At 40.4% G+C, this 144,179-nt stretch overlaps 1 protein-coding gene and 1 non-coding gene across 2 annotated transcripts; one reads left to right on the forward strand and one right to left on the reverse strand.

Moving 5' to 3' along the window:
- Positions 1-43,498: 43,498 nt before the first annotated feature.
- Positions 43,499-118,070, reverse strand: BARD1 (BRCA1 associated RING domain 1). Its single transcript, XM_058664973.1, has 11 exons — positions 117,819-118,070; positions 104,855-104,911; positions 98,257-98,402; positions 81,505-82,586; positions 71,688-71,768; positions 69,403-69,575; positions 54,054-54,162; positions 48,678-48,810; positions 48,114-48,206; positions 45,118-45,215; positions 43,499-44,169 (listed from the first exon to the last, which is right to left on the reverse strand). The coding sequence occupies exons 1-11, from the start codon at positions 117,959-117,961 to the stop codon at positions 43,822-43,824; spliced, it is 2,463 nt and encodes an 820-aa protein (XP_058520956.1). The 5' UTR covers positions 117,962-118,070; the 3' UTR covers positions 43,499-43,821.
- Positions 91,626-91,809, forward strand: LOC118757882 (U2 spliceosomal RNA). The gene has a single exon (XR_004995401.2). It is a non-coding gene; the product is annotated as a U2 spliceosomal RNA (small nuclear RNA).
- Positions 118,071-144,179: the final 26,109 nt, after the last annotated feature.

Here is a 144,179-nt window from a genome sequence, read left to right on the forward strand (position 1 = left end):
CACACCGCCGGGCCCCAGCCTACGTTTCTTATGTCTGCAACCTTAGGCTTCTCACATCCTGAGCTTTATGTGTGGTGGCATCCTGGTGTCTACAAATTATATGACACGCTCTTTAAGTGATGAAAGAAAAGTAGGAAGAATATGGAATGGTTGGGAGCAGATAAAGCACGACTGAGTTCTCTAGATCTGTATAAAGAAATTGGGTAAAAAAAGGAGTGTTCCTTTGATCCTGAACTAGTACCTGAAATGAATGGGAATACACACTGTGCAGTCCTTAGCAGACTTTTTATGTGCACATCCAAGGCAAACAGTCTAAGGACCAGAATGTGAGCCACACATTTAGTAAGACTTGACGTCAACCCTTTGCTTAAAAACTGCACAATTATGTATGGGTATAATGTGGTTATAGCCTATGGTCAGAGATAAGGTATTGCCTCCGGAAAACTCAGTTAAAACACCACTGCCACTTCAGAGAGGAGAAAGAGCCTGTTCCATTAATGTTTATGACAGGAGAGTTTGGCTAGCATAGGCCAAACACTTCAAGATATTGGTATAGGCAATGCTTTCTCGAATAATATCCCTAATGTGTAGTCAAAAGGCCAAACCAGACAAATGGGATCTTACCAAACTCAAAAGCTTCAGCATAGCAAAGAAAACAATAAAGAGACACTGACAGAATGGGGAAAATACTTGCAAGCTGCTTATGTAACAACTGAGTAAATGCAGAATGTATCAGGAACTTTAAAAAGCTCCACAGCAAAAACCAAAGGCCAACAGTAAGGTGCAGCACATGAAGTCACCATGTGTGATCCGGCATAGCACTAGGAGAGTGCCAGTTATCCACCTGCTGCTCCACTGCCCGCTCACTTGCCTGCCAATGTACCTGGCTAGGCAGTGAGAAGATGGCTCTCCTGAATGGAGATTCAGGCTCCTCGCTTCAGCCTGTCCCAGCCCTGAACTTGTGTTGGCCTTTGTGGCAACTCTCTGTCTCTCCCCTGCATTGTCTTTCTCTTTCATTTTCACATAAATAATAAATAATTAAAAATTCCAAATAATACAAAAAGAATCTGAGTAGACAGTTTCCAGAAGAAATACAAATGGCAAACATTTTTAAAACGCTCAAAAATCACTAGCCATCAGAAACATGCAAATCAAATTCATATCACCTGTCAGGACGGTTATTATCAAAAAGACAGAGAATAACAAATACTGGTAAGGTTTTGGAGAAAGAGGAACATGTACGCACTGTTAATAGGAGAGTGAGTAGTGCAGCCACTGGGGAAACAGACTGCCATGTAATCCAGTAATACCTCTACTGGGTATGTATCCCAAAGAGACAAACTCATTGTACTAACGAGATAGCTGTTCCACCATGTTAATCACAGCACTGCTTACCATAGCCGAAATATGGAATCAACCAAGATGTCCATCATTAGAAAAATAAAGGAAATGTTTATAAACAATGGAATATTTCTAAAACAAAAGAATGAATTCCTATAGCTGTGTCAGTATGGATATAATTGGAAGATACCATGTTGAATGACATAAACTGCACACAGAAAGATCCTGCGTGTTCTCTGTTCTATGTGGGAGCTAGAAACACACACACACACACAAATTCAGAATACAAAATGTTGATCACTAGAAGCTGGGAATGATGAGAGAGATAGAGGAATTTGGATTAGAAAATGAAGAGAAGCTGGGTATGGTTCACTAATTAAAACAATTCATCCTTCTATGAGATGTTAACAAGACTAAGAAGCTTGTGGGAGAAACAGCTACTTCGCATTACCGCTTAACAATTTTGTTTTGTAAATTTAAAACTATTCTAAAATTTCTGGTGCTACTTTTTTTTTCCCCAAAGGGCAGTAAATGAAGAGAAAGAGAGGAATGAAGTTTGTTTCAAGTATAGTGCTATCTGAGCAGCTGGCTAAAAAAAATAAGCATGTAACATCAATACAAAATTATCCTGCACATACAACTACATGTAGCTTCGGAAAATCCTGAAGTCTGGGCACACCCTCAATTGATTTTGTAAGTGTCTTTAGGGAAGAAGGATGCAGCAGCATTTTCTGTTCCTTTTAAAGATTTATCTATCTTTATTGGAAAGGAAGATTTATATATAGAGAGAGACAGAGAGAAAGATCTTCCATCTGCTGTTCATTTCCCAAGTGGCCACAACAGCCAGAGCTGAACTGATTCAAAGCTAGGAACCAGGAGCTTCCTCTGGGTCTCCCACACGGGTGCAGGGTCCCAAGGCTTTGGGCCGTCCTCGACTGCTTTCCCAGGCCACAAGCAGAGAGCTGGAAGGGAAGTGGAGCAGCCGAGACACAAACTGGCATCCACATGGGATCCTGACACATGCAAAGGAGAACTTTAGCCATTAGGCTGCTGTGCTGGGCCCAAAGAGAGCAGCATTTTCAAGGTTCTCTGGCTCTCCCTTTGATGTAATCAAGTTTCAAGATTCCTAAATCTGGAATAGGAGTCGTACAAGAACACCAGAAGAGGGCAGAGACAAAGAGGTGCAAACCACTAAACTATGGCAAACTTCTCCAGCCGTCTCATGAAGCTGGCTTACTGTTCTAACTGTCCGTGTTTACATGACAACAATAACTTCCTTGAGCTATCTGAATATTGTTTTCACCTTTCATGGCACCAAGCGTCCTGTTGACATTCTCTGAATGCTAAACAATAACAGTGGTTTTCCCTCAGCATCTTTTTTCTAGCCGTCGTGGCTGTCACGCTGGACATCAGAGAGGCTGTGTTCAGCAAGTTTCAATTATTTAATCCTCACAGTTGCTAGTGCAACAGAGTCAACCAGAGAGGCTTCAGAGCAATGATGTGCAGACACAACACCTGAGAGGCCACCTTATCATTCCTCCCACGGTGACATGACTCCACTTGCTCTTCCAAACCTTTGGAGCTTACCTTTCCTCCCCCGTCCATCTTGTTGCTACTCCACCTTATGACGAGCTGGGAGCCAACTGCCTCCCAGAGAGCGACAACTTGGTTTTTCTTCCTCTTAACAACAGGTTTCTAAGATCATCTGCTCTGAATGTTGTGGGTGGTTATTAGGAAAGGAACATTGTGAAATAAGCAGGGCCTGGGGATCTCTCCAGGTGTTGATAAGAAACAATCCCAGGGTTAAGATAATTACATTTTCAATGTTATGGGGAATGACCTTTGTAGTGAGGCATTAAAATTGTTTCACATCCAGACTCTCATATGCCTATCATAAATCGTTACATTAAGCAGTCTGAGCTTGTGCTTTGTTTTCATACTGTTTAGGCTTCCATTGCTTCTTCAATCCACAAGGTTGTTTATTGGAGAACAAAGAGGGTATTTGACAGACATTCAGACCCAGAATTCTTTGGGAAACTTGGTTTTCTGAAACATATAAAATAATGTTGAGATTTACCTTCTTGGTAATAAGTTAGAGCCATAAATCTCGCAGCACGAGACCATCATACATTTTAGAATACCAGAATAACCTCTGTCAGAGGAGGCATCCTAAGACAACTTAATGAGCAAACAAAAGCAAGAGAAATGCAGTTCTCCTGTGAATGCAACCAATTGAACAATTTTTTTAAACAAGGAAAATGCAAACAAGATACTGACTCTTCACTTACGGAAAGTATTACACATGCTCTCTCTCTGTGTCTCTCTCTCACACACACACACACACACACACACACACACACACACACACACACATAAGGGCCGAACATCTTTTGTTTTCCTTTCTCTAATCCTGAGGTCAATGAGTTCAAGGATGTAATTTATTTTCTCAATACAAATGACTTGCCATTATTATAACACAGACCACTTGAGAAGAGGCATAGGTGTATTATAAACCACTTTACGGTTTGGGGTGATTTAGTCTGCCTGGATAATTTGAATTGAAAGTGCAATCAGCGTGCAGCAATAAAGGATTGCCATTTTGAAGGACTACTTGCTCATATCTGGTTTTGAAAACAATTTGATTTTTATTGAGAGGCAGAGACAAGAGAGATAAGAATGAGTTTCCACCCCTCATCTATTAGTTCACTCCTTATATTCTCACAGTGGCAGAGGCTAAGCCAGGCCAAGGCTGTGGGTCAGGAATTCTATCCAAGGTCCAGACTCGAGACTTTGTCTGCCACCTCTCCGGGTCTACCTTGGTCATGAAGCTGGAACCAGGAAGCAGAGACAGTGAATTCACACACGTTGCTGAGGCAGTGGGGGTTTTAATTGTCATCTTCACTCTGGGCCAGATGCCTCCCTCTTGGGTACATTTTAATTGTTGTTTTGTACAACTGTATGTTGAAACTTGTGGAATATGAAAAACACAACGACATATGCTTAGCAGTTAATTGCTACACTTTTTAAAAACTATAACAGTAGCAGGGAAAAAACACCCATCAACAGAAAAGGTTTTAAATAAATTATCACCTATTTAGTCAATGAAATACTAAGTAACTGTTAAAACAATCAAGTGGCTTAGAAAACTCTTAACAGATCTACTTCAGATAAAGCATGCAGTTTAGTACATATGATGTGCCATCCTTTTGAGGACAAACAGGAGACTACATATGTAAATATAATTAACAAATGCACAGGCCATTAAAAACTAACAGTGAATTGTGAAAAAGGGATTGAAACTGTTGTAGGGCTTTTGACCCCGAATATGGCAGAAACCTGAATTCTTGTCTTGCAGGAAAGAAGAATTTTCAAGCAGATACAGTTTAGTTTTAAAGCACATTTATTAGAAAAGCTGAGAAAAGGAGCTTCTGTCCTAGTGATGGGAGAGAGCTTTGAGGTAGAAAAGACCGTTACCCCCTGGCATTGTGGCCGAGGGAGGAAGAGAGATACCCTAGTCCTCTGCCATAGTGCCAGGAGGTGAAGTGGAAAAGAAAGACCAGTATTAATGGTAGGGAAAGCATCTTTTAAAAGCATCTTTTACCTCAAAGATGTTTCTCCATAAACAAAGCAGAATTCCTGGTTTCCAAAGACCCAGAAAGGTGTCACCAGCCAACTTCCTTAATCCCTTTCTAATGATAAAGGGACCAATCTGAGCCCTCCTCCTTGGCAGAGACAGAACTGGGCTGACACTTCAGGTGGGGAATTGGTATGTTAATGTTAGCCTTATCTCTTGGGGAAGCATGTTCTTGATATGTTAAAATATGCACCAGAGACATGCTCTGGTGAATCCAAGACATGGTGGGGAAAATACCCTTTTATATTTGAAAAAAAAAAAAATGATGACTTTTGACCCAGAATACCCTAACTGCCTACTACCAAGTCTAACTCCTCTCTCAAAAGTATAACAACCAGGGGTAAAAAATAGAATTTTTACTTATACACCAATATGTATTGTGTTTTATTTTGTCAACACTTTCTTTTAAAATAATTCATTTTGTTTTTATTGAAAGGCAGAGTTGCAGAGAGGAGAGACAGAGACAGACATTTTCCATCCACTGGTTCATTCCCCAAATGGCTGCAATAGCTGGAGCTGAGTTCTTCTGAAGCCAGAGCCAGGAGCTTCTTATGGGTCTCCTGCGTGCTTGCAGAAGGCTGGGGACTTGAATCATCTTTCTTGCTTTCCCAGGCCATAAGCAGGTAGCTGGATCAAAACAGGAAGAGTTGGGACGCAAGCCAGCAACCATAATGAACACCAGAACTGTAGGCAGAGGATTAGTCCACTATGCTGTTGTACTCGTCTGCACGTTCATTTGAAGAATGTGAGCCTTGGAGTTGTTGTGGTGCGCCAGTTTAAGATGCAGCTCAAATTGTATCATTGCATATCAGAGTGCTAGTTCAAGCCCCAGCTGCTCTGCTTCCAATGCAACTTCCTGTTAACATGCCTATGAAGGCAGCTGATAATGGCCCAAATATGTGGGCCCCTATTATCTATGTGATGGACCAGGATGGAGCTTCTAGTTCCTGTCTAGCCCAGCTCAGAACTCCTGCAAACATTTACGGAGGGAAGCAGCAGATAGAATTTCTTTCCCTCACTCTGTCTCTCCGTCTCTATGTGTTTCCTCTGCCTTTTGAATAAATTAATCCTTATATGTCATATACACATGTGCCCATTTAAAGATATGGTTTTGACTAAAGGATCAGTTAAGCAAGACGATATATCATGAATGCCACAAATCAAGTCTCATTACATTCAAAGTGACTGAAATTATACCAGATATCATCTCAGGCCACAAAGAAGTAAAACTAAGGATAAACAACAACAAAAGCAATAGAACACTTTTAAATACATGAAAATTAAACAACATGCTACTGAATGAGCGATGAAGGAAGGAATTCAACAACTTCCTTGAAATAAATGAAAGTAAAAATCTGTTGTATCAAAACCTGTGGGACATCGCAAAGACAGTAATAAGAAGGACGTGTATGGCATTAGGTGCCCATAATAAAAGTCTGAAGTGAACGATCAAATGGTGCATCTCAAAGACTTCAGGAAACATGAACAAACCAAACCCCAACTTCACAGGAGGTGAAAAAATTATTTTAAAAATACAAAAGACCAACAAAGCAAAATGCTGCCTTTGTAGAAGATAAAGAAAATATACAAACCTCCAGCCAAAGAGGAGAAAACGAAAAAAGTTAAAATAAAATTATATATGAAAAAGAAGACACTATAAAACGTAGCACTGAAATATAAAGGGTCATAAGCAACTGCTGTGAACAACTATATATCCAGTGAATTAGAAAATAACATAGGGGCCCGGAGGCGTGGCTCAGCGGCTAAAGTCCTCGCCTTGAACGCCCCGGGATCCCATATGGGCGCCGGTTCTAATCCCAGCAGCTCCACTTCCCATCCAGTTCCCTGCTTGTGGCCTGGGAAAGCAGTCGAGAATGTCCCAAAGCCTTGGGACCCTGCACCCGCATGGGAGACCTTGAAGAAGTTCCTGTCTCCTGGCTTCAGATCGGCACAGCACCAGCCATCACGCTCACCTGGGGAGTGAATCATCAGATGGAAGATCTTCCTCTCTGTCTTTCCTCCTCTCTGTATATCTGACTTTGTAATGAAAATAAAATAAATCTTTTAAAAAATACAACACAAAGATGAATAAGTTACTAGAAACATATTACCAATCAAGATTAATTAAGAAGTTATGGAAAATCAAAGCAGATCCATAACAAGAAATGAGAATTAAATAGTAATTTAAAATTTGCCATCAAAAAAAAGTCCAGGACCTGATGCCTTTACTGCTGAATTCTGTAAACCATTTAAAGTGAAATTTATTCCCATACTTCTCAAGCTATTACAAAATATCAGTGAGATTTAACACTGGAGCTATGAAGTTACTGAAAGAAAATGTATTGAAACACTTTTAGACACTGGTATAGGCAATGACTTCTTGGATAAGGTCCCCAAAGACAGGCTACAAAAGCAAAACTAGAAAAATGGGATTACAGCACCTTCAGACGCTTCTGAAAAACAGTGGAAACAAACGCAGGTAATAAGACACCCAACAGAAAGGGAAGGATTATTTGTGAGCTACCTATCTAACAAAGGATTGGCATCCAGAAATATCAGCAAATCAAAAATTCAACAACAAAAGAACATCCAATGCAGGTAAGAAATGGGCGGTGGTTGGTACTGTGCTATACCAAATTAAGCCTCCGCATGCAACAGCCCATCAACGCCCACATCACATGTGGTTGCCAGTTAGAGTTCCAGCTGCTCCACTTTTGATCCAGCTCCCTGACCATGTGCCTGAGAAAGCAGATTGTAGCCCAGACGCTTGGATCCTCTCACCCACGTGGCGGACACAGAAGAACTAGCTCTGTCATAAGCTGAATGGAGAAAGACAATATGGTACACATATATACAGTGCATTATTCAGTTGTAGAAAACAATGACATTCTATCATTCGCGTCAGAATGGTTGCAACTGGAGGACATGAATCTGAATGAAATAAGTTGACACACAGTGACAATTCTGCATACTCTCCCTTAGATGTGGAAGCTAAACATGTTTTTTTAAAGTAACAAAAGCAGGAAAGAAATGCCTTGTGCATCAGTTTTGTTCGAAACACAGTGTGTTGCTAAATGATTTTGATCCTTTGTCAGGAAAATTGTTAGGGGTTCTATACTCCTCTGGTTTGATGAGCTCGGACTGCCTTGAACTTTGCTGTATCTGGGTGAGGTTGATATCTTTGCATTTCATTTGTTGGTTATGGCCCTTGCTTGTGTTCCTGCTGAATTACAACCTTTTTGCTTTTTGTTTGTTGACTTTTTACTTAATGGAGCATTACGCCTTTGACTACAATGTAAAACAAAAATGTTATCTCAAAACTAAAAATTTAAGAAGAATAAATTATGTATAGATTTCGATTTTTTGCTTCAAACAAGTTTATCTTTTAATTTCATTTTTTCACAGCCTTCTTGAAGTTCTCTTGTAGATCCATATGTATGTACTTGGATACATAAGGACAGAAACTAGAAGCCTTAAAAACTGTTTTATTTTTGTGTGTATTTTTATATGTATAAAATATCTTGTCATCTATGCATGTGGATAAATATATATATGTATGCATATATATAATCTCAATTTTCTAATGTCAAGTTATTCTGCAGATGTTGTTGAAAATGATATGATATGTCAGTATGTTGTCCTCATTGGGAACAACTGAAGATAGATAATTAGCCTTATTTCATCCTAAAAAGGTATGAACGCACCAGAACAAATGGCATGACACAGTTTTTAACACACAGAGTAATTTTTTGGTTTTCTTAACTTCTTGGTGGAATCAGACTTCCAGCATTCGGAATAGTAAGGAAACTGCAGATCTCACTGCCTTCTCAATATTCCGTCAAGGTGGAGGTGAGAGTTATGGATAGGGCATATAGACACAGGCCTGAAAACGGATGCCAGGGTCTGTGCAGTGGGTGTGAACGACACGAAGATGTGAAGAGAACAGATCCCCCATTGGCAAGGCCATGAGGAGCGTCCAGCTGTATGGCAAGGCCTGGCAGATATCTCTCCAACCACCTCAATGCAGTTTCACCCTTTTTGTACATTCAACCACCCACTGAGAATTTTGTAACCTTCTGAGGCATTGTTTACCCCCGTGAGCTGGATTTTTCAATTGATGTAAGCTTGGGAGTAATTTTGGCTGATAAATGCCTTGGTGAGTGGGCCTTTAACAATTTACACAGAGAACATTTAAACCCATGCCATTTCTGAATACCTTATTGTGTGTTTAACTATTGCCTCAGAATCTGGCCCAGACATGTAGCGTGTCTTCTGGGAAACGGCTTGAGAAGTATCCTAAAAATTAATAAAAGTGTTGGGAGTATGAGCTTAAACTGCTCCGGAGATAAATACAGTTATTGTGACCTTGATACCGGCATGTTCAAGGTCAGGACTTTAGCTGCTAGGGCATCGTATTGGGCACATGGGCAGGTTTCTAAGCTTTGTCAATCCACAGGCCTACAATTTAATTTTACTTATTGTGGTTGGTACACGATTCTTTGTTTGCATCCACTTGTGCCACTCCCTCCAGCAAGTTTCAGAACTGGGCTCTTATGTTACACTTCCACCATGGTCTCTGCAGCCCCAGCTTCTGGCTCAACACTCTAGCTCCTATGATCCTGTGCTGTTGTTGCACTGTTGTCTATACATTTCTCCCACTCTGGTTCTCCCAATTCCCAGGATTAGGGAGATACCAGGTGTCCTACGTAGCTAAGTTGCTGGTGGTGCTGATCTTGCAGGAATCTGCTGGCCATTAGGTCTGTGGGCCACCTGGACCTATTTTCTATCATAAGATGCAAACGTCGGTATTATTTTCGATGTGGGACCAGTGCAATGCACTGAGCTCAGTGAGTTTGCTCCCAGCTCAGTGCATGCACAGCTCACTGTTGTCTTGAAGCCTTTGCCACACTGTGCAAAATGGCACCTGATATGCCACTGCTGGAGTTCTTGATCTGCTGGCTGTCAGGTCTGGGGCCTACCTAGACCTATCTTGATTGGAACCTGTAGGATGCCATGTTGTTGGAATTCACTGCTCTAGAATTGAGTTCACTCCCAGCTTAGTCCTGCCCCATAGCCTTTGCCTCCCTATACAAAATGATACCTGATTCGGCTTTCCTAGGGGTTTTGGGCTGTGAAATCCACCCTTTTGCTGCACTGCCTGTTCGTGATGTGCTGCTCTGTTTTTGCTCCTGGTCAAATCAAACAGACCAGTAGCATGTGCAGTTCCTCGTCTGGGTTCACATTCTGAGTTCCCAGTGAATTCCCTTTCCCACCTTGTTGCTTGTGGAGTTCTGGCTGCTGGTGCAGTTCAAATCGCCACTGAAATATCTGGTCATTACAGTACCACACTGTTGTCTCCACTACTTTCCTGTGTCCATCAGTCTCCAGGTGTCCTTCTGTCGTCAGTCTGTCCTTTCCTATTTCCTGGAATGTGTCCTCTCTGCTTCCCCCTGACTAATGTTTCTCCATGTGTTTAAATGTGTCCTCACCCTATTCCATCATCTTGATTGTCCATTGGCTGGTCTTATATCTTTTTTTTTTAATTTAGAAGTTGTTTCTACTTATGATTCTGCACCTCCTATTAACTTCATTTCTGAATATTTTATAGTGTCTGCTACTATTAAGAATGGCATCTTATCTCCTTGTGTTTTCTTTGCATTATTAGCATCTGTAGAAGAGTAATCTTAATATTAAACTACCTCCATTACAAATTATTTAGATATTTCTCTTCTCTATTAACTCCTTTCCCCCTTTTACTCTTCTTCCTGGGATTCACATGGAAGAGCCATTGATTTTTCATATGTGTCTTCATTTTTTTATTTCATTAAAAAATGTTTTTCTCCTTTTCTGTTTTCTAAATAAGTTCTTAACCTCAAATTTCAATTCTCTCATTCTTGCTGTAGCTGCATTCATTCTACATTTGAAGTCTACACTGAGTTCTTTCAATAGTCCAAGCATTTACAAAGACCACTGAATGATCCCAACAGATACTGCCTGGCATAAAACAATGACCCAGGGAAAGACTTCTGGACTTTGTGACCCACAAAGTAGTGAGATAACTACATGTTTTCTTAGAGATCTTACTGAGTTTAGCATGTTTTCTTTCATAGCAATAGATAGTCATATGATGGTAGTGAATGCAATTCCTACATTGAGAGACAGTTGACAAGTTCCTACTTGGGTTCTGAAAATAAAATAAAAATATACGAAAACCAAGTGAATCAAGACTTTAAAAAGAAAACAAATACGGCCCAGACTGCTGCTCCTGCAGATGCTGTCCCTACTCTTATTGCTGAATGCCATCATAGGAGTCACACACCTTTGAAGAAATGCTGAGTCCCATGGGCCTTTAACACTATTACTCTCATCTGTGTGGACCATCTGGGGGCACTTCTGTTCATAGTACCATGGCCTGTTTATTAACTGAAGTAGTGGGCCTCGTTATGAATACATCAAAATGTGCTTGGCTTTGCTCTTTGGATTCTCAGAGTGATTTTTAAAACACTTTTTTGATATGCTAAGAGCCTCTAATGAGGACAGAAACCATCAATTCAAAACATTAGGCTGCAAAAAAACAGCTATTAGTTGACACTCTACACATTGGGACTGAGTGGTGGATTTTCATTCATCAGCAGGCCAGTTTAAAGAAGGCAATCTCCTACTTACTGTGAAGAAAACAAACACATATTCACCTTTAATTTGCTTTTATTTGCAAACTTCAAAAGCCAGTTACCTGGTAGAAGGCACTGAATGTTGAAACAAGGCAAAAGGAAAACAGGAGATTTTAGATATACTGGGCCCAGTAATGCAGGTAGAAAGTAAGGACACCATGGGGCCCAGCGGCGTGGCTCAGCAGCTAAAGTCCTCGTCTTGAAAGCCCCGGGATCCCATATGGGCGCCGGTTCTAATCCCAGCAGCTCCACTTCCCATCCAGCTCCCTGCTTGTGGCCTGGGAAAGCAGTCGAGGACGGCCCAATGCATTGGGACCCTGCACCCGTGTGAGAGACCTGGAAGAGGTTCCTGGTTCCCAGCTTCGGATTGGCGCGCACCGACCGTTGTGGCTCACTTGGGGAGTGAATCATCGGACGGAAGATCTTCCTCTCTGTCTCTCCTCCTCTCTCTGTTTATCTGACTTTGTAATACAATGAATAAATCTTAAAAAAAAAAAAAGAAAGTAAGGACACCATTATTTGGAAAGATTTGCTTACTTCCTGTATAACCTCATTTTCCCCACTGTATAATGCAGACAGTCATACTCAATTCTTGAACCTGTGTGAAAATCTGCTTCTAAATTGCCAGGCACACAGATGCATTATGATAACCATATGCTTTACCTTTAAATCATTCTATTTATTAACATTAATAAAATAAGAATAAATCTTCGTAAGACAGAACTATCTAAAAATCTAAAAGAAGGGTAAGAAAGCACTTTTTTGAGATGTCACCCCAAAAGTCAATGGGGCTATAAGAAACTAAAACAAAAATAGAAACAAATGAGAAATACCACACACCGTTGAGCCATTTGAGACATCAGACCAGAATCTAAGGAGGAAGAGCAGGCAAAGAGCTTGATGGAATGAAATAAATGAAAAGCTCATGCTGGCCACAAATGGGTGGATAAGTACCGTTAGGTGAGCACACTGTGCCCGCTAGATCTGAGACACTTTGCTTCAGTGGGTCAGAAAACAGCAATCTCAAAACAGCTGCGGAGGCTGACCACTCCAAGCATACACAAGTCATATTGTAATATTCCAAGATGGTTGATAACAAACGAATTCCAATAAAGAATCAGATCAAGCTGAATCCTTCACTAAGTTGGGTATGAATGAAAAGAACTTGTTGCTGTGAGCCAACTTGAGGACAAAGTGTAAGGGTATGCTTCCTTCTGGTTACTTACACAGGTGAAACAAGACTTTAAGCTGTGATCAACAAGGCAAGCATGAAGGACAAAGCAGTGAATAGCATTACCCTAATCCAAATCATTTTGTTTTTCTCTTTTACTAACTCATTAGATACATAAAAAGCTTTTATATCATTCATGCCAAGTTTCATGCTGCGTTTTGAAAGTTTAGCTTACCTAAAACATGAGCTTCTGTCCTTCCTTAAGTATTCAGGCCCACACTCTGCCATCCCAACTCTTAGGCAGTTCTGTTCCCACCTGTCACATACTCCTTCCTTTGGATGTCTTCCTATCATCCCATAATTCAAGGCTGATGTCATCTTGAAAGAACACACACTATTTTCAGAGACTGTCATCAACACAGCTGCCTGGCATCCTGTCGTTGCCCATCTTTGTCAGTGAATGCAGGGACATAAACCTTCAGTGACATTATGCAAATGTGTAATCTTCCTTGCATACTGTCTGCCTGGATGCCAATATCTAAGATGCACTGAAATAGCACACTGTCCTCTTGGGCAGGTGTAACCTGCTGTGATATGTATTCAAAAAACAAACAAAAAATTATCTTGACCTCATTTAAGAGAATCTATATAGCACCTAGAATGGAGTGGAAATCTGGTTCAAAGGTCCTACAGGCAAAAAAAAAAAAAAGTGTGCCTCCTAATTCTCAAACAATGTAGATTTTCCAAGACCCATGCCACACTCAGTCTCAAATGCAGGCAGGCAAATCTGCCTTCCTATGCCAACAAAATTCTCCTCTCCTCTCTTTTCCTCCTATTCTGCAAGTTCATCAAGCCAATGATAATAATCTAGATGCACTAAAATTCCAAGATACCAAGATATCATTAATTAGCATTAGATTTATTAGTATGAATTCTACTAGACTCTCCTGCAATTGCTCCTGACATCCAGCTTGACCTTTAATATCTCTTGTTTTCCCTTCTTTCTTCCACTCGAAAATTTTTAAAATTAATGATTGTGATGAGCTCTTAATAAGTCCTTGGGGAAATGATATTGGATAACAAAGGGTCTGGTCTCAACGGGCTTGCAAACTACTAGTGGAACTAAGACATACATAAATGTACACATCAAATCAGTAAACGACCATGCATTATCTTGAAGATCCAGAAGGATATCATGGAGAAGGTAATAGTTACAGGAAAACACAGAAGTGATATTTATAAAAAAATCAGTTGCAACTGCAACAAATTTTCACAAAATTAATGCTTAAAACCGCACAAATTACTCTTACAGTTCTGCAGGCTAGAACTCTAAAACCATGTTAAATACCTAAAATGAAGATGTCAAGAGACGTGGTTTCCTTCGGAGCCCAATGCTTACTTCCAAAAGCTCCTAAAGATTTCCCTAGCATCCCAGAACACACAGTCACCTATTTCTAAAGTCTCTACTTCTGTCTTCGTATCACCTTCCTCCACCAAATCATTTTACAGAGAACTTCAGGATTATCTCAGACCTAGCCAGGCAATTTGGAACAATTTCCTTTTTCTTAACTAAATAATATTTGCAAAATCTGCTTTCACTACATAAGGTACTTCAAGGTTTCTCTAATCCCACCAGATTAGGATGTGGACATCCTAATGGAGAGGGTGTGGTGATTGGCTCGGGATTTGCAACAACCAGCCTATTCCAGCAATTAGTACTCCAGACCAAGAAAATTTCATGGAGGCAGGTAAGGATACTGTAATTTGAGGAATGTAAGGTGAATGGTTTATGTTGTGGACATAGAGAATTTCCTTGTATGCCTTACGCAAAATGATACTAGAGCAATGGAAATTTTACTTAAAACCCACGGAAAGTAATGAAAGCCTAGACTGAATGATTACCTTTAAAGATTAATATAAGAGTAATGTGAAGAATGATTTGCAGTAGAAGTGTCAAGTGTAAATACACAGAGGCTCAACAGCAGCTTAAATGAGTAAAATCCTCCTTGTCTACAAAAAAACCAGCTCTCGCAGCAATATGGATCAATGAAGAGAACCAGCTCCACTCTAGAAAAGCCAGCACATCCAAAACAGAAGCTGCTGTGAGGGATGTGGATCCAACACTGCATAGCATCCTATTTTTTTTTTTTAACATTTTTTAATAAAAAAGGCAGATATACAGAGAGAAGGAGAGACAGAAAGATCTTCCATCCCCAAGTGGCCACAATGACCAGAGCTAAGCCAATCCAAAGCCAGGAGCCAGGAACTTCTTCCAGGCCTCCCACATGGTAATAGGGTCCCAAGGCTTTGGGCTGTCCTCTACTGCTTACCCAGGCCACAAGCAGGGAGCTGGATGGGAAGTGGAGCAGCCTGGACACAAACCTGTGCCCATATGGGATCCCAGCAGATGCAAAGTGAAGATTTAGTCACTAAGATGTCACATCAGGCCCAACATCAGATTTTTTTTTTAAATGTCAGATATCAGGATTTTAATATAACATCTCCCAATTTTAAATATTACCAACTACTCAATTTTTCCTTGAAAAAAATATTGTGTTGTCAAAGCAGCATGCCTGTGAACCTGACACAGCATTCAGCTGGTAGCATTTGGATTAACGGATAGCAAAACCAGCCAAGAGACTTCATCTAGTGCTCAGATCCAAGCTGCTCTGAACATGAAAGTGGCGCTGAGATTAGAAACACGTGGTGAGTCCCCAGACTTCCCTTCCCTTTCACAGCTCTGCCTGTCAAAATATCTACCAGTCATCCAGTTGAAGAAGCAGAACATGGATATGGGAGAATAAATGACTCTAAAAAGTCAGAAATGCTAAATGTCAAGGAGTGTTATAACAACATTTGCTACAGAAATCAAATGGGCATTTTGGTAGCTGGCCTGGCTGAAGGCCTTTTCAATGGCCTATTTTCCCCAAGCTCATCTTGATTTTTGGGGCCCAACTCTTCTAGTTACAACCAAAGTCCCTTAGTGTGCAGAAGTGACTACAGCCTGTATATTGCAAATCCCTCCTTGGCTTTTTGTTGCTAACAGAACTTTGATTCTCTGTAAGAATCTGTGTCCATGAGCTTCAGGAAAGCTGAGATCCTTGTGGATTCTGCACTTAAAGCTTGGGCGTATAATCAGTCATGGCAATTGTCTTCCCCTGCCTGGTGATCAGCTTCAGATTGGATCCAACAATTCAGTTCTGACCACTGACTGCGAAACAACTCTTCAAGGATAACATGCAGAGGAGTTCTCTTAGAAGGAACTTATGAAGGAACACACACTTAGACCCTGGAAGTTGTCATGTAACATCTGGAGTTGTCACAGCCATCTTGTCTCCATGATGGACAAGCATGAGAAAGAACCAATATGCTGAAAATGCTATGGCCCAAAATGGCATGAACCTACATCTGTGGTGGCAGTAGCTGCTAAAAGTTGAGCACAGGAACATGTGTACAGTGAAGTGTAGCTGTCTGTGTTAATAACCCCAAGGAAGGAAGCACACTGACTTTTATACAAAAGATTATGAAAATCAGGTCTTTCAACAAAAAAGCCAAACTGGTGGGGGAACTGGCAAGAAAAGTGAGAAAGAACACAACAGAAGAGTATAAAATGTCCAAGGAGAAATTAAGAACTGACTGCAGAGGTTAGAGATGATGACTACGCCGGCAGGTCAGCAACAGCAGAGGGACACCAACCCCAGCAGCACAGGAAGGGGACAAGCTACACCTGCCTAAGCTGTTGAGGGCATCACTTGGAGAAAGTTAATCCACCAGCCTAGACATCTGGTAAGTTTTCAGTGCAAAGCCTTTTTTTTTTTAAAGATTTATTTTATTTTTATTACAAAGTCAGATATACTGAGAGGAGGAGAGACAGAGAGGAAGTGGAGCTGCCGGGATTAGAACCAGCAGCCATATGGGATCAAGGCGAGGACCTTAGCCACTAGGCCACGCTGCCGAGCCCCAGTGCAAAGCCTTTAAAAAAAAAAAAATCTCTGTAAACTGCTTAGAGAACCTCAAATAACAGCACATTTAAACCCTTCTACCCAGTACCAAATCTGGAGACAACTACTGAATAGGTAAATTACTATCTAGTCAATTAGCCCAGATAAATTCTAGAAGTCAGACTTTGAAACAACAAGTGACAGCAGCTCTAGAGGGTGTAGGCAGTAATATATTAAATGCTGAAACTGGGCAGTAAAAGTGTTGGGCATACGAAGTATGCACAGAGCAAAAGAACAAAAACCAGAAGAAGCAGTAAATGCTATACTTACCTCAAAAGTTGAAGTTATTGTGAAATTTAAACAGAATATTTTAATGAGAAAAAATTTTAACAATTGAACATGATCCTTCATGGAAGTATGACCTGAAAATGAAGGAAATCTAGACAAACAATCAAAACTGTGGTTACGTAAAGCTAGCAAGAAAGATCTGTTAGAAACACAATTTGAGTACCCTAACCACGTTGTTAATACTGATACTCAACAAATAGTAAAATTAAAGTATAATTATCAATTTATTGATAAATGAATATAAAATTATTTTTATTAGCAAATATATTATTTCCTGAGTTACTTTGTATTTCTGAAGATGTCTGTGTCAGCTGAAGTCCAGGGAAGCATTAAGAAGTTCTATGTAACCATGAGGGGAAGTACTAGCAATCTACAACACCACTAAATAATTTCCTACCTTAGAGATGGATTCCATAACATAGTCTGTTCACTTTGCAGGTTAAAAATACAATTTAAAGCTACTTCAACAAAATGTTACCCTAGCAAGGCTAGTGAGTTATATAGTTAGAAAACTTGTAATATAGTATGAAACAATCATTTGCCTAAATACCAATGTTTCAAATGCCTCATAAAATACAATTTTATATATGCACATTTTATACCGTAAAAAGTCATATTTATAGTCACAGGTATGCATTGCCGTAATTGCCTATGGTATAGTATATGGGATGATTGATATTCACATATTCACATTCCATGATTACACGGATTTGGCTGAAACAAATAGTTGAGACCTGAAGCATTTTTCAATGTTTACTTTTTTTGGTCTTAGTTGAAAGGCACAATGACAGAGTAGGGGGATAGGAGTGATGTAGGAAGGGTTAGAAAAACAGAGGGAGGGAGAGAGAGAGAGATTAAGCTCACGTCTACTGTGCACTATCAGAATGCTTCCAGCAGCCGTGAGCCTGATCAGCTCTCAGCCTTGAGTGACACCGCAGTCATCATGTACTGGCAGTTGAGAGACGGAGGTGCTAGGACTGGAACCAGGTACTTGGATGTGGGATGCAGGTGTCTCAAGTGGTGGCTCAAATAGCTGAGCCACAGTGATGTTCCTTAAAGCATCTTAAATGGTCTCATGGGTGGAATGTCAAAGTTAGGTTCTTAGTCATTTCATACTTTATACTACTTTCTTCTTCATTATAAATTTTCCAATTGATAGATCAAAACAAAGAAGAATTTTAAAAATTCAAAACTCCTAGGTATTATCAGTAGATTAATAAAATAGCAGCTGTATTCCAAGGAAACATCTGTGAATTACATAAGATTTGCATCTAGCTAACTAATTACAATTTTTTTTCTTTCATATCAGAAAATAAGCCAGAGATCTCTTTGGCAACATTCAATTTTTAGTAAAAGACAACTGCTTAATAAAATCTTGTTACTCTTCTTTCTGACAGATAATCTGTAAATGGGTTTACAGCCAATTTTATCATATACGCATAAGTTTGGTTTGACATGATATTTGAGAACTGCTAGCCTATTAAATGCAATATTGTGTGTTTTTGTAAAAAAAAAAAAAGTTCGATTTCATGTTTGTGCCTTCTCTAAGGGAAAGTGCTTAGCATCATTATTCTGAGTCATTATAGATCATGCAGTTGAAATGCAGGGTCAGTATGTGTCAGTAATTGTTATTCTTTTCCATCTCTCAAAGTCAGTGCGTTGACTCTACCAATGGACCAGAGTTTAAAGGAAACATGAAATGCTATTATACAAGAAAATTCATTTTTCATGCAGATTCTATATAGACTTTTTCAATCTCATTATGATCTTAATATGCAATTTCTAATGTTCCCTGGTGATACACAATGAGGTGCGGGAAGGTGGGGGATAGGCGAGTATAACAGGGAAGAAGTGTGTTAAAGGATTGAGACTCTGAATTGATGAGAAGGCTTACTATGCATCAACAGCAGTAGGAGGCCATCAAGAAAACCTCACATATCCTTCATTAGAAATGTCATGCTCAGGGTGAATTCTCGCTTCTACCTCTAATACTTGGCTTGGGTTAATATGTGTAGTTTTCAATGCACCACACATTCATGAGTGGGAAATGGACAAATAGAATTCAGGGAAGGATGACCAGGCTCCAGATAGCTGGAAATCTTACTGTAAAAGGAACTGCTTGGGGACATAAAGCAAAACGAAGCAAGCCAGCCATCGTAAGACTGAATTCTGCAGGTTTCCACTACATGAATTAGAGGCGGAAGTGAGAGTGGAGGATGGTGGTTGCCAGGGGTTGGGCAGAAGAGAAGAGGGGGTGTGGTTTAACAAGGATGGAGTCTCAGCTTGGCTAGATAGAAAGAACTGTGAGCTACTCTTAATCCAGCTTCACTGTGCACATAAACATAGTTAAGATGACAGATTTTAGGTTGCATGCATTTCATCACAGTCTTACACATTTTTTAGAAGAAACTGCTAAAAGAACCAACAGTGTTTAATCAAGAAAAGAGAAAGAGCCAGGGACAGAAAGAAAAGAAACTAAATGGACAAATAACTTAATGAAGAGTAGAAAGTCTAAAAAACTGAAGAGAATTTAAGAACAAAATAATGAAGATTAATCTCAGTAATTCAAGTATTTAATACTAGAGATATCTAGAGCAGAAGAAAGTTAGAGCGTGTATGTGTTCTGGATATACTGTTTATTTTTTAAGAATGCACTTATCTTGGGAGACACAAAGGGAAAGAGGAGAGGGTTAGTGGGATGGCAAGAGAGAGAAAAAGAGAAATAGACTGTTCCCAGTCACTGGTTCACTCCCCAGAAGCCCACAAAGCACCAGGCCAGAGTAAAATGAGGAACCATGAATTCACACAGGTTTTCCACCTGGGAGGCAGGAACCCAATTACTTAAGTCACCATTACTCCCTCTTACGGACTGAGTTAGTAAGAGACTGGAATTGGGAACCATAAACTCATACACTCTGACATGGGACTTGTGTGTCTAAACTAACATCGTCACTACCAGTGTCTCTACCAGATGTACTTTATAAAAATAAGTATCTGCTCGGGGGGGAGGAATGATCATATTAGTGTGGAAACAATGGTCTTACCCACTCTGCTGAAAAAAAAAAAGTATCTGTTAAACCTCAAACTCAGAGAAACTGGTCTAAGATTTGTGTCAGACCCTGGTAACTGCAATTTTACAAGGGCCTCATATGCTTTTGGTTGTAGTGTAATTGCTGGCATACATTTGTCATGGGTTGGGGGCAGACCAGGCTGAATCAGTTCACGTCATTCACTGGTAAATCTGAGCACCATGACAGAGTGTGGGTTGAGCCAGGGTCAGTCATGACGAAAAGCAGTGCACAATATGGAATGCCAAGGTGAGGTTGCCTGTGCCAGATGTGACCACAGCACCCAACCAGTATGCGTGAGAATCAGGAAGGGAGGGGCAGAGCTGGCAGGGGAATAAAGGGTCATTCCCTTGCTGGACAGCTACTCCTCCACTGGAGAGCGTGAGCTGGGATGGGGACAGACCAGACTAGGCTGGGCTACAACACCTGTGCGCAGCATGTGGACTACTAGATCAGGGAAAAACCAGGCTGGGCTGATTATTCCTACTGGTGCAAACAAAATTAGAGTGGGTGAGGGTTGTTTGGGCTTAGCCACAGCATCAGCTGGCAGAAGCTGGCACTGGGGGCTAATTCTGTCAAGTTAAACAGCAGAACCACCTGGAGAGTGCATAATCCGGGAGTGGGAGTGGCCTGAGAGGGAAATAGTGGGCTCCTCCCTCTTGGGTTACCACTCCCACGGGAGGGCATGAAAACTGGGACAGGGGCTGGGGTGGCTAGACAGAGAGACACCCAAAAGCATCTGTGTGGGCTGGATAGTTGAGCTGGTTAGATGGAACTAAGCTTTAATACCCATTGACATGTACGAGAGCCAAATGGGATGTGGGACAGACTGGACTAGTCTGCTACACATACTGGCAAACCAGGGTAGGGGGCGGGCCTGGTGGGAGTTATCATGGGCAGCTCCAACTAGGCTGCAGCTCCCACTGGTTTATGTGAGGGCCGAGTATGTGCTGGGCAGAACCAGGCTGGACTGCAACACCCATTGGTTCCAGTGGAAGTAGGGCCTGGAAACAGAACCAATCCAGCAACTGCAACCACCAGCTGATACGGGCAATGGACTGTGCCGGGTCCTGTGCTTGCTAATACATAAGAGAATCTGGTCTGGGAACACCTCAAACAAAGTTTCTTTTGGGGATCTCCCCAATCGAAATGCTGGACTCAGAACCCTAACCAAGAAAAAACGGAAGACAGAACAGGTCAATTAACCACCTCAGCTATATGTTGGCAGCGAAATACTGGACAAACGGAGACTCTATGGTGGACTATGTCAATCAGGGGATTCTTCAACGACCTCATCGTGCTTAGAGTGGTAAGATTGGCAGCGATTCATAACTGGTGAACTATCAAAACCACTTGAGCCAGAATCTCGGAGCATGCCCCATATCCGGGACCTGGGATGGGTGGAAAACTGGGTGGGGCTTCACCCTCAATATCCCCCTTTACCTCAGATACATGATGGAAACAGTATGGAAATAATAGTCTTACCCACTTTCCTATAGCTTTTGAACCTTTTTACCCTAATTAACTATGTAAAGATTGTCAAAAATATAATTAAAAATGAAAAAAAAAAAGAATGTTTTTGCTGTTTGAATTACCCTTAGTTGGAAGGCTTGGTAAATGTTAAGTATAGATTAGAGAAGCATATCAGTAACTCAGAAAACTGACTGCTTACCTCTAAACTCTTTCTCCTCTGGTTTCCCACCCCCACACAACAGTAGCATAAAACTTACAGCCATTGGGAAACAACAGACTTGTTTTTCATTTCAGGGCTGAGCAGAGATGATTCAATATGGCCTGTGGAGTTTATGTTTCATTTTCCTGACAAAGTTCTCCCTACCAAATGACAGAGCTTAAGGAATGTATTTTGAATTTCCAGGATCTTACAATTAGTGACAGAAAGGTTATTTGACTCTAACCATATGACTTCAGGATCCATGCTCTTACCTACTAAACTTAAAAGCTTTAAGTTGATAATAGAGCTGGAGAAAATATCAACATAGTATAATAGTAAGAGAAGAGGGCAGAAGGAGAGAGAGATTAAAATGATTTAAATCAAGAGTGAAAGAGGGATATTACTGTTGAGTTTATAAAACTAAAAAGGACTTTATGGGTGTACTAGTAGTCATTATATGCCCCTGAAATCAGATAGTCTAAATGGAATGGATAAATTTCTATAAAACACAAACCACTGAAGCTAACTCAAGAAGAAATTTAAATATTTTAATAGGTCTTTAATGAGGAAAGAGGTTCAATAATTTGCCATGTCGAAAAAGCTCAAACTCATATTATTTTAGCAGTAAATTCTATCAACCATTTAAAGAAAGATTAACACCAATCTTTCCAGAAAGAAGAGGAAAATCTTCCCAATCCATTTTAGGAGGTCAGAATCCTTCAATACCAAAATCAGACAAAGACATCCTAACAAGAAGAATTACAAATCAATGTCTCCTATAAACAAATCTATCAAGCCTCATTAACATGACTAAGTGGGATTCATTCTAGGGATGAACATTTGCATCCACATACCAAAGCAATATGCCATATCAACAAAGGACAAAACCAAACAATCATTTTAGTAATTGAAGAGAAAGCAATCAGTAAGATTTAGTTGGAAATTCGTTCAAGTGCTTCTATTTCGACACATATAGTGCTAGCAGTGTGATGTATCAGGTTAAGTTGCTATCAATAATGCCAGCATTCCTGATAAAGTGCCATTGGAATCTCAACTACTATGTTTCTGATGCAGTTTTTCCCGCTAACGTGCCTGAAAAAGGAGCAGGTGATGCGCCAAAGCACATGGGTCCATGGAATACTTATGGGATACATGGACAGATTTCCTGGTTCATGGCTTTAACAGCCCAACTCTGGTTGTTGCAAACATTTGGGGAGTGAGCCCATGGATAGAAAAATACATAAATAAAAGGCTTCGGGCCCAGCACCGTGGTCTAGTGGCTTAAGTCCTCGCCTTGAAAGCGCTGGGATCCCACATGGGCGCCGGTTCTAATCCTGGCGGCCCCGCTTCCCATCCAGTTCCCTGCTTGTGGCTTGGGAAAACAGTCGAGGACAACCCAAAGCCTTGGGACCCTGCACCCGCATGGGAGACCTGGAAGAATTTCCTGGCTCCTGACTTTAGATCGGCGCAGCACCGGCCGTTGTGGCTCACTTAGGGAGTGAATCATGGCTCAGAAGATCTTCCTTCCTCTCTGTCTCTCCTTGCCTCTGTGTATAGCTGCCTTTCCGATAAAAATTAAAAAAAAAGGCTTCATATGGAAATGAATACATAAATTAATCAATATTAACTTGTATACAGAAAATCATAAGGAATCCACAGAAAAACTAATACATCTAACAAATGAATTCAGCAAGATTAAAGGTTCCAAGAGCAATATACATAGTTGTATAGTTCTGTACATTTGCAGCAAAACAAAAAAGGCTTTTAAAATAATTGCATATAATAGCATCAAAAAAGAATAATAAAAATAGGAATAAATTTCATAAAAGGTGTGTAAAGTTGGTACACTGAAAACCTGTGATACATCATTGAAGTGGTTTTTTTTAAAGATTTATTTATTTTTATTGGAAAGTCAGATATACAGAGAGGAGGAGAGACAGAGAGGAAGATCTTTTGTCCATCAATTCACTCCCCAAGTGGCCACAATGGTCGGAGCTGAGCCGATCCAAAGCCAGGAGCCTCTTCCAGGTCTCCCACATGGATGCAGGGTCTCAAAGCTTTGGGCTGTCCTCGACTGCTTTCCCAGGCCTCAAGCAGGGAGCTGGATGGGAAGTGGAGCTGCCGGGATTAGAACCAGCACCCATATGGGATCCCGGCATATTCAAGGCGAGGGTTTTAAGTGCTAAGCTATCACGCCGGGCCCATGGAAGTGTTCTTAATAAAAATATATCTTATGTTCACAAGCTGGAAAATGTAATAGTGTGACATTAGCCATTTTAGTTACTACTATTTTATTGAATTTTATCTAAATTCAATAAAATTTCTATACAAATTTCCTTCACTTGTAAAAATGAACACTCTGATTCTAAAATTCATTATGGATATGTAACAAATATACCAGCTTTAAAAATCTTGCAAAAGAACAAACTTGGAAATGCATACCTACTAATTTTATAACTTGCTACAAATCTACAATAATCAAGACAGCATGGTTTTTATATAAACTTAGTTGTACAAACTATATAGAATAGAATAGAAAATCCAAAAACAAACCTTTACATTTATGGTCAATTGATTCTTGACAGGGTTGCCAAGACCATTCAAAGGGAAAGAGAATAACATTATCAATAAGCAGTGCTGGGATGAGTGGAAAGCCACATGGAAAAGCTGTAGCAGGATCACAATTTCAAATAGATATAAATGTAATCACAAAAATATAGAACTCTTAGGGGGTAACACAGAAGTCATCTTCTTGATCTTAGATTGGGCAATTTTTTCTCAGACACAGCACCAAAAGCACAAGAGGCAAACAAAAAAAAAATAGATAATAGATAAGAAATTGTGACTATTAAAAAGGGCTTGTTTCAAGAAAACCATTAAGAACACCAAAATTTTTTTTTTAAATAGGAAAAAATAATTGAAGTTACATATCTTATACGGAATTCTGGATCTAGGACATATAAAGCATCCTCATAATTATAAAAAAGACAAGCAATCCTAATATGAAATAGGTCAAGGATATCAACAAACATTGCACCAAAAATGATAACCAAACAGCCAAAAAGCCCATGGAAAGATGTTTGACATACTGACTCGCCAGGTAATTCAAACCAAACTTCACATCTACCAAGTCATCTTCAAGCAAAAATATAATAATGACTATTATCAAGGAGTAAACAAATTGCAACCCACATTTACCACTGCTGGCAACCACTCTGGAAACAGTGTGTTAGTCTCTAAAATAATCAAACATGATTTTGTGATTCTACTCCTAGACATACACAAGAAAAATTAAAACATATATTCACATAAAATCTTGTGTGAAAATGCTTATAATAGTACTCTTCATGGTAGGAAAATGGCAAACACATTGTAAGTATTCCACCTACTGTTGAATGGAAATATAAAGCATGGTAAATTCATACAATGAAAACTTTTCATACAATATTCACTCATACAATGTGAACTAGTCACACAAAAGAATAAAGTGCTCATAAATGCTACACTCTAGTCCTTGAAAGCACTGACCAAGCCAAGAGAGAGGCGTCAGGGGAAAAGGCCACATCCTAGATGATTGCAATTGAATGAAATGATCAGTACAGCCAACTCTTAGAAACAGAAGATAGATTTGTATTGTGAGGAAAAGGGTGGGACTAAAAGAGCGATTGCTAATAGGCATAAAGATTATAGTGTATCAAAAGTGTTTTGAAATTGGTGGTTACAGTTCAACAGCTCTGAATACAATAAAGCACAATGAATTGCATGCTTTGAAAGGCTAAATTTTGTGGTATGATTTTCAGAAAGTAATAAAGGGGATGAGCATAAAGACATTAATATGAAGAATATTAACCTTAGAGCCATATTTAAGTATTTCTATTCACATGAAATGCTACATAATGTTCTTTGTGCTATGCAACGTATACCTGTTTGTAGTACTGATATTTAAAAATTTAACAAAAAATAGAAAAATCATCCATTTTATGGATTGGAAGAATTAAAATCATTAAAATGTCCATAATGCACAAAGCAGTTTACAGATTCAATGTAATCCCTCTTGAAATTCCAAGGATATTCTTCTCAGATCTAGAAAAAATGAGCCTAAAAATCATACTGAAGAGCAAGAGAGTCGGAATAGTTAAATCTTTGATAAGTGACTGTAGGCATCTCAACAGCAGGTTTCAACACATACCACAGAGAAGTTAGAATCAAAGCAGCCTGGTATTGGCACAGAAATATACTTGTAAAAAAATAAGACATATAGACCAATGAAAGAGAACAGAAACTACAGAAATTAGCCCATCACCCACAATCAACTTAACAAGCTAAAATTAATCACTAGCAATAAAACAATTAGTCTCTTACACAAATAGCGATGGGAAAATTGCATCTTTGCATGCAGAAGTGTGACACAGGGCCCATATCTTAAACCTTACACAAAAGTCATCTCACAATGGATCAAATCTACAACCTGATAGCATCAAATCAATTTAAAAAAAGAACTTCGGGAGAGAATTCAGTCTGACATTGGCATAAGCAAAGATTTCTTGGAAAAGAATGACTGTCATCCAAAAAATCAAAAAGACAACAAATGCTGGTAAGGATGAGAGGAAAAGGGCACATAAACCCACTGTTGGTGGGCATGGAAACCATGGAAACTAAAGGGACAATTATGGAATACAACAGAATCCTCAGAGATCTACAAATATGATCCAGCCATCCCACTCTTGGGAATTTACCCAAAGGGAATGAAATAAGCATACTGAAGAATTATTTATACACCCATGTTTATCGCAGCTCAATTCACAGAAGCTAAGATGTGTAATCAACTCAGATATCCATCAGCTGATTATTGCATAAAGAAAATGTGTATATTCATTAAGGAATTCTAGTCAGCTATAAAAAGAATGAAATCTTGTCTTTTGCAACAAAATTATTGCAACTGAAAACAATTATTCTTGATTAAAAGAACCAGTCCCAAAAGAGAAATATATATTTTCTCTGATGTATGGTCATTAACATAGAAATCAAAGAAGTATAGGAATGAAACAGATTTTAATGATTTCTTTATATTTGGTCCTTTTCTTTTTTTCTGTTTCTACTTATCGAATATTATAGTTCTCAACACATCAATGCTTTGATTATAAAGTAAACTAAAGTTTTACTTGCACAATAATTAAAGAGGAAATATTTGGGGGCTTAAAGGAAGGAGACAGGGAGGTAAGAAAAAAATGGTTATCTTAGAATTCTTTGTGTGGATTTCATGAAAAATACTCTTTGTACTAATGAAAATTTAAAAATAAAGCATTTTCCTCCAAAATGACACCCTTCCCCCCTCCAAGGCATCACAAAGTATGACATGTCAGAAGCTCTTCTCAGATTTCTGACTGTCTGTCCTGGTCAAGTACTTGTCAAATACTTGTACATCTATCAGGTTTTTTTCTCTTGAGAGGTAGAGATATGATTTTATTATGGATAGTATGATGTCCACATCTCCTAAATTATAATTCCACTTATGGAAAACCTCATGATAATTTATAAACATATTATCTTCTTTGATATTCAACAAACACCATCAGATGGATAAAGATTACTATTTGTGTAATATATCAAGGAAATCAAATTCTGAAAGGTCTGTCCAAATTGACAGTAAATGGCCCAGTGGAGTCTCAGTCTAGAATTTACAACTCTTTGGTCTAGTATGCTTGCTGCTGTATCACTCTGCTTTAGACAACACAATGATATTCTTTAACTTGAAGGATTGATAGCAGAACCTACGGCTGCTGTGTTTAAAAGGAAAGTGCAAATTCATTTTATGCTGTGTTACAAATTACAGAATATTGTAAAGGACAGGGATATTAAGTAAAAAAAAAAAATCCTTTGCAGAACCATAACCTCAGAAGAGCATGTATTTCCTTCCTGTGTGTCTTTTGATTTATGTCTTCTTAGTTTACTCAGAAAAAATAAATATTTTACTACCACCTCCTTTGCAGAACCAATATTGCTACTGAAGAGCAAAATGCCTGCTATTCGGTCTCATGAATCAAAAATACTGCCAACTAAATCCTGATTTCATAATCACTACTGTTGGCATTAACAAGCAAAGCAAAAGAAATCCTTGTTAAAAAGCAGTACGTTAATATTTTCAATGCTCCATTTTTTAATACATAAAATATAGATATTTGACAGCATGTTAAACTTGAACTCTGTTTCAGAAATGCTGAACAGCATTCCAGTAGACGAAAGTTTGACATCTCAAGGTGTGGAAGTGAGAGTATGGTCGGATTTGAGTGGCAGTCACAGATATCATTATCAGGAGACAAAAATTTGATTTAATAAATCCTTGACTTTATGTGGCAGAAATATGTAGCAATGCTCCAAGAAATTGAGAAGCGTTGTACTGGGTCAATCATGCCTAACAGTGATTTGAAATTAGCTAAAGTAGAATTTGTCAAGCCATAGAAAGTACATCTACATAAATATCAAGGGCTATGAATGATTGCATCAGCTCTTATCTTTATAATGGCAAAAACCCAGCAGCTGAAGCCAGCAAACTCAATCAATGCCACAGGGAAACTGGCTCAACATTTCACTGAAGGATACAAATATGCCTATCTTCCTCCAAGGGCAATGATAATTCTTAACACTGCAAGATTAAAGGCTCACTGTTGGACTTCTGGTAAATTCAAAGGCAGTTGACCACTGAAATATTTCTTCAAACTGTTCTCTTTCTCAGCAGACAGAATACATGTTTGCCTGTTTCAGGCATTCCTTTGTTACTAGTACTTCTAACTTAATCAGAAAATAATCAGAAAAAACCTGTCTTGTGAAATGCCTAAATTCTGTCAGATGACAGGTTTAAAAATATATACAGCCATTGTCTTTTCTTAAACATGGGCATATTAGCATCACTTTGCCTTCATGCTATAAAGCAGATGAAGTAGGGGATCATTTTTTACACTGTCATTTTCAACACACCAGAGTGAACACTTGGTAATATTAAACCTAGAAACTATTTCGCATGAGTTGTATTTTGTTTTATCCATCCTTCATCCTCGTGCAGCTTCTAGTATTTAATCCACTCATCAGGGGCAGTTGCTTGACGTAGCAGTTAAGTGCCTTGTTCCATGCCTGCATCACATTTGGAGTGACCATGCTTTAGTTTTGATTCTGCTTCTGATTTCAGCTCCTTGGTGATGCAAACCCTGGGAAGCAGCAGGTAAAGGCACAAATGATTGGGTTCCTGTCACCCATGTGGAAGATCCAGACTGAATTCTGGGCTCCTCAACTCCACCTGGTTCAGTCTGGCTCCTGTGGACAATCATGATGTGAACCACTGGGTAAGACATATTCATCTCCGTGCCTTTAAAATGAGTACAAAGCAATATTCTTTTTAAAAATCACACTTAAAAAATTCCTATTGCTTCATGCTTACGAACATAGCCATTAAATAATACCAAGCAGTGGTGGGCATTTGGTGCAGTAGTTGAACCACTTCTTCCAACTCCTGCATCTTAGAATGTCTGCGTTGGAGCCTTGACCTGGTTCTCCATTCCAGTTTCTCGTTATCATGTACCTTGAAGGGCAGCAGGTGACAGCTCAAGTAGTTGTGTGCCTAATACTCAAATGGGAGACTCAGATTGAACTCATGACTCTTGGCAATGCCTGTTCCAGACCGAGCTATATGAATAGCTAGACAGATCAAGAGAGACAGAGGGAGAGAGAGCAAACTGATTTTTTTTTTTTAGTGCAACTCAGTAACATTGCTTTATTTCTGTAGAGTTGCTATTTCTTTCTGTACTCAACTACGTTAAAAAAAAATACAAAGATTAATGTGATCATGTATTCAAGAGTAAGTTAATCATTGATTATGTATTTGATTTGGACAGTAGAGTGTAGGCAGTGTTTATTTTCCATGCAGCAATAAGGCTAATCAAATCAACCACTCGCAGGGCAAATGCCAAGTAATTCAATGGATCACCCGGGGTTAAGGAAGCTTCTGATGTGAATGTGTCACCAAGAAAGGATGGCCAAAGGGCTCCTGGTGGCTCTCCCACCCTTAGCCAGCTGTGTGCAGCCTATCCTCAAAGACTGATTCCTGTCTTTAAGTGCAAAGGCAATGCTGTCAGCATTTTCGACAAGTGTTCTGGGCTTCTGGATTGCTTTTCCTTTGGGAGTGGAACTACTCTACAAATAAACTGCACCTTTTTGTTTGCTTTTGTTTTCACCTGCATCTTACTGCTTGGACTGTACTCATTTATGAAAATCCTGGTCAAGGACAGATCAAGGGACAGGTAATTAATCTCAGTGGAATCGATGCCCAACACAAAGATTTGTTATCACTGTAACCAATTAAGATAACCTAAGACTTGATTCTTTACACATTTGCTTGCCATCTTTAGAAAGGGTCAAGCTCATTTTTTTTTCTACCATCAACCATATTTTAACATAAACAAAGGAGTAATTTCTCATTCTCTCTCCAATTTACTCCCGCCAGCTTCGCTAGCTATTGCAGCTTGGGTGAGGTGCTTCTCTTCTTCCCGTTTTGTGTTCATTCTTTCTTCTGGTGCTTCTGATACATAGTGCACACGTATTTTAACCCTGTAAAAACACACACATTCTTCTGTTACTAGTAGTTCCATTTTGTGGAGTGACTACGTGACAATCTGGCCAATTACACATAGAAAACAGTTCTGGGGGCACATTGTTATGCCCTTTTTTTGCAGTTTAAAATGCAGATGTTATGGCCAGAGGTTTAGTGGGAATCCACAATGTTGTTAACTTACAATCAATGACAGTTGGAAATATCCAATACAGGTGCAGCATGTGGTTCCTTACAACTTTCAGGTCACTATAATGATATTATAATAGGGGGTCGCATACATGCTCAGTATTACCAAAACAGGGAATTCAAACCCAAACATCCTTTCAAATGCTCAGTTAAGCTCCACCCCAGTCATCACCCCCAATGCCTTTGAGTGGGACTACCTAATCATATTGTTTGTTTCTTTGCCGTTTTTTTCTCTCCCTGACTTTAGTGTCTTTTTGTTTTGAAAGCTTTTCGCTCTTCTTTCCCTTGAGTTTGCACTTTCACTTTGGTTTGAATAACTCCTGTATTCTAAACATCTTCATACCTTCAGTTTGAATTCCTTCATGCACTGAGGGAAGAACATAGAGAAAACCCTGTTGGGATCCCACTGTCTATAACATTTAGGATCTTATATTACTAGGTCACAGCTGCTTTTCTAGTAAGGGTCAATGGGTCATTGATTCTCAGCAGAAACTGGACATAAAAATTTGGGTAGGGCTTGGAGCAGTAGCCTACAGGCTAAAATCCTTGCCTTGCATGCACTGGGATGCCATTCGGGCATCAGTTTCTATCCTGGCTGCTCCCCTTCCCTTCCAGCTTGTTGTGGCCACATAGAAAGTGAACCAGCAGACGGAAGATCTTTCTCTCCTCCCCTTCTCTCTGTAAATCTAAATTTCCAATAAAAATAAATAAACCTTTAAAAACTGTGTAACTTTTGGATAGTTACATTCAGTGAATGTTGAAGTAAAAGGCAAATTCTACCAGGTAAATAGAAAGACTAATAATTTATAGGACAGATGGAAAAAATAATGTAGTATTCCTTTCAGTGAAATTGTGGACTTCTGATGTTTGTAAAAGTATGTAATCACAGGAATCCCACAGAACATTTTTCCCCTGGTATGATAAAATTATAAAATAACAGAGGATATAAGCTCATGGTTTTTCTTCCTAAAATTTATTTATTTTTATTGCAAAGTCAGATATACAGAAAGGAGAGACAGAATGATCTGTCTGCTGATTCACTCATCACGTGGCAAGAACGGCTGGAACTGAGCTGATATGAAGCCAGGAACCGGGAGCCGCTTCCAGGTCTCCCACGTGGGTGCAGAGTCCCAAGGCTTTGGGCCGTCCTTGAATGCTTTCCTGGGCCACAGGCAGGGAGCCAGATGGGAAGCGGGGCTGCCAGAACACAAACCGGCGACCATATGGGATTTGGGCATGTACAAGGCATGGACTACAGCTACTGTGCCAGGCCCAAGCTCATGATTTTTAAGACCGAAAGCCATTCCAGACTAACAAGACAATCCATGTGCAAAGGGTAGTCTAGCAGAAGTAAAATACAATAACAACAAGCTAATGGCAATACAATGAGTTTTTCATTCAACGTGAGCCAGGGACGGAGACAGGAATTTTTCTACTAAAGCATAACCTATTAAAATATCTAGTGATAGCAGTAGCAAGAACGAAACAGTTACAAGACTGAGAAAAGGGAAAGTCTGATCATTAAGGGAAAAGCAACTTGAACTCTAATTGAATAGTCTTTTAGCTAACCTGTAATAAAAAAAATATTTCCAGCAAGACATATGAAGCAGTATACATTTTTAGTGATTTTTAAAATCATGAACAATTGGAAATGATTTGCAAAGGAACAAAATTTTGGAAAAGGTTCAAAACAAAAGAAGTGGCTCAGGATCTAGACTTTAACTGTTTCCTAAAACTAAGTACAGGCTGACATGAAGCCTGTGTTCACCTTCTAAATCCCCCTTTTATAAGGATTAGCTTTCCTCAAAATTACAGCATATCTAAGACATTCCCAAGGCAATGTCTTTTTCTATGGATTATGTACTATCAAAGCAAATGGTTTACTACCCTTAATGCTCACAATGTACAGGCATAATGAATATTGAATAACCACATCTCCTTACAGTTGAAAACCCCCTACACCACAAGTATATGTTAGAAAAGCTTATCTGTCAATTCTTAAGAAATTAGTGCAAAATAAAAAGATATGAAGCAATGATTACACACACAATTTGTTTGTTTATTCAACCAAATTGGTGGCCATGTTTGACCTTCCACCTCCAACCTCACCCTCACTGCCTCCAAAATGTCCATGTGGTTATCACCACTGATGTGTGTGTGTATATATATATATACACACACATATATACATGCACTAACAACTTTCTCTTCTTAGCTTTCTAAAATTCCCATCACCACTTCCATGCCTAGTCAACTTCTATGTGCATTTTAGCAGACCCTGTTATAAATACTGTTTTTACTTTGGGGTTATCACAAGGTTTATAAATTACTACAGCATTAATTAAAGAGCCTGCTCATGAAAACTAGGTAAAAAAGAATCACTTCTAAACAGATTGTGCCAATAGTTTTTTACGTGGAGATCTACAGATAGTCAGTAGCCTCTTCTGGGCAGGGCATGACTTAGGCATCTATAATCATCATTCCAGGACTCAAATTTCATTTGGAAGAGAAAATGTTTACTGTTTTGGAAGCAAAAAGCCCAAAGACACACATGAATAAAGTGCTTTATGTTGTCAAATATATTTTAAATTTATTTTTAATATTGTTTGCATAGTTGAGAGGGATGCATGCCCATGTGGGCTTCCGATTAGGGTGGATAGTGGAGGTATGGAGGAAGAAGGGTGGGACAGATATGCTTTCAAAGAGCTAGGTCACACTACTGGAACAAGATTACGCAATTACATCCAATTGGCCCAGGTAAGCCAAGGTATCACTTTATTAAAATACACATAAAAGATAGGAATTTCTGGTTTTTAGAATGAGTATAGATATAAAAGGCTTTGCTCAATTCACTCCCTGATCTCTGCCTGGAAAAAACAAAATCCATTGGGTGAACAACCCAATGGAACCCTTAACTCAATAAATGGTGGGTGAAACTAACAAATCCCAAAAGCAGCTACCTTGATAGATAGATGTCAGGACAGAATAAAACTAAACTCTTTCCTCTTTTCTCAGGAAGTAACAGGACATACGTCATGACAACATGGAGGACTTGCATACATTTATACAAAAATGGAATTAAAATTCATTTGGATCAATGCTGAAATCCATACTTATATGTTTTTAAACTTCATAGAAAGGACATACATATAATGAAGAATTATGCATGGATTTCAAAACATTTTTACAGCCAATAACTGAAATACTTTTGTAGAGCTGACAAAGCAGAAAACAGTAAACTCCAACACAGAAGGGAAGCAATCAGGGGACGGGGAGTGGGGGCTCAAGTACCTGGTAAAGAGGGGAGTCCCATGTTGAAAATTAGCCCGCATATTTCACAGGCAATCAGAATGGAAGGCACAGCGATGGCAAAGGGTTCAAGACAGATATTCCTAGGAAAAATGGAAACTAGTCTACTACCTGGAAAGGCTTGTCTTATAGAAAAATCTATATTATGTGACCTTTTACAGGTTTGTAAGAAAGTAATGGAAGATTTAGACTAGACTCAGCAATTCAGACCTAGATTTTGCTAGGCTAATAAAGCTCAAGTGAAACAAGTTTATAACCCCCAAACAAAGATGGAGAGAGTAGAAATTTGAGAACCCAAATGTTCATCTGTCAACACAGGAAATTAATGTCTAAAATGGATGAACCAGGATAATGGAAAACACAAGTACTATACAGAAGGTAAATGCCAAAATAAAAAATTACTGTAACAGTTATCAACTAATGGCTTCTGGGCTGAGACTGAAAGAGGTGCAGGAGACAGGCTTTTTCTTTTAGCATTATCTGACTTTTTAAACTATGTTAACATCATTTTGCAACAAAAAGTCTTTTTGAAAATACTTATAATCTATTTTAAACACCTTTCTGATGTTAAAGAAAACTTGTCCCCTTCTGATGACATTTGAATCTACAGAAAAAACAAGATATTACAAGTGCATTTAAAAAAAAAAAGATGGACTGAATCTGAGTGGATTTAACTATTGTTTAAATCATCTTCAGATTAAGTATGCTAATTTAGCAAATTATATGTGCATAGCAAAAAAAACCCTAATTTCCCATTAATGGTTTCAGCAATCTTCATTTATTTCTGACTTGCATTCTTTTTTAAAAAGATTTATTTTTATTACAAAGTCAGATATACAGAGAGAGGAGGAGAGACAGAAAGGAAGATCTTTCGTCCAATGATTCACTCCCCAAGTGAGCGCAATGACCACTGCTGTGCCAATCTGGAGCCAGGAGCCAGGAATTTCTTCCAGGTCTCCCACATGGGTGCAGGGTCCCAAGGCTTTGGGTCGTCCTTGGTCCTCGACTGCTTTCCCAGGCCACAAGCAGGGAGCTGGATGGGAAGTGGAGCTGCCGGGATTAGAACCAGCGCACATATAGGATCCCGGTGTGTTCAAGGCGAGGACGTAAGCCGCTAGGCCACGCTGCCGGGGCCTCCGACTTGATTCTTAAAAGAAAAAAACAGCTTCACAAAATATTGAGAAATATGTCATTGCCCTTTGCAAAAGGCTGGAGATGTCAGTCAAGGGGAATATAATTTGGCATTGCAAAATGGTGAATGTTGGCTCCTCTGGTCCTAAGCTAAGTCCTTCCTAGACACAATACCAAAAAAATCTGATAATGTCCAAAGCTAATGGCAACTAGTTCTACCCAAGGGAGAATCAAGCAGCAAGGTAGATTCTTTGAAATATACGATGACAGCAATGCTGGGCTAGCATGCAGGTCTCCAACAAGGAATGTGTTTCAGAAATTATACTGTGTGTACACGACCAAAAACAGTGCTTAGGCAATTGTCTGCTATTCTCTAGATCCTTCTGTCAGAGAATAGCAAAACCATGAGGGCTGTGGTCATGATGTGTTGGAAAAAAGCAACAAAATTTGACACCATGTAGGATCTTCATGCATTAATGTGCTTATCACTGAATGAAAAATTATCAGACAAGATATTATTCAGTCTCCCTTCAGAAAGGCCAGATCTGCATTTTTCAAAAGGAACAAGATAAAATACAAATGTACACCTACAGGTCTATCTTTGTATAGCACTTTCAGAGGATACTTACTGAAAGTCAACTGCTTCCTCTTCATGATGTCTGTCACAAAGTTGCAAAAGGTCAATTAAAAAAATGCCAGACTTCATTTATTTTTCAGAGGACATTTTTAAAGTAATATTTATTTTGAAAGATTTATAGAGAGAAAGAGAAATCTTCCATCCACTGGTGACTCCCCAGGAAGCTACAATGGCTACAGCTTGGCGGGAGAAAGCCAGGAGCTTCATCGGCATTTCCCAGGTGAGCACTCGGGCCATCTTCCACCCCTTTCCCCAGGCCAACAGCAGGGATCTGGAACGTCAGGGCAGCATCCAGGACACACTTGGGCCCACTGTAACTTGGCAGAACTTGGTGTTCTACTGTAACACCAGCACCTGGATTTTCACTCACTATAAATTAATTAGCATATTGTTAATCGTAACATCCATTCCCCAGCACAATGTGAATTCACCATCGGGCATCAGAACTTCATAGATAAAAGAAAATGACTGTTAACAGTGAATACAGTGATAACTTTCAGGTATATTATGCTGTACAACAAACTCCACCCAATGTAGCTTTAAATCTTATCTTGGTGAAACAGACATATTAGTTAAGTAATACATAGTGACATTTAGAGAAACACACATATATGCATAGATACACATAAATGTCTACTGAAGTTACAAGTAACTTTCAAAAATAAATTGTTTTAAAAGCAGTGACTTGCAGTCAAGGCAGTGGAGTAAGGCATCAGATGCAGCACTTAGGACTGATTGCCTGCGTTCAAATGGCTATCGCATCTGTGATTGCCTGGGTTCAAATCCAGCTTTGGCTTCTACTATTAAAGCATACCCTGGAAGGCAGCAGGTGATGGCTTCAGCCCTGGGTTCCTGTCACCCATGTGCTAGGTAATGACTGAATTCTTGTCTCCTGGCATTGGCTAGCTCTGTCCCAGCAGTCACAGACACTGGGGAATTAAACCAACAGACTGAAGATCTCTCTGCCTTTCAACAAAATTTAATCATCTAAACAATTTTCACACTTTTCCATTCCTACCTCAACTAGCACAGCCTGGCTTACTCAACCGGGAGTCACTTTAGTGCTGAACCCAGTTATTACAAGCCTTTGTCCTAGACTTCGGTGTGCTGTGGAGAAAAAAAAAATACACAAACCTAAGTTAGTTTACATTCTAGCTAATAAACTGACTTGACCAATGAGTTGTGGCTGCCTGCGATGGGATGAGAAAGAGTCCCAGAACGTTCCTCATCTCGAAAAGTAATCACAGTGCAGCAGGTACCTGGTCAGTGCAATGCCTGAGTTTGACGCCCGACTCCAGCTTCCTACCCATCAGGCCCTGGAAGGTAGTGATAGCTCAACTATTTAGCATCCTACTCCCAATGTGGGAGACCTGGCTTGAGTTCCCATATGTGACCTTGGCACCTGTTCCCTTAGCCATTAAGATACTCACACTGAATACTGGATGTGAGTTCTCTCACTCTGCCTCTCCAATGAATTTGCAAAGCCAATATTTGAACAAAAAGCCCAAAAGGCAATACCAGAGTACAGTGATCAGGCATGTTGGCTGAGGCTGAGGTGGTAACTAATGTGGGGTGGATATTACCTTCCCTTGTCCGAGACAATTTCAGTAAATTTTTCCAAACAGGAGTCAGAGTGCAGCCTCTCTAGGAGCAAGCGCTACAACAGATATAAGGACTAGGAGGAGGTATTGTGGTTGAGTAAGGAGCATGGCCACACAGAGCCCTTCCAGTCAGTGGCATGATCTTGGGAAGCCAATGAACTCCTCTGGACACTTTGCTCATCTTAGAACAGCAGCCTTTACAAGCAGAATCACCTGTAAATCTCTCCAATAGGTTCACTTTCTTGCTCCTTCCAGCTAGTTTTTAAACCATAAGGTTGCAATGTTTTGGTGGAATCTGCAGGCTACATTATTTAGTAAGCAGGTAGGTAAGGGATTATTTTGTACCAAATTTGTAGTATTAATAAAAACAATCTCACAAAAGTTAACTTTTTTGTTTCCTTTAGAAGATGAGTGAAGTCACCTTGAGAGCAACCTTCAGGGGCTCAAGCTGAGGTGACTGAAAGGTGTGGGATATAATGCTGACAGGAGTTATCAGACCAGTTCTTTTGAAGGCATACAGCCCAAGTGTGGAGGCCTAAGCTGTGCCAGTATCCATAGTAAATGCACCATGCGATGAAAGCTGCACAAATGTTTAGCTGAGTCACCAAGAGAAGCTACTTAGATGGGAAAACTCCAGATGCAGACAGGATGGAGAGAAATGAGATGAGAAATGAGGGGTTTGTACAAGCAGTGGCGCAGCTCACTAATAATCCACCTATGGTGCCAGCATCCTATATAGGCCCCAGTTCATGTCCCAGCTGCTCCACTTCTGATCCAGCTCTCTGCTTCTGGCCTAGGAAAACAGTGGAGCATGGTGCGAATCCTTGGCCCTGAACCCATGTGGGGGATCTGGAAGAAAAGTTCCTGGTTCCTGGCCTTGAATTGGTTTAGCTCCGGCTGTTGCTGCCATTTGAGAAGTGAACCAGAGGACAGAAGATCTCTCTCTCTCTCTCTGAATCTCATTCTCTCTGTAAATTTGGCTTTCAAATAAAATCATTCATAAAAAGAGATGGGAAATGAGCCAGGCAGGCCTTGTTCTAAGTATTCTTTGGGCTGATAATCAGTAGAGCAAAGAGCAGGACGCATATTGCTGAACTGAAGGTTGGTGGGTAGGAGCCAGTGTTGGGAAGATAGATGACAGGACTATTCAGTACTGAGATGAGCTGTACAAGAGCCACCTTTCCAGGCTCTTATTTAGGACACCTCCAAAGCATTCTGCTTCCAGTGGGCTTAGGAGCTGATCCAGTGAGTGTCCCATGGTGTACTCAGCAACTTGTACACCCTTAAGCCCACTGGAGAGGACAGTGTTCCTCTCACTGTGGAAATGAAGACACAGGTTAGACAAGCTAGTGCACGGATGTAAAAGTAGCCCAAGTGTGACTTCAACTTTGCAGATGCATCTGGCTCCTGGAGGTTCATCATAAACCCTATAAGACAGGACAAAGGCAGAGCAGCACAGAGCTTTTTTGATTTCCACATTAACATTTTACCAGAAATTGACAGCTATCAAAAGCATGCTTTGTGTCTTACAAAAAGTATACAAACAGGGCTAGCTCGTGCAGCAGCAAGTTAAGTCTGTGCTTGTAGTGCCAGCATCCCATATGAGCACTTGTTAAAGTCTCCCTTGCTTACAGCTGAGGAAAGCAGTGGAGGATGACCCAAGTGCTTTGGCTGGCACACACTTGGAAGGCCCAGCAGAAACTCGTGCCTCCTAACGGCTCCAGCTCCAGCCATTGCAGCTATCTGGGGAGTGGACCAGCAGACAGATCTCTCTTTCTCTATTTTTTTTCCCCCTCTGTAAATTTACCTTTCTAAAAAGTAAAATTTTTGAAAACATTACATGAATAATCAACAATCCTGAATTTAAAAGAGTACATAGTAATGCCTACTAATTGACTAGAAAAAAAATAGAACCCTCAACAGTGTAACTGCTTAGTCTTCATTTATTAAGTAGTTTGATACATATATTGTTGAAAAAGGTTGACCAAGCCATATACTAATTTTACAATTTGTAGTAAATCCAACTACAAACAAAATAGCTGCTTTTTGTTATCAAATAACTTTTAACATGTTCTGCTTAGGGAACAAATATACACTTGGACTACAAGGTCCATGCACTTTTAGAACACAATTAACCCCTTCTCAACACTAACCATACACTAAACAAACAGCACTATCAAACCCAGAAGAATTTTTACACAGCAATGGAAATGATCAACAGAGTGAAGAGACATTCCACTAGTGAGAAGAAAAATATACTGGCAAAACATCCATCTACAAAGGATTAACATCCTGGATATATTATAAACTTAACTCAGAAAAAAAATGATCAATCCAGTTAAGAAATTAACAAAGGATTTCAACACAATTCTCAAAAGAAAAACAACAAGGACCCGGAACCGTGGTCTAGTGGCTAAAGTCCTCGCCTTGAACACCCCGGGATCCCATATGGGCGCCGGTTTTAATCCCAGCAGCCCTGCTTCCCATCCAGCTCCCTGCTTGTGGCCTGGGAAAGCAGCCGAGGACGACCCAAGGCCTTGGGACCCTGCACCCACGTGGGAGACCTGAAAGAGCTCCTGGCTTTGGATCGGTGCAGCACTGGCCATTGCGGTCACTTGGGTCATCATGGGACGGAAGATATTTCTCTCTTCCTCTCCGTATATAAAATCTGACTTTGCAACAAAAATAAATCTTTAAAAAAAAAAAGAAAAATAACAAACGGCCCACACCTGTATAAATCAAATGCTCAACATCACGGGCCATCTAGGTAATACAAATCTAAGACAACGAAATTCCATCTTTGTCAGAACAGCTAAAATCCACAACATAGAGGGTAATGGATGCTTGAAAAGATGAGGGAAAAAGGGAACATTTATACTCCGTTAGTGCAATGTAAATTAGTTCAGCCACTGTGGAAAACATGGTTCAAAACTATAGATAAGTCATAGGATCCAGAAATCCTACCTGGGTATTGCCCATAAAATTTGAGCACAATAAACCCGATACACAATAAACCACTCTGTTTATAGAAGCACTGTTTAGAATAGCCAAAATCTGAAATCATATACCAAACATAGAGTCCAGCATCTTATTGTCCAGTCAAGTTCAACGGCTATGTTTGGTATACGCTTGCAATGGGGGAATCTCAACTGACCTTGAACTGTGGTTATGCAACAAGGTGGAGGAATCCACCATGGTGGCAGGGTTTGGGGAGGGGTGGGGAGAACCCAAGTACCTATGAAACTGTGTCACATAATACAATGTAATTAATGAATTAAAAATAATAAATAAAAAATAGTAAATATAAAAAAAAAAATCTGAAATCAACCAAGCTGTCCATCAGTAGATAAATGGATAAAGAAACTGTGGTATATATACACAGGGAAATATTATTCAGCTACAAAAAAAAAATACTCTACCATTTGCAGCAAAATGGATTCAACCAGAGGATGTCATGTTGAGTGAAATAAGTCCGATCCAGAAAGACAAATACTGCACGTTCTCCCTTGTGAGACCAATGCTTTAAAAAAACAAAGAGATTTTTTATCAGTATTTCAGCAAATACGGTTTTGCAAACTTTTATTTTATACCATTATCAAACCAATAGCTAAGAATGTTATAATACTATGGTTTTAATGACTGTGATAACTTTATAATTTAATGTGTGGGGTGAAATGATTTTTGTATTCAATTATTTTTTAAAGTCATTGTCTATATTCCCATTAAACTAAGGTATTTTGTTTTTTACTTGCTAAATACTTTACTGGGTAAAATATTAAAACTTTTACTGTAGTGTTGATCTAAAACATGTATTTCAAAGGCTAAGAAAAAAGAAAGGGAGATATGGGGAGAATGGGAGGAAGGACAAAGCACAAACAACGGAATGTCACTGGTTTTAAAATTGAATCTACAAATCACATCAAATCTATTAAATTTTAACAATTTAAACTTTTTAAATAAAAAAATACATGTGAATCATCCCAAGGATGACAAGCCTTTAGAACACATTGACCCATTTTCTACACTAACACGAGAGGCAATAACTGCTTATGTGTCTTCCCCATCCCTGAATTTGCTCATTGCAGGGCAAACATTGGGCCTCCCAAATCTAACCTTCTCTGCAGACATCATCTAACAGGTTCACAGAACATGTTCAACTTGAGATTGAGACAAATGAGATAAAGAGCAAGTTCTACTCACTAAAGTTCTCACTCACTACACATTTTTCCTTATTTTGTTCAAAATTCCATTTTCCTATCTGGTTTCCATTTTTCAGCAATTAAGAGAAAAACAACTAGTAACTGTTAAGGGGAAAGAGGAAAAGGAAGAAAGCTGCAAGTGCTGACAGCTAATCAGCCTGTGAGATACAAGAGTCCATTAAATGAAGTTAAAAGATGCCCATGTTGGTCAAAGCTTAAATCTGAGGCTGGCTTGTGGTGTAGGTCAAGCTGCTGCTTGCTACACTGGTACCCCACAGCTCCCGCCAATGCATAGGAGACAGTGGGAGGCCACCAAGTGCTGGGACCTCTTCCGCTCAAACGGGACATCTCAATGGATCCTGAGCTCCTGGATCCCTGCTTTGGCTTCCCTGGCTGCAGCTATTGCAGCTAACAGAGGGGTGAATCACTGGATGGATGATCTTACTCCCCTCTCACCCCTGCCTCTCTGTATTTCAAATAAATAAAACTTCTGACTTTATCAGAAACAGGATAGAATCACTGTGACTCCTTAAATATGATTCCAAACTATCAAAATCACATTACACGCAAAAGAACTTAAGATAATACACTATCTTATTTTATACGTATTTCTGTTCAGAATGTAAAAAGTTAATATTAGAAGGTCAGATTTTATTTGCTGATAGATTTTTCACAAGTTAGGTTCAACTTCATTCTTAAATAACACAGGGTTAAATCATTTTTATAGAAGAAACATACACATGGAAATATAGCTTTATTTATGTTAAGTAAAAGTGTAAGTATGACTGAAATGAAAATATGTACAAGGGTATCTGCACAGGAAGTACAAACTTGTTTTAACAGCTTAACATAAATCAACTACTACCAGAAAATATTTCCAGAAACCAAAAATTATTCTGCTTAATAGTGGGGGTTGGGAGATGGAGCACAAAAGAGAGTATTAAACCAAGAAAAAAATAAAGTAAAGAAAATATGCAGGAAATCCCAAATGCATTTTTACAAACAGGGATTCAAATGATAGGAACAAACACAAGTCTCTAGGAATGTGACCTGTGAGAAAACCGAAAGTGACTGATACTACACAAAGGACTACCACTGTCCCAGTCTTGAACTGTTTAATCTGATTTGCTTGGCACCACGGTTTTTACCCATTTCCATCAGAAGTGTGGTAGAAGCACATCTCCAGGTTCAGAGCTCAATCACCCCGAAAGTTCAAGGTCAGATGTGTATCATTTTGTTCACATTATATATTTCTTGATATGGAAAAGTAGTATATCAAGGAAAGAATTCAAGTAAAATGAATTTTTAAAGGGTCATCAGAATCTCAAACTTCCTTGATATTGTTCCATCAGGGATACTCTATATCAACTGTCCTCTGTGGCTGCCAAGTCTTACACTGTGTTTCCTCATATCTTGAATATTGTGCTGACACATAGTTTCTACGAAAGATTTCATAAAAATAATCTGCTTCTTTAAAAATGTCTCAAAATCATCTAATCTATTATTGAATCAAGATGAGAATACTCAGACCAGAGAGATCTTTCCATTTTCACTTGATATTCTACCTATTACCTTGAGGTCATGAATATTTTGCTATTGGTAGTTAAGTCCTACCTACTGTTGTATGACTGTGAGACCTCGTAAGAAATACTGATATTAAAATGTTACTGAAAATGTTATTAAGTACGTATGTGTCCACAGGAAAGACATAAATTGATAGCTAATAAGAAAATGTATACAATAAAAATATGTGACATAAGATCCATGTAGATTTTTCACCAGCAATAAACAGTACTAAGGTTCAAATTTTGATTCCCTCATGAAAACACAAAATAAAATGAACAAACTAAAATGAAGGAACAGACACTACAGATAACTGTAAGAAACACAACAGGAGAAAGAAGAGCTCTTGGACACATTCAGCTCAGATACTTTTTTCATTACAATAAAGCCAGGGAATATGTGGCAGCCTTCTCGACTTATCTTTGAAGAAGGCAAATGTGACTTTTGATTAAATCATAGCAAAGGCCGAAGCAGTAACACAACCACTTTTATACTAAACCACAGCTCATTAAACTTAGCTGATAACATGAATAAACATAATAAATCAAAAATCATTTGCCAGTTCTAAAAAAAAAATGCATTACAGCAATTTTAGCATCAAATCTGTAAACAGAGTGAATTTCTAATCTGGTGTTGGAGAAACTTATTTTTAACTCAAAGAAAATTTGACTGCTTCTACCTATTTATAAAAATATGAATGGTCAACGTTTGGGTTCTCACAAACTGCCCAAGCTCAACTTCTAACACTCATGCCATGTCAGAGCTCTCAACGGGAAGCAGCTCAAAGGACATCACACAGTCTATAAACCAGCTGGATGGAGCCATCCAGACTTTGCCTTGCCGGATCCTTTCTGGGCGATAATGAGCAGAGCCGTCTTCGTAGATGATGTACTGCGTGCAGAAGCGCTGATCAGAATCAGGCTGGGCATGGTAAGCAATGGTGTTGATGGTCTGTGTCACGTCACTGTCTGGCTTGGGTCTCCTACTGAGAATCTGCCCCCCTGCTGCAGTAACAAGCTTAATAAGGTTGTCCTTTGGAAGGCGTTTGAAGGTTCCTCCAAAATAGAAGTAGCATCCATCAAACAGTTTTGGTAACTGCAATCAGGGGGAAAACATTGTTAAAGTGGATCAAAATATGCAAAAACACTGACAATGAACCAAGGAAATAAAAGCAATACTTTTCAACTGTTGCGAGGTATTGAGAAAAATTGTACTTCAAACAAATTAGACAAAGAGAAATATTCAAAGGGTTCGTAGCCATATTTATCATAATTTTTTTATATAAACATGTTGGCTTCTTTAATTTCCTAAAATTGTAGGAATGATCTGGAGTAAAATAACTAAAACTGCTTTCCAAACTTCCTTTTTTGGGCTTTTATGCATTGGGTGGTGGGGAGTATATATGGTCCCGAGAATTCTAAGATATCTGAAATACAGTTGAGGGACACTAGGCAAAATTCCATTAAATCACAAAGTGCTACAATTTCCACAGGCCCTTGTTCACCTCTGCCCATCCACACTCATCTCTGTGGTGGATACAGCGAAAGGGCAGCCTCCAGGCATCCAGAGAGGAAAGTCCCAGAACACAACAGACTAGAAAGTCACAGTTGGGGATCCAATTGGTTATGAAACATGCTTCTGCCACCAGTTCTGTCCATAACTTTTTTGTTACTTATGATTCACATATTAACAGAATAACTGAGTACTATCCATTAAAAAACGCACCATATGGCAATAAAGACACATTAGCTAAATCTGAGCAGTGCTGAAGTCTTTATTCAGGCTACTTCCTATATGTGGGATTTACCTCAGATTCCAAAAGGTTTATCAGAATGTCAAGATGCCAAAAACCCATGAACAATATCAAATTATTGCCTTTTGGATTTTACTGCTCACAGCAGTGATCTCTTTGAACCAAGTACTTGAAATAGTTCAAATAAAAATTTAATCTATCACATGTACTTGTTAAAGGGGCAGAGATTTTTCCTGATGATGATAGTAAAATTGTCATATCAACAATGAAAACTGTCGAAAGAAAAATACCAGTTGTTCTTGGTTAAGTCTACTTCTTTGTGGCCCATCAGGAACTTCATACTTTTCTTCCTGCTCACAAGTTTTACTCTGCAGACAGGCTTTTACCCCTGGCCAGAAAAAAGAAAAAAAAAATACAAAGTAAGTATCAAACGAGCATTATTTCTCTTTCACTGAAATTAAGCAATTTATCCAAGTGGTTTTTCTTTTTCATGGTTGCTATAAGTTTTATTCTGAAAAGAAACTGAAACCTTACTTATGCCAAAACAAACTATAATAAAATTGGTCTTCCATTTAAGGAACACGTAAGATATCATTTAGGGCACTAAGTAATTGGAGTTGGTGCTAAACATTAACTAATTGTAATCTCCTTCTGGAAAATTTAAATCATACACTTTCAAACACAGGAATAAAAGTCTACATTTGTACTTAACAGCAATTACCCAAATTAAGGTGCATATCAAGTTTATCATTCAGCCCAGTCTACAATAACCTGAACTGCACACTTTTGCACTGTTCATTTTGACAAGTCACATCAAAATGCCTATTAGACTAGAAATGATCTGACATTAGTAGAGTGCTTTAGTGCAAAAACCTAGTCCAGCCAGCCACATAACATGGACTCAACAGTACTCATTAGAGAAACAGTAGGTAGAGTCTGTGACATGTTTGGGACATAATAGGTACACAGTGAAGTTGCTAGCCTGGAGATGACTCAAATGGGCTTTAAAGGAAAATGAACATTTGGATAAATGTTCCACGGTTCTGGATTGAAAACAAATAGTAATAGAGATAACTCAATTTGACATAGTTTTAGAGACATTTCACTAACGACCTCATCGTGCTTGGAGTGGCAAGATTGGCAGCGATTCATAACTGGTGAACTTTCAAAACCACGTAAGCAAGTATCTCATAACATGCCCCACATACGGGACTTGGGGTAGGTGGGAAACTGGGTGGGGCTTCTCCCTCAATATCCCCCTTTACCTCAAATACATGAAGGAAACAATATGGAAATAATAGTCTTGCCCACTTCCCCATTGCCCTTGAACCTTTTTACTGTATTAACTATGTAAAGATTGTCAAAAATGTATTTTAAAAATCATACAATGAAAAAACAAAGAAAAAACTAAAGCACAAAAAACAATAAACAGCAAGAGACAGAAAAAGAAAAAAAAGAAAAGAAAAAGAATTGCAAGCCTGGGTCCAGCCAGGTTCGGTCATGACAAAAGCAGTGCACAACACAGACTGCCAAGGTGAGGTTGCCTGTGCAAGATGTGACCGCAACACCCAACCAGTATGCGTGAGAATCAGGAAGAGAGGGGCAGAGCTGGCAGGGGAATAAAGGGTCATTCCCTTGCTGGACAGCTACTCCTCCCACTGGAGAGTGTGAGCTGGGATGGGGACAGACCAGACTAGGCTGGGCTACAATACCTGTGCACCTCATGTGGACCAGATCAGGGAAAAACCAGGCTGGGCTGATTATTCCTACTGGTGCAAACAAAATTAGAGTGGGTGAGGGTTGTTTGGGCTTAGCCACAGCATCAGCTGGCAGAAGCTGGCACTGGGGGCTAATTCTGTCAAGTCAAACTGCAGAACCACCTGGAGAGTGCATAACCCGGGAGTGGGAGTGGCCTGAGAGGGAAATGGTGGGTTCCTCCCTCTTGGGTTACCACCCCCCATGGGAGGGCACAAAAAACTAGGACAGGGGATAGAGTGGCTTGAGAGACACCCAACAACATCCATGAAGGCTGGATAGTTGAGCTGGTTAGATGGAACAAGGTTTTAGTACCCTTCAACATGTATGAGAGCTGAAGGGGATGTGGGACAGACTGGACTAGTTTGCTACACATACTGGCAAACCAGGGTAGGGGGCGGGCCTGGTGGGAGTTATTGTGGGTCACTCCAACTGTGCTGCAGCTCCCACTGGTTTATGTGAGGGCCGAGTATGTGCTGGGCAGAACCAGGCTGGACTGCAACACCCATTGGTTCCAGTGTAAGTCGGGGCTGAAAACAGAACCAATCCAGCAATTGCAACCACCAGCTGATCGGGGTGATGGACTGTGCCGGGCCCTGTGCTTGCTAGTACATACAAGAAGCTGGTCTGGGAATACCTCAGACAAAGTTTCTTTTGGGATTCCCCCAATCGAAATGGCAGACTCAGAACCCTAACGAAGAAAAGACGGAAGACAGAACAGGTCAATCAACCACCTCAGGTATATGTTGGCAGTGAAAAACTGGACAAACGGAGACTCTATGGTGGACTATGTCAATCAGTGGATTCTTCAACAACCTCATCGTGCCTGGAGTGGCGAGATTGGCAGCGATTCATAACTGGTGAACTATCAAAGCCACTTGAGCAAGACCCTTGGAGCATGCCCGACATCCAAGACCTGGGGTGGGTGGAGACTGGGTGGGGCTTCTCCCTCAATATTCCCTTTACCTCAGATATATAAAGGAAACAATACGGAAATAATGGTCTTTCCCACTTTGCTACAGCCCTTGTATCTTTTTACTGTAATTAGCAATGTAAAGATTGTCAAAAATACAATAAAAGAAAAAAAAGGGAAGCTAAAGGACAGTTGTTAAGGTGGTAGTGTTTGAGTACTAGAATAGAAGAGGAATACATTTTCAGCAGGGGTTGAAATAACAGGTGGTATACTCACCGCAAACAAGGCAGTAGCACTACAACACAGTCTGAATTTCCCAATCACTTCCTAACACTTATTGAATTAGGTACAATAGCAACAGGGTGCTTTGCAAGCAGTTTATAGTTTTAAAGAGAAAACAATGAACTGCTTTGATTCAATAGATTCGTTGTGTGTGGACGTTTACACAAAACATCAATATGTTACCATTAAAATGACACACTTCATTAAAATGTAGTGACTAACAAGTTTAAAGAAAACAAACCTAAATCCTTCAATTACAGGGAGTAGTGCATCATGAAAAAGTGAAGAAACTAACCTGGTTAATTAATTATGCAATTCTTCAAATCCAATACTTACAGTCAAATTTCAGGATCCAGCATCCATTGAGGATTCCAAGCATACATTTCAGAGTACTTTGAACTGCACCATCAGGAACAATGACATGAGTTACTGGAGTAAGGAAAAGAATGATTCTTTAATTAATCTGGCCTTTTATAACCAGTCAGTCCATAGTTTTTAAACTTAAACTTGAACTTTCTTCAAAGGTAATATTTTTCACCAAGAATACGTGTATAATAACATTCTCTAAAATGCTGTCAAAAAGAAAACTCAAATAATAAAAGCACATTTCTAAAGGTCATATTAGCAAAATTAACTTTTATTTTCAAATTATAACTAAGGAAATTATGACATTATGTTGCAATTTGTCACTAACAAAGTCATAAATTAGTTCCATAAATTTGTGTAACACTATAAATTTTACATTTTAACTACATCAAGACTATTAAGTAGTTAATTCCTATAAAAACGTTTTGTTGCAACATGCAAAATATGCAGCCATATATCAATAAACATAAAAATCATCAAAGTGAATCTTTATCTACTTAAACTGTTTTTCCCCCAAAATTTCAAAATCTTTACCTGTACTGTCAAATTCAGCACATTTTTTGGCCTTAAGAATTATTGTAAGCTCATCAAGCATTTTTTGTTGTTCTGAAGAAAGTCCACTGCCTATAAGTACAAGCGGTCTATCCCTCCGCTGCCCAGTGTTGGTCTGTGAATGAAATGGAGATGTCGTAGTGTTAAAATCACTTATTATCTCCTCTGTTCCATCGAGTGCCAACTTCCACTGGTACAATTCAAGGAGTCAAAAGGTTTTCTCTCAGTGCCAGAAACCAAATCATAGCCCTGACTACTTAGGGAAGATCCATCAAAGTGCTAAAAATAAAAACAAACAAAAAAACAGACTAGAGAAAGATATTAAACATTACTTTTATTTGATACAAAGGTGAACTTCATTTCTTGGGTTACTTTAATTTTCAACAATTCCTACTAAATCTGTACTCAGAATCTGGGTACTCAACATTTTTTGGAAAATAATTTTCCAACTTGGAATATTCCAATATGGTATAGGTCTCCAAATTGTTTCCTTGATTATGTCTCTGGGGTTTCACAACTTAATTGTCACCAATAAGCTGCTTCTTCTTCCAAAATAACTCAAGATACTCATTTAAATTATCAATTCAAGGCACAGTGTGATAGTGTAGAGGTAAAAGTCCTCGCCTTGACTGTGCTGGGATCCCATATGGGCACCGGTTCTAATCCCAGCGGCTCCGCTTCACATTCAGCTCCCTGCTTGTGGCCTGGGAAAGTAGTAGAGGAGGACCCAAAGCTTTGGGAATATGCACACACATGGGAAACCCAGAAGAGGCTCCTAGCTTTGGGACTGGCTCAGCTCTGTCTGTAGTGGACACTTGGGGAGTGAATCATCGGACGGAAGATCTTCCTCTCTTGCCTCTTCTCCTCTCTGTACATCTGCCTTTCCAATAAAAATAAGTAAATCTTTTAAAAAAATTATCAATTCAGGGGACAACACAGTGGCATAGCAAGCTAATTTTCTTGCCTGCAAGCACCAGCACCCCTTACGGGAACTGGTTCAAGTACTGGTTGCTTCATTTCTGATCCAGCTCTCTATTTATGAACTGGGAAAACAGTGGAGGGTGACCTAAGTCCTTGGGCCACTGTGTCCACATGGGAGTACAGGAAGAAACTCCCAGCTCCCAGCTTCAAATCAGCTCAGCTCTGGCCATTGCAACCGTCTGGGGTGTCAACCAGCGGATGGAAGACCACTGTATTCTCCACTCTTTAAGAACGTGGCCTTTCAAATAAAAATTTAAAAAAATAATAAAAATAAAAGATCAATTCCCTATGTCTCCTCAATTAACTTATTCCAATATTTAAATTCATACTTGGTCTGTGTGGTTTAAACTATCTGAAAAAACAAGGAGCACCAGGGCTTCTAGAACAGTGTTGACTCAGAGAACTTCTTAATATCACCAAAATATCAAACTCTCAAAGCCAAGAAAGTTGAAAATTGAAGAATTCAAAAAGATCATATACAAAACCATTAAGAAGTCCTTACAGCTCATGAGAAGGAAAAAAGTGCTCTCAGACTAATACTTTCCCTTTATTATCTAGACTTGCGACTTACAGGAGACAGAAGCAAAACATAAAGGGAAGGCACCAACGATAGGCATTAAAGATTAGAAGTCTATGATTCAAAGAAACAGTAATATGATGCAACGGCAGAAATTAATAGATGGAATCAGAACAGAAGTTAATCTAAAGTTATCTGATTTTGTTTCTTCTTTCCTAGAGCATTGCAAAATGGCAAATTGGCACGACCGACCATATCAAAGGATTAAAAGCACTAACAGCACTTTTATGTTTTAAGCACACACCATAATGCCTTCACATGTGTATGTGTACACAAATACATAGACATCTATCTGGATTATCACAAGCTCCAAAGAATACAAGGAAAAGAATGCCTTCCAGCACAGTTTAACACTCATCAGAGCAGTGATGAGTCTAAGGCCTACATTTATTACATCAAGATCATTCGCTAAAACTATGAAGAGCCTGATCAAAGTAATTCATTCACCCAAAACATATTAGAGTCTGCTATGTTTTAAGCAAGTGATACAAGAGATTTCTTAAAAGAAACAAACAGACAAAACCTTCTGGAGACATTGTGCTTTAATGAGAACACTCAGTACTTCCAATTTCAGCTGTTGGAATCACTTCTTCCTATAAGGTCCATGAAGCAACATGCGATACATGTGATATACACTCACCAACATTTACACTAACATCTTTGTATAAGGATATTTACTATGCTATTAGATGATATAACCGTACCTAACCTAAAGACTATCAACATCTCATAACATAAAAATAGATTGAGTGTATGCCTACTCAATTACCATATAATATTAAAACACTACTGCCAAAATTCTTTTCCATTACACAAATCAGTGTCACAAAAACAGCTCTAAACAGAACATACGACTTCTCAATTTATTTTATTCTGCCTCAGGTATATTAGTTCTCTGCATAAAATCCAAAATGAAACATCATTTTTAAATATAGCCCATGATACTATGTCCACAATAAAAGGAAAGCACCAAAGTGGGTCAAGCATTCTCCTAGCATAGTTTTAAAAGTTGCACTAAAAAAAGGAACTGGGCACTGATTTCTCATAGATGAGGGATGCTATAACCAAACAGAAAGCAAGCAGCTGCCAAAGTCACATGTTTGCTGGGGTAAGGCAGTGGGGGGTTAGGCTTTGGATTTGAATGAGCAGAGATTTTAGAACTCCAAAGCTCAAGAGATTCAAAAACCAAGAATTAATGACCTAATTGTACAGAGATTAGATACTATGTTTATTGGTATTAAACAAACCCTGACTTAAAAAATAATTTGGTGTAGTACTTTTTCTTAGGTAAAACTTTTAGTTACTCCTTATTAATGAGTTTATCAAAAGGTTTAAAAAAATCTGAGATTAAATGGGTAAACACACTGCTCGAAAGGGATTGTAAAAAAAGAATCAACAAAACGAGCATGGCAAGCAGCTTGTGAAGTCCTTAAGATTAGAGGTTGAATCTCAAATTCAAAGCAATGCTTTCTAACAGCCTGTAATGTTTACTTAAAACAAACAATTCTAGATGGAAGTAGAAGGAATTAAGCCTCAATTTATCACTCCTTCCCTGCTGGAAGTTCCCTAATGCAGCTTCTCTGAAGGTCTTGGGAATTCCTGCTTTGGGGATTCTAGACTCAGCTACCAAGACTTATGTACATTTTTAAGGGCAAGTATGTACCATGCGGGATACTCCTGTGCTCTCTTGCACTCAGCATATATTTTGGAGCAAACTCTCCCGACGCTAAGAGTAGTGCAGTCCCTGACCTCACAGAGTCAGTGTTCTAGTTGGGAGGGAAATAACAGTAGAACACGTGGTGCCCAGATGCTGACTGGGACAGCAGAAGAAGGCATGAAGCAGCATTGACACATCTGAACTACTCCGGGTCCTCACATTTATACTAGCAGAGAAGACAGCTGCTGCTAAGGACCTGAAATGAGAGCATGGAAATGCAGTATCACAATCCCAGGTTGCAGAAAAACAGGGAATGGAGTCGGCTTCTGGCTGAGATTTCAGGATTTAGGTAACTAGACTTTCAAATTAGAAGGACTGGATATCATTCATTGTATTTTCCTTAGGTATCAACCATCAACACAGCCCATATAACAATCACAAAGTATAAGTTTCTCCATTGAAAAAAAATCTTTCTTTCCTGAAGGAAACTGTCATTCTCAAACTCCAAGAATACTATAATGATACCTCCATTTTAACATATTTAAAATAATCTTTCTCCAACTTTTAACACAAAAGGAATATGGTAGGATAACAACAGTTACGTTTTGCCAGAAGAGCTCAAGAACAAATAAGCACCTATTTATGTTTTAAACACGGTGGAATTAAAGGAAGATGGTCCTAAGATTTAAGAAATCTGAGTACTTTAAATACATTATTCCTAGTTAATCATTCTGGGCAAATTCCTCTCTGAGTCTTAGTTTTACTGTAAAATGAGGAAATTAAATAGCTAGCTTCTAGATTCTCCTTTAACTGATATGTATATAATTATATTTGCATATATAATAGGGATTCCTTTTATTGAAGTTAATAAGCTGTTCGTCTTAAAGCACTGGTCAGTAGCAGCCATAGTGTTGTACCAGACAACTTGCTAAAACTTTTACCTTTAAAGACTCAGTTATTTCCGACACTTTGTCAAGTAAATTCTCCCTGATTCTCACCTGAAGTCGACTTCTTCCTTCTCTACAATTCTACTATATATGTGTACTGCTCCCACTAAGAACATAATAAAATGTGTATAAAAACTACTACATCTACATTTTCTGCTGAACTATGGATCCCTAAAGCATACTGTTTGCATTTTCTTCTAGCATGTACAACTCTTTTCAGATACAGATTTACATACCCAGTTATCAACTGAAACATAACTGCTTGATATTTTAGACATGAAATTGGCATGCAGAAGCACTCTTGTCTTCCACTTGGCAGCAAATGGCACCATCACCTACTGCACTGCTGTGGTCACAGTGATTCTTCCACCCTATCCTCACACTGACATAAGCAATCATTAGGTCCCATTGCTATTATCAAAACCTCATCGTTTGTGATCATCTCTGATGCTCTACCTTAAACCACATCACTGTGGCATTCCTCAGCTGTCATAATAAATACCTGAGTAATCTGTCGTCCTGCTCCCAACCCCACATTCCTTCTTTAACAAAGCAGAAAGAGTGGGGAAAAAAAAATGAAGCACATCATTCCCCTGCTTAAAATCTTTTCAATGGTTCCCCAGTACTTAGATGTTCACTTACCACCCAGCAATAGGGAACTAAAACTTCAAATATGCTATTCACTGATAGGCCTATGCACCTGTGTCTTTAGAAAGTCAACTGGTAGCTCCCCTTCAGCATCTAGGCTTTAACTGAGTTATTTAATGGTACTCCAAAATGAGCTAAAGCAGAATCTTCCAGCAGCACACTATTCTATCCAAGCACACTGTGAGAAAAAACAAAAAAACTTCTACAAAGTACTCATTTCTAAGTCCCTGAAATCAATGTAAATTATTGTAGTTTACACATGTGCAGCCTGTTCGTTCCCACTAGAAGGTCAGCTCCTTGGCAATAATACTCCTGTCAGTCACATGCATTGCTTTGGATGTGCGTACAGCAAATAGCAGCTCAATACAAACTGCTTGACAGTCTTTCCCTGAACGTATCTGGGAATCCATAGCAGCTAATACAGAAAATGCTCAATAATTGTTTGGTGAATGAAAAGCAACCTGTTAACTGGAAATTTTCCCATTACATTCCTTTCATAATGCATTTCAATAAAAGGTATAATACCCCAAAGTTAATTCTATACTTACTACCGAGTCATGTCTAGTTGAGGATGATTCATTCTTCTCTGTTAGCAGTAACAGTGATTTCATATTCTCATTGTCTGTACAATCCACAGGCCGTAGACCAAATATATTCCTAGTAAAGTAAGTGCAGATGGGTTTAAGCAAATAAAATGCGTGACCCAATTCTTAACTAAATCGATGCACTAGTGGAACAATTATGTCAATGTCTGTTTCAAAAACAATTTTAAACAAACAAACAAGGGCCCAGCGGCGTGGCCTAGCGGCTAAAGTCCTTGCCTTGAACGCCCCGGGATCCCATATGGGCGCCGGTTCTAATCCCGGCAGCTCCACTTCCCATCCAGCTCCCTGCTTGTGGCCTGGGAAAGCAGCTGAGGATGGCCCAAAGCCTTGGGACCCTGCACCCGCGTGGGAGACCTGGAGGAGGTTCCTGGTTCCCGGCTCACCTGGGGAGTGAATCATCGGATGGAAGATTTTCCTCCCTGTCTCTCCTCCTCTCTGTACATCTGACTTTGTAATGAAAATAAATAAATCATTAAAAAAGAAACCCAAACAAACAACAAAAAAAAACCCCACAAAACCCACACATGGCTCAGAATTCACACTACACATAAGGAACTAACCTCAAAAGCTGCTGAATTCAATGGAAAAAAGATGTAATTTCAATTTGACATTAGATTATTACAGGGAATATTTTAAATTATAAACGTTGTTACATGTAAACTGTTTAGCAACTGATTCTTCTGTATTCACCATCAGATTTTAAAGTAAGCTTCATAATCATTAATTACTGTGAATGAGAAGCTTTAAAATGCAAATAAAAATAAAAACAATAGCTACTATAGGCTCTATGATCTGTATAAGAAAACACAAAATTCGGTTAAACTCACAGAATAGGCATTTAGATCTATTAGAAGTAAAATTATACCACAAGATGAGCAATTCAATAAAGCAATGAACAGACTGTTTCAAACATTAATTTTAATATGTAGGTGTGGCATAATATATAAAAATCACAGCCACTGCAGAACAAGCTGGTGTGGTTGAGAGAAGCATCTGACGCAGCTTCTGAGGATGTAGTCATTCCCAAGTCACAGACTGTTATACTGGAAGATGCTTAGGAGATTAAAGTAGGACCCTATTATTTGACAGGTAAGAACAGAAGGGTACAACTCCCAATCAGGGCTATTCTCGCTTATTTCAGTAACATTTAGAACTGTCTATACTCTGCCTTATAATAGTAACGAAGCAGTTAAAAAATATAGGACTAGGGCCCACAGCTGTAGCCTAGCGGCTAAAGTCCTTGCCTTGCATGTGCAGGGATCCCATATGGGTGCCGGTTAGTATCTCAGCTGCTGCACTTTCCATTCAGCTCCCTGCCTGTGACCTGAGACAGCAGTTGAGGATGGCCCAAGTCTTGGGACCCTGCACCCATGTGGGAGATCTGGAAGAATCTCCTGGCTTCAGATCAGGTCAGCACCAGCCACTGTGGTTACTTGGGGAGTGAAAGAGCAGATAGAAGATCTTTCTCTGTATCTCCTTCTCTCTGTAAATCTGATTTCTCAATCAATCAATCAATCGGACTTGTGTCCACTATTCTACTTCCTTACTTTAATGTTTTATACAACAGCGTGTTTTCAAAATCAGCATTTCTCCCATAATCTTTTCTAGTGAGTTTTAGCTTTAGGCCCAGCTTGGTTCAGGCTTCACCAAGGCCTGATTTGAGACTAGGCTGCAGTTTGTCTGGTAGGTGATCTCACTTTAATGACAGACACCAGGTCCTTAATTCTCTTATTCCTCTTCAAAGGAACAAGATCAGCTTGGAGGCATGCCTCCCTCTGGTAAGGACCCTGTCATGGGCAGGGATATATGTTTGGAATACTGGCAGGTAGGCCTGCTGCCATAAAGACCAGGGAGAATGGGGATCACCAGCCTATGTTACTGGGGGATAGTCCACTTAGTACCTAGAAGGATAGCAGCTGAAACAATTAATTAACAAATGTGCTTGCTAATGATTGTTGCAACTTGCAAGTAATCTCAGACCCTCAGATTTCTGACATGTTTGGTTTATACACACAGAATAAAAACAGACTCAGCAAGTTGCACTGGGGTCTTGGGCCAGGTTCATGTGTCAGGAGTCAATCCTGGTTGCCTCTTTTTTTTTTAAAGATTTATTATTATTGGAAAGCCGGATATACAAGAGGAGGAGAGACAGAGAGGAAGATCTTTCATCCAATGTTGCACTCCCCAAGTGAGCCACAACGGGCCGGTGCGTGCCGATCCGATGCCGGGAACCAGGAACCTCTTCCAGGTCTCCCACGCGGGTGCAGGGTCCCAAAGCCTTGGGCCGTCCTCAACTGCTTTCCCAGGCCACAAGCAGGGAGCTGGATGGGAAGTGGAGCTGCCGGGATTAGAACCGGCACCCATATGGGATCCCGGGGCGTTCAAGGCGAGGACTTTAGCCGCTAGGCCATGCCGCCAGGCCCGCCTCTGTTTCTTTATCTTGTGTTCCTCACTCCTAATTCTTCCTATTTCTAATGAGTTCTCTCAGTGCCCATCTCTCAGCCTTGTACCTTTTAGGATTGCTGTGTGCTGGCACTTGACAATTTTTTATTATACATAAATACCGTACCATTAATGCAGAAATGCAATGTGTTAAACAGGACATAAACGGACAAACAGAGGTGCTGGTGTTGTATGTAGTTCAGGTTGTCTAGGACGCTACTATCCCATATTGAGTGCTGGTTCCAGTTCCAGCTACTCTGCCTCCAATACAACTGCTGACTAACACATGTTCGAAAACAGATGAGGACATGTGTTCAGAAAACAGATGAGGACAGTCCACGTGCTTGGACCCTGTCACCCACATGGTACACCCAAATGGAGTTCTACACTCCTTACCTGAGCCTGACCAGTGTGGACTGTTGTAGCTCTTTAAATGGAAGGTTCTCTATCTCTTCCTCCCTATTAATCTGCCTTCATTCAAAATAAAAGTAGAAACATGGTACAGTATCAGTTTTTCAAATGAAGTAAATGAACACAAAAGGTTCTGGAAGAAAGAGTAAAATAGGGAAAAGAGGGAAGAGGAAGGTGTCAACGCTGATGCAGCACAGAGAAGGTTATACCATTGAGGGTTAGAAACATTTACTGAGTTCAGACACAAGGTCACTAATGATTTGGACAAAAACTGTTTCGAAAGTCTAGTGGATTAAAGTAGTGTGAAGCACAGCAAACGTTTTCCTAAAGACTGCTATTCCTTATTGCCAGATTGAGTCTCTCAGTGCTGGATAAACACAGACAAGTTTATATTCTCAGATTCCTTTCACGAGCAGGCCCAACACCGTTAGCCTTCCTCTGGCAAGAGTCTCGTTCCTGCCAAGGTATAATGCAATCAATTGCATTTCAGCCTTCTGAGTTGTAACAGAGTGACACAAGTCACTATTTACATTTAGAATGGACAATCTTAGTGTTTCAAAAAGATCTCATCCACTAAACTTGAAACTTCTAAATGCCATTCCCTAAAATACGCTTATATACCAACAGCACCCTTTCCTCACAACATAGGCTGTTATGAAAGTGAAAAATAGAAATCTGAGTTGAAAAATCAATACTCTGGGTCTTAAACCTGAACTCCCAAACTAAAAAAATGAATAAACAAAACAATTGTATACTATGTGCTATTTTTAAAAAACCACCACACATCTAAGGACTTTGTAAAGGCAAACAGATTTTACAACGCACAGAGATAAAATTTAAGAACTTACTCAAGTACACTTTAATGCACAGAAAGTGGATGGCATTAACAAAGTTACTTTATACAATCAGGAATAAAGGTCCACTACGACAACAAGAAAAGGTTAAGTGAAAGTACTTCTTAAAGTACTCTCACTTAGAAGCTGTAACTTGGGCCTGGCACGATAGCATAGTGGTTAAAGACCTTGCCTTGCACGCCCCGGGATCCCATATGGGCACCAGTTCTAATTCCGGCAGCTCCACCTCCCATCCAGCTCCCTGCTTGTGGCCTGGAAAGCAGTTGAGGATGGCCCAAAGCCTTGGGACCCTGCACCCGCATGGGAGACCTGGAGGAGGTTCCTGGCTCCTGGCTTCAGATTGGCTCAGCTCCAGCCGTTGTGGCTGCTTGGGGAGTGAATCAGCAGATGGAAGATCTTCCTCTCTGTCTCTCCTCCTTTCTGTACATCCGTCTTTCCAATAAAAATAATAATAAAAAATCTTTAGAAGGTGTAACTTCAAAATAAAAAAAAGAAAAAATAACTGTTTCATGAAAAAAAGAGAACTGCTTCATGAAAACACACTCTCAATACTCTTTCAAGTACATGGTCTCTCCTCTTAATTATGGAAAGCTTCTATTTACAAATGATGAATTGACGAATGCCATATTACAAATGATACAGAAGGAAAGATCAGTTAAATATCAGATCTGCTTGACCCCTTACTAAACCTGTCATGTTCTTGTTTTAGCGTGAACCAGTGATATCCATAACTGGGCAAAGATATATACATGGTACCTTAAAACAAAACGAAACAAAACAAAACAAAACAAAACAAAACAAAACCTGCAGTAATGGACCAGTTGTAACATAGTGGGTGAAGCCACTACCTGAGACACTGGTATCCCGTGTGGGTGTGGGATGTATACTGACTGCTCCACTTCCAATCCAGCTCCATGCTAATTGGGAAAAACAGCAGAAGATGGCCCAAGGGTCTGGGCCCATGCCAACAAGCAGATTCTGATGAAGCTCCTAGCTTCAGCCTGGCCCAGCACTGGTCATTTTGTTCATTTGGGAAATGAACCAGCAAATATAAAACCTCTCTTTCTATACCTTTCAAAATAAATAAATAAACAACAAATCTTAAAACACACACACACACGAGATAACAGAGCATATGTAAAATTTCTTCTGTAGTATTTGGCGCATGCATGCACACACACACACCCTACGCTTTTTCTTCATAATGATGAATGTGAGTGGCCTGTCAAGTCACAGACTAAGTGTGAAAAATGAATTTAGAATGCATATAATTAGATTTAGTCACTTTGGAAAAACACAGATACTACATAAAATAATCTCACATGTTGTCACATGCATCACTAACTGCAGACAGTAATAAATCAGTTATTCTCCCTCACTACAAAGGGAAGATTTAAACTTTTTTTAGATTTCTTCAACATCAGACTAAAGATAGTTGGCAGTAATTTAATGTGCTATATTATATACTGCTTACCAAGGGAGCTTACAGAATGTTTTTCTAAACATACTGAAATACAGTATACTCTTTGATCTTCTAGTATGAAAACCAAAGCCATAACATGCAGATGAGGTATTCTGGAGAGATATATTAGACTGAGAAAACACTGCCCTTGTCTATAAGCCTACTGATGACAAACACTCATCCCACTGACGAGAGTCAAATTGGTAAAGTGTGAATCACAGCATAAGCAATGAAGTGAAATGCAACACAGATTTTTAACATGAATTTTAAAGAGGTAAAGAATACAAAATAGCAGACAAGATGGCCTTGAGCCCAGGACTAGCAATAAGAAATTGTTGGCTGAGTATGAAGTACCTATGGAAGAAATAACAACATGGTTCTTAAAATCTATAGTTGATGGAAGAAAACCTTTATCAAGTGAAAACCAACCACTGTCATCTCATGTACAGGGGGCTAAATAGGATATGAAAAATTGATAAAATAAGCAGTGTAAAGCATAGACACTGAAAACAAAGACAATATGTACTTGCGGAATTGGAAGGACATATGTCCATGGGTCAATGAAAACAAATATAATTTAAGCTATTTTCAAAAGAGGAAAGACTAGGCATGTTTACATAACATGCTTGACAATGAATTAATACCATTCATACGCACCCTGTTTTATAGTTCAGCTCTTTTAATGTTCTATGGAAGAAAAGTCTATCTTATTCAAAGAGTGCCAGATCATTATGTAAACAAAATAATCTTCATATCAAACTCCAAAGATTGTACTTTTTCTGATTCTTGAAATATGATGCATCATCTCAGATCAAGCAAAGTCTTGATTCTAATATTTTAATAGTATTTGTTTGAAAGGCAGAGTTACAGGGGGAGAAGGTGAGACAGAGAATGAGTTACTTTCATTCTGCTGGTTCACTCCCCAAATGGCTGCAATCACTGGGGTTGGGCCACACTAAAACTAAGAACCTAGAACAAACATGCAGACATCACACATGGGTGACAAGAACACAAGCTATCAGCCTTTGGATCAGAAGTGAGGCAAGAGGGACTCAATGGGCCAGCACACTGTCAGAACAAGCTAATCCTCCATCTGTGGTGCTGGCATCCCATACATGCACCGGCTTTTATTCCCACTACTCCACTTTGGATCTAGCTCCCTGCTAAATGGCCTGGGAAAGCTGCTTAGAGGGTAAGTCCTCAGGAACCTGAGTCTGAGCGGGAGACCACAAAGAAGCTCCTAGCTTTGGACAAGCTCAGCTCTGGCCATAGCTGCCATATGGAGAGTGAACCAAAAGATGAAAAATCTCTCTGTTTCTGTCTCTCTCCCTCTCTCTGTAATTCTGACTCTCAAAAAATATAAATACATCTTGGGGAAAAAAAAAAACAAAACAAAAAAGAGGGTCTTAAACCAGTGCTCATACTGGATGTCAGTGTTGCAAGCAACATTCTGCTGTGCTACAAGCCAGCCGCTTGATACTAATAACTCATTATCTCTTCATTCACATTGCATCTTAGCAGATATTAACAGGATTTTTTTCCTTTAGTATATTCCTAGCCTATGCATTTACTTATGATTTTAATTAGTACACTGGCAAATAAGTGAACAAAGATTTTAAATTATAAAATGTATTTGCTATCTAAAGCTAATTAAAAAATGAAACTCGTAAATATTGGAGAGATAATATACAGTGCGGAATGTGATATTCTATAAATGTAGCTGTGGTCATTCTATGTAAGAACAAAGCAATGGGTGATGCAGTGGAACCTTCCTCCTGTGGACAACGCGAAACCCAGGGCAGCTTCCCAAATCGTCATAAGCAGAAAAATGATGTCTATACAGCAGGATAGCTAAGAACTGGCATTTCACAATTACACTGCCTGAATTTAAATTCCAGCTCAGCTACTCAGAAGTTGTACACTTTTAGAAAAATTATACTTCGTCTTTCCGCATTTCCTTATCTGGAAATGAGTCTAACATACACACTCTACTTTACAGGACTTTTGCAAGAACCAAGTAAATTAATACAATGAAAGCACTTAAAACAGTGTTTTTAAGATAGGAAAACCTCAATAATTGCTATCAATAATGTAAGACAGTATAAAGGGAGATAACAAATCAAGCTTGTAATGTTAACATCTCATTTTCCCAAAATTTATTATACATTTTATAAAGGGCTTGTAATGCTAACTTACATCGCCACTTTTGAAAACTACCAGTGCACAGTTTCTTTAATACTAAAATATCAACAGATTTTTTATCCTTTACCTAAGAGTGAGGTCTAGATAACTCTGAAAAATCACTGTTCTAACTAGTAGGATTCTTTCTCAACAAGAATGATTAAAATGAACTTATGAAAGAGTTAAACTGCATTGAATGTTTATTAGCACCCACTAGTCCCTGCAAAGGCCTAATTCACAATAGAGCCCAGGTTTCAGCTATGAAATGGTAGCTACCCAACTAAAAATGTGCCCTGAACGTGCTGCATCAATCGTAAATGGAGAGGAAAGACACATTTAAACTTGTCTGTGTACACAGGATCATACAATTTAATGTTAAGATATACACACAAACATATGAATTAAGGTCATCTCTACTGAAGTCAAACCTACTTATGACAATTTATTGTGTATGACAGGATGGCAAGACAGTCTAGGAATGGAATCCTTCATGAACTTACAAAGTTGCAAGTAAACAAATTTAGTTTTTCAAGTCAATTTGCTTGCTGTGAAGCAGGAAAAAAAAACAGTAATTCAAAAGAGCAACATATTTTTTAAAAGCCATAAAACACAAATTATCTTTGCTATAAGCAACTGATATTTTAGAAATTAACTAAGGGAGTGAGACAATTAACAGGACCAATGGTTCACATAATATTTTCTACTCAGGAATTTAAAGTTCTCCAAGAAAATTGTTAATTGTGAACTAAGCACGATATCCTTTAACCTACAAATCTGTAAAAAGGGAGAAAGTATATGATACACTCCACATATTCAAAAGGGTTCTTATGTGACTGCAAGATATCAGTCCTAGTTTCACAACGGGATGCACAAGAGAGAAAGACTATGGCCAACTAGGTTTAGAACAGCTATCAAAATAAACATTGTCAGACAACAGATATTATGAAATTTTTATTATTGGACATTAATATAGAAGAATTTTTTCCTCTTAAATAATAGACTTTTAGCTCACAAAAAGTACATTTCTCATGTAAAAAAAACAAACTTGGAATTAAATTAATACTGTGTTTAAATCAAGACACCAATTAGGCATATTAAAGGAAAAGGAAATCAGTGTTGAAAAAATACCTGAATTCTCATATATGTTACAACTATTCATAACCCAAATAAACTGGAACACAAAAGGTTCACTAACTGAAGAATACATGCAGTATATAATCAGTATGGAACACTATTCAGCCTTAAAAGCACAAAAGCTTGTCATTTATAGTATTACGATGGCCAGACTTGGAGGTTTTATATTAAGTAAGCCAGACACAGAAATACAAATATCTCATGACCTCACTCATACGTGGAATCTAAAAGACAATCTTGCAAAAGTTGGCAATATAATGGCAATTACCAGAAGCTGGGAATATGACAGAGGAAGGAATGTGAAAAGGTTTTTTTTTCATTTAATAGATACTAAGTTCGCCAGATCAAGTCCTGGCGGCCCTGTTTCCCTAATCCAGCTGCCTAATTATGTGGGAAGACAGTGGAGGACGGCCCAAATGTGGGTCCCAGACAACCACTTGGCAGACTGGGATGGGCTTCCCAGTGCCTGGTTTCAGCCTGGTCTAATCCCAGCCACTGCAGATGGAAGACATCTTCTCTATTTCCCCCTTTGTCACTTTGCTTTTCAAATAAATAAAATCTACCTGTAAAAATGGAATTAAAAGTTCATTTTTGTAAAACATTTGGAAATTTATGTATAGTTTCTTCATAACACAGATTTTCTATACATGTTCTGAAGACCCCAAGTGTACCAAGACAATTCTAAGGCTGGATTTTCTGTTTCTCTTCTCTCTCCCAGGATTATGTTACAAACACCTTCAGTCCTCTCTACAGCTGGCATTACCCTAATTTAAGTAATTCAAACTGAAATTCTAACAGCAACAGAAATTACCAAGTAAATCAAAGCATACCAAGTAAAAAATGATGAATCTACGGTTGGTATAAGTACATTTGTTGCTACCAAACATAATATCAGTATGAACTCAATTAATCACTTCTTTATATCTATAGTGCTAAGAACAAAATTGATAATATTTCTAAAATTTATGTAAAATCTAAGTTATCAAAATCTGTAAAAAAATATATATAATAATGTTAATGCCAATGAGGGGCTGGAATTACTTCTCTAAGACATTTATTTTAAATTCCACAGAAAAGGTCTAAGGTATTTTGATTACTTTTAGAAGTTCTGAGTATGACCCAAAAAACAGCCAGGTTCAGAGAAACCATGCTTCAATGCTATAAACTGCTAAATACTAAAACTAAAATAGACATGAGACAGCTAAATGGCAATCTATAGCCATTTTAAGGTGTATAGCACACGGTTGAATATAAACCAAAATGGAAATGTCTATGAAGAAGTCACAAGTTGTGGTTGAGAACCTGCATTTTCCTATTAACATATTGGTTAATCAATACCATGTCAATTAATGCCATAATGCTGTAATTGGTTGTAAATATTATGTTGGGGCTTTTAATTGATTGGGATGATACTCTGCTGGCTCTACCTTCAGACCAGAGATGGTCTCACCAAAAAACTATTGAACTTACCAGGATAATAAGATGCTGGACTGTATGCTTGGTAAATACCTCCAATGAAAGAATCTCAACTGAATTTGAACTATGGAAATGCAATAAGGTGGAGCAATTCACCGTGGGGGGAGGGGTGAGGGGGAGCGGGGAGGGTTTGGGGAGGGGTGGAGGGAATCCCAGTGTATATAAAACTGTCCCACATAATGCAATGTAATTAATAAAAAAAAGAACCGTATCATAAAAAGATAATAATAATAAAATGTTAAAAAAAAGTTCTGAGTATGATTCTGATATCAAAATCACAACTCATTTTAATTTTCAGTTAAAAATGTAAAAATCCTAAATAAATCTGACAAATTGATACAGAGTCATTTCTAATAAATAATACAATAACACAATATAGCAAGTATATTTTATCCTGGTAACGTAACCGTGGCTTTATATAAAAACATTTTAAAAAAATCATCAACGGGGCCCAGTGCGGTGGCCTAGCGGCTAAAGTCCTCGCCTTGAACGCGCCGGGATCCTCTATGAGCGCTGGTTCTAATCCCGGCAGCTCCACTTCCCATCCAGCTCCCTGCTTGTGGCCTGGGAAAGCAGTTGAGGACGGCCCAAAGCTTTGGGACCCTGCACCCGCGTGGGAGACCTGGAAGAGGTTTCAGGTTCCCGGCTTCAGATCGGCGCAGCACTGGCCGTTGCACTCACATGGGGAGTGAATCATCAGACGGAAGATCTTCCTCTCTGTCTCTTCTCCTCTCTGTATATCTGACTTTGTAATAAAAATAAATAAATCATTTAAAAAAATCATCAATGATATTAATAGGCAAGAAATAAGATTATCTCAGTGTACAATGAAAATAACATAAAATCATCTGATTAAAAAGTAGCAAACCAAGGGACAGGCACTGTGGCACAGAAAGGAGTGCCATATTGGAGTGTCAATTTACATTTAAGTATTGGTTGAGTGCGATCCAGATGGGATTTCAGGCTCCTGGCTTTAGCCTAATCCAGCCCCAGAAGTTCTTGGGCATTTGGGGATTGAATCAGCAGATGGAAAGTATCTCCTTTCCACCCCGCCCCACTCATTTGTATTGCTCTGCCTTTCAAGGGGATAGAAAAAAAAAATTGTTTTTTTCAAAATCACTGGGTGTTTCTAAATTACAATAAGGAACATCAATCCTTATAAAATCGATGCTAATGTTGATTATAAACTTCGTCTATTTTTTTAAGACCAAAACAAGCCATTGTAGCAACTGTCCTGAAAATGCTGATAAATGAACATAAATTAATAAACAACTAGGTCCTAATGCTGAATAGAAGAGAAAAAAACAGTAAGATCAACAATCTATTTGTCAAGAATAACATGATGTACGTATTTTAAAAAGTGACTAATTCACTATAGCAAAAAAGAATCAAAAACCTGGAATAATCTCAATAAACCATTATTTACACACATACATAAAACAGATTACTAGGACATGTATAACAGAAGGCTTGACTAGAGAAACACGCCTGGCCCACAGCCAGAAAGCTTTGTTAACCCACTGATATCTACATGCTTACTGTCACTCTCAATCAAAATTTTAACATAGTATTTTAAAAACTCCTACCTCATCTTTCATTGCTACTGTCACTACTTTAATTCACATACATCTCTCCTTCTCTGGATCATTTTCAGCCTCACTGATTTAAAACTTATTTTTGCATTAAAATAAACTTTTATTTTACTTCCATTTTCTCACAATATTTTGAAGTATCCTCATACACTGACAAGAAATACAAAGTTCTGCCCATGGAACTCTTTGCATTTATTCTACCAGCTAACAGGAACCAGTTCTAACATCCTAGCAAAGGTCCATTCTCAAAACACTGCTAAGTTAGTGGCAGAAGAAGGCAATTTCTATCTTTACCTTGACTGATCATCAACAAAAAGAAAATACAGAATATCTTCATTCATTCAAGTACTAATTCATTCTAGAAAGAAATGTGAGATACTTTGCAGGGCCTGGGAAAGCAGATAAGATCCCCAGCCACAGAACATGTGAACAAGTGAAAAGATAACAGGTAACAATATCGCCAACCTTCTGCACTGGCAGTAAGCACTGTATACCCACCTAAGGAGTCAGGACAGGCACCAATGACACTCATGAAACTCAAACATTAGATATTTTCCATCACAAATGAATAAACCAGGGGCAACTTAGGTGTGGGAGGCCAGCATCACATATCAAAGGCTTCAGTGGGAGTCCTAGCTCCACTTCCGACCTGGCTGATGAGCGGGTGAGAGGCAGCAGTGGGTGGGATCCCTGCCAATCAGGTGGTGAGACCTGGACTGAATTTCTGGCTCCAGGTTGGACACAGGTAGGCACTTGGGAAATATAACAGTGGATGGCAGATTTCTGACTTTGTATCTCTGTCATCCATTCAAAATTAGTGAGAAATTATTATTTTTTAAAATGAATACTTCAGATAAAGTGAAAACTTTTATAAAGACTAGGACACAGAACAGCCAAACACACTTAAGGAAACCAAAATTTAGAAAAGTTAGTGTACAAACTGTTTAAATGGAACTGGCATTAAAACAAAGACTTGCAGAAAGACAGAGGAAGGGCCCAGCAGTGTGGCCTAACGGCTAAAGTCCTCGCCTTGCACGTGCTGGGATCCCACATGGGCACCAGTTCTAATCCCGGCAGCTCCACTTCCCATCCAGCTCCCTGCTTGTGGCCTGGGAAAGCAGTCAAGGACAGCCCAAAGCCTTGGGACCCTGTACCTGCATGGGAGACCTAGAGGAAGTTCCTGGCTCCTGGCTTTGGATTGGCACAGCAGGGGCCGTTGTGGCCACTTGGGGAGTGAATCATTGGACGGAAGATCTTCCTCTCTATTTCTCCTCCTCTCTCTGTATATCTGACTTTGTAATAAAAATAAATAAATCTTTAAAAAAAAAAAAGACACATGAGGCTAGAGATTATGTAGAGGCTAATCATCCAAGGTCTTACAAACTTTATTTTGTAATCTGACCTTTAATTTAAAGCAAAGTCATGATGGGTGCTAAGCAAATAATGATTTGGCCAGATTTATAATTTTTGAAATCACACAGGCTGTAATATGGAGAGTGAATTAAAGAAAAGTAATTTGAAAAGCAGACCAGTTAGCAAACTGCTAAAGCAAAAGCACAGGAAAGCACTTAAATATAATAATCAACAGTCTGAGAAAGAAACAACAATGTTCAGAAATATTTAACACACTGTCATACTCTAGGACCAAAATTACTCCTGGTACCTGCAAGATCAAACACAACCTAGTGTGTCAAATAAATCACTCCTTTCCAACTGTATAAAACACCTGTCCAACACAGTAGTCATCTGGCATATTGTTATTTAAATGGAATTAAGCTACATTTTTAAAAATTTATTCCATTAGTAGCAACAGCTAATTTTCAAATGTCTAATAGCTACAGGTGGCAAGTTGTTCTTGAATGCTCAGCAGAGACACAAACATTTCTATTACCACAGAAAAGTCTTTGGACATCATAGGGCTACACATACACCTAAATCCACACTCCATGAGGTAAGCCTATTTAGAGCAATAGCAATCTATGTGTGAAGGCACACTCACTCACTGTCGGATGCCTGCTCGCTGTGTGTCAATAAGTCCTCACAGTGCAGTGAAGAATCATGGCATACCAAGCATAAGATACGCTCTGAGTTGAGCTCATTAATCCTCTCTGTGCTCTGAAGAAACAGACAAGTAGCAGGCAGCACCCATGTTTTTAGGTGAGGACACCAAAACACAGAAATTAACCTGATGAGGCTATAAGGTCAATAATGGACTCACAAATAGAAGCTGGATTCCCTAACGTCACGAACAGGGCTCCATTCATTAAAGTGCGCCTGCTGATTTAAGACACCCTAGGATGGAAACCACTCCATTTCACTTAATCCAGACAACCGATCGTTTCATCAAATGGCATGCTATACCCAAAGGAGGGTCAGATCTGTTAGGTTTTACATAGCTTAGATATCTATATTAGTTCTGTGTATGTGTGAGTATGTGTGTGTATGAAACTTGTTTTAAAAAAAGAATACACACAGTTTACTCTGTGTTATATTATGCTGAGAAATAAAGGAGATTACATACCTTTATTCAAACTAAAAGCACTAAGGTATGGTACAGTCTTACAATATTAACTTGGGCTTCAATTACGTGAAACAGTTACATATAAAAAATTACAACCCAGAAACACTGCTTTTTGTGATATTCATTGCCTGATAGCCAGATAAGCCTGACTACTGTGTGCTCTTTTCAAGTCTACAGACCCAACGGGGACATAGGCAACTCTTGCATTTTCATTTCAACTACCCAATGAACTGAAAGCAGCCAAATAATGCATAGGAAGATATGAAGCAAGTTACAGATTTCAGATACAAAAATCCACATTTAGTATTTGCTTGTGACTCTCTCGAGAAGAGCAAATTTAAAATACAGCTTACCAGCATTCACTAATGCATCTCTGTGCCCTAATACTACAAAACAATTTACCCAGGATCTCATTTGAACAGTGTGAGTAATCCAAGAATAAATTCCATGGCACTTGCCCAATATGTAAGTTTTTATATTTCAATGGCTGATATGATAAATATGCAGAAAAAATTAACAAACAGAATGTTTAAAACAGTCCTAAAGCATCAGATAACATAAAAATTTTCTTTGATAACTATTTTCCTATAATTAAGCTGAATCAATCTAAATACAGATAACCCAGCCTAAAATGAAAATGCCAATAAAATAAAACGTCCATAAAATAAAAATAGACAAAATGAATCTGACAATTGTTCTGAATTAAAATCAAATCTTTCCAAAACATGCATTATCATAAAAAAGTACAAAAAAAAAAAAAAAAGAGTACAAACCCTAACGATCACACAAAACTTACAGAAGAAAAGTATCAACTTGGGTATCAGAAACTCGGCCTCATCCTTGGGACAGTCACTGTGGCTTAGCATACAAAGACACCACATGAGAGGCCAGTATCCCATATGGGTGCTGGTTTGAGTCCCAGATGCTGCACATTGAGTTCAAGCTAATACACCTAGAAAAGCAGCAGAAAATAGCCCATGTGTTTGGGCCTCTGCATCCCTGTTGGAGACCCAGAAGCTCCTGGCTCCAACCTGCCCATCTCAGTTGCTGTGGCCATTTGGGTAATGAACCAGCATATAGAAAACCTTTCTGCCACTGCCTCTCTCTGCTTCTCCTCTCTGCAACTGCCTTTCAAATAAATAAATGAATCCCAAAATAAGTAAATAATAATGATAAAAAAAAATAGTTAGACCCAGCGATCAGCAAGTTCACTACTCACACAGCATTCCTAGAGGCTCCATAGGACAGGAGAAGCTTAACTACATCCAGGTGCCCGTTCCTGGCTGCGTCATGAAGTGGGGAATCATTCTGGTATCCCGTGGTGTTCACCAAGGCCTTGTGTTGCAGCAACAATTCTACCACCTTCAAGTGCCCAAGATTGCATGCTTCATGCTAATTAGAATCAATGAGAAGAATAGTGAAGAAGACCAACTGTAGAAAAATTAAATGTGATTCTTGACCTATAAATTTATTCTTACCTCAGAGACCACCAAGGCTCTAAACCAGTAGAGGCTACATTTATAATGCTAAGGCAAGACATGTAATCTTTGCGATCAAGATTTACACAATTCACAAAAACACGAGCTATTCACTGGGTCCTCAGGTGTTCTTTTTCTAAAATGAAAATGCAGCTTTAAAGCAATTATAATTCTTAAACTATAATTCTATAATAAAGTAAAAATATTTTTTAAAAGGACAAGGCCTTTAACAAAATTATGCAACAATCTGAAATTCTCCAAAGCTGAAGAATTTACTATATGTGGGGCTTAGCCATAAAGTTAAGTGGTACATGAGCAGAGACACAGAACCATTCAACAAATGAAAATCTCTATCAGGTGAAGCAACAGATTATTGTGTGCTTGGCAACAGTGATAACAGAAGTTAACATGTAGCAAATACTCAGAAACAGTTTTTTAAATTAGGAACAGATCTGGTATGTGTGTGTGATATGTCATAAATATGTCATATAAATATGTCATATAAACGACATATATCTGTCGTTTTCAGAAAATGACAGATATATATGTCAATTTCAGGGAAAAAAAAATATATATATGTCATTTTTTGAAAAGGTTAAGGTAGCCTGTGGAGTCTAGATTACAAAGTGGCTCTGATCTAGACTAAATCCAGCTTATGAATTTGGTAAGAAATCTTAATAAGTAACTATAAACCTTTTGTGCACCTGACCTAATGCTTCTCCGAACTACCCTGCTACATTTCTAGCTTACAGGATAGAGATCCGACTCAACTGTCAAATCTGTAGCTGAATTCAAATCTCATGCTTATAGTCCTAAACTAATTAACCCATACAGCAACTATCTCCAAGTATTTGTGCCATTCTTTTCCTAGATTATTTTTCACACTACTGTTTGTAATAATAAAAAAAAAACCTTAAAAATGTTAAAATTAGCAAAAAATTCTACTACACTTAAATATTCATAACTAGAAGGGGCAAAAGTCAGGCTAAGACAGATCCTCGGGAAGAATCACCCCGTGATCACAATTCCCACACTACATTCCTCTGACCTCTTTTCTCCCGGGAAGTTTGGTCCCAATGGCTATAGTTGTTGCATTAAGGAGTTCTGTGTTAACTGCAGTAATTTCTTCCACACATCAGCTAAACAGCAATAAAATGTAACCAAACGCTTAACTCTACAGGTAGGTAGTCGAAAGCAAGTAAACTTACTACCTATTATAACCAAAAATCTGGATAGAAAATCATTTTCCCATTCTTGGTAAAACAAAACCTTTTCAGGCTAACAACCGTTTATGTGGCACAGGATGCTACACAGACAACCATATAATTAACCAAGGCATAAAAAGGTAGAGGTTGTCTGGTAGACTGAATGACTGCACTGCCACTCAGGAGGCCCACAGCTCTTAGGGAGGGTCTCAATTAAGTCTTGATGGTGTTGTCCATTCCAGCTCCCTTCTAAGTAATGCACACCTTGGGAGGCAGAAGGAATTGGTCCAGGTAACACGGGTCACTGCACTTACATGAGAGACCTGATTGAATTACTGGCTCCTGGCGTAGCCGGTCCAACTCTGAAGGGTAACAGGCATTTGGAGAGTGAACCAGCAGATGGGAGATTTCTCTCTGCCTCTTAAATAAATAAATTAAATATTTTTTAAGAACCATAAAGGGAACAGCACTATGTCAGATTAAGCCACTGTTTGTAGCACCAGATTCCCACATCCGTGCTGGCTCATGTCCCAGCTGTTCCACTTCTGATTCAGCTGGGACATTCAGCTAATCTGCCTGGGAATGCTGCAAAGAACAGTCCAAGGACTTGCGTTCCCACACCTTAGTGGGAAACTAGGAAGAAGCTCCTGGCTCTTGGGGCCCAGACATACCACGGCAGCCATTTGGGGAGTGAACCATGAATGGAAGATCTCTTTCTCTGTCTCTCCTTCTGTGTCTATAACTTTAACATTAAAATAAATTAAGTAAATCTTTAAAAACCATAAAAAGACTAACTACAAAAAATAAAAAGTAGAAATTACCAATGGTGTCCATCCAGCATTGTCTTTGACATTTGGGTCACTTCCATTGTTTAAGAGGTACTCAACAGACGGTATATCACCCTAGAAAAATAAAAGTCATTAAAACCATCAAGTAAAGAAGATACTAAGTTTTCTTTTCTTCTTCAATATAAAATTTAAAAAAATTATCTTAGGCCTAATGTTTGTAACCTAATAAATGTTAAGTGAGGTACAAAAGAATGATTCTGAGGTCCTAGATTATATGGTCTACCCAAGAATACAGAATACAAAATTTGTGTTAGCAACTCAATTTCACAATTTACTTAAATATATCAAATAAAGGACATCAGCCAGTGATCATCTGGTTATTATGAAGTCTCATTTCATTTGCTGAAAAAGCAATCCTTTTGGAGCATACAGGCAACTGGTTTACAAGTATTATTTAAAACAAGATGCTCGGTGAAAACGATGTTAAAACTGCAAAAATTCATCATCTTATGGGCAATTACTCTATTTTCATTTTTAATTTTTAAAAGATTTATTTGTTTGAAAGGCACGGTTAGGAGAGAGAAAAATATTCATTTTTCATTCCCCAGCTTCACTCTGCAGCTAGAACTAGGTCAGGCCAAAGGCAGGAGCCAGGAACATCTTCCAGGTCTCCTATGCGGATACAGGTGAACAAGCATGTGGGGGATCTTCCACTATTTTCCAAAGCCATCAGCAAGGATCTGGATGGAAAATGGAGCAGTCAGGACACATATTAGATGCTGGGTCATGGGTGATAGCTTATGGCCATACCACAGCAACCCTTACGATAAACACTGATCCATACCCTCAGTGCTCCACTCCGAACCAGCTATCATGCTTGGATGAACAGCAAAAGACAGCTCAAATACATGGGACTCTCCAACCCATGTGCCGCCCACATCAAATTCCAAGCTTCCAGCTTATGCCTGGCCCAACCCCAGTCCCAGCCCCAGTCCCAGTCCCAGGCTTGGTGGTCATTTGGAGAGTAAACCAGCAGCTGGAAAATCTCCGTCTCTCACCCTTCCTACTCTACCCTCCCCACTCATTTTGTAATAAACAAATGCCCATTATGTAATAAATACATATAAATAAATAGTCTTTCAAAAAATAAATAAATCGGGCCCGGCAGCGTGGCCTAGCGGCTAAAGTACTCGCCTTGAATGCACCGGGATCCCATATGGGCGCCGGTTCTAATCCTGGCAGCTCCACTTCCCATCCAGCTCCCTGCTTGAGGCCTGGAAAAGCAGTTGAAGACGGCCCAAGGCTTTGGGACCCTGCACCCTCGTGGGAGACCTGGAAGAGGTTCCTGGTTCCTGGCTTCGGATTGGCGCAGCACTGGCTGTTGCGGCTCACTTGGGGAGTGAATCATCGGACGGAAGATTTTCCTCTCTGTCTCTCCTCTTCTCTGTATATCTGACTTTATAATAAAATAAATAATATCTTTGAAATAAATAAATAAATAAATAAATCTTAAAACAACAATGTTAGGCATTAGGAAGAAGGATGACATTTATGTAATGAGACAAAGGTAAAATCCACATGAAGTATACTATTATTATCAGGCCATCAAAAATAACTAAATCAATCCCTTTAGAATAACAGGAGAGGGATACAGTGCTTAATTTCATTAATATGAAATAAAGCAAAAGCTTACTGACAAGACATATTACTGTTAAAAGGCTGAATAAATCTAAGCTGCAGCATATACAGTTTCATACACATGATAAAAGTTTCATATATAGTGTTCTGATCAATTACTTTTATGAAGTGCTTATTTAGGAAAAAAGAAATCTCTACTACCTCTAGTCCCAATGACTCATTTCTGAAGGAGTTTTTCACTTTGCAGAAGTTTGCTTTTACAGAAGTCACTAAGACACTTAAATATGATAACATTTGATGTTCTTTTTGTATCAAAGAAGTTTTGATTGTATTTATTTCTATTTCATTTTTATCTACTTCTCAAATAAAGTAAATCTTCATATAGTAGGTTAATATTTTCTAAAAAATAAATCTACACAACATAAATATCTATGATTTTAAATTAATAAGTGACCATTAGTGTTTACTGGGCCTAAGAAAGCACCGTAAGAAAACTTTGCCACTGAGTGAGGGGACAAGTGAATGGGAGATCTCTATTTCTGTGTTTTAAAAGAGATGCATTTGTTTATAATGCAGTCACAGAGAGAGGCAGAGAGAAAGAGACATCTTCCATTCATTGGTTAGCTCCCCGAATGGCCTAAGAGCTAGGGCCTGGGATCTGGACTAGAAGCCAAGCAGTCAGGACTCATACAGAATGCTGGGACCCCAGGTAATGGTACAGCATTGTTTTTCATAACTAAATACCAAAGAGAACATGAGGGGCCGGTACATAATCCTCTACCTTCAAATGCCAGGATCCCACATGGGTGCCAGTTAATATTCCAGCTGCTCCATTTCCCATCCAGTTCCCTGTTTGTGGCCTGGGAAAGCAGTCAAGAATGGCCCAGAGCGATGATACTCTGCTGGCTCTGTCATCAGACCAGAGAGGGTATACCTAAGAAGCCGTTGAACTTGACGGGACAATAAGATGCTGGACTCTATGTTTGGTATACGCTTGCAATGGGGAAATCTCAACTGAACTTGAGCTGTGGTTATGCAATAAGGTGGAGGAATCCACCATGGTGGGAGGGTTTGGGGAGGGGTGGGGAGAACCCAAGTATCTATGTAACTGTGTCACATAATACAATGTAATTACTGAAGTTAAATAATAAATAATTAAAAAAAAAAAAAAAAAAAAGAATGGCCCAGAGCCTTGGGACCCTGCATCCACATGGAAGACTGTGAAGAAGCTCCTGGCTCCTGGATTTGGATTGACTCAGTTCTGGCTGTTGTGACCAAATGGGGAGTGAACCAGTGGATAGAAGATTTTCCTGTTTCTCCTTCGCTCTGTAGATCTTTCTAATAAAAATAAATAAATCTTAAAAAAATTTTTTTAAGGAAAGTGGAATCAAACGCTAGTAAGAGTGAAACATCCATGAACTTTCTGAGTTCACTCATTTTTCTTATGGGTACAGATCTTCCAGAACATGTAAACGTGCAAATTCTAGCCTTCTGGTCTAAGACAGCATGTGTGCAGACACTTTTACGCTATACCCCAATTAGTTCCCAATGAACAACAAAAACACATCTCCAGAATACTGGGTAGATGAATTACCAAAATTACATCCATCCCCTACCATCAACATGAAAGTACAAAAAAAAAAAATCTCAAAAATATCTCCATTCAAATTCTATGTGGCAATGACAAAAATTACTAGTCACATAAGATTAGTCCCCTAGGAAAGTGACAATCTGGAGAATAAAAGCACAGTGTCCTGCTGAGCTGCAAGACAGTCTGCTGCTTCCCTTTCATGATACCTCTCTGCATTAGCAAAGGTGGTTCAGTTAACATTCCACATCCTCCCAAGGATAGCTGATTGGCACATTGCTTGCTTTTTCATACCAAGTCTATTTTCTCCTCCCTCGTACTTAAAAGTTTGTCGTATTTTCATCTTTCTACTTTGTGTGAACTGTCATGCACATAAATAAAATTATGATAATTAGATAGAATCCACAGTAACTGGATAAGCTTGAACCGCTATCAAGTTTCTAGGAAATAAATTAAGTCCTGCCTCTGATTTCTTTATGCTGTTTTCTTCTCTAATATTCTGAGAATATTTTCTGAGGAATAAGCACTCACTTTTAGGTTCTTCACAATTTAAAATAATAACTGATATTTTTCAAAAACCAATGCAATAATTTTTTCAAAAAAAATCATCTAAGGAAAATACTTACTGAGGCTATAGGAAATTTTAAATGGATTTGGTATTTTCAAGTAATACTTCAAAGGCTGAAAATAAGGAAGTGCGTGTAACTGTGGGTCCACTAAATATTTTTATTGCTAACTTTTTTTTTAATGATTTATTTATTTTTATTACAAAGTCAGATATACAGAGAGGAGGAGAAACAGAGGAAAATCTTCCATCCGATGATTCACTCCCCAAGTGAGCCGCAATGGGCCGGGGCCGGTGCGCCGGTCCGAAGCCGGGAACCAGGAACCTCTTCCAGGTCTCCCACGCGAGTGCAGGGTCCCAAGCCTTGGGCCGTCCTCGACTGCTTTTCCAGGCCTCAAGCAGGGAGCTGGATGGGAAGTGGAGCTGCCGGGATTAGAACTGGTGCCCATATAGGATCCCGGTGCGTTCAAGGCGAGTACTTTAGCCGCTAAGCCACGCTGCCGGGCCCTATTGCTAACTTTTCAGTGAAAACAAAGATTCTTTAAATTCATTAGATACTGCAAATATATACATTACTAGTAATATATTAACTTTCCCAAAACACACAAAATTCTTACCTTCTTATAAAGGTTAGTTCTTTTAAAATCCAATAAATGCTTTTATGAAAACAACATAAACATTACAATTAAATACAGTAAAAATGCTCTGACACATAAATGAACCATGTACCTAAAATTTCCCCATCTAGCAATTGGATAATGCTAAAAACAGAAAAAGCCACCTATTATGGAGTTCTAGAATATGTGAACACTTCTCTGCCTGCTTAACATTTACTGAATAAAATAATGTGAAAGATGATTCTAACATCCTAGCCAACAATGCAATGCCATTACTGATACCACGAAGGCAGACTTACAGGCAGGAAGATGTAACAAAAGGTAACAATGGATTTCATTCCAAAAGGTATTCCAGAAATTAAAATCTTTGGCCCGTATAATTGGCCAAGCTACCACTTATGTTCTCATATTGGAACACTTTTTCAAGTTTGCCTGCTCTGCTTTCAAACCAGCTTTTGGACAATGCCCCTTGGAAAGCCAAGGGGCTTGGGGCTTGCTATCCATGTGTGAGACATGGAGTTTTGGGCTCCTACTTTCTACCTGGCCCAGCCCCAGTCATTCTAGCCATATGGATAGTGAACCAGTAAATGGAAGATCTGTCTTTCCTTCTAACTCCACCTTAAAAAAAAAATCTTAAAAGAAAAAAAAAACCTAAAATCTTGAGAATGCTCATGCTCATAATAGCATGAGGATACAAAACATGAATACACAATAAAATGAATAACAAACCCAAACCCTGAAGGAGACCCACTCACAATGCACTTTTTCTCTACTCAGCATGTCTTCACCACTGTTTGTTATGATGTAAGAAAAGTCTGTCTTGCAAAATCACCTTCACAACTAAGATGATGTCTGCATCAAAAACACACCCAGGCAGGCCAGGTTTGAACCATACTGCCGCATCACAGTAAGCCATTGCTAAGGTATGAATGATGACTAATCAATGCCAGTTAGTACTAGGGAAAGGGGTGTGGAGCTCTGTGGTTTCAAGGATGCAAAAATTTAAGTAAAAGTGATTTAATAAAATTTTCTGGTCTCAACAACATTTTAATGTGTTTTATTTTTATTTGAAAGACAGAAAAGGAGAAACAGAAAGAGATCTTCTGACCCCTGGTTTACTTCCCAAATGGCTACAATGGCCAGAGCTAGGTCAGTATGAAGCCTGGAGCTTCTTCCAGGTCTCCCATGTGGGTGTGGGGGGGTCCCAAATCCTTGGGACATCTTCCACTGCACACCCAGGCACATCAGCAGGAAGGCGGATAGGAAGCGGAGTGGTAGGGACCAGAGCCAGCAGCCATAGGGGATGTCTGCACTATAGGTGGAGGCTTAATTCACTATGTCAGCTCAACAATTTGTTTTAATTGGGCCCAGCGGCGTGGCCTAGCGGCTAAAGTCCTCGCCTTGAACTCACCAGGATCCCATATGGGCGCCGGTTCTAATCCCGGCAGCTCCACTTCCCATTCAGCTCCCTGCTTGTGGCCTGGGAAAAGCAGTCGAGGACGGCCCAAGGCTTGGGACCCTGCACCTGCGTGGGAGACCTGGAAGAGGTTCCTGGTTCCTGGCTTCGGACTGGCGCAGCACTGGCCGTTGCGGCTCACTTGGGGAGTGAATCATCGGATGGAAGATCTTCCTCTCTCTCTCTCTTCCTCTCTGTATATCCGGCTTTCCAATAATAATAAATCTTTAAAAAAAAAAAAAAACAATTTGTTTTAAATAAATCAGAAGAATAGGGCCCGGCACAGTAGCCTAGTGGCTACATAATCACCTTGCATATGTCAGGTTCCCTTATAGGCACCAGTTTGTGTCCTAGCTGCTCCATTTCTCATCTGGCTCCCTGCTTGTGGCCAGGGAAAACAGTTGAGGATGGCCCAAAGCCTTGGGATCCTGCATCTGTGTGGAAGACCTGGAAGAAGCTCCTGGCTCCTGGTTTTGAACTGGCTCAGCTCCGGCCACTGAGGCCAACTGGGGAATGAACCAGCGGATGGAAGATCTTACTCTCTGTCTCTCCTCTCTGTGAATCTGACTTTCCAATAAAGGTGGATAGATTAAAAAAAAGGCTAAAAAATCAATTCAAAATCCATGATAATTTCTTAAATTTTGTATCAAAACTGCCCAACTACTGACAATAGTATTTAATAGTTAACTTCGAGAAAAGCTAAATGAGAAGCCTGTGGTGTTATGGTGCAGTAGGTTAACCCATCACCTGTGACACCAGCATCCCATAAGAGTCTGACCACTCAACTTCTGATCCAGCTTTCTGCTAATGTGCCAGGGTAAGTAGTCAAGATGGCACAAGTGCTTGGGTCTCTGCCATCCATGTGGGAGACCCAGATAGAGTTCTAGGCTCCTAGCTTTGTTCTGGCACTGTCTTGGCTGCTGTGGCCATTTGAGGAGTAAAAGAGTGAATGGAAGATCTCTTTGGCTGTCTCCCATTCTCTCTATAATTCTGCCTTTCAAATAAATAAGTCTTAAGAAGCAAGGAAGGAAGGAAGGAAGGAAAGAAGGAAGGAAGGAAAGAAGAAAGAACAGTGAGAAACGAATTTGCACAAGACTCTTTTTAAACAAACCAACAATCTGAACAAGCTTTATAAGACAATCCTGAATACATAAGTGAAAAACATTCAGGACAGGATCCTGCTAACAATTTCTCATGTCTTATTATGCTATCATGGCTTTTTTCCATGATGAGTCTAAGAGTAGGCAATTACAGCCCCAGGGTCAGTCACGTACTCTTGTTAGAGGTTTTATTTGTTTACCCATTGTCTATCGCAGCTTTTACCCCATTATCTTTGGAGCTGAATAGTTGTCATAAACCTGAAAATATTTACTCCAGCTGATGATGAAATCAAGTGTACCCCAGCAGGCATTGTGGCCCTCTACCACCCTTCTAACCCCAAATCTGTAATCCCTGCTTGGAATAACTGCATCTCACGTTTCTTGCATGGCATGGGATCAAGTCCTGCCTCCACTTCCAATCTGGCAACCTGCTAATGCACCCTGGAAGGCCGTAGGAAATGGTTCAAGTATGTTGGTTCCTGCCACCCACTTGTGATACCCAGATGGAGTTTCTAGGATCTTGGCTCTGATCTGTACCAACCCTGGCTATTGTGGGCATGTTACTAGAGAAATCTTATGTATTAGCCAAAAAAAAAAGAATACAAAATAATAATTAGACTATTTCCTTATATCTATAAAGCACTAATAACACAATAACATTATACAATAGGCTTAATATCCTTATCTATTTGGGATTTTTTTTTCAGATTCTGGAACATTTGTATATACATAATGAGGTAGCGGGGGGATTGGTCCCTATTCTAAAAATGAAATTCATTTGTTTCATGTGCATCATAAACACAGTCTGAATTTTTTGTTTTTCCGCACAAAACTGTTACATAAGGCATAGTTTTCCACTTGAGACATCCAGTCAGCACTCTAAACATTTTAGATTCTGGAGCACTGTGAATTTCTGATTTTTTTTTTTTTTTTTGATTAAAGATGTTCAATGATTGCTTTTCTGCACATCTACTATGCACAGATATAAAACATAGTGAAAGGGCCCGGAGGCGTGGCCTAACGGCTAAAGTACTCGCCTTGAACGCCCCAGGATCCCATATGGGTGGTGGTTCTAATCCCGGCAGCTCCACTTCCCATCCAGCTCCCTGCTTGAGGCCTGGGAAGGCAGTCGAGGACGGCCCAAAGCTTTGGGACCCTGCACCCTCGTGGGAGACCTGGAAGAGGTTACTGGTTCCTGGCTTCGGACCGGCGCACCGGCCCGGCCCATTGCGGCTCACTTGGGGAGTGAATCATCGGATGGAAGATCTTCCTCTCTGTCTCTCCTCCTCTCTGTATATCCGGCTTTCCAATAATAATAAATCTTTAAAAAAAAAAAAAAAACATAGTGAAAAGAACAGCTTGATTTTGGGACCAGTACTGTGGCAGAGTAGGGTTAAGGTGCTACCAGCAGTGCTGGTGTTCCATGTGGACCCTGATTCGAGCCCTCTGCTACTGTGCCTGGGAAGGCAATGGAGGACGGTTCAACGGCTTGGGCCCCTGCACCCTTATGGGAGACCTAGGATAAGCTCATGGCTTTGGCCTGGCCCAGCTCCTGCTGTTACAGCTATCTGGGGGGTAAATTAGTGGACTGAAGATCTTTCTCATTTTCTTTCTCTCTACCTATAACTCTGCCTTTCAAATAAATACATATATATTTTTTTAAAAGCCTGATTTTGTATCATGAATTGCAGAAAACTAAAATATAACTAAACTACCATATTTCAAGTTGACCAAAGCATAAGTGACCCATGGCATGTATTAATACTGCAGACTCCCCTTTAAGCTCCAGTCCTCAACCCTGCCCCATCACTGGCACATTGATTTAAAAGCAAACCCATGGCAAGAGGAGCGGGGTGGGGACACCAATCATATAAAAACCTCATTTTTGTACTTTTCTTTTGCTTTGCAGGAAAAATACAGGAATCTCTGGACCATACTCTACTAGACGTAGTATGGTACAGACTACCATTTTCTTTCCAGATATTTTATTCTGCCTACCAGCCTCATGTTTCAGAACTTCAAAGGAATTCCATTAAAGCCTACCAAAGTTCTCTGGCCATTCAAACATCCTGAGTGAATTTACCAGGCAATATCACTGAGAACAGAGAAGCTATTCTAATTTAGTCCTAAACTCTACCAAACAGTGTTCCCTCAACACCTGCATGGGTTCATGAAGTAGTCTGTACAGCTACAGTGCTTCCTGCTCCCTTTTACATGTCATTCTTGAGTCAACTTCAAAGAATAACCACAGCAAGCACATCTCATGCTGAGGAAAAAAGCCAAGTTCCAAACCCACCACTGCCACCTCCCAGGTGGTAAGGCAATAATTAAAGAGAATTCACTTCAATGAACAGGCTCACGGTGAGGCACACAACCACTCCTTTGCCATGAATTGCAGGACTCTTATCTGATCATCCACTGTCCACATCACTGGAGGAATGCACAGACCACATCCTCAACCTTTGCAGTCCTGCCAATGCCTAGCAGGAGGGTCACCCAGGAGCAGAAGCTGCCTCCCACAACCAGTGCTAGTGGTGCTAGTGAGCTCTTCTGCTAGGTAAAGGCACATTCCCAGCAGTCACTCAGCAATGATCTGCATTCATAAAGCAAGGAAAGAATGAGTAAACAGAATAGTAACAACAGCAGCAAATGCACGCGGTCAAACAGAAGCTGTGATCTTGAAACTGGTTTTCTCCTACAAGATCACGCTTTTCAGACCCAGAGGCCACTGCTCAAATGAGGTGAAGTTGCAGTGCCTGTGAATTTTGTTTCTGTTTCAGAGGAAGCATTATGCTCCTGGTAGGTTAATTATCCTACCAGTCTTAACCTATCTGTCATAAACCCAATGGTCTCATTCCAGATGGTGCTTCAGAGTAAGCATCTTACCTTAATTGCAGCAACGTGGAGCAAAGTCTCTCCTCTATGATTCCTCTTCCCAGCCATAAGGCTGCTGGAGGACGTCTTCACTGCTGACTGGCTGCAGATCATTCGTCTGTAATGTGAACTATTCAAAGAAGGGGGTGCAGTGCCTGATGAAAGGTTAATGGAGTCATCTGGTACCTCACTATTTTTTCTGCTCAATGAGGTACGAACTTTACGTTTTCTGGGAGGTGGTGAAGAACAGTCAGGTATTGGCACGCTTTCTGAAGGCTCGGTTTGCTCGGGAATATCTCCACTGGTGCTTGGAATGCTGCTTACACTTCTGTTAGAAACGGGACTAGAATGCCTACGTTTTCCTATACCATCTAATGTCAAAGACCTTCTAGATCGAAGATGGTTCTCAGAGACCTCCTCAGGAATCACTTCATTCATGGTCTCAATATCTGGAGACTTGTTCTGCTCAGCTAAAGGCAAAGAGACTTCATTTATGTTTCCTATACCATCTAATGTCAAAGACCTTTTAGATCTAAGATGGTTTTCAGAGACCTCCTCAGGAGTCACTTCATTCATGGTCTCACTGTCTGGAGACTCAATTTGTTCAGCTAAAGGCAAAAAGACTTCAGCTATGTTTTCTGAAGATTCAGACTCTATGCAAGGGCCACTAGCAAGTAAGTCTATCTCACCTTCTGCCTGTGGACTACCAATAACCGATGGCTGGCTACAGAAGGACACCAGCTTTTCTTTGCATTCCTCTTTTGAGTCAAGGTCACCTCCTCCTTTTCCTGCCTCTGAATTCCATTCTTGGTTGATTTCAGCTAAAGTTTTTTTTTTCTGCTTTTTCCCAGATGTTGTGGGAGTCTTTCTAGCCTTCTTAGGAACATCTGTAGGAGGAGTCATGGAGATAAATTCATAAGGTGAGGCTTGCTGAGTGTTTTCATCCTTCACCTTTTCCGGCTGGGTTTGCACTGAAACTTTACTCACAACGTATCGGACTTTCTTACTTCGAGGACTAAACCACATTTTTATTGAATTCTTCTTGTTTTCAGCATCGTTAAATAAATGTGTTCTAGATGTATCTTCTTTCACATCTGAGAGAAAAGAGGAAGAGGAATCTGTTATAAAAAACCTCATATGTTCCATCTTGAGCCACCAAAGAATTTTACTTATAGTTCTTCTAAGGTGTAGTATCATGTACTTGCACAGCTTGTTCTCTGCTCCTAAAGCAAATATTCACTTACTCAACACATGTCTGCTAAAGGCCCAGCACAATAGCGCAGTGGTTAAAGTCCTTGCCTTGAACGCACCCGGGATCCCATATGAGCACCGGTTCTAATCCTGGCGGCTCTACTTCCCATCCAGCTCCCTGCTTGCGGCCTGGGAAAGCAGTTGAGGACAGGCCAAAGCCTTGGGACCCTGCCCCCACATGGGAGACCTAGAAGAAGCTTCTGGCTCCTGGTTTCAGATCGGCTCATCTCCAGCCTTTGCGGCCACTTGGGGAGTGAATCATCAGATGAAAGATCTTCCTCTCTGTCTCTCCTCCTCTTTGTATATCTGACGTTGTAATAAAAATAAATAAATCCTAAAAAAAAAAAGATTAACCCCCCCCTACAAATGTCTACTGAATGTCACCTTGTGCCAGACAATGCCCTAGAGAATTAAACTAGAGAAATTACACTGCAGTGCGTATATACAGAATATTCAAATAAGTAAAATATATAGTATATCTTAAGATAATAAAAGAAAAAAGCAAGCAGGGTATTCAATAAGGAGACAAATAACTAGTGTTTCATTTTTAAAAGGATAAGTGCGAATTAATGAACGTTAATTCTTTATATCAACAAACTAAAGGAAAGCAATGTGATACTGTCTCTAAATACAGAAAAAACTAACAAAATTCAATCTCCATTTATATTCTTCACAAAACAAAAACACAGCCAGTGCCGTTGTTCAACAAGCTAATCCTCCGCCCTGTGGCGCCAGCATCCCAAATGGGTGCCAGTTTATAACGCAGCTGCTCAACTTTTGGCCTGGGGAAACAGCAGAGGATGGCCCAAGTGTTTGGGACCCTGCATCCCTGTGGAAGACCCAGTACAGGCTCCTGGCTTCCTGCCTTTAGATCAGCTCAGTTGTGGCTGTTGTGGTCATTTAAAGAGTGAGCAAGCAAAGATCTGTCTCTTCTTCTCCATATAATTTTTTCAAACAAAAAATACATAAATCTTTTTAAAGTAAAATAAAACAATTAATATAATCCAGCTATGCCATTAACAGGTATATCCAAACAAAATGAGTTCAGTATCAAAAAATCCCTGTAATATTTATTGCAGCCCTATTCACAATGGCTAAGTAACACAATTAAGCAAGATGTCCAATATGATAAAGCAATATACTATGCACGCACATGCACACACAACACATCCCTCACTATTTGTAGCAAGGTAGGCAGAACCAGGGACCTTATGCTATATGAAACAAGCCAGGCACAGAAAGGTCAATACCACATGTATTTCTCATTCAAACGTGAAAGCAAAAAAAGTTGACTCCATAGAAGTAGAGAGTTTAGGAGGGGTGAGGAATGGAGTGATGGTAAAAGTAGACTGGACAGTAGGCATGAAAATACTCAAAAAGGATAAAGAAGTGCCAGCATTCTACAGAATAGTTAATACAAATTCAAAACTTATTTCACAAAGAACTGGATAATCAAAAGTTGCTAACACAAAGGAAAAAATGTTTGAGATGAAATGTAATTACCCCGATTTAATCATCAATCATTAGTGCATACATTCGACTATGACTCTGTAAAGCACAAATCTGGGGCCTGGCATGATAGTATAGTGGTTAAAGTCCTCGCCTTGCATGCGCCAAGATCCCATATGGTTGCCGGTTCTACTCCCGGCAGCCCCGCTTCCCACCCAGCTCCCTGCCTATGGCCTGGGACAGCAGTTGAAGACGGCCCAAAGCCTTGGAACCACCGGAAGAACTCCTGGCTCCTGGCTTTGGATAGGCACAGCTCCAGCTGTTGCGCTCACTTGGAGAGTGAACCATCAGACGGAAGATCTTCTTCTCTGTCTCTCCTCTTTGCATATCTGCCTTTCTAATAAAAATAAATAAATCTTTTTTTTAAAAAAAGCATAAATCTGTATAATAACCATGCTCTTGAATGCCAGAGAGTAGAGGGAGGCCCAATGTGAGCTGTGTGCTCTAGCAGACAGTGATGACAGCCTGGGTTTCTCATGTGCAGTGAATGTATCACTGTCTTATGAGGCTGCCAGTAGGGGAGCCCATGCATGTAGGGACACGGGAAGACAGGAGAGCAATGCACCTTCCTCTCAGTTTGGCTGTGAGCCTAAAAGTCATCAATAAAATCTTTGAACCTAAAACTCATTAATAAAATCTGTAAGAATTAAAAACAAAAGCTAAAAGGATATATGCAGATCAGGAACGGATATGACTGCCTCAGCCTTATAGAGGACATGGATAAATGTTACCCCCTTGTTCTCACAGCAGCCTCTTTGGCTCCTTGTTGAGCTAGGTTAACAAACTACCATCTTTTCTGTACAGTCACATTTATTTGTGAACTACTGTGTATGTACATGAATAACAACCTTTTTTTAACTCATTCTGTCTTTCTTAATTCATATGTCTCTACCTACAATGAAATTGTATGGGTAGAAGCAAGGTCTGCCTACTGTAAAAATTACATGAGTTACTCACTTCTCTAATTCTGACAGCTATACCCCTTCAAGTCGTTTCATGTTCTTGCTGCTTTTGAGTTCATTTATTTTCTTAAAATAAGTAAGTAAATAACTAATCCCTTAGGGCTAGGCCTCTGGCAGAACGGATGAGATGCAACTCAGGCAGCTACACCATCGAGGTTTGAGTCCCAGTTCTGCTCCCAATTCCAGCCTCTTGCTCATGCGCACCATGTACGCACTGAGTGATTACGGCTCAAGCACTTAGGTCCTTGCCACCCGCATGGAGACCCTGAGTGACTCCTTACTCTGGCCCAGCCCAATTTTAGGTGTTGCTGGTATCTGGGGAGTGAATCAGCAGATAAAAGCCTTTAGTTTCTCCCCTGTTTTTCATGTAAGTGAAATAGAAAATTTTAAAATGTATTTCTTTAAAATTTCTTCCTCCCTCTCTTTTCACCGCATGAAAACCCATCTAGGCCAGTCCATCACAGTGGTGAAAGCACATGGACAGCAGTCAATGAATACTTCCGAAATCCTAGTTTAAAAAATTATTTATTTAAAAGCAGAGTTGTAAAACGCAAAAGAGAATGAGAGAGAGAAGAGAGGATATATCTTCTATCCACTAGTTCACTCCCAAAATGACCACAACAGCCAAAGCTGGGCCAGTTCGGGAACTTCTGGGTCTCATACATGGATGCAGGGGTCCAAAGACTTGGGCCATCGTCCACTGCTTTCCCAGGTGCATTGGGGGCACTGAAGAGCCTGTACTTGAATCAGCATCTTTAAGAGATGCTAATACTGCAGCTATACCACAGCACAGGCCTGACATCTGGAATCATGACAAGTATTTATACCAAAAGATATCAGAATTAATGTTAGGTGTCAGAAGAAACTTAAGAAATCTTCTAGTTCGATTTTGCTTTTCATTTGAAAAATGAGGAACTAAACTTCAGAACGGGGCAAAGAGAAGGTGTATCCTGATTCCCAACTGTGTTCCTCACCATACGCACTGGACTCTCAGAGGTCACTGTGGGCACAAGACCAGGGAAAGGTAGGGAAGCTGGGAAAGCAGCAGTATTCAGACAAGATTAACCAGAACAATGACATCAAAAATAATTTCACACTGCCATCAAAAGGAACACAGAACTAATAATCTCTTTCAGCCAACTAGGTCACCTACAAAACGTTTTCTGGTGGTTTTTTGTTGTTGTTTTAAGAAGAGACAATGTTTTGTTTGTCCTATTAAAAAACAAGATTGAGAATGTTTTATTAAAAAAAAAAAAAGGACAAAGAAACTACCTGGAATATACCTTGAATACACTTTCCATCTGAGAAGTCACTCCTCATTCAAGCTGAAGAGAGCTCAGCATGAAACCTGGCCATCACGGGTAGGTATTTGGCAAAGTGACTAAGACACCATGTGGGACTACCACATCCACGCAGGAGTGCCTGGGTTTAAATCCTGGCTACTCAACTCTTGCTGATGCTTTCGCACTTGAGAAGTCAGAAGCGAAAACTCCAGTACTTGGTTTCCCACCACCAATGTCAGAGATCTGGAATGAGTTCTCTGTTGTGATGACTTAGGAAGCAAATAACCAGATGGAACTTCTTTTGTCTCTGTCTCTCTGCCCCTTTGTTCTTCAATTAAAAAAAAAAAAAAAACCACAACAACAAAAAACAAAGCAACAGTGGCTTAAAACAAGTTTCTGTTGCAGAACCAAAGAGGAATTTTAATAAAATGGATTCAAAACATAAGACATTCAAAAACCCAATGGCTCTAGTGAGTCTTATTCCTTTCTAGGGTTTTTAACAACAAAGTTTTCACATATCCTTACTCCTGACAATATTTAAGAGATATGAGTACAATATAATTTTAATTTCATTTTTCTTGCTGTTTTAGGAAAAAATCCCTGTTCAACATTATCATTTCTTAAAATGTTTGCAAGAAAGGGGCTACTGTTATGTCACAGCAGGATCAACCACCACCTGTGACACTGGCATCCCGTAAGGGTGCAAGTTCAAGCCCTAGTTGTTACCTACTAGCGTGACTGGTGAAGCAATGAACATGACCCAAGTATCTGGGCCCATGCCACCCACATGGGAGACCCAGGTAAGTTTAAGCCTGCTGACTTTGGCCTGGTCCAGTCTCAATCATTTGGCAAATGAATCAGCAGAGGAAAGAGCTCATTTTCTCGCTCTTCTCTTTATAAATCTTCCTTTGCTAGAGTATGTTATTGAATTTTTTAAAATTTCTTGTCATCTTTGTTTACTGAAGTGTTTTTTCACCAGCTTCAAATTGATGTACCAGAGGATTAACTAAAATTTAATTTGCACAGAATATTCTACCTTACAGTTTCACCAGCTTAAAATTACTAATATGCCACAAGATTGCTAACCAAAATCTCAACTGCCTAAAGTTCAAAATCACTTCTTCTATTCTTCCAGCATAATTAAATACCCTTTTTTTCTATTAACTTGCTTTTATTCATTTAAAAGGCAGAATTAGAGAAAGAAGGAGGGAAACTGAGAGCAAGAGAAAGTTCCCATCTGTTGGTTCACTCCCGAAATGTCCACAAAAGTTAGAGGAGGCCAGGCTGAAGCTAGGGGCCGGGACTCCGTCGGAGTCTGTCATGTGGGTGACAGAGGCCCTAGTAGCTGGGTTATCATATGCTGCCTCAAAGGCACATTAGCAGGGAGTTGGATCAGAAGCGTGGGGTAGCCAAGTCTGCACACCAGCCACTCGAGTGGATGTGGGCATCCAAAGCAAGAGATTAATCTCTGTGCAGCAAAGTCCACTAGAAGAAGCCACATCTTTATAAACAGATCCACCAGGTAAGTGACTTGAGAACATGAACTTGGGAAGGAGAAGATAGCAAGTTTCCATGCGTTTTGCCACTGCTCCCATTTTCTTTGTGACCCTGCTTCTCTGTGTCTGTATGGTAATCAGTGACATGGCAACTAATAGGCCCACCTGCTTGGCTCGCTGCTCACTGGCATGTTAGTTTGGTTCTGAGCCCTTTTGTCTGTAAACCCGTAAAGGCAAATGGGCTACACATCTGGACGCAGCTGCAGGTGGATATGCAGCTGTATGTGGCTACTGGTGGCTGTGTGTGTACGCAGAGATCTCCGTGTACATGCCCAACACTGCTATGGACACTACACAGCTATCTCCTGAGGCCACACCACAGCCGGGAGCAAGTAGCTGTCCCTTGTGTATCACCCCTGTGGGTAATCAGGCTACAAATACACAATGGCTCCTAGCTGTTTTGACATGTCAGAATCTGAAATTGCTGGTCCTGCCCTGGACATAAAATGACAGCATTCAAACTGGTAAGAAAATAGAAAATGCCAGGTTTTGATAAATAATTATATTTAATTTGAAAAATTTTACAAATAAACCCTGCCTAGAAAAGAATCCATTTGGACTGGGCGTGATGGCTTAATGATTAAATCCTCACCTTGCAAGCACTGGGATCATCCATCAGTTCATGCCCCCGCTGCTCCACCTCCCATTCAGCTTCCTACAAATGGTCTGGGAAAGCAGAAGATGCCCCAAAAGCTTTATGACCGGAAAAAGCTCCTGACTCCCGGCTTCGGATTGGCGCAGCTCTGGCTGTTGCAACCATTTGGGGAGTGAACCAGAGGATGAAAGATCTTTCTGTCTGCCTCTGCCTTCTCTCTGCAAATCTGACCTGTCTCTCCAATAAAAATAAATAAATTTTAAAAAAGTGTCCATATCCAAACTATATTCTACTCCAAAAAGGTCAGTGCTTCCTGCTGGTGAAATGTAAACATCCATGAGAGCAAAGCGATAAAACCAGCAGGAAAAAACATACTTTTTCTGCTGCACATGAACATCTCTTGATCCACAAGAAGGAAGGAAGGATCTCAGAAATCCAAACAATCAAAATGAAATATCCATTCACACACAGACTTACATCTAAATTCAACAAGGTCTTTTCCTTGCAGTGATAACAAGACTTCAAAATCAAGCCATTTTTGATACAATCTCAAGTCTGGAGGAAAGGTCAAAATGAAATGTTACCAGGATTACTTTTTAAGAAAGACTCAGGATTACAAAAACTTAAAGGTTAATCCTCTGGTAGTCTCTAAAAATTTGCATTTTATTCTTTAAAAATATATTTTCAACACAGGTGATGACATTTTCAGTTAAAAACAAGTCAAATTCAAAGTCAACAATGGTTATGCAAGCATCAAATTGAAGAATTGGGTATTTGCTGAAAAATCAAGGCTTGTGAGAATAGCAATTTGCTCAATTAATTGAAAAAAAAACTAAATCTAAAAGACAGGAGTTCATGCGCAGGAGTACATACTTCCCAGCTTATAAAGGGATAAATGAAGAGAAGGTATATTCATATAATTTATGCATATGTAATCATTTTACTAATCAGCTAGTAATAATAATTTTCCCTAGGAAGATTTTAAGTATACTTCTAGGCATAATTAATAAAGCATCATAACATCAAACATGACTGCAAATTCTGAATTCCATGTAGTATCTCTACAATAAAATTGTAAAAATGCAAAAACATCACTTTTAGAATGTAAATCATACTATCAACAGCTCCAACAGTTTATAATGAGTGAATGAGTTTAACTAGAATAAATTCTCATATTCACTTCATAAAGAAAAATATTGGTCCTTCCTCTGAATAGTAAATTTCTTAATGATGACATTTAAAAGAATTCTATTCTCTGAATTTAAATATTTCAAAATGCACCACAAAATATCTAGTAACCGAGATGCACATGTTACTAAAGAGCTGCTGAGCCAAGTTTTATTCTTAGAATTTAATAATAAACTATACAGAAGAGAGGCAATTAGAAAATGTGATTTAGCTATCATTAATCTGCATCAAAGGATTATAATGATGTACATTGTGTGCCTTTCAAATTATTCTCTATTATAGGTTTCACAACGGAAGTCTCTTTGACTAACTAGTTCCTTATTAAAAAATCAAAGGAAAGTACTTTACTTACCATCTGTGCAACATTAACACCTTCACAGAAGATGCTAATTTTGTAAGTTAAGAAGTATTTAGTTCTATTTTTTTTAAAAAAAAAACAAAAACAGCAAACAGCTACTCAAACACTCACTCATTTTCATCTATTATAAAAACATAGCATATAGAAAATACTACTAAGTAATCACTACAAAATGACCAATATCTCGCTCCACACCAGCAAACAGGAAGAAACTGTGAACTGATGAAAGCATAATCAAGCTTTTAAATGTCACCAACATAAGTGTGTTTTACAGAATTTGACCAGCAGCTGTGAGATCTGATTTAATATGCTGGGATTTGAGAAAAATTAAAACCTTAGAAATTTCTAACTCCATTAGCAGAATAAGGTAAAATACAGATAAAGAATATGGTCAGATTATTCATAGTCATCAGGAAAATTTGACAATCTATTCTCTTTAAAGTACATTGAAAAAGAAAAAAATCCGCTCAAGTATTTAAGGCTCATTGTAGAAAGTACTGCTATAAATCAGGCTTCTTTATCTCTAATACACTATATACTATGTCCAAAATTTGACAAGTTCTTCCTAATTATACTAAGTTCCACCTTAATTACACTAATTACGCATTTTATAGTAAAAGCAAGTAACAAGGTTCATTTGGAAGATAAATTGTGAACCACAGGGTTTTGAAAGAGAAAATGTGGGAGATGTTCCATCATTCCACATAATTCATCAACTTCAACACATGACCGTTTTAACAGAATCATTTTGGAGTTAGACCTTAGGGATCACTTAATCCAAACACCCTCTAATATTATAAGCAGGGCCAAGCATCATTTGTTCCTATACTAGTTCACTTTTGACCATTTTAATTTTATAAGTGTTTATTAATCATTCAACTATATTAAGCACACTGAACAGATAAACTACCAAAAATCTCAAATGTCCATCAAGGAAGGTTTGTCTGGGGAGAACTCTGGAAGAAGTTGGTGACAATGTAACCTATACAGAGCAGAAAAAGCCACTTTCTACAGAAACCACAAGTAACAGCTCATTTTTCAGTATGTTTACCCTCTAGATTTGCTGTCATTTACTATTAAGGAAACAAAGTTATTATTTTAAAATATTACTTAAGGTAAAAACCTAAGAATTTCTTTAAAGAATTATTTGAATTAAGTTAATCTTTAGGATAGTAATTAGTATTAGCAATGTCACTTTTTAACCACTCTAACTCACCAGCAGAATTATTATCTGCACTTCTGATGAAAAGCCTGTGCTAAATGGGAAAATGATGTGTAGGCATGTATTATGTGACTATTCTGTGTAAGCTGAGGCCTGCCTTCCACACCTACATAATCAGGGGAACAGGACCATCTAGTTTCTGAAATTCTGATATCATCTGACCATTAAAATTTCAACTAATTTTAAGTAAGTAATAAAAGTAATACTGCATCGCTTCTCGGCCTTTTGGCTAAGATCAAGTGTAAAAGTAATACTGCTAAAGCATGGTAAGGACAAAAGTCATTAGTACTCATTATATATATGTATTTTTAAAAAAGTGCCAAAGAAAAAAGTATCATGATTTTCTTTCCAGATCTGAGCTCTACTTGATGAAGACAGTACTCAGAAATGCCTCAGGTCTCACCCAGACACTTGTCTCAAACTCACCTTTCCCAAATATCACTTCTAACGATTAGCTATTAAAACATTGGGACTTGCCTTTCAATGCAGCTCCCTGCTCATGTGCCAAGCAGCAGGTGGTGGTCCCACGTAGGTGCCTGCCACCGAGGAGAGCATCCAGACGTAGCTCCCTCCTGATTCAGTGTTGGCTATGGTGACAATCTGGGGAGTGAGCCAGAGGATGCAAGAACTTCTTTCCCTCTTTTACTCATTCTGCTTTTTCAATGTGGCTTTTTCTGCTCTGTATAGGTTACTCAATACCATGTCAATTAATTCCATAATGTTGTAAATTGTTGTTGATGTTATGTTGCGGCTTTTAATTGATTGGGATGATATTCTGCCAGCTCTACCTTCAGACCAGAGATGGTCTCACCAAGAAACTGTTCAACTTATCTGGACAATAAGATGCTGGACTCTATGCTTGGTATACGTTTGCAAAGAAAGAATCTTGACTGAATTTGATCTGTAATACTGCAACAAGGTGGAGGACTCCACCGTGGGGGGAGGGCACGGGACGGGTTGGGGAATCCCAGAGCCTATGAAACTGTGTCACACAATAACATGTAATTAATTTAAAAAAAAGGGATGAACCAAAAAAAAAAAAATATATATATATATATATATAAACATTTCATTTTCCAAGATGCACAAAACATGAAAATTATGATTCGAACATCACTCACTAATCACTGTCAAACTTCTGGAAGTATTATTCTGGTTTATTTACCAGAACAAAGGTTACTCTGCTCCTTCCTTTTGACCATTACCAGTATTACACTGTTGTCTTAATATTGCTACAGATTCAAGTGTGTGCCTCCCCTTGCCTCCCAAATCCACAGGTTCAAGTTCTATGCCTAGTGCCTCAGGGAGAGTGTAGATGTAGTTAATTGGGGGTAGGATGTGAATGCAGTGTGACTGCTATCTTACCATCTAGGAGCCAAGGAAACAAGCCCAGAGCAGATTCTGCCTCAAGGAACTGACCCGCCCACTGTTGACCTGACACTTTTGGCCCAGAATTGTGAGACAAATTTCTGTATTTTTTAAGCTGTGCTACTTCATTACAGTAGCTCTAGCAAATGAACACATTACTTACAGTATATGAAGAGTCAAATCAAAGTATCATGTCAGTCACAAATATCAAAATAGTGTCCCAAATTTCAACACAGGCCCACCAATACTATTATAACAAACACCTTTCACAATCTAGTAGAAGTTAGGACTTCGTGTTGTAACACAGCACACATAGCCACCACTTGCAATGCTGGCATCCTATATGGATACCAGTTGAAGTCATGGCTGCTCCACTTAACCCAGCTAACAGTTAAGGCCCTGGGAAAGCAGTGGAAGATGGTATACATGCTTGGGCTCCTGCACCCATGTGGGAGACCTTGAAGAACCTCCAGGGTTTCTGGTTTCAGCTTGGCCCAGCACTGACCATTACGGCCATTTACAGAGTGAACCAGAGGATGGAAAATTCTGCCTCTTCTTCTTCTCTCTGCCTTTCAAATAAATTAAAATTGCACCTTTAAAAAAATGTAAAAGTAAGTCTGGGCTAAGACGTGGCTGCAGCTGGGAGAATCCGGGCCAGACAAGCTTGATGGGAGCCTAGCTTCGCCAATCACTGCCATGTGGTGGGCAGATCTTAAGCTAGTCTGGGCTTAAGACTTGAGAATTTTCTCCCTCCAAAGCCACCGTGCTGTGGGTGGATCTCTAGTAGGTCTTGGCATGCTCAGCATCCTGGCTCTACCCACTGCACCATACTGTGGGTTGGAGCTCAAGTAAATCTGGGCTGAGGCATGAGCGGCTTGACTCTCCCAGCTGTGCGGCTGCAGCTGGGGGAACTCAGGCTGGTGAAGCCCTCGGGCCGCCAGGTGGCGCAGTCTGGGAACTTGGGGGTGTGGGGTTACAGGAAGTCTGGGAGATGGCACAGGTGGGGACAAGCAGCGATCGAAGGGTTCACATTCAGATAAGGAATGACTTTTGGGAATTCCAAAGACAAGGCCACTCTACTTGAAGGGCTACAACATGGAACCCACCAGCGAGTGTCAGAAAAGGGAACAAGTACTGTGAGGCTAGGCCATGAAGTCGACAAACATATGAGTGAACCAGGTCTGGAGGTAGAATCTGCCACGAAGTATGTGGGCTCACCCATGTGAAACAGTAACATCCATTGGCAAAGTGCAAGAACTGTGGGTGGGAAGAGGCCTGGTTGGGGAGCTATGCAGACATCCTGGCTGGGCTGGAATTCCTGCTGGTGAATGTGAGCCAGAACTGGGGCATTGTGCCGGGCTGAACATGGCTGCATTCTCCCTTGGGACAGGTGTGGACTGGGTCTGGGCAGGGCCAGACTGGGCTAGACTTCAGCATCCACTGGTACTCATGAGGGTGTGTGTGGAAAAAGAAGGGCTAGGTCTCGGCTCCACCTGAACCATGTGGGAGCTGTGTATGGACAGAGACTAAGTGTGGATGGGCTGCAACACCCAACAGTAAGAACCGGACAGAGTATGGGCCAACTAGGCAAGTACACCGTTCCTGCCAGGACAACAGGTGGACAAAGTCAACCTGGGCCAAGGAACCACTGGTGAGTGCAAGATATGCCACTGGGAAGAGAACGGATAGAGGAGTTTGATAAACTCTTTGTCAGGTTGCATGCAGTCCCTGCAGGTAAGCACAAGAATCAAGGCAAGGAGCAGAACAAACTGACCAGGTTACAGTACTCACTGGCACAAATGTGGGTCAAGTCATGGGGTGGGCCAGGTAGGGTCAGTTCACAATATCCACTGGCAGATCCGAGAACCAGGATTTTGTGCAGGAGGGGCCACATCAGGCTTCAACACCAGCTAGTTCACACTTGAGCCAGGACTGGGTGCTGTCTGGGCAAGGCTAGGCTGCAGCACCAACCAGCACAAGCTGGAACTGGGGGCAGACTATTTGAAACACCTGCTGGTGGATGCCAAGAGATAAACCATGCCAGTCTGGGGGCAGTGGGTGCAGGTCCGTGAGCCCCAGGGGTTGCGGGTTCCGGAGGGGCCTGGGTCTTCTGGCCCAAGTCTTAGGGCCCACCTGAATGGAACCTGCAATCAATCTGTGAACCCCAGGGGTGAGTGGTTCAGCAGGGCCTGTGTCATATGGCCCAGGACTTTCAGTCTGCCTGTGAGGTGGGTGAAGGATTTGTGAACCCCATGGGTGGGGGGGTCCAGAGTGGCCTGGGTCTCTTGGCCCAAGTCACTGGGCCCACTTGCATGCTGGGAGCCAGGTCCATGAGCCTTAGGGGTGGGAGATCCAGATGGGTCTGGGTTTTGTCCTGGCCCAGGTCACTGGGGCCTGCCTGCTGGTGGGTGCCTGGTCCATAAGCACCAGGTGTGGGGAGTGTGGAGGATCTGGGGTCTGACTCATCTGCATGATGGGAGCATCCAGTGGGTCCCAGGTTGTATGGGCCAGGGCTATGGGCCTGCCTACAGGTGGGTGCCAGGTCCGTGATCCCCAGGTGTGGGGGGCCTGGAGGGGCCTGGGTCTTGTGGCCCAGGTCACTGGGCCCACTTGAGTCATGGGAGTCAGGTCTGTGAGCCCCAGGGTTGGTGGATCCTGTGAGTAATGGGTCGCCTGGCCCAAGTCCTTGGGCCTACCTGCACAATGGGTGCTGCATACATGAGCCCCGGGGAAAGGGGTTCCGATGGGTCCCAGGCTGCATGGCCCAGGGTTTTGGGCCCACTTGCACAGTGGGTGCTGGGTCCGTGAGCCCCAGGGGTGGAGGGCTCAGCTGGGCTCAGGTCACCTGTCCCGGGTTCTTGGGTACACCTGCTGGGGGGATGCAGTGTCTGTGGACCCCAGGGTTGGAGGTCCAGCTTGGCACAGGTTGCATGGCTCAGGTCCATAAGCCCACCTGTAAGAACTGGTCTTCAGTGTAAAGGATGGAGTTCTGGATGGCTGACCATGGTGCACAAAGAGGACATGGTAACATATGAACAACTAACCCAGCCAAATGATGATAGAAAATAAGCGGGCAAATGGAATCTCTAAGGTTGACTATGTCAGCCAACCGACACTGGAAAGAATTTTTCATGTATAGATTGGTGAAATAAACAACATTGGAGGATTATCGCATCCACCTGAGCAGAACCTTCAGAGCAACGCACCACATTGTGACCCTGAGTTGATATCGGGTGGCTTTTCCCCATCCTTGGATACTGGGATGATTGGGAGGCTGGGTCTGGCTTATCCTCTTATCCCCCCTCCCCTCAGAAATGGGAAGAAGAAACAGAAAGTTTAAAAACAATGATCACACTCATTTCTCTCTAACCCTAAATCCTTCCCACTGTGATTGACTATGTAAAACATCATCTAATATTTATAAGAAAAATTGGGGGAAAAAATCCATTGAAAATCACTCATAGAGAAATACCTTTTGTACCATACAATTAAACCAAGGTACTCACTCCACCCCAACTTCAAATACTATGAAAGACCAAAGAGTATGTACCCTCGATTCAAAAACCCTCTACCCAGCCACAGTTACCTATGGGGGATGGGGAACATGCCAGATTGTACAGCAATATTTTTAACTTGAAATAAACACTGTCCGCACAGCCTATTACAGAGTTCAGATGAACCGATAACCAAAGTTTTCCTTACATGCTCCTTAAGCGTTTCATGACTCTACCATTATTTTAAAATAATAAGCATTTAAAAATATGTGTGTATAAGTGCATCCAGAAACAAGTAAAGTTTTGTCACGGTAGTATAATTTAAGATAAGAAACAATGCAAAGAACTAGATGGTAAAAATTTTTCGTAGGTAGACTATGATTTAAATTCTTAAAAAGACAGATTCTGGATGATAGACCTGAAGTATTGGCCTTCTCCTTTTACCTTGTCCAATCAACTTCATCTTCGATAGACGGTAAGAATACAACATCAGAATTCAAAGAATGAAAGGTATAAAAATGGAGATCAAATAACATTCTATGAGCATTTTCAGTGATTAATAGCAGCCCACTAGTTAAAAAGTGTTTCTTCTATAAATGCACACTAAAATGATGCTGTTTGGTCAATAAAATGATAATTCCATTGCCTAATAATGAAGATTCAAAACACTTTACTTGCTTTGCACAGCTAATTAGTTCTCAGCAGAAAGCACAATGGAAAGATATATACTTAATATGTAGAGTCTAAGGACAATCTGAAAAACATTAACCCCCAATCTCCATAGAAAAGAAAATGAATATTAATTTTTGCACTTTCAAAACACAATCATCTAATTAATTCAGTCTCGTAAAGTGAACCACAGAAAAATGTTGTATTTTATCTTGCAAAAGTATATTTACGTAAGTATTATGAAAGACGAAATCACTATTTCATATATTATCTGGTGAAATTATAATAACTGTAAAAAGCAGATCTTCAAAAATAGAATGTAGACTAATGACCAAAATAAGTAAATGAATAAATGGACTTTACTTCTCCTTGAGATTAATGACAGCAGGCAACATCACTAACCGCTCCGCATTTTGGCTCCTCATCCATGAAATAACGGAGTTAGAAGCAAGCACTGTGGCGCAGTGGGTTGATCCACTGCTCAGGATGACCACATCCTCTATTAGACGCCAGTTCTAGTCCCAGCTTCTAGGTTTCCCACCCTGCATTCCTGCTAATGCATCCTGAGAGGCAATAGAACGGTGGGACCCTGCCACCCATGTCAGACCTTGGGCTGAATCTGGGGCTCTTAACTTTGGCCTGGCTCCAGCCTGACTTCTGTAAGTACTTGGGAAGTGAACCATGGATGCATAGCAGATCTTCCTCTCTCATACACACGCTCCGCCTCTCATTCTCTTTCTATTCTCTTTAGCCCTTCCAAAAAAAAAAATAATAATACATTTTTAACTCTAAAAAAAAAAATTATAAGTTAGACCTATTTCTGTAGTTTCTCTACTTTCTCAAAATAATTCCAACAACTATATGGTTGGTGCTGTGACATAGCAAGCTCAACTTCCGCCTGCACAGCCAGTGTCTCATAAGGCACTGATGCAGGTGCTGGTGCTCTACTTCCAATCCAGCTCCCTGGAATGTATTGGAAAAGCAGCAGAAAACAGCCCATGTGCTTGGGCCAATGTGCACACATAGGAGCCCCAGAATCTCCTGCCTCCTGGCTTCACATAAGCCTATCTCTAGCCACTACAGCTAGCTGGGGATTGAGCCAGCAAATGGAAGATCTGTCTTTCTTTCTCTCTCTAACCCTGCCTTTCAAATGAATATATAAATCTAAAATACAAACAAAACCAAAAATCTGGCACTCATAAAATCTGAGATATATCATTCAGAATTCCTGTTAAATCTTTTACCTACTTTAGGTGATCAATATAAATTCAACCATGGTTTAACAAAGAGAAATCTTGGTATTTCTCACCTTGCTTGTTGTCATGTAGTAAATTTCGAAGTTTACTACAAAGCTGGATCATGCTGCCCAACTGCCTATTTATTTTTATGTCTTGTATCCAAGCTGGGGTTTGGCATACTGGACATCGGGTTCCAATGCAGTCGCTTACACAGTTACTTTAAAAGAATTAAAAAGAAAAAAAAAAATCAATACATTCAACAGACTCTAACAAAAAAGTTTTAGCAGACAAAAATGAAGCAGAAGCTATTAGAGTGGTCACTGTGAAGTACTTGTTAAATTGGCAAGCTTTACAGAATATGATACATACATATACACACATATATACAGTTGAAATCTAGGGGCCAGTGCTGTGGCATTGTGAGTAAAGCCTATCTTGCAGTGCTGGTTCTAGTTCCAGCTGTGCTACTTCTGACCCAGCTCCCTGCTATCTGCCCGGGAAAATAGCAAAGGATGGCCCAAGTCTATACTCACACAGGAAACAAGAAAAAGCTCCTGGCTCCTGGAATGAACCACTAGATGGAAGATCTCTTTCTCTTGCCTTTCAAATAGATAAACAAACCATTACATTAAAAAATAATGTAGGCCTGGAATGGTGGTGTAGTATGCTAATCCTCCACCTTTAGGTGCTGGCACTTTATATGTGTGGCGGTTTGTGTCCCATCTGCTCCACTAGGGAAACAGGAAGATCTGGGAAAACAGCTGAGGATGATCCGAGGCGATGGACCTCTGCATCCATGTGAGAAGCCAGGAAGAAGCTCCTGGCTTTGGATCAGTTTGATTCTGGCCAATGTGGCCATCTGGGGAGGGAACCAGTAGATGGAAGACCTCTTTCTTTCTCTCCTTCTCTCTTTGTAAAAATCTGCCTTTCAAATAAAAAATAAATAAAATATTTTCTTAAAATAATGACTTATTTTAAATCTATTTTTATTAGAAAGGCAGATTCACAGAGAAGTTTAGACAGAAAGCTCTTCCATCCACTGGTTCTCTCTCCAAATGACTGCATCAGCCAGAGCTGAGCCAATCCAAAGGCAGGAGGCAGGAGCTTCTTCCAGGTCTCCCATGTGGGTTCAGGGTCCAAAAGACTTGGGTCATCCTCTGCTGCTTTGCTAAACTGTAAGCAAGGATCTGGATTAGAAGCAGGGAAGGTGGGAACATGAACTGGTGCACATATGGGTGTCAGCACTTGAAGGCCAGAGGATTAGCCTGTTGAGCCACCACACAGGCCCCAGAAACAATAATAATCCAAATCTAAACTTACTGATATAATTTGCTATGAAAAAACCTTTAGTCTGACATCAGCTTTTATATACAGCTAAATCTACTGGGAGACACATTCTGAAATATGTGAGAGAAGGAAAAAAAAAGGTCTAGCATCTAATGCGCAATGAACTTGCATACCAGCCTTTTCTTTCCTATATCACAACACTTGACTTCATGGAAATATCTTAAAATACTGCAAGAAGATTGGGAAAAAAGTATGTTTTGTTTAGGTTTTAGATTAATGTCTAAAGGTTTTAGTGCAGTCTTTGAGAAAAGTTTTTCTTCTTTCAGTATAATCCACAGTCTCAATTATTATGGGCTATGTCAATGTTATAATCTCGCAGGTGGGATTAAACAGGTCTTTAACTATTGAGATAACCAACCCTTTGCAAGTCTGATAAAATCCTATGCACGACGCTGCCAAAAGAAATCAGTAAAAGGATTAAAATCAGTAAAAGAAATCAGTAAAAGGTCTGTCACCCTTCTAAAGGGCTTCAGTGTGTCCCAGGCTTCTTAGGTTGGGGCTGGAGGTGCAGAAACCTAAACCAGCCAGTGTCCCAGGTGGCACTGGAGGCTGTGATTAGGACTGTAGCAGGTCATCAGAGGAGAGACCTCATGACTGAGTTTTTGGTCACTTTATAAGACAGACCAAAAGAGACAAAAGCCCTCTACTTTCTCAAGAAAACCTTCACAAGCACAGCCTTGTATCCACAAAGCTGCCGGCAAAATAAAATGTCCTTCCCAATTGACATAGTCTGCAGCATTGTGTTAGTGACAACAGAAAATGGACTAATACAAGGGTCACAATGTGCCCGGAAGTCCATCTGCAACTTCAGAAACAAAATTCCTACAGATACATTCCACTGGCCCTCCCAGCTGGGATCGAGTGGGATGAGGTGACGCAAAACGTGTAAAAGCCACAACTCCCACAGGCATTCTGCTCCTGTGCAGAGGAGCCTCTGCACAGAAAACCTAGGGCACTTCTCTTTGGTAGCCTTAGCTACCACATACAAGTAGTTCAAAAGAAATGCTGAAAATTAATCTGTTATCCATAATGGAGCTGGGAAAGATCCCTACAATCAGCTAGCTCAAAAATTGTCACCAACATCAGTTAAAGTCAGATTTCCTTAGCATAAGAACTTTGGTGAATCTGCTTGCTTATAAATTAGGAACTTTAACCTGGAATCCTAAAACATGTAAAAAATAGGTACATTGATTATTTGGACTATTTAAATCATCCATCTTTGTGTACTATTTATCAAACACCAATATTTTATTTTCAGAAGGCGAAAATCAGATTGAGGCGGTTAAGCCCCTTACACAGATTTGTACTACTAGTAAAATCAGTCTATCCGACACTCAAGTTGAGTATCATTCATCCAACAAAAAAGGACCAAAAGTATTTCAGACTTTGGAGTCTCCATAATTTTAGAATATCTGCATGGTCTTTACTGGTTAAGCATCCCTAATCTGAAAAATCCAAAACTCCAAAATCTAAACCTTTTTCAGTATGCTCAAAAAGATTGACTTCCCAGCATTTTAGATTATAAACTTTTGGAATAGAGATGCCAGTGTCTTTCCTATTAATGTCTGCTTTGTAAGTTTTTTAAAAAATATTTTAGGAGTTGGTACAGTGGCATAGCACGCTCATCTTCCACCTGCGGCAACAACATCCCCATATGGGCACTAGTTCATGTCCCCACTGCTCCACTTCAGATTCAGTCCTTTGCTTGTGGTCTTGGGAAAGCAGTGGAGAATGGCTTAAGTCCTTGGGCCTCTGTACCCATGTGGCAGTCCCAGTAGAAGCTTCTGGCTTCAAATCAGCTCAGTTTTTGCCCTTGTGGCCCCTGTGGAGTGAAGCAGCAAATGGAACACCTCTTTCTGTCTTTCTGTAGAATTTGACTTTCAAAATAATAATAATCATAATAATAATAATCTATGCGCCAGAACAATAGCCTAAGGAGCTAATCTGCCACCTGAAGAACTACAACCCCATATGGGTGCCAGCTCATGTCCTCGCTCCTTCACTTCCCATCCAGTTCCTTGCTTAGGGCCTGGGAAAGCTGCAGAGGATGGTCTAAAAGCTTGAGACCCTGAACCTGTGCAGGAGACCTGGAAGAACTCCTGGCTTCTGGCTCCAGACTGACTAGGTTCCATTTGTTGCAGCCATCTGGGAGTGAATCAGTGAGTGGATGGATGTCTTTTCTTCTCTATAAATCTGCCATTGCATTAAAAGAGTATATCTTTTAAAAAATACAAATAAATATTTTAAAAAATTATTTGATATACATAAGTCTAAACCTTTAAAGAAATATTTGTCAATATATCTTCATTACTCAGTGAACCTAAATTTCCCAAATGATCAAAATATGATGCTATAATATCATGCTGAGTAAGAAATCTATTTAAGGGTCCAGCACTGTGGCCTAGCGGCTAAAGTCCTTGGCCTTGTATGCACTGGGATCCCATATGGGCGCCGGTACTAATCCCAGCAGCCCCGCTTCCCATCCAGCTCCCTGTTTGTGGCCTGGGAAAACAGTCGAGGACAGCCCAAAGCCTTTGGACCTTGCACCCATGTGGGAGACCCGGAAGAGCTTCTGGCTCCTGATCGTTGCAGCGCCAGCCATTGCAGTCACTTGGGGAGTGAATCATCGGACAGAAGATCTTCCTCTCTGTCTCTCCTCCTCTCTCTATATATCTGCCTTTCTAATAAAAATAAATAAATCTTGGGCCCGGCGGCATGACCTAGCAGCTAAAGTCCTCGCCTTGAAAGCCCCGGGATCCCATATGGGCGCCGGTTCTGGTCCCGGCAGCTCCACTTCCCATCCAGCTCCCTGCTTGTGGCCTGGGAAAGCAGGAGAGGACGGCCCAAAGCTTTGGGACACTGCACCGCGTGGGAGACCCGGAAGAAGTTCCTGGTCCCGGCATCGGATTGGCGCGTACCGGCCTGTTGCGGCTCACTTGGGGAGTGAAAACATCGGATGGAGGATCTTCCTCTCTGTCTCTCCTCCTCTCTGTATATCCGGCTTTCCAATAACAATAAAATCTTAAAATAAATAAATAAATAAATAAATAAACCTTTAAAAAAAAGAAGAAGAAGAAATCTATTTAAATTGCAAAACAAATACCAAGGGAGAACAAGACAGAGCAAGAGAGAGAGAGAGAGAGAAGGAGATTTTCCATTAGGTGGTTAACTCCCCAAAGAGTAGCAACCGCCAGAGCTTGGTTAACACAAATCTGGGAGCCAGGAGCTTCATCAGGGTCTCTGCTATGACTGCAGGGGTGCAGTTATTGAGGCAATCCTCTGCAGCTTTGCCAGGTCATTAGCAGGGAACCAGATCAGAAGTGGAGCAGCTTGGACTTGAAACAGCACCCATACGGGATGCCAATGCTGCAAGCATTATGACTGTGCCAGCCCTACCACTGCAATTTAATGTAATAGGATACAAAAATCTGCTGAAATATTTTCAGATTTTATGCTGTGATAAGCATCAATGATTTTATGCTGTGATTTAGCATCAATGAAGATATACATAATTATCTAAAAGGAATATTAGAATATTCCTTATCCAACTACTGACACGCATGTCAGACTACCTTCACAGACTTCAATGAGAATAACAAGGCAACAAAATAAATTCCTAAGCAGATAAGAACCTAGCTGTCACTTGGCATTCTGCTCTAGAAACTTTACCACTGACCTCTTGAACACAAAGCGTAACCCCACCATGCAGTACTAAACAACTTAATTTAAAAACTAGTGTCCAAGGGGCAGACACTCCAGTGCCGTGAGGAAGAATCACTGTCTATACCCAGGCATCTGATATAGGCACTGGCGTAAGCACAGCTGCTGCATTTCTGATCCATCTTTCTGCTAATGTGTCTGGCAAAACAATGCAAGTGCCTGGGCTCTTGCATCCACATGGAAGACTCAGAAGACACTCCTGGCTCTTGGCTTTGGCTCGCCCAGTTCTGGCTATTGTGGATACTTTGGGAGTGAATCAATAGATGGAAAAATCTCTTTATTTCTCACTGTGTAACTTTTACTTCCAAATAAATAAGCAAATTTTTAAAAAGAACCAAAAAGTGTCTTTGTAGACGATCAAGTTACATTGACGTCATTAGGAGGAGCTAGTATTGTGGAACGGTCAGTTTGGCAGTTGCTTGCAGCAAAGCCATATAGTATCGGAGAACCAGTTCAAATCCCAGCTACCCCACTTCAAATCTAACTTCTTGCTAACGCTTCTTGTGGAGAATAGATGATGACCCAAGTATGTGGGCCCTTGGCACCCAGTTGCGAGATCAGGATGGCGCTCCTGGCTCCTGGCTTCTACCGGGATCAGACCTGGCTACCACTGGCATTTGAGCAATAAACCAGCAGGATGTAAGATTTCTCTCTGTCACTATGCCTTTCCAACACAGATCATTAGGGTGAGCCCTAAACTAGCACAACTGGAATTCTTATAAGAAGTGAAAAATCAAACTCAGACACACACACACACACCAACCCAAGGAAGACCACCATGGGAATGTGAAGGCAGAGAGACGAAGTTCCCAGGAAGCTCCTAGCAGCCAGGGAGAAGCACAGATCTCTCACGGCCCTCGGAAGGAGCCAACGCTACCAACATCTTCATCTTGGACTTCCAGCCTCCAGAGCTCTATCATAATAAATCTGTGGTTCAACCATCCAGGTTTCATTGCCTTCTAATACCAGCTTTAGAAAACTAATTCAATAACTGTCAAAAGATAAATTACATAATGCTCAAAGTCTAGACTCAAAACACAGCTGAGGAAGCAGGTCAGCTATAACTTAAGATATCAGTGTATATAGGATGCAGCCTTTCCTCCACTTCTGACACAACTTCTGCTAAGGCAGAACCTAGGAAGCAGCAGAGATGGCCCAAGCACTCGGGCCTCCACCACCCACAGAAGACCCAGATGGAGTTCCTGGCTAAGTCAGCCCTGGCTATTACGAGCTTTTGAAGAGTGAACGAGACCCGGCCCCCTCTTTTGCTGTACCTTTCAAACAGTTAAGCAAAACCTAAAAAAAGAGATATGGAAAAAAAAGAGAGTTTGAATTATATAAATTATATTTGAACTATATAAATTATATAAATTGGCCTTCAAAATTAGCAAAAGTACTTATTAAGCTGGACAAGTAATTCTCTTTGAGCTTTGATTTTCTTATTTGTAAATTAAGACAGATATAAGGATCAAATATGAACGATACATTACAGGCTCTGAAAGTTACATAATACTAAGTATTATTGCTCTTAATATTATGACACAATTGCTATCTAGTTAAAAAACAAAAGTTACACTACATGCATCAGGCATAATTACTCACCTACAAAAGATGTGTTCACAACTTCCTAGGCAAACAGGCTCCCTCAGAATATTAACGCTGTTTGAAGAAAGGGAAACAGTCAAGATTTAGGTCGTTTTCAGAGAGACATTTTATGCTTTACCATTTCATAAATCCAAGACCAATACTACCATACATATTGCTCTTTTTCAAAGCAAAAATTTTAAGGATGCATTCATTTGAAAGGCTATTACGCTATTATGCTTTAGCACATTCTCTGGTATTAACACCTGCTGAATTCAAAGAACAACTATCAAATTTCACCCACATTTATCACTTTTTATGATGTATTTGCTGCTAAGTCAGAGAAAGCAACAACTTTGTTCAAGTACCTCTAAATCTGTTAGCAGTAAAACCAACTACGGGCTTCTTTCAACTACTAAAGTGCATGTTAAAATGGTTTGAAGCATAGATCATACATCTCAAAATGTAACCAACAGGGAGAATGACCTCAGAATGTCATGTTCAAATGAGAAAACTTCGGAGTAAGGTTGGGGAGGGTGGCGATAACTGGACGGTACATGGTACACTAGAATAGCAGGTGTAAACCAGGACTGCCACAAGTAAACCAGATGACACAGTCTGAATATAATTTGGCCTACTTTGGTCACCAAAGTCTCATATTGTTAGTACTAAAACAATGGAAAACAATAGTTTTTATAGGTAGGATCCATTCAAAGTGATTAGACTGGGTAGGTCATTAGGGTGAAGGCCCATGGTCACATTTTGGTGGCTTTATAGGAAGATAGCCAGACATACCCTACCTGCCTCTGGCCACCTTGGGACTCTGGCAGCAAGGATGCTATACACCAGAGAATTAACCAATGAAGCTGGCCTGTAAACCTCCAAACCAGTTAACCAAATTAAACCACCTTTCTTTAAAAAGTAGCTTTCCTATAATTTTATCAATGAAACTAACCAATAACATGTTAGCAGTCTTCAGATTGAATGAGATTCACTGTTAAAAGAAACAAAATATTCCCAATCAAAATACCTTCTACATTTGACAGTCTTAAGAAGGTATAGGCACTTACTAGTCAAACCAAACAGAGCAGACATAACATGCCAAGAACAAACCAGAGAAATAAAGTGTTTTATTACCACACTAACCCTATAACCTCTATGTATTTATACCATATCAGGGGAAAAAAATTCTCTTGCGTTTTTATATAAGATTCAACATATCACACAACACATTTTAATAGATATGAACATCAATGTGAAACTGAACTTACAGAAAGAATGCTGAAACTGCACTAAACACTCTAGCTGCAGGACATGCCTAAGTCGCCTTGTACCAAGGCAAGTGTTAGACCACTGGGAGAAAAGCAGCCAATAGCTGGCAGACATTCTGGGTCTGGTTAATACCAAATCTGTGTTCATTATACTGGTATAGCAGTGCAGGTGCTGCTGTTTTGTTTGTTTGTTTTGTAACACAAGAGAGGAAGGTGGGAACTCCAGGCTGGGACATGCCTCCCCAGCCTCCGGATTTGGGGACTGTAGATTGCCTGCAGAAGGGATCAAGGGACGCATTGAGTGACAGCAGCCGAGGGCATCTTTGACAGTGAAGGGATGCCTTTTGAGTTCTTCCACAAACTGGGCCACTGCTACTTGCTGTCAAGAAGGCAAGGAAGTTAGGCAAGAAAGATGAGAAAGGGTGGTTCAGAGTGTGGAATCTAGAGGGCACGTCTGGGTCAGGCCAAGGCACCTGCCTTTACATGGGAGACCTGAGCTGAGCTAAATAGCATTCCCTGCTAGCCCAGTTTCAGCTACAAGACTACTGAGGCTAATGTGGGAAAGACTAGAGTTGGAGATGGGAGTGAGCCAGGCCAGGAAAGTCTGTAGCACTTGTCAGCATTTGTGTGGGCCAGGTCTGGGACAGGCCTTAGCACCCACTGGAATGCACGAGAGCCAGGACAGGGTGTGGAAGGCATCTGACTGGGCTAGAGTGTAATTCCCACCATCTAGAGCTGAGACTGTGGGTGAGCCATGTCAGGCTGAGGTGAAGTACCTGACAGCACATGCAAGACCTGGGGTTGGGAGCAGGCCTGGTAAGGGAACTCTGGGTATTTCCCTGGGGTGTTGCAGCTCCCACTGGTGAGTGCAAGAGCTGGGGCTGTGGTCGGACCAGGCTGGGCAGGGCTGCCGCACTCATCAGCATGCATATTGCCTGAGTCTGAGACCAGGCCAAACTGGACTGGACTCCAGCACTCAGTGGTGATTATGAGAGCCAGAACAGGTGTAAGACAGGCCACACTAGGCTGTGTTACCCACTGGGTGGCCCAACACCAGAGGGGGGCCAGGCTAGGCTAAGCTGTAGTACTCATTGGTGAGAGCCAGAATAGATGCAAGCCAGGCAGGCTGGGTCACAATATCCAGTAGCGAGTGCCAGGATTGGGGCCATCCGTGTCAGCCTGGGCACCAGCACCTGATAGTACACTGGGGATCTGGCATTGGGAGCGAGCCTGCAAGGGGAACTTGGGGAATTCCCCTGCTAGGCACTGTTCCTGCTGGTGAGTATGAGAGCCAGTGCTGGGAGGTTAGATCAGGCTGGGATGCAGCACCCACTGGCATATGTCTGAGCTGGGTCTGGATGTGGATCAGGCAGGGTCAGTCCTGGGGGCCAGGACAGGGTGCAAGTCACACTGGGTTGGACCACAACAGCTGCCAGTTCATATGAGGGCTGGAGTGGGCCAAGTTCGGTTAGGCTGTAGTACCCACTGGTGAGAGCTAGCAATGGGGGCAGGTCAGGCTAAGGTATGCTGTAGCATCTGCTGGTAAATGCCAAGACTGGGGAAGGCCATCTCAAACTGGGTCGCAGCACCTGCTCACAGATGCAATGTCTGGAGCTGGGGAGCAGGCCTTGTACGGTACCTTTGAGGACTCCCTTACTGGGTTGCTGCTTCCACTGGTGAGCCTGAAAGCTGGGACTGGGGGTGGCCCAGGTTCAGCTCAGCTGCTGCATCTGCTAGTGTGCATGAGACAAAATGCATGTGGGAGAGCCAAGTGAGGCCATGGTACCAACTGGCAAGTGCTGGGACTGGGTGTGAGTCATTTCAGCTGGACCACCGTATGCCCTGACAGGCACAAGTTCCAGAGTCAAATAAGCTCAACCTCACTTTTTTTTTTCCAGAAACTTTGCTGTCTGCAGAGTTTTAATATTCTTACCGCACATTTATCTGCCTAGTTCAGCATTTATTTAGCTGCTTCTTTTCCTACCTCTCAATGCAGGAATATTCTATGGTCTTTCGGCTTTCTCTGGTAATAACAGATTAAACACATTAATTCTAGATAGCTCTCTTTCAAAATAATAATAATAATAAGCCTTAAAGGGCAGAAAGCAGCACTGTGCTAAAATGAGCGCTGGCATCCCAGATTGGAGCACAGGTTCAGGTCCTAGCTGTTCCACTTCTGATCCAGTATCCTGCTAATACCTCTGGGAAAGCAGTGGAAGATGGCGCAAGTGTGTGGGTTCCTGGTTTTGGTCAAGCCATTGGATCATGTGATGAGTGAACTAGTGGGCAGATTTTTTTCCTCTATATTTCGCCCCTTCTCTATCACTCTGTCTTTCAAATAAACTTTAAAAACAAACCAAATGCCTGAATTCTGTTTCTTAACTTCAAATTTCCCTTGTTATCTGACTTTGAACCTACAGTTTGTACTCCTCAACATAGCAGTAAGATGCTATCACGTAATTAGCAATAATTTAACATCGACAAATAATCTATCAGTTGTATTCATTATTCTAATTAGTGAGCTAGAATAAATTTTGGTTATTAATAAATAAAGAAGGATATAGGAAATCTGAATAAGAAGAATACATCTGTGCTCCTGTGTATTCTGGGGGGAGAGCAAGAAGCCAAATATGAGTTACAGTAGAAGGTATTGCTGATTTCAAGAGAATGGAAGAGTAGCAAAAAGCCTAGACACATCACACAGAGGAAAGCACTGATCCGCGCCAAGGCCAACCCTGAGAATGACTAGAGCTTTGGCAACAAGTTACAGAATAAAAGAATTCTTGCTGCAACTGAAAGATCCTGTCAAAACTCTAAATGAACCTAACTTTTACTAAACTATTCCATTGCATGAAATTTATTTCAGATACAGTCAAGAATTGCAAAAATGAAACTTCAAAACAGCAAAGTAACCAAACAAGATAATTAAATTCAAAGTGCCACACACACCCCACACATGTATTTAAACGCACTGAGAATGGCATTTGACTTCGAAGAAAAGTAAAGCCACGCATCAGTAGAACAAGGTCTGCCAAAGAACAATTGAAACTTACCTTGTATTCAAATTCTATACCTGATCATCTCATACAATGCAAAGTTCACAAAGAATAGGTAATAACAAAATTCACCTTCAAGAGGAATAAGAAAATAATGACTAAAGTAGGAAAAAAATATTGAGAAATAGTAATGTAAACATATTAATCAACACAGATGTAAATGCTTGAAAAACTAAAACAGGTGAAAAAAGTTGTCTAGTGTATAGAACCTCGTGGTGATAAGGGATGAGGCCAAGAATGATTTCTTATACACTCTTCCCATTGGCTTTACCAACCATGTGCAATGTGAACTTCAAATGTTTTAAATGCCACGAGTGCTTGGGCATAAAGGTTAAGACACCATTTGGGATGCCAGCATCCCATCTGGAATGAGTATGTTTAAGGCCCAGCTCCGTTTCTGCTTTAGTTTCCTCTTAAAGCAGACCTGGGAGGCAGCAACCTGCCTGCTATATCAAGAGGCAGTTCTGGGCAACTGACGTCATCCTGGCCTAATCCTGGCCAGTATGGGCATCTGGGGAATTAATCAGCAGATAAAGGATCTCCTTCTGCCTTTGAAATAAAAAATTTTTTAAATAAAATTTATGGCATTAAGACGCACAACAAGGATATTCATTCAGCACTGCTTGTCCTAATAAAAGACTAGACACAAGAAAAAATTTTCCAGAAGGAAATGGTTATTAAGTCCTGACAGAATGACCTGAAAAGGAATGTTCTCTCATCAGAAATCCAAACTGCCCATGTGAACAGAGAAGAAACTAACAACTAACTGTATCAGTGTTATTTTTTCCACATACATTTATCATTTTCAATTTTTTTTTTTAAAGATTTATTCATTTTATTACAGCCAGATATACAGAGAGGAGGAGAGACAGAGAGGAAGATCTTCCGTCCGATGATCCACTCCCCAAGTGAGCCGCAACGGGCCGATGCGCGCCGATCCGAAGCCGGGAACCTGGAACCTCTTCCGGGTCTCCCACGCGGGTGCAGTGTCCCAAGGCATTGGGCCGTCCTCAACTGCTTTCCCAGGCCACAAGCAGGGAGCTGGATGGGAAGTGGAGCTGCCGGGATTAGAACCGGCGCCCATATGGGATCCCGGGGCTTTCAAGGCGAGGACTTTAGCCACTAGGCCACGCCGCCGGGCCCTATCATTTTCAGTTTTCAAAGAAGTAATACTAAGAAGGTCTTCCCAGTCTCGTAAGTCTCCAGCTGTGTGACTTTTCTCTCACTGCAACTGATGACGGGCTGTAGTCTGACTGGGCTCATGTCTGTAACAGTTCTCAAATAGCCACTTCCAACTCCACAACTTCACTCGGACTATTCTCCTGAACCTGGAATACAACTTCTTTCCCCAAGAGCTATCCAAGCCCAACACAGTACACAAAAGTTGTTAAAAACGACAAAGTAAAAATGACACATACCTCCAAAAGCACCCCTAAAAGCATGTATGTAAAATCCATGCTTTATACACCAAACGTATAAAGAACACAAACCTGGTGATATTCCTCTCATTTCTTCAGGGGCTTACAGACTAGTGGTGATTACAGAAGCCAAATTAATATATGACTTAAGATACACAAATTAATATAAAGCTCAAAAAAGGAGACAATTAGGGTCCGGCAGCATGGCCTAGCGGCTAAAGTACTCGCCTTGAACGCCCTGGGATCCCATATGGGCGCCGGTTCTAATCCCAGCAGCTCCACTTCCCGTCCAGCTCCCTGCTTGTGGCCTGGGAAAGCAGTTGAGGACGGCCCAAGGCTTTGGGACCCTGCACCCGCATGGGAGACCCAGAAGAGGTTCCTGGTTCCCGGCTTCGGATTGGCTCGCACCGGCTGTTGCAGCTCAGTTGGGGAGTGAATCATTGGACAGAAGATCTTCCTCTCTGTCTCTCCTCCTCTCTGTCTCTCCTCCTCTCTGTATATCTGACTTTGTAATAAAAGAAATAAATCTTTAAAAAGAAAAAAGACAATTGGTGCTCTGTAACTCAGTGCTGAAAACTGTATTACCGATTCATTTATTTTTCTTTCTTTTTAAAATATTTATTTGAAAAGCAGAGCAATATTGGGATATAGACAGAAGAAATCTCTCATCCACTAATTCACTCCCGAAAGTGCCACAAAGGCCAGAGCTGGGTCAGTTCAAAGCCAGGATCTAGGAACACATTCAGGTCTCCCACATGTGTGGCAAGGGTCCAGGCTCTTGGGCCATTACCCACTGCTTTCCTATGCACATTAGCAGGAACCTTAACTGGAAGTGGAGTAACAGAACTTGAACCAGCAGTCCAACACAGAATACTAGTACAACAGCTTAACTCACTGAAACACACACAGGCCCCTTTTCTTGACTCTAGTTCCCACAGTGTTATAGACAAAAGAACCTGACTTCTATTTTTCCTAAGCTGCCTGTCATTACCTGCTTAGTATGGTGCTACGTGAACAGCGGGATTGCAATAAATCCTTAGCGATGTGAACAGCAGGACTGCAATAAATCCTTAGTGAGGGAACCAAGTGAAAAACTACATACAAAAATGCATGTGTACTAACAATTCCATTTTCTCAGTTCTCTAGTTTTTATTTGAAACACTTATATTAGAAAATATCTAGACAAATGAAAAATGTGTGCATGTTAACAGCATTTCCACACCTTGAAAATTCACCCAGTCCACATTCTCCTCACCTGCAGTCAAACTTCTGTGTCTTAACTTGGAAAGAACTAATTACAGAGGACAAACATTTTTTTAAAAAAGATAATCTTGATTTAAACTTTTTTTTGCAAAGAATAACAGGAAAGTAATTTTGGTTAAGATCACAGATACTAAGGTAGATGTGTTCCTTAACTGGACAGCTCTGCTACACACTCCTGAGCTACTGACTGCTGTTGAATATTAGGTCAGATCTCTACCCCAGAGTGCTTCCATTCTACAGAATCCTCAAGGATTTTGCAGATGCAGATTAACATCAAAATGCATAACCTTTCCAAGCAAATGAATTTGTTATGTTAATTGTAAGAATAAAGCCTTCCAGATCTGATATGGAACTACCTTGTTATATAGGTATTTTATATGCTGGATTCAAGTAAATCAAATGGGGAAAAAATAAGAATCAAGTCATAAATGTGGAATGAATGGGGTGAGCATTCTAAAACAGAAATTTGCTTATGAATTATAAAAGAATTTACTAAACGAGACAGATAAGCCATAAAGAATATCAGCTATTCCCAACCCCAACAGTGTTGGCCATTCTATCTTCTCTTCCCTTCCTCCCATGTAAAAGAAAATCAAAGAAAGTGCTGAGTTTCCTGCCTTTTAAAATTTCACCTCTTCCACCTAAGGCACAAATACTGAGGTTGCGAGGCTCAGCCGTGGGCATTTCTTTTTATACTGGCTTCCTCTCCAGTTTCGGAATTATGCCTTTCAAACCTCCTATAAGTGAGTCCACGCTGACCGCTTCCTGTCTGATTCTAGGCTTTCCTTGTTGTTTTCTGTCCATCTATTCTAGATTTTTTTGTTTATTTGTTTATTTGTTTGTTTTAAGGGGTTTCTGGAGCAATCCTGATGGTCATTGCCAGAGAGGGTATGGACCCAGAGTTGGAACCAAGCGAGGACCAGAGAAAGCTCCTCTCCCTAGTCCCGAAGGAAGTTTACTGTTCTTCTGTTTCTGCAGACTGCTCAGGGCTCTTGGCTGTTGTTCTGATGCTCTTGGATCCTGTGAGGGAGGATTTGGACTGCTTCCATCCCATGTGGTAGATTCAAGTGGGAGTGGATGACCTCAGAGTTCTTGGCCTCCGAGGGCACTCCAATTCCCCGGGTCTCCTTGGTAGTCGGGATGTAGTCCCAGTGCCTATAAAACTGTGTCACATAATGCAATGTAATAAAAAGAAAAGTTTGCCTGAAAAAAAATAAATAAAATACATTATCTCAAAAAGGTAGGATAAGAAAAAAAAATTTACATAGAAAATTTAATAATATTAAATGCTATTATATGGGAAAAAAAAACCTCCTATATGCAGATGGCTCTCAAGCTTACCTTCCTATCCTATAATCTCTTCCTTGAGTCCAGATCTATATAGTAATAATCTCACCTGTAAGGCAACGGCCTATGGTATGGGAAAAGGTAAAAAGAATACTCAATTTGTCTGCTAATTCTCCTGGCAGCCACAGGCTTCCTGTATGCATGTCTATTGTGAAACTGTGCATAGTGTGTTCTGGCTCTATCCCACAAGGCAGACCTACATCTTTCTGCATTTTCCTGCATCCACACTAGAGCCTTAGTTACTGTTCCCTAGAGGTAACTAACCACAGACCTAACAAGGATCCTTGACAACTGACTCGGTGCTTCTAACATTATCACTTGGATGGGTCTCACATCCTATCTTAACCTAAATTCCTTCATTTTAATTTAAGAAACGGTGTATCCGGTACCATGGTTACAAATGTAAACTTGTCTTTGCAAAATGTGTGGTATGGGTTTGGTGCAATAGCCTAGTGGCTAAATCCTCACCTTGCATCTGCCGGGATCCCATAAAGGTACCAGTTTGAGTACAGGCTTCTCCACTTTCCTTCCAGCTCCCTGCTTGTGGCCTGGGAAAGCAGTGGAGGATGGCCCAAAGATCCAGAAGAAGCTCCTGACTGCTGGCTTCATATCAGCTCAGCTCCAGCCATTGTGGCCATGTGCGGAGTGAACCAAGACAGATCTTTCTCTGTCTCTCTTTCTCTCTGTAAATATGACTTTCCAATAAAAATAACCTAAAAACAAACTGTGGTATAACTGAAGAAGACAGATTTCAATTAATCAAAATAACCCATAAATAAATCTCACAAATCTTATTTGGAAGACATGATACAAGCTGAACATCAATAATCTATGATATTTTCTGCATGCTAAACCTCAGTAAAAAATTTCTGAGCAATATTTTAAACTCAATGGACAAAAATAATTCTGAAATCTGCAAACTGGAGGTAGCCTTAAAAATCAGGGGTGGACATTTGGTGCAGCATTTGCGACACCTGAGATTCCTGCAACCCTATCAGTTTCTGCCTCACGTTCTGACTCTGCTTCTGGTGCAGCTACCTGCTAATGTGCAGCTGGCGCATCAGCAGGTGCTGGCTCGGACACCCGGGAGGCTCCCACAGAAGCCCTGCATCGCGATCCTGGCTCCGAGCTCCAGGTGCCCAAGCCTCACCTATTGCGGACATTCAGGGAGTACAACTGATTGTCTCTCTGCCTTTCGAATATACAATAACAAGAGAATAATAAAATCAAAGCCACTAATTGATTTACTTTTTACAGATGAAGACAGCAGAGTTCCAGGGAAGGTATACAAACTGTTCTCCTTAGAAAACTAACTTTGTGAACTAACTGACTGTTTTCTAGATAGACAACTAATACTATATTATTTGATCCAGTCTTACCTCCCTGCCACTTGTCCTGTTCCACACTGATTTTACATTTCCTTTTAGGACATTATTTGTGAACAATGCCCCACTTGACTCCATTTTATCAGTATCTATCCACACCTCAGACCTACTTCACTGCCCAGGATGCTCTCCCCCATCTAAGTATTCTTCTCCACACCCCCTGCCCTGAACCACGGACACACTCTAGCCTTATAATGAGCCTATGCTCTTTAAGGGTGGACAATGTGCAATCGCATTGCCGCCCAGCGCCGCAGTGGTTATTGCTGCTCTACTGAGTAACCACCCAGAGCAAACCAAAGAGAGCAGTCATCCCACTGAAAGCCTGCCAGAATGCCTCTGAACATCTGAAATTCTGGAAGACAAAAGACGAATACTTGAGTCAGGAGACATAGCCTTATCTTATGAAGAATCATAATACAGTTTTTAGCACAGAACAGGTAATGCTCTAAGTATCTCATAAATACTAACTCATTTAATCTCCATAATAACCTAGAAACTATTAATATGTCAATTGGCCAATGAAGAAAAGGAAGCTAATTAAAAGATCAAATAAGGGAAGTGGTGTGGTGGCATAGCAAGCTAATCTTCCACCTGGGGCGCCAGTATCCCATGTGGCCACCAGCTCAAATGTCAGCTGCTAAACTTTCAATGCAGCTCCCTGCTAATGGCCTGGAACACAGCAGGGACAGGCCCATCTGTTTCACTCTCCAAATCCTGCACCAGCCAGGGCTAGGCCAGGTGGAATCAAGACTTTGATCTGGGTTTGCCATGCAGATAACAAGGGCCTAAGTACTTGGGCCATCTTCTACTGCTTTACCAGGAGCATTAGAAGGGAGCTGGATCGGAAGTAAAGCCGCTGGGACTGAAACCAGCACCTATCTGAAATGCTGCCAAGGCAGGCAGTGGCTTCACCTCAATCCTCACAGCACTGTCCCCAGGACCAAGGCCTCAACTCCAGGCTTCAGTCTGGGTGAGCCCCAGACCACTGCATCTGCAGTCAACCAGTGCATGGGAGAGCTCTGCTCCTCTCTTTCAGATAAATGAAATAAACACGTAAACCATACATGAGAATACAAAATTAATCTTGATCATCTTTTAAAAGAGACAATTCAGGGGGAAAATCACATATTCTAAAATATATAAGGTGAGTTATCTTGTTAACTTTTGAATGTTAACTTAAAAGACCCAAGTCACTGCTGTCAAACATGTTAGACACAGGAGTGCCCAATGATGCCTATGCCCAAACAGTGCCACATGGCACCTGGGGCTTTCACACTGTGTCTGCTACTGGCATTTCCTGCTCTGTTCCAGCTTCTCAATGATAAGGTCTTCCTCTCTCATTTGTCCTCATTTTTAAGCAGCTTCTATCTCTGGCTGTGAGATGTGGTCCTAAGACACAAGTCAAAACTGGTCCCGTGAACATCCTCATTAGCTTTGCCTTGAAGACATGGTTATGTGAAAGGTTAAGAAAGGATGCCCTCGGGTGTGCTGGGCAGAACCAGGCTGGACTGCAACACCCATTGATTCCAGTGGAAGTCGGGGCTGAAAACAGAACCAACCAAGCAATTGCAACCACCAGCTGATCCGGGCGATGGACTGTGCTGGGCCCTATACTTGCTAGTACATACAAGAATCTGGTCTGGGAACACTTCAAAGTTTCTTTTGGGGATCTCCCCAATCAAAATGGCAGACTCAGAACCCTAACGAAGAAAAGACGGAAGACAGAACAGGTCAATCCACCACCTCAGATATATGTTGGCAGCGAAATACTGGGCAAATGGAGACTCTGTGATGGAGTCAGTGGATTCTTCAACGACCTCATCGTGCCTGGAGTGGCGAAAATGGCAGTGATTCATAACTGGTGAGCTATCAAAGCCACTTGAGCAAGACCCTTGGAGCATGCCCGACATCCGGGACCTGGGATGGGTGGAGGCTGGGTGGGGCTTCTCTCTCAATATTCCCTTTACCTCAGATATATGAAGGAAACAATAGGGAAATAATGGTCTTTCCCACTTCCCTACAGGCCTAGTACCTTTTTACCCTAATTAATAATGTAAAGCTTGTCAAAAATAGAATAAAAAAAAAGAAATAATGCCCTTCAATGGTAATTCCTGTTGAAGAGAACACGTGTGCCTACATACACATGGCAGATGGCAGCTGGGGACAGGAGGCAGATGACAGCTGCAAGCAGAATGTGAGGGCAGTCGGGGTAGTCACCAGCCTGCTGGGTAGAACTCTCGTCTGTCGAAGGACACACTGCCACAGCTTCCACCACACCACTGCTTCGAATGGCGGCAGGCAGCAGCGGCATCCTGTGTGGTCCCCACTGCCCGCAATGATGTCGGTCAAGAGCAAAGGCGGGGCAGACAGAAGTTTTGTCCCGTTAGGGTGGGTGCTATTCACTATGGCTGTTAAAGCCCATGTGTCCTAAAATTTTACCAAAAAAACTGTTTTTTAAACTTGATATTTTACCCACTGAAACAGAGTCGAGGAAGAAAGAGGAGGGCTGGCACTGTTGTACAGGAGGATAAGCCTCTACCTGCAGTGCCATCAATTAACCCCTATGGGCAACGGGTCGGGTCCCGGCTGCTCCACTTCTCAGGCAGCTGCCTGCTCACCGCCTGGGAGAGCAACAGAAAATGGCCCAAGTCCTTGGGTCCCTGAAGCCACGAGGGAGATCTGGAAGAAGCTTCTGGCTTCTTTGAGGTCCAAGAGGAGGGGGTGGCGCTCGGGCAGATGCAAGGTCCGGGGTAGGGACGCTAGACACCGAAGCTTTAGATCCAGGAAATGAGGAACAGAGGGGCCGTGCCCAACACACCACCACTCTTGAATCTAAAAAACAAACCATCCCAGGAAGCTGGTAACGGACCTGTCACGTTAGAACAAAAACAAAAACAAGAAGCCGCCGGCTAAGTCAGCACGGCGCGGAGGGGAGCCCCGAGCCCGGGGACCGCGGCCCAGGGGACCGGCGCCGCGTCGGCTCCGCCCCAGCCCTGCGGATTCAAACTCCGGAGGCGGGCCGGGGAGTCTGGGCTGCGGTTCAAGCCACACCTCCAGGCCGTCTCCGACTCCCTGAAGTCGGCAGACAACTAGCGTTTAAACTTGGGTTTGGCGCGAGGACAAGACGGGAAAGGCGCCCGGAAAGATCCAACGAGAGTGGTGAGGGAGGAAGAGGCCACAGCAGACGGCCGGATCCCCCTGCCCCAGGCCTCACGGCCACCGCCGCCACACTCGGTCCTTACCAGCGCGAGCAGCGCAGCAGGTTCTCCAGGCGGACCAGCGCGGCGCGGCTGTGGGCCCAAGCCCCGGGACCCGCCGGCTCCATGGCGGGCGCGGGCCAGGGTTCGTTCCCTGAGCGGACCCTCGGCTGCCGGCTGCCCTGCATCGCCCCGCTCTCGCGGGAAAGGGTCTTCGGAAAGCCGGAGGCCGCCGCGGGTTACCACACAGCTCCCGGCCGACAGATTGGCGCGTTCGCGACGGCGGGACGGCTGGGGGCGGGGCCTCGAGGGCACGCGGGCGGAGGTGGGCGGGGCCTGCGCACTGAGTCGCGCCGGGCGGCAGAGGGTCGCCTCTGCCTCGGCCCGCGGGGGGGGCGGGGCCACAGAACACGCTGGAAGGCGCGGTGGACGGAGCCTGGCAGGGCCAATAAAACACGCCCGGAAGCGACGCGCGCGGCCTGAGGGGCGGGGCTGGGGGCGGGACCAGGCCGGGGTAGTTGGCGGGAAAAGGGCCGAGGCCGGAAGGAGAGAGTGCGCGCCCAAAGCTTAGCGCCTAGGGTTAAACTCAAGCCCTGGTTTACCAAACCTATGATTCCAGGGATTCTCGTCCGAGTTCAACGGATGGAAAGTCACACAAGGTACAGACTTTCAGTTGAGCATTTTCTGTGAAGAGTGCTGTGGTGGCTCGTGTTGAACTTGGAAAAACTTGGCCTTCAATGCTGAAGGTACCTAAGAAAGTAATTTTTTTAAAGATTTATTTATTTTTATTACAAAGTCAGATATACAGAGAGGAGGAGAGACAGAGAGGAAGATCCTCCGTCCGATGATTCACTCCCCAAGTGACCGCAATGGCTGGAGCTGAGCTGATCCAAAGCTGGGAGCCAGGAACTTCCTCCAGGTCTCCCACGCAGGTGCAGGGTCCCAAGCCTTGGGCCATCCTCCACTGCTTTCCCAGGCCACAAGCAGGGAGCTGGATGGGAAGTGGAGCTGCCGGGATTAGAACCGGCGCCCATATGGGATCCCGGCGTGTTCAAGGCGAGGACTTTAGCCTCTAGGCCACCACATCAGGCACCGAAAGTAATTTTTTTTCTTCAACCCCAACTGTGAGGTGTGAGCCAATGGTAAATGCCTGATAACCTGAATGAAAGACAGCAAATAATAGAGCTTCTCTAAGGATTAAGGTGTTGCAAAGGCTTTCCTGGGAGCCCAAATTCCCTCAGCATCTGTAGAGGTGTGGGTGTGTGTATACCTCTCTATTCCAAAACCTCCAAGAATCCAGACACTGGCTGCATCTCACTTGCTACCCAGGGTGGTGCTAAGATGTGGCATGCTTCTCGTAGGTTCTGGGTATTTCTTGGATGTTTAACAGAGCAAGCACTGGTACGCTTTCCTGTATGTTACGTTTAGCCTGAGTTCCCCCATTGAGCCCCCTCAGGAACTGAACGTCTGGCCTAGCTTGTCTCCCTCCCTCTCAGCTGCTGCTGCTTCGATGAAGTGCCCTTAGAAGGGCTTTAGGTTTAGATGAGGGTTTGAGGGTGAGGTCCCCCAGAACGGTTTGTGTGCACTCAGAAAAGGGAATGTGAACTGGCTGACACCTGAGGACGCAGGGAGAAGGAAGCAGAACAGCTCTAACTTGTGTCTACCCCTGCCAGAATCTTCATCTCAGACTCCCAGTTTCCAGAACTGTGAGAAATGTCTCCTGTTTAAGCCACCCAAGCTACAGTATCTTGTTACAGCAGCCCCAGGTGAAACAGTGTACTTCACAAAGAAAAGGCAGGTGTCACTGAGTCACCTTCCTTCATCCCTTGGGGTAGAGGCACAGATGATGAGAGCCAAGACTCATCCAGATCTTCGCGATTTTTAATGGCTCCACTAAAAGTCAAAAGGTAGAATTAGTAAAACTGGAAAAGGTTTTAGTTTTCAACTAGACAATAGGATAGCATACATAATAATGCAGTATGTTTAAAAAAACAACACACACAAGCACCAAAGAGGTCAGTCCTTGATTTTTTAATCCACCTAGGTCAATTGTTTAATGTTTGCCTAAGGGTCTCTGGTGGGGCCTAATAAGTGCTACTTGCAATACCTGCATCCCGCAGCAGAGCTCCAGCTCCACTCCCAGCTGCGCTGCTTTCAATCTCACGTCTCGCCGATGTGCCTGGGACGGCAGCAGATGCTGATATATTCGGGCTTCTGCTTGGAGGACCTCAGGGAGTCTGGCTCCTAGCCAGCCCACCTGTGGCAGGCTTCTGGGGAATGTACTAACAGAAGCCAGATCTCACTCTTTCAGCCTTCCAAAAAAAAACAAATAAAGCCTTGAACAAAAAATCACACTATAAAAAACATTATCGTGGGACCTAGCACAGTAGCCTAGGGCTTAAATCCACACGTTTCACACACCGGGATCCCATATAGGCACTACTCTGTATTCCAGTTGCTCCACTTCCCATTCAGCTCCCTGCTGTGTCCTGGGAAAGCAGTCAAGGACAACCTAAAGCCTTGGGACCATGCACCTGTGTGGGAGACCTGGAGGAAGCTCCTGGCTCCTAGCTTTGGATCAGCTCAGCTCTGACTGTTGTGACCACTTGGCAAGTGAACCAGTGAATGGAGGATCTTTGTCTCTCCTCTCTGTAAATCTGGCTTTCTAAGAAAATAATAAACAAATATATTTTTAAAAATTTAATCATGTAAAAAATCCTATGGATTAAGGAGGTAGTAAGTTAGATTAAGTATGAAATTATAAGTTATCAAGCTAATATGAAAATAATTGTATCTATGCACATAAAATCAGCACTGTTAATACTTTACTGTTAATACTGAATGTTTTTATCAGGTGCTTTTCATTTTTTTCTTTTATTTTTTTAACAGTAGATTTATTTTATTTGAAAGATTTACAGAGTGAAGAAAAGAGAGAAGGAAAGAGAGAAGCTTTCTGTCCTCCGGTTCACTCCCCAGTTGGGTGTAATGGCCAGAGCTGAGCTGGTCTGAAGCCAGGGGTTTCTTCTGGGTCACCTGTAAAGAGACATTGTGACCCTAGAAGGTCAATGAGCACAGGATTACAATTGATAGGATAATATTTGTATAAAAATAACTGAGTACCATTAGTACAGCTAAATGGATATCATTTGTATGAGAACAGTTGAGTGGACAGCATGTGAATGAGAACACTTGGTGGAATATACAAAAACAAAAGAGTTCCAAACAAAAGTATAGAAGCTGTTGATGGGCTTTGTTGCTAAGCTCAATACCTCCTCCCTTATCCTATATGACCCTCAGTGTATAAAGTCTGATGCCACTAGTAAACTTCAGCTTTGGAGCATCAGTCAGAGTCCACACATGTTATTATCGGCTCCATGCACCAAGTCCATCGCTGCAGGACAGCGACAGTCACCCACATGGGAACAGTGGCTCTAGGACTTGGATCATTCTCTGCTGTTTTGCCAGGCCTTAAGCAGGGAGCTGGATGGTAAGCGGAGCAGCCAGGGCACGAACCATCATCCATATGGGTTGCCAGCACTGCAGGTGGAAGATTAATGTGCTATGACACCCTGCTGGCACCTATAAGATACTACTTAAATTAGAGCATAATTTTAACTGATCAGAGAAAACTAAAGTTTTCTCATTTTGATAAAATGTTTGGTGACCCAACTATTGTAATTGCCCTGTTTGTAGAATCTATCAACTGAATTATGGTACAAGTGCAAAAAGTTCTTTACCTGTTTCTTCCTTGTTTTTCCTTTCTGTACCCTTGACCCGTTACATCTCCCCAGTGTTTATGACAGTTTGACAGCTCCTCACTGATGGTCATTATAAACTAAACAGAGTAACAAGGTCACTTTCCCATCGGAAACTGGAAACTTCCCATTCCATTTCCTTACTCTACTAGAGGTCAAGTTTCTAGTACTTTGATTTTAGTGGGGAGGGGATACTCTGTGTGTGTGTGTGTGTGTGTGTGTGTGTGTGTGTGTGCATGCGTGCATATGGGCACAGCCCAAGGCCCTGGAAACCTGCACCTGTGTGCAAGTCCTGGAAGAAACTCCTGGCTTCTGGCTTCGGATTAGCCCAGCTCAAGCCATTGAGGTCATTTGGAGGGGTGAACAAATGGATTGAAGATCTTTTACTTTGTCTCTCTTCCTCTCTGTAAATCTGACTCCCCCCCCCCAAAATAATAAATATTTAAAAACAGGGCAAATACTATCTTGCATCCTTTCCAGAGTTTCCCTGCAAGAATTTCTTTTTATTCTTATTCTTATTGTTTTACATGATACAGATCCATATGCACAGGTATTTTCCCCCTTTCTCCTCCATTTCCCCAACTCTTCCCCCCATACTATTACAATAATGTTGCTCTTCAACAACAGTCCCAAGTCCAATGTTCCGCTATTGAAGTACATCATGACATTGCTGATATAGACAATAATAGAAAGTCTAGTGTCCTATTGTCAAAGTATATTTCATGGTTTCATTGGGAGTCCTCCTTTTATTTGGGAGTAGAGGTACATACTAGAACATATCTTTACTTCCCAGTATGCTAGTCTCCATTACGGCTCATCTATCAGAATATGTGTATGTACATATTTACCTATATATCTACTTATCTTGCGTTTTGCATGAAGGTTACCTTAGAGTGAACACAGGATATTTATCCTTTTGGGATTAGCTTATTTTACTAAGCTTAATGGTCTCCGGTTGGGACCATTTTGTTGCAAATGGTAGACAGGCACTGAGTTGTTTCCATGTTTTTAGTATTGTGGATTGTGCAGCTGTAAATACAGGGTTGCAGATCACTTCCTCATAGGCCAGTTTTACTTACTGTAGATATATCCCCAGGAGCAGGAAAGCTGGGTTACATGGTAAGTCAGTTTTCAGTTGTGTTAGCACTCTCCATGTTGACTTCTACAGTAGCTTCATTAACCTGTATTCTTACCAGCAGTGAACCAGGGCACCTTCCCCCCACATCTGTGACAGCAGTTGTTTAGTATTAGATTTCTGAATATATTACAGTCTCACTGGAGTTAGGTGCAACCTCAGTTTGGTTTTATATGTGTTTCTCCAATAGCTCAGCAGCCTGGGCCTTGATTGATATATCTATTAGGTACTTGAATTTGTACTTTTGAAAAATAGCCATTCATTCCCTTCACCCATTTCTTCACACGGTTGTTCTGCTGTCTTTGAGTTTATGAAGCTCCTTGTAAATCCTGGATATTAGTTCCCTATCCATTTTATAGTCTGCAAAGACTCTCTCCCATTCTGCTGATTGATCATTTCCTTTGCTGTGTAGAAGCTTCTTAGTTTGATACAGTCCCATTTGTTTATTCTTTACTTTGACACTTTGACAGGGCTGTCAGTTGTGCCCTTTGCCATATATATATATGAGCTGGAAGTGAGTTCTCTCCTGGCTGAGCACATGCATGCCTCACAGCTGTCCCTCCCTCCTTAGAATCCTTTCCACTGAACTCATCATGGCACCTGGTGGGGCTGCTCCGTGAATCCCACTCTGTTTCCATACACATCCACTGAGGCTCTGCCTCCTGGTTCTCCTAGCAGGATGGGAAGTTCTGTGGGTTTACCTGCTGAGTTCCCAGTGATCTCCCTTTCCCACCTGAACGCTGGTGGCACTCAGTTGCCGCTGGAGGATCTGTTCACGGCCACAAGACTTTCTTGTGTATGTAAAAATTTAGGCTACCTTCTCTATTTTACTCCTAGTCTTTTCCAATTTTACAGTATTCCAAATACCTTAGACTCAAAATTATTCATTCTTCTACAGTGTAACAGTCTGCTTGGGAATTCTGAGGCAAACTCTATCCCAGTGCCCCCACTGTCTCATTAGCGTTTGTAGTATTGCTGGGCTACAAAGGCATCTGTGGCCTGGATCTTTTTACAAATCTTCACTCTCACTATAATGGCTTTCCAAAATCAGTGTAAACACTCTTTTCTTTTGTGGTGTTGTGAAGTGTTTTACAAGTGTATCTCCCTGTTATTCATATGGATAAATATACATTACAAGAGGAAAAATGGGCTATGTGTTAAACTCTCCTCCTATGGAGTGTGACAGTATCTCACATATTCCTGTCTTTAAAGTAATTCTACTCTGAATTTTCTCTGTGATGTCATGTGGTGGGAATGTTCACTTTTTAACAGTGTACTATTTCAAGCGTATTCTTTTCTAATGTATTGCTTGCAAGGACCTCTATAAAATTTAGAGTTCCCACAAAGCAGGCAATTTAACAAAATTGATGAGTCATCAAAAATGGTAACCTTTGAAATGGAGCAAACCCAGCTTAACACCTAGGATAGCATGCTCTACTTTTTTCATTTGAACAAATAGTACTGCTATGGGACAATACCATTAACCTAAGTTAAAATCATAAGCTTTATACTATTTTTTTTCTGAGATGCAGTGTAGTTTAATGATTAAGTGCACAGAGCTCAGAAGTCAAGCAGAATTTTGTCACAAACCAAGCCTTGACGTTTTGTAGGATTGTGTCCTTGGGTGTACTATTTAACATATCTTAGATCTTAGTTTTCCATTTTTGTAAATTTAGATCTACATATACCAACTTAGGGGTGTTGTGAGAAAGGAATTTCAGATTATGAAACTGTTAAACCAGTACAATCAATGGAATCACTTCACAATGAATTATACTGAACTTTAATATATAAATTATAACTTGGTCCGGAATAAGCACTTAATATGTTTTCTGATTTTTAGGATTATCTTTAGCATTGTTGAATTGCACTAAGCCAGCTGTAGTATTTTTAAAATTCTGGTAAAATGCCTTGGGACCTGAACAGTTGTAAATGACCAATATATGAGTAAAGAATACTTAAAAAAAATCTTATTGTTTGTTTAAGCAGCAAGAGAGAGAAACACACACACACACACACACACACACACACACACACACACACACAGATGTTTTCTGTCTGCTGATTCACTCCGCAAATGGCTGCCAGAGCCAGAGCTGCACCCAGTTGGAAGCAAGGAGCCAGATGCTTCTTTAAGGTCTCCGAAGAAAGTGCAGGAACCAAGGTCTTGGGTTATCTTCCACTACTTTCCCAGGCACATGGGCAGGAACCTTGATCAGAAATGCAGCAGCCATGCTAGAATCTGTGTTGCGTTACAAAGGAGAGCTTTACTCTAAGCCACAACATCCACCAACCCCAAAGACAAGACTTACTAGAAGCAGGAAAAGTCATTCATTCTGTGACTATTGGAATAGGGCTACTTATATCAATTTCTTTGTAAGTATAATGCAAAGGAAGCTTAATTCCATTTAATGATCATTATCTCTTTTAGTACCATCTTGAAGTTATTTATTGTATTCTTTTTTTTTAAAGATTTATTTATTTTTACTGCAAAGTCAGATACACAGAGAGGAGGAGAGACAGGGAGGAAGATCTTCTGTCCGTTGATTCACTGCGCAAGTGGCTGTGATGGCTAGAGCTTCACCTATCTGAAGCCAGGAGCCAGAGACCCCCTATAGGTCTCCCACGCAAGTGCAGTGTCCCAAAGCCCTAGACCGTCCTTGACTGCCTACCCAGGCCACAGGCAGGGAGCTGGATGGGAACCAGGACTATTAGAATTAGAACCGGCACCCATATGAGATCTTGGCACGTGCAAGGCAAGAACTTTAGCCACTAGGCTACCACACTGGGCCCTGGATTCTTTTTTATTTAAACATGCATTTTATTTTATTTGTTGTAAAGGCAGATATATGGAGAGAAGAAGAGACAGATAGAAAGATCTTCCATCTACTGGTTCACTCCCCAGGTTGCCAAAGCTTAGCTGATTAGCAGCGACGAGCTTTCTCGGGGTCTCACTCATGGGTGAGGATCCCAAGGCTTTGGGCTATCTTCTATAGCTCTCCCAGGCACAAGTAGAGACCTGGATGGGAGTGGAATAGCCAGGATATGAACCAATGCTCATATGGGACTCCAACCATTGCCAGGTAAGGCTTTAGCCACTAGGCTATGCACTGGGCCCTAACTACTGGATTCTTAACACTGTACTTAGCATTATGTTGTGACCTCATAGTAAAATCTTTTTAATTTTTGCTAACTTTGAAATATCTTATTTACATAATTATATTGCTCTTGCACATTATATACAGTTTTTATGAAGGAAACAAATCAATAGGGTTTAAACTAATCAGTACTCACCACCCAGTGGTGGATAGTATAATGATGAATGTATGCCTCCTGTTCATCAGGTCAGTTCCACTTTTAGGTATATTCAAGTTATTGGCTGCAATGGACTGGACTCCACTGTTTTTACGTACCTCAAAGTGTTACTTAGATATACAAACTTGGTCTCAGGGTTACCTAGACCTTAGTGCTCCATGAAATATTACCCAAGTCTCTGGAAGCATCTACAATATGTTTTGAGTTGGTTTTTTGAAAGTACATTAGCACTGTTCTTGTGAGCACCTGCTGAATTTCTGCCAGGGGATCCAAAGTAACTAGTCTAAGGATACGGTTACATTAATACATGCTGATAGTGGTTATTTTAACAGTTTTGGTATTGTCTGTACTTCCTGATCATTTATCAAATTCACCTTGACACAGATATTTCACTGGTCATCGTTTTTTGTTGAATAGACTTCAGAGTTCAGCCCATTCCACTGCCTTTTATTGCGTGCTATTTTTACAGAGACACCTCAGTAGAAACCCCCATTTTTTGTACAGTCTAATTACTGAAGCACATAAAGCAGTTATAGCAGGAATTTATCACTTTCAGGTGGAAGTACTCCCAGCCAAATAAAAGATAGAGTAGGAATGCCAGAAGCAATTTATAACAGGCTCACTGACATTTTGTGTAGAGAAGCTCTCCCAGTGAACAAGCGTCAAGTCGTAAATCTCTGTAAACGTGATTAAAGCAAGAGAGTTATTCTTTGAGGGGACACTATAATAAAAGAAAGCTGTGATGCCAAGCAGGAAAATTCTGTTGACAAAAATTACCAAAAACAGCTGTCAGTAAAATTTACAAACTGCTTGGTTTAAATTCTGCTGGATTCCAGCAGCTGTTTGTTTGCACATAAAATGTTCATTTAGTAAGTGTGCATTGGCCCTAGTTTGGATTCCATTGTTTTTCAAAATTTTTACTCAGTTTAATCAAAATTTGTGCACTAATTTAAATTTCTTTCAAAGGACAAATGAGAAGTAAGCAATATATTTAAATATTCCTCGTAGAAATATGTGTTGAATAAACAGAAACAAAGGAATGAACAACTACATTGCATTTTCCAAAGCAACAGCACTGAATGATAAAGTGTACCTTGCAACTTTTTTTTTTCATGCGAATGTACTGTTTTGGTCATTATGCCTTATTCATGTTGAAATCATCTTGTATTGGTAATAACCACTAATAGCTCTTCAGTAGTACATTTTACACTTTAGAAAACTAGAATAGAGTCATTGTGTTGGAGATATATTTTAAGCCTATCCTCCATTTTTACATAATTCTTTATTTTGTTACTTTTAATCATTACTTCAAAATACATCACTTAAATCTTTTCATGTGTCAGGGGTAACACAAAATGGCTTACTGATTTCATATGGGTAAGATAAGTTAAAGGAATGAGCAGCGTGCCTGAAACACAGTGTGTTCTTAATACTGACACTGAATAATGTACCAAAAACTCTAGGTTCAAGAAGAAAAGTTTTAAAAAAATTCTCAAGCCCAAGATCCAGGGTTGGGTGCAGGCCTAGTAGGGGTATTGTAGGCACATGCACCTCCTGTTGGTAAGAATGATAGCCACGGTTCGGGGCGGACTAGGATGGATGGGGCAGCAGCAACTATCACATTATCTGAGGCATGGGCTGGGGGTGGGGCAGGCTGAGCTGAACCTCAGCACCCACCAATGAGTGTGCACAACACCCAGATGAAGTGTGGACCAGGCCAGGCTAGTCAAAATATATACTGGCACATGCAAAACCTGGGGATGGGGGTTGGCCTAGTTAGGTGCATTGGGAGACACCCCCACTAGGTTGTGAATTTGCTTGTGTGCGTGAAGACTGGACCTGTGGCAGGCTAGGCTAGGCTAGGCTAGACCTGGACCGCAGCACCTATCAGTTCACGTGAAAGATGGGGTTGGCGATGGAACTGACCAGACATTTGCGTCCACCAGAATGTGCACTGGCTGCTGTAGATGACAGACTGAACCTGACCACGCACTGGCTGATGCACACCAGAGTCAAGTCTGAGATCAGGTTTCTCTGGGACTCCCCAGCTAGGTTGCTGGACTCAGAACCCTAGCCATAGGGAAAATCACAAGACAAGTGCTGCATCCTTAGAGTCCATGTATCTGGACTGGGCCTCCACAGTTACCGCTGTCTGTGCAGTGGACAGCATGCCCAGATACACAGGGGACATGACAGCCAGCTCATCTGGGCCAATAGAGGGTGTCAAGTGCCTCATTAGAGAATGGAAAGCTGAACTGGTTGGACCACTCTCCTGGCCAAATGTTATTACACCAAGTGGGTCTGTGGATGGACTAAGGTGGACAGCCAATAGACTGTGGAAAGATTTTCTCAAGCCTGGTGCAAAAAAGCTGACCACATCTAAGAACTATCAACACCACTCAAGTAACACCCTGGGAACATTCTTCCTTACATTGGGGTCTCTAAGGTGTCATCAAATGGCCTTCTCCCGGCCCTAGGTGCTTATGTAGTTTGACAGCCAGGAGTAGCCGCCTCCCCTGTGCACAAAGAAGAAAAAAGAAAACTGAAACATTTGTCCCAGACACCTTCCTCCATACTTTGAATCTCCCCACCCTAACCGGAACCCACATAAGCATACTTCCTTCTCAACTATTTAAACGATATTAAAAATAAAATAAAATTTAAGAATGTCTTCAGTACTCAGAACTTTTTTATATCCTCATGTGTACTCAACTACACAACTTTTAAAAATCTCTCGATACCTGAACCTAAAGCATTTACATATCACACACCACATACATATCATTTTTCATTCTGTAATCAGACACAGGCAATTGTAATCTTTCTTTTCCCTATATTACTCAAATCATCTAAGAAAATATTTTTCTTTGGCTTTAATTTTTAGAAATCAGTCTAAGTAATCCAGTCATTATATAATTCTGCCAAACACCCGATAGTCAGTAGCGTAGGCACCATTAACATGCCATATGACAAAAGAAGAAATAGGGCTACATGTTTTTGTTTTTGTTTTTGTTTTTGTTTTTTTTTTTTTACTGATTTACTGAAGAACACAGAGCTTACAAGTGTCGAAGCAAAGAAACAGAGCCAATTCTGCCTGAATCCAAAACCCAAGCATTTAAGTGCCTGTGTAACCTAATTTTATGCTCAACTTCAAAGAATGTTATTTAAGGCCAAATCAGTTTGAATATCAGAGTACATACTAATTTTCAGCACAATTGTACATTGTTAAGTTACAGAAATTACAATTATAACTATACCCCCTCCTTCAGAGAGTTTGCTGCCTCAGTCCAGACAAGATTTTTACATGAAACAATAGAAATTATGAGACAGATTACAATTAAGTGTTCAATTGTGTTGTGCACACATAAAGTATTAGAAAAGGTCAAAGAAGAGAATGCCTAAAATTGGTTACTCAAGATTGGAGTGATGTGGGAGGAATAACAGTGGGAGTTAGGTCTTGGAAAATAGACCTGAAGAGGTAGAAGGGGAGAGGAAGTTAATTACAAATAAGCAAAATTATGTGAATGTGGATGTATAAATGATAGTGAAACACCAGCACTAGTTGACCTGCAGCAGGGATGCTGAATTGAAACACATGCTATGCTATTTTTATAGGCTGGAAATGATACAATAGCAGTTTAGCTCAGCCTAATGCATGCTATCAGGTAGTAGTGATCATAGTTGGATGTAGTAAAGAATTCCTAAAACCAAAGCAGGAATCTTCTCTGGGAGTAAACCAGCAAGAATCGACAAAAAATGGCGAAGAATAACTACTCATTCCTGTCATCCTAACAGATTTAGAAATATGATGCTCAAATTTTCAAAGAAAATCAATTCATTCAAAACAGCTAGGGTAAAGTTATGTAATTAAATATTTTGTTTTTTTAATTTTTACGTACTTATTAAATACAACATCCCCAGGCCAGGTGCCAAAACTGAAAGTCAGAAACACAACCAGTCCTCGTTTCCCAGGAGGGTAGCAAAAGCTAGTCATTTGAGCCATAATTGCCATCTCCCGAGGTCTTCATCTGTAGGAAACTGGAGTCATGGGTCAAAAGCCAAGTGTTGAACTGAGGTACTTCTAGATGCAGGAAATTGAAATCTTAACAGGTGTCTTAGACTCTAGGCCAAATGTTTGATCTGTATTTTTTTTAAACTTTTTAAAAAACTATTTGGGGCAACTTAACCCTGGGAATAAGCATTAAATCACATTATTAATGACCAATGTTTATATATATATATATTCAATTATGTTAATATATTTAATACATAATAAACATATATATAGCTTTACCATTCATCATTGATATGTAATAGTTGGTATATATAGGCTCTTAAGAGTCATTGAATAGGTGGAGGAATCCACCATGGTGGGAGGGTTTGGGGAGGGGTGGGGAGAATCCAAGTACCTATGAATCGGTACGTCCATCTTTTATGTCAGGTTTGGTCTCTCTCCTACCTTCCCCTAGGGAGCTCTCATACTTCCCTTTACATTTATTTACAAGCAATGCCTGCAGTGCAGCAAGGCATCCAGTCTTTGCCTGCTGTCAGTCTGTCCCAAAGCCCCAGCACGAGCTCCGCTGCCTGTGCTCAGCCGCTCACAACACTCAGGTCAGGAGCTCCTTGCTCCTTCAGGCTTTGTACTTCTCCAATCCAGACCTGCATGCCAGCTCCATAAGGTGCATTCTGCCAACATTGCTCCACTGAAAAAGGGAGAATACCTTGTCCCCAGTTTTGTACCCACTTTGAACCAATGTACTGCTGCTGTGTGTCTTTATTGTCATTCAGAAGTATTTTATGAAACTAATTCTTTGAAATTTCTTGTGCTTTTTGCATTCATATTCCAAGCTAGCCACAAAGTTCCTTCACTCTGTGTTTAAACCACATTTCACTAGGTAATACATTACCTGTTTATTGTATGCATCACCTTATCTAGTTTTTTTTAACACTGCATACTCCAAGATAATAAGAATCTTAGTCATTCATTGCATAGTATTTTGAATAGCATACCAGGGATACGTATTCACATGAACAAATGAATGAATGAATGAATAGGAAAAAAAATGATAGATATCATGCTGTAGTCAAAATCAACTTGGGGACATTCAAGATGGGTAAATAGAGGAAACACATGCAGATTCTGCCCACAAGAAAATAACGGAAGGGGAGGAACTACATTTCCAGGGGACAGTTTGGGAGGCGTTTGCATCGGACCTTCTGCAAAAAGAAGAGAAATGCTGTGAAGAAAGGGAACAGTATGATCAGGCAGCACTGAGTAGGACACATCAGTGACTCCAGTGTTGGAGCAGACATATTCTCTTAGAGCCAGACAGCCGGCAACCAGCAAGGAGAAAATGCCATCTTAATAGGGTAAATGCAAGTTGCTGTTGTCTGTATGAATTGGGGTTTCATGGGAGTATACATCCATAGTCCTTACTGATTTTGAGTTTGGCCCGAAACTCTGGTGCAGGATAATTGGCTTGAGTGGCTCTCCTGCTCCCTGTGACTGGCAATTCTGATGCCTGGACCTTTGAGCAATGACTGTGTCTAGCTTCAGTGGCTCAGGGTTCTGTGCTGTCAGTGGGGGACAGGCTCACAGATCCTTTGTATGGGTGTGAGTGAGATGCTTGTCACTATGGGTCCCCCCCCCCCGGATAGTTGGTTTATCTTGGCATAGAGGGGCAGATGCTGTGATCATGCCAGCATTGGGATCATACCATGCCCTCTGCTCCCCTCCTCCTGCTAATGATAGAGATATGCCACGCCCAACTTGGGTGTTAACTTGGACTCTTACTGCACCCTCAAGGACTGGTCCAACCCTCCTGGCTCCACCCAGCATAAGCATCTGGTTATCCACTGAAGGAGCATGCATTCTGCTAAGTTTCAAGGAAAACTGACAGGGAGAAGGCAAGTGTGCCACAAATACCTAAAAATAAATGTAGAAAAATAAGAGACCCAATGCCAGGACACTGGACTGTTTAAAACAGATGTTAATAGATTGAAAGGGATAGGCTTAACACAATTGTAATATGGAGACATTGAAATTCCACTTTCATCAATGGACAAATCAACTGGAAAAACGATCAACAAAAGACAGAGCTAATCTGTACTATCGATCAGAAGGACCTAATTGTTAGTTACAAAAAATTTATCCCATAGCTGCAGAACACACTTTCATTTCATCTGTTCATGGAACTTCCTCTAGGAGAGATCATAACCTGAATCATAATGGTAGTCTCAAAAGTTAAAAGTGAAAATTATGCTTTGTATCTCTTCTAACCTCAGTGGAATGAAGCTAGAAATTAACAACTTTAGATATGCTAGAAAATATGCAAATTAATGAAGTCTGAACAACACTCTCGAGTTAACAGTGGGTTATAGAATAAATCAAATTGAATTTTTAAAAATAGAAAAAAATGAAGATGACAGCACATCAAAAGTTATGACATACAGCAAAAACACTGTTAAAAAGGCAAATTTACATCAACTAGTGTTTAAATCAAGAAATTAGAAGAAAAACATTCCAGCAGTATTTGGAATCTATAAAAGCAAGAACAAGCACAAAGTTCATAGAAGAAAATAATAATTGAAATGCATAAACAATTGAAATAAAACAAAAATCTGAAAAAAAATCAATGAAATGAAAATCTGATTTTTTTGGAAATAAAATAGTTATTCCATTTATACAACTCACCAAAAAATAGTTAAGGGAAGGGGACAGAAAAGACCAAAGTTAATGAAATTGGAGATGAAAAGGAGACAGGACTGGATATCACAGAATTAGAATAATCAGGAATTACTACAAAGAGCTATGGACAAATTGGAAAACTTAGAGAAATGGATAGATTTCTGGACACATACAATCCATTAAATTAAGTCATGAAGACATAGAAAACTGAATCAGATAACCAAGACAGAGTTTGAATTAGTAATGAAGCAATTCCCAACACAGAAAAGCCAAGGACTAGATGGTTCCATTGCTGAATTCTACAAACTTTTAAAGATTAATTAATTCCAATTCTTCCCAAAAAATGCAAAGAATTAAATGGGAGAGAATAACACAAAATTTCTTCTTTTAGCCCAGCATTATCTTAATTTCAAAACCAGAAAAAGATAAAGCAGGATAGAGAACTGTGGGGTCAATATTTCTGAAGAATCTAGGTAGAATAATCTTTAAAACATACAAACACATCAAATCAAACAGCACATCAAAAATGTCATTCACCAGGATCTAGTAGGATTTAACTGTGGTATTCAGAAATGATTAAACACATTCAAATTAATAAATGTGGTACATCACAAAAATTGAAGAATAAAAACCATATGATTATCTCAATAGACATGGAGAAAGTATTTGATAAAATACATATTTTCATGATAAAAACCTTAAACAAATTGGATCTAGAAGAAGCATTCCTCAACAATATGGAACAAACCTACATCTAGCATCGTGGGGGAAAGTTGTGAGCATTTCCACCAAGATCTGGAACCAGACAAGAATGCTTAATTTCAACATTCATATCCAATACAGTTTTTGAAAGCTTTAGCCAAAGAGAGTAGGCAAGAGAAGGAAATCACAGGGATACAAATAGCAAAGGAGGGCGCCTAGTAGCTAAATCCTTGCCTTGCATGTGCCGGGGATCCCATATGGGCTCTGGTTTAAATCCCATATGGGCTGCTCCACTTCCCATCCAGCTCCCTGCTGGTGGCCTGGGAAAGCAGTCGAGGACGGCCCAACGCCTTTGGACCCTACACTCATGAAAGACCCAGAAGAAGCTTCTGACTTTGGATCAGCTCATCTCTGACCATTGCAGTCACTTGGAGAGTGAACCAGCTGGTGGAAATTCTTTGTCTCTCCTTCTCTGTAAATCTGCCTTTCCAATAAAAATGAATAAATCTTAAAACAAAAAACAAATTGGAAAGGAGGAAGTTAGGCTATTCTTATTTGTAGATTACCTAATTTTTTGTGGAGGAACCCAAAAACTCTACTAAGAGACTAGTAGAATTCATGAGGAAAAGTTTGGTGAAGTTGTACAGCATGAAATCAGCAACCAAACACTTTGGCCTTTGTCTTCAGGAAAAAAAGTGTGTACATATATTTATATTTACATTTATATAGGTATGTATATATGTAATGGCTGAGAAAGAACGTGAACTTGTAACATCAGTACCACTCACAATAGGTACAAATGTGAAAGATATCTGCAACAAAAAATTGCAAAACAGGGTCTGGGGCCATAGTCTAGGGGCTAAAGGCCTAGCCTTGCATGCGCTGGAATCTGATATGAGCACTGGTTCTAATCACGGCAGCCCTGCTTCCCATCCAGCTCCCTGCTTGTGACCTGGGAAAGCAGTCGAGGACGGCCTAAAGTCTTGGGACCCTACACCCATGTGGGAGACCTGGAAGAGGCGCCAGGCTCCTGGCTTCAGATCAGTGCAGCTCTGGCTGTTGCGGCCACTTAGGGAGTAAGTCAACAGATGGAAGATCTTCCTCTCTGTCTGTTCTCCTAACTGTATATCTTATTTTCCAATAAAAGTAAATAAATCTTAAAACAAAATTAGAAAACAGGAAAAAATAGAAAACAAAGAAAAGTAAAATTATTTTTTATGTTTGCAAATTGAAAGAGTTAGTATCAAAATGTCTGTACTACTCAAAACAGTTTATAGATTCAGTGCTATTCCAATAAAAAGACAAAGGATATTCTTCTCAGATATTTACAAAAATAACAAATGACCCAGAAAGTCATAAGGAAACACAAGAGAATCGAAATTGCTGAAGTAGTCTAACATAATCAAAGCTGGAATCTTCATACTCTGTTTTGTTTTAATTTTTATTTGAAAAGCAGAGTTAAATAGAGGAAAAAGAGATAGATAGAGAGAGAGAGATCTTCCATCCCCTGGTTCACTCCCTGAATGGCCATAATAGCTTATCTTTCCACTCCTGGGAATTCACCCCAATGAAATGAAAAAACCATATGAGTTATTTGCACTCTATGTGTATTGTATTTCCATTCTCAATAACTAAGATGTGGAATAAACCCAAATGTCCACCAACTAATGACTAGATAAAGAAAATGTGATATATAAACTTTATGACATACAACTCAACCATAAAAAAAATAATGAAATGCCATCCATTGTAACAAAAAAGTGCAACTGGAAACCATTATGCTTAATAAAATGAACCTATCCTCAAGACAGGTATATATTTTCTCTGAAATGTGACAGTTAATATGGAATTTAAAAAATTATAGGAATGAAACAGACATGTTGTATTTGATATTTTAAATTTTTTATACCGCTGTAAAAGAGTGGCCTTTCTAACTGAATATTGATTTAAGCCTGTAATTAGAGATTGAATTGAAATTATGTCTTGCAAAAATTAAAGAAAAACAAGAAAGGTAACATGGAGGGAGACTGAGGGAGTGAGGAAAGTATGGTAATCGTATCAGGATTGTACTTACAACATTTGTTCTGTTTATACTAAATATTCAAAGCAAAAAGTTGAAAAGGAGTCTGCTTGGTGCTTTATGCCAGGACATTATTTCTGTACTAAACCTTCTCCTCTTTATATAGTATCATTTTTTTCGTTTGTTGTTTTTCCCTAGAGTGTTAGATCATTTATTTACTGTAAGTTCTGTAAAATAACTATATTCTTCTAGCTCCTTGTTGGTGGTGCTTAGATTCAATCTACTTCCCCTTGATATTTTACCCTCAAAAGTTATGTATACAATTGTAACTGGAGTAATTATAACGTAACATGGCTACCTGAAGACAAAACCTAGAAGTGTGTAAGACTGAATTATTTTTTAAAAAGAGACAAAATCTCCTATCTGCTAATTCACCCACCAATGGCCACAGCAATAATTGCTGGGCCAAGCTGAAGCCAGGAGCCAGGAACTCCATCCAGGTCTCTCTGCGGGGTAAAAGAGACTCAATCACTTGTGCCATCTTCTGCTGCTTTCCTGGGCCTGTTGGCAGGATGTGCACCAGAGTCAAAGCAGTCAGAACTCGAGCTAGCACTCCAGTATGTCAGCATTGCAGTTGGCACCTTAACCCATCATGCCTTAACAGTGGCTCTTGCAGTTGAAATTAGATGCAAAAATATATACCCCAAAATGCTTCGTCTTAACATTTCAGGCTATACTTATTTTGTGGAATGTTCTTAAAAAAAAACTCTGATCAAGACACTTAGCTAAAAGTGGCACTAAGCAATCTCTTAAATACTCTTAAATGCTTTTCATTGGACAAGAGAGAGAAATTGGATTCAGGGCCCAGAAAGAAGAAAGAGGACAGAGAAGGAAAGGGAGAAAAGAGGAACCAGCAGTGTAGACTTACATCAGGAAGCTACAAGTGAAAAGATCCAGGAATTGGGTTGCTTAGAACCAAGAACAAGAGTCTTGGGGCTGGTGCTGTGGCAACCCGTATGGGTACTGGTTCAACTTCCTGCTGCTTCAGTTCTGACCATCTCCCTGCTAATGTGCCTGGGAAAGCAGTGAAAGATGACCCAAGTACATGGGCCCCTGAACCCCTAAACCCCTGTGGGAGACGCAGATGAAGCTCCTGACTCCTGGCTTCAGACCAATCCAGCTCCAGCCATTGTGGATTTTGGTGGAATGGACTGGTGTGTCGAAGATCTCTTTGTGCAACTCTGCCTTTCAAATGAATAAATGAATCTCTTTTAAAAAATTGAATAAAAATGAAGTTACTCAGAGCGGCCAGTGTATGGCATGGCCAGTAAAACCTCAACTCATAATGCCAGCATCTTTTTCTTTAAGGAAATAGAAAGGAGAGGGGAGGGAAGGCTAGGCAAGGCAAGCCACGAGAGTAGAGTAGTATAATATGTTTCCTTACCCATAATAAGGGGCATAACTGACATTTGTACAACACACACAAAAAGGAAAATTAATCCAAGTTTTAAGTGACAAGGGGACCTTTAGAAAGGAAGATCCCAAGAGCCAGGAAAACTTCATTTTTAAACTTAGGTTAGTTGAAGAACAGACAGACTTCAGGAAATACTGTTGGGCAGATAGTGTTGCTTATTGGCAAGAGACTTGGTAGGGGGCACCAGCCAAGACCTGGGTACTAGGAATCTTCTTGGCTTTCTGTGTAGCCCTCTGAATACAGGGAAGTACCCCTTAGACTGAGGGTCTTCTGATCTACTTGGTAGAGTAGGTCAGAACTTTTTTTATGACCAGCTGTTACACAGAAGGCAAGAAATGATAGAAGAGGGTGCAGGTTAGTGCAATATTTTTAGATGTTATAATTGGCTTTGAAGGGGAGGAATTCTAGTTTCTATGCCTGACTTGGAATGAGAGAGGGCCAGGATGGTACGAGGAAATCAGAAAGACCTTGCTTCTGAGTTCCTTTTCTTCAGCTGAAAGCATTGAAGGCTCCACACTTTAGGCTGTCCTGTCTTAAATCCCAATGCTCTGCAAATGTAGCAGAAAAAGGAGAACATGTTTCATGTCCCAACAGGTGTTTTTGTGCAAGTGAAGTCGCTACACACTTTGTTTAAAGAACATCATGGTCTGAGTGAAGGTGAAAAAAAAAATAGAAGAAGAAAGAAAGAAACAAGAAAAACACCTATTTGGAACCTGGAAATTTCTTTGGTAAGTGAAATTACCAGCCGAGCTGGTACTTGATAGGAGCTCAGGTTTGTGAGTGGTTTGCAATATGAATCTCTTGCTTTATCTCAATAAAAATGATCAAAAAGGCTTGATATATATATGCACATATACATATATGTATACACACATATATGTATATATAAAATGTATGTAAATTTTATATATATATATTTCCAAGGGGAAATATTTTGCTACTGGAACAAGGCAAGCAAGAACTAATGTACCTGGTATTTCAGGTTTCTATTGTCTCACCTTCAAAACTGTCCAAGTAGCCCATGAAATGCAGGGAAGTCCTCCAGAGGCAAGAAATGACAAGCCCTGTGGATAAATCATATTACCAAAGCCTTTTTCTGGTCATATTATCTTCTCAATACAGTTCTGTTTTCACACCCAGTGAGTTGATGTCCAACATTTTCACATCCTTCTGGCTTATTGCTGTAGGTGAACTCAGATGCTGTGATAGCAGTAATTATCAAAACCAAGAGAGAACAGAAAAAGAAAAGTATCTTTCCAACTGCTTTTTTCATAACTAAGTTTTTTTTTAAGCAAAGAGAGCCAAGTGGAGAAATATGTTTTAAAATCTATATACTTTTAAAAGAATTCCCAATTATAGCTATGGATTAGCAGCCAAAATGGATAATAGGAGGGATATGGTAGGATTTCTAAATAGATATGATTAGGAATAAATTATAATGTTCTTATATGATTATGAAATGCATGTTCTTGCCATGGCCCACCCATTTACTTTTTTTTCGCTTTAGTTAAGCCATTTAAAGTTTCTTTTTGCAAATAATATCGTGCATCAAGTAAAGGGTTTATAAACAATCACTGTGTTATGTGCTGAAAATACAGGGGTGAATAAGACTGACCTGATCCCATCTTCCCAGAGCTCATAAGTTATGCTTCCCTTTTACTCACTTTAAAATGGGGAAAATAAGAATTGCCTTCTTGTAACATTGCTGAGAGGATCCAATATGAATACTTCATGTAAAAGCAGTTTATAAACCAGGTATTTGAGAGATTATTATTAGATTTCTCTTTGTTGGAACTCAGAGTAAGAGATACTGAGCCAAACCCACATTTGTTAGAATTAAAACAAAGTTATTAACTTCAATTGTTAGTGCACAATTGCCTTTGTAGAACAAAAAAAAAATTCTTTCTTCAAAAACCTGCCAAGGTTTTGTGCAGCACCCATTATGAGCAGTACATAATGTGGCTTGCTTTGAAATTTCTCCTCTGTATTTTATTCCCAAGTAAGAATTAAGTTCCTTTCTTGAATTATGCGGTGCCAACACAAACTGTTGAAGTATTGAGCAAGAATTACAAAATCTACCCATTATTTCCCTATAGGTGAACTTCAGACAAAAAAAATTCCTGTAATTTAAACAGAAATATCCTCACAGTTTAGTAGTTTTTTTATTATACAACATCTGTACAAGATAGTTAAGTTCCATTCCTAAGGATAAAATAACCATTTTTATTTACTTATTGCAGGATAAATTTCAAATTGAATTAAACAGAACCATTGTCTTATGCCCCTTCCTATGCTTTATATGCTGCGTCTCTTCAAAGAAAATTGCAGTACTCTCATGTTCACAGAGAAGCAATCTTGATAAGCTCAACTCTACCAAGTATTTTATAATTACTCAAAACTTGTAAAATAGTGCTTGAAGTTATTTCTTGTATTTTAAATATAAGTTGTTGACAAGCATGTTTGAAATAGTGGTGTGATGCTGTGATATGTATGCATGTTTTCATCCTGGCTTCTGGCTTTCTAAGTGATTGCAGCGTTACATATGGTTAAAATATTTGGCCTTTTGTCCTCGGTTCCTAAAACAGCCTTCAATCTTTCTCAAGTTGTAAAGGCAGAAGAAAACAAAAAACAAACAAACAAACAAACAAACAAAAATAACACTCTTAGTTATTTAGGATAAATGTCCTGTAGTTTACAGCTGAGTTTATGTTAATGCAGTTATTTTTGAAAAATCCCTAGATAACTTCTGGGAAGACTGGAAATCATAGCCCCATTCTTCACCTTCCTGGGAGGAAAGAGGGACACATAGTTGAAGTGATGGAATCACCAGTGACCAGTGACTTATCTCACATGCCAATAATGCAGCCTCCATGAAAACCCCAAAACAGGGTTCAAAAACATTTGGGTATTGGAGCACATTGGAGTTCATGTGAGGATGGCTCTTCTGTACCTCAGCCAGTACGTCTATTATCTTAATCAGTTGGAATATTTTCTATAATGAATCAGTACGCTTAAACTTACTCCTTTGAGTTCTGTTAGTAAAGTGGTAAAACCCAAGGAAGGAATGGTGGAAACCCTAATTTATGGTTGCTTGGTCAGAAGCACAGGTAAATCAATTCAAAGGGGACAGTTTTGTGGGATGGAGCCCCCAACCTGTCAGATCTGATGCTACCTTCAGATAGGATCAGAACTGAATTGATTTAGAACTGTAGAATTGATCGACTGCTTATTGGTTGGTAGAAATCCCTGCAACCTTCTTGGTCACCAGAGGACACAGAGGTTTTCTGTATTGATGTTGAATAAGATAATAGGAAAAAATGCTTTAGCTTTATTTTATGTTTTCAGAAGTGTTTTACCAGTTTTTAAGGATATTTGATCTGATGGTCCTCTAAATAAACTTGCCATTAGATTTTGAAAATAAAAGATACTGATAGAAACTTCATAAGGTGGTAAAATAGATAAATACATCATGTCCTGTTTTACAAGCTGAAATATGTTTGCAGCTTTTGTCACTAAATCAGTATGGGTATTTTTCTATGTATAGTTTACTTGGATTTATAGTGAAATGAACAAAGAGCAAAACCACTCTACCTTATAACTAACATCAAATGCATATAAATATAATAGTCAAACACACAACTGTATTGATATAGTAGGATACAAGGTTAAATGACTCGTGCTTACAATCATGTAGGCTCTAGAAATACAGGGAAAGGAATTTTATGCAGTAAATTATTGCAAACAATAGAATATTCTGAAGAAAAGTGCAAACAACATTTCCCACACAGGCGTGACGAATAAACAGACCACTAAATATGGTTTATGCAGGTTTAACCACAAGTAATACAGTTTTTGTCTTTATAAGGCAAATATATTTTACAATTAATTTGCAATGTGACAGAAAGCTGGTAAAATATTTTCAGTCATGATATGATATACTATTCTAGTTTAGTTCTATGCAGACACGAACAAGACCTCTGAATCCTGTTGAGGCAGCAAAGAACCCAGCTTTGCTAAAGGGCAGTGTGAATTCCCAGCCATGTACTTCTTAAAGAAAAAACCTAGGGTGGAAAATGTTACCTTGCTTTTTGAAAATGAAGGTACATACAATCATAGTCCCAGTGGTCTGTACTGTAGCTTTTCTATTTTAAAGTAGCTTCATTCATCGTTGTCTTCTTCATCCACGACTTGGTATAATTGATTTATTAAAAGGCCTAGGAGAAGTTTTTGAATAAAAACATAATTTCCATGATTTTCTGATTCTTGGTATGTTTTCCACATGGTGACAAAAATATTTGGGAAAATTATTGTTTTAACTCGCAAAAATGAAGTACAGGATAAATAGCATTAAAATTATGTCTTAAAAATAATAAACCTTTCTATTTTTTTCCCAATATGATTTTGGAAAGGTTAACAGCTCCATCTTATGATCTATTACTCATGTTCTATGTAAGTAAAATAAAGAACATGAAACTTTTTAGAATTGTGTTTTACCTAATAACTATTTAACTGGAATATTATAAAATCATTTATAAAGTATATTTTCATGATTTATGTTTTGTATTTGGAGTTAAATTATTGGTGACATAACCTTGAAAATAGTCTACTGAGATCAATTGAAAGGTAACTGTTGTATATAATTTGCAAATGTAGATAGCTCCTAAGAATAGAACTCTACCAGGGCCATCACTGTGACATCGTACCTAAAGCTGTCTCCTGAAGCACATGCATCCCATATGCATGGTGGTTTCTGTCCTGGCTCCTCCACTTCCTTTCTGTTTTGCTGATAATGGTCTGAGAAAAGCAGTGGAAAATGCCCCAAGTGTTTGGTCCTGTGTCTCTCTGTAGGAGACCTGGATGAAGTTCCTGACCTCACCCTGGCATAGCCCTGGCCATTGTGGCCTTCTGAGGGGTGAACAGAGAGTGAAGATCTCCATGTGTGTCCCCCACCTCTCTATGTCTCTGTGTTTCAAACACATAGATAAACCTTTATAAAAAACTTAGATAGAGTTCTAATTTTTTCGTAAGATTTATTTATTTATTTACTTTGAAAGACGGAGTTACACAGATCTTCCATCTGCTGGTTCTCTTCCCAGATGGCCACAAATACCAGTGCTTGGCCAGTGCTGGCAGACCACAGCTAGAAGCCATTGTCTTCATCCAGATCTCCAACATGAGTGGTAGCGTCCCAAACATTAGGGTCATCTTCCAGTCCTTTTCCCATGCCATTAGAAGGCATCTGGATTGGAACTGGGCAGCTAAAACACGAACCAGTGTTGGTGTTGGTGTTGGCTATCATTGGTGGTGGTTTCATGTGGTTTCATGTGCTGTTATGTGCTAAATATGTGCTACACCACAATTCTGGGCTCTAAACTAAATTTTTTATGGGTCATATTCTACTAGTTTTCTCAAACATTGCTTTATTTATTTAGTAGTTTGAGAAAAAGCAAGTGAGAGAAACAGAGAAAATCTTCCAGAAACTTGATTACTCCTTGATACCTACTCAGCCAGGGTTAGGTGAGGCCACACAGAGGAGCCTGAAATTCATTCTATACCTCTCGCATGAGTAGTAGGAGCACAAATATTTGAACCCTGTGCTGCATCCAGTGAAAGCTAAGACTTTTAGGGACAAGTGACTTTTTTTTTTAAGATTTATTTTATTTTTATTGGAAAGTCAGATATACAGAGAGGAGAAAGGTCTTCCGTCCGATGATTCACTCCCAAAGTGACTGCAACAGCCGGTGCGCTGATCTGAAGCAAGGAGCCAGGAACTTCTTCCAGGTCTCCCACATGGGTGCAGGGTCCCAAGGCTTTGGGCCATCCTCGACTGCTTTCCCAGGCCACAAGCAGGGAGCTGGATGGGAAGTGGAGCAGCCCATATGGGATTTAAACCAGAGCCCATATCCGATGTGTTCAAGGTGAGGAATTTAGCCACTAGGCCACGCTGCTGGGCCCAACAAGTGACATCTTACCTCCTGTGCACCACATACCAACTCTCAACCTAAAATGTATGTAAGATCAACATTTATTTCTGTTATATACTCACACTAGGATCACAGGTGACCACAGATGTACTGATTACCTGTGATTCCCCAGCTAGGGAATATACCTCACTTATATAGGTAATGGCATTTATTAAATCATGATTAGCAAGACTGTTTAGCCCCCTTTTCAACTACACAAACCAGAAGAGTCTGAAATTTCTTTAGGCATTGGATTCCCTAGAAGATTAAAAAAAATATGTTGGTTAAATTAGATTAAGTTTAAAATCCAGAAGGAAAGAGATTTGGTTTCACACTGGAGAGCAGCAATGCAATCAGAATGGTCTCTTGGTATTTGTGAATGTTGTCTCTGTTCAGTTTGCTAAAACTTGATTTTCAAGTAGAAAATGGGTTTTGTTTATTTTGTCAAAAGTATATAGAAAGAGCTCTGACATGTACCTCTTTCCTAGGTGATAGATAAAGCAACTGAAAACTGTGATCCCTCATTTTCAAAATATTCAGCAAGTAGGTTTCAACAAAGGGGGCTTTGAGGAACATTCTTATTTAGGAGCTAGGAGAAGCAAGATGATTCAAAGTATTGAAGGAAAAACAGGTTTCATACCATGGCAATTTTTAAGGCTGGAAAAAGTTTCTAAAAGGAGAATCTGGGCTTCTAAGAGAGGAAAGGGTCCAGGAAGAGACAAAGCATCTTACTGATCACTTTCTTTATAATACTCCATGCCAGTAGTCAGGGAGAAGGAATTGGGAATTGGGAAACAGATGCGCGGGTTGGGAAATCCCGTTCCAGAAAGTGATGCAGTCCAGAGCCAGTGCTAATCCTCTGCCTCCCAAGTGCCTTCTCTTTCATCTGGCTCAGAAAATTGAGATCCAAGATGTTTGTGGTTTGTTCCACTTCTCTCTCTTCCCCCCCCCCCTTTACTGGAATAAATATTGGAATTATTGGAATGTCAGATTATTGGAATGTCAGATTTACAGAGAAAGAAAGACAGACAGAGATCCCATGGGCCTGGCGCCGTGGCCTAGTGGCTCAAGTCCTCGCCTTGAACACCCTGGGATCCCATATGGGCGCCAGTTCTAATCCGGGCAGCTCCACTTCCCATCCAGCTCCCTGCTTGTGGCCTGGGAAAGCAGTCGATGCCTTGGGACCCTGCACCCACGTGAGAGACCTGGAAGAAGTTCCTGGTTCCTGGCTTCGGCCATTGTGCTCACTTGGGGAGTGAATCATCGGATGGAAGATCATCTTCTCTGTCTCTCCTCCTCTCTGTATATCTGACATTGTAATAAAATAAATAAATCTTAAAAAAAAAAAAAAGAA

This window comes from Ochotona princeps, chromosome 5 (assembly GCF_030435755.1).
Source record: "Ochotona princeps isolate mOchPri1 chromosome 5, mOchPri1.hap1, whole genome shotgun sequence".
NCBI lineage: Eukaryota > Metazoa > Chordata > Mammalia > Lagomorpha > Ochotonidae > Ochotona > Ochotona princeps.

Coding starts and splice junctions, on each gene's coding strand:
- BARD1 (XM_058664973.1), bottom strand. CDS start 117,961: ATGCAGGGCAGCCGGCAGCCGAGGGTCCGCTCAGGGAACGAACCCTGG. Junction 82,587..98,256: donor ACTACATGACAACAAGCAAG/GTGAGAAATACC, acceptor CTTTTCTCTCAG/ATGTGAAAGAAGATACATCT. Junction 54,163..69,402: donor GGAGCCTCTAGGAATGCTGT/GTGAGTAGTGAA, acceptor TTACTTTACTAG/GAATATATTTGGTCTACGGC.